This window comes from Vulpes lagopus, chromosome 8, assembly GCF_018345385.1.
Source record: "Vulpes lagopus strain Blue_001 chromosome 8, ASM1834538v1, whole genome shotgun sequence".
NCBI lineage: Eukaryota > Metazoa > Chordata > Mammalia > Carnivora > Canidae > Vulpes > Vulpes lagopus.
The window spans coordinates 108,686,185-108,804,901 of record NC_054831.1 but is presented as its reverse complement, the minus strand read 5'-3'; the positions used below and the strand labels follow the sequence as shown (position 1 = coordinate 108,804,901).

General features: G+C 42.2%; 3 protein-coding genes across 20 annotated transcripts; 2 read left to right on the top strand and 1 right to left on the bottom strand.

Moving 5' to 3' along the window:
- Window positions 1-17,380: 17,380 nt before the first annotated feature.
- OGFOD1 (2-oxoglutarate and iron dependent oxygenase domain containing 1) lies at window positions 17,381-42,081 on the top strand. Of its 2 annotated transcripts, none has more exons than XM_041766620.1 (13): window positions 17,381-17,752; window positions 19,737-19,882; window positions 24,290-24,336; window positions 27,179-27,279; window positions 30,538-30,654; window positions 31,237-31,328; window positions 31,535-31,663; window positions 31,932-32,045; window positions 33,697-33,776; window positions 34,024-34,337; window positions 38,213-38,335; window positions 38,804-38,862; window positions 41,357-42,081. In XM_041766620.1, exons 1-13 carry the CDS (start codon window positions 17,386-17,388, stop codon window positions 41,516-41,518), a joined length of 1,851 nt encoding a protein of 616 aa, XP_041622554.1. In that variant the 5' UTR covers window positions 17,381-17,385; the 3' UTR covers window positions 41,519-42,081. The 2 variants fall into 2 exon arrangements, with proteins under 2 accessions (XP_041622554.1, XP_041622555.1); XM_041766621.1 differs by lacking the exon at window positions 17,381-17,752 and adding an exon at window positions 17,843-18,058.
- A 5,612-nt stretch (window positions 42,082-47,693) lies between these two features.
- On the bottom strand, window positions 47,694-78,433 carry BBS2 (Bardet-Biedl syndrome 2). Of its 2 annotated transcripts, none has more exons than XM_041766953.1 (17): window positions 78,125-78,433; window positions 73,282-73,509; window positions 68,418-68,543; window positions 68,093-68,155; window positions 67,265-67,342; window positions 64,442-64,546; window positions 64,086-64,172; window positions 61,065-61,200; window positions 60,676-60,815; window positions 59,449-59,611; window positions 59,190-59,361; window positions 58,625-58,754; window positions 57,384-57,515; window positions 56,751-56,888; window positions 55,553-55,665; window positions 48,978-49,126; window positions 47,694-48,167 (listed from the first exon to the last, which is right to left on the bottom strand). In XM_041766953.1, the coding sequence occupies exons 1-17, from the start codon at window positions 78,239-78,241 to the stop codon at window positions 48,061-48,063; spliced, it is 2,184 nt and encodes a 727-aa protein (XP_041622887.1). In that variant the 5' UTR covers window positions 78,242-78,433; the 3' UTR covers window positions 47,694-48,060. The 2 variants fall into 2 exon arrangements, with proteins under 2 accessions (XP_041622887.1, XP_041622888.1); XM_041766954.1 differs by having other exon boundaries at window positions 59,449-59,593; window positions 78,125-78,431.
- MT4 (metallothionein 4) lies at window positions 77,345-112,649 on the top strand. 16 transcript variants are annotated; one of them, XM_041766961.1, is made up of 10 exons: window positions 77,345-78,157; window positions 87,297-87,467; window positions 89,344-89,367; window positions 95,388-95,426; window positions 100,161-100,508; window positions 102,343-102,464; window positions 102,676-102,799; window positions 110,056-110,122; window positions 111,758-111,823; window positions 112,369-112,649. In XM_041766961.1, exons 8-10 carry the CDS (start codon window positions 110,092-110,094, stop codon window positions 112,458-112,460), a joined length of 189 nt encoding a protein of 62 aa, XP_041622895.1. In that variant the 5' UTR covers window positions 77,345-78,157; window positions 87,297-87,467; window positions 89,344-89,367; window positions 95,388-95,426; window positions 100,161-100,508; window positions 102,343-102,464; window positions 102,676-102,799; window positions 110,056-110,091; the 3' UTR covers window positions 112,461-112,649. The 16 variants fall into 16 exon arrangements, 15 of the variants coding, with proteins under 15 accessions (XP_041622895.1, XP_041622894.1, XP_041622890.1 ...); XM_041766960.1 differs by lacking the exons at window positions 100,161-100,508; window positions 102,343-102,464; window positions 102,676-102,799; XM_041766956.1 differs by lacking the exons at window positions 89,344-89,367; window positions 100,161-100,508; window positions 102,343-102,464; window positions 102,676-102,799 and adding an exon at window positions 86,447-86,554 and having other exon boundaries at window positions 95,351-95,426.
- Window positions 112,650-118,717: the final 6,068 nt, after the last annotated feature.

Genomic DNA, 118,717 nt, shown 5'->3' with positions numbered 1-118,717 from the left:
AGGAAATCTAAAACATGAGAGTATTAAGATACAATTGTAGCTGACTAGTTCAAAGACAGCTTTAAAAAAAATCTGTGTGTTGTCAATTTTACATTCAAAACCAGACCTTTTTAACATGGTAAAGTTAGGAACCCAGCCACCTTAAATCAAAGGTTTTTCTCACCTGGGCCCCAACATATAGATGACTGACTCAAGCACTTACTGCAAAGTATTGATCAAGAATTCATTTCTAGGTCAAAGCTTGTATTACAAAGAATATGAGTAGCCCAAATCAGATCTCTTCAACTTAAACAGCATTTTATAATATCAAGAAAAAGTCCACCTCATCCCATCCTCCCCAAATGGCAAGCGCTAGTGCATCTGAAATGTGGTTATACAGTTTTACACTTGGATGCCAAAGGCAACCATAGAAGGTGGGCTGGAACAAGCTGTTTCCGTATCTGCCTTCTGCAACCTCGATAAGGCTCAGCTAATCACTGAATTCACCAGTAAAACTACAGCAAGTAATAAATATGCTAATATAAACCACAGGGACAGAATTATTAACCCTTGAGGGAAGAGGACTATCCACAGAATTAGTGGCTTTTTCAAAGGAAATCACAAGTCATTTTTGGTCCTAGAGTCTGGTGCTCATCTACTATTAAGCATAAGCATGGTCACAATCACTACTTGACATATAACCTTGTGAAGGCTTGACAGGACTTCAGCTAAGTAAACTTGAACCTTTATTCATACAGTTGCTCTTGATCGGATTTTCTCAAGTCTAAATAAGGAAGAATTTACAAAATTCCTTTCAATTCACCCAATATTCAGGAGACCAGGCCTGTGATTGGTATGATGATGATATAAGAATAATCAAAAGTTCATTTCTGTCAATCTCTTAAAAACTACAGGAATCTCTCTTAAGTAGCTGTATCTCACAAGATCTCCTTTTCATTAAGCCTATAGTCAATATACTTATAAGGCATACACGACATACTTGGACCATTAAGCAATGACACAGCCAGCAAACTCCTTTGCTCCAAGATTCATTTTTTATTCCCCAAAACTTGATCCTAATGTAGCGGTGTTGTTTTAAAGAACTTTTAAAATTTGATATTTTCCCCTTCTTAAGAAGGCTGACAAAATCCATCCCCTATTCTGTCCTTAGATTTCAGTTGATTCAAATTATTCCAAAATGTTTTTGAAAAGGCTAGTCACTTGCTAAAACCAAATTTTTCTTTCTATGGATATAAACAGAAGTAACCAACTTTGCAATCCAAGAGTTCAAAACCTAACACAGACCCATTTTTAAAAACTTCCTTCACAGATCACATTTTATTAGGGCCCTGAGAATAACTAAACACATAATTTCTCAACACAGATAATTCCCCCATTATATGAAGGAAAAGAGTCTCTCAGTCCGCTCTCAATAGGTCTCTTTTTATATCAATTCCCATAAATTTCCCCAATCTAGCCAATTTGAATGGCTTCCCATATGTTTAAGATCTGTTGCTTGTGAACAAAGGTCTGAATATATCAATATGAAATGTACCAGTCAGTAATATACTGGAAGCTCTGTTGTAGTATAACTCCAAGTATATGATTTGTTTCAGGAGTTGTACCTTAGGACTCCATTAAGCAAATCTAATTCCCAAAAGTAAGAGAAGTTCCTCACTCACAATAGCCTAGAACCCAGTCTTGTTGGGAGTATAATCCCCAAAAATGGCATCAAAACAAGGGTCCCAAATATTCGACTGCCTTAAACCTGCCATTGTCTCTTAATACCACCACCAGTCTAGAAGTGAGAGGGGGGAAAAAAAACCAGTCCTCACCTGTAAGAATTTTACAAGTTTAATGTGGAAAAAAAAAATACAAATAGAAAGAAGTTCATATTCTTTAATGTTGTACAAAAAAGTAAGAGTAGAACCAAAAGTAAATTAAACATTATCACATTTGTTTACACCACTATCTAGTTCTTCATATTAACTTTACTATTCAAACAACAGAAAGTAGGTAGCAATTTAGGGATTGGGAAAGAGATAAAAACCAAAAGAACTTTTCTACCAGGTTTATTCTACACTGTGTATAGCTGTGCTCACAGAGACGGCTTCTTTTACTTCTCCACTGTGCAGGAATTCAGTTGTATATAAAATTGAACCTGAATTTTAGAAAGAACAATATCTTTATTAAAAACAGCATTATTTGCAAAGTTTTTTTTTTCTTTTCTTTTTCTTTTTTTTTTTTTTTTTTTTTTTTTTTTACCTTAGATGATAAAGAAATTTGGAGATTTCTACCCTCCTTTGACATTTTTGGCATTTTCTAAACCAAGATACCCCTTTTCTCTCACCTGTCTCATCTTACACCATTATTAAATAATAGTGTTGTTGAATACTTTCAATCAAAAAAGAATTTAAGAGTGTACATTTTGATTAATCATCCACTAACAAGTTCCTTGAGGGAAGGAAAACTTTTATACCTCATTGTATTATGCCACTCAGCACAGTTCCTGATACCTGATAGGCAGTGTTCAAATAAATGAATAATATGACTTTTTCATATCTCATACTTCAACTTTAAACCCATCAACAGACCAAAGAGGAGCCAAAGACAATGTTTGATTAAATTAACAAAACAGAACCAATTTCATGCTCAACAAGCTTTCACAGAAGGCTAAAATCACTATTGGAACTGTTTTCGAACTAATTATTTATTAAGCATTTACCAGGTGCCTGGCACTGTTCTAAGCACTTTGTAGTATGCATTTTTCTCACTTGCTCCTCACAATTCTATGAAGTGGGGACAACTACCCTGATTTACAGGTGAAGAAATAAGCAAACAGGTATAATCATTTGTCCAAGGTCACACTGCCAGAAATTATTAAAGGTGGAATTCAGGGATCCCTGGGTGGCTCAACGGTTTGGCACCTGCCTTTGGCCCAGGGCATGATCCTAGAGACCCGGGATCGAGTCCCACATCGGGCTCCCTGCATGGAGCCTGCTTGTCCTTCTGCCTCTTTCTCTCTCTCTCTCTCTTTCATGAATAAATAAATAATTTTTTTTTTAAAAAAAGGTGGAATTCAAATCCAAACACTGCCTGCAGCATCTGTATTCTTAGCTACTACATTGTTTTCTGATTCCTATCTATATAGAAGACTCTAAGAACCTCAACCAATACAAGTCAACTTTTCTAAAAAGGCATTTCTTAGATATCTGCCAAAAGCAAAACAAAAAGCCAAACTCCAAGAATATAAAATTCAAGACTTAATCCCACATATCCCAAATAACCTAAATACAGCACATTTCAAAGAGGAAAGAGAACACATTACACCAAGAAATTCAACTCTCCACATTTTCATAAAGATAATTCCCCTCATTTTATTATACAGTGCTTATTGCCATGGTACCATCTCTTCTTTGAATGAAGACTTCAAACTTAACAGTGTCAAAAATATCAAATGTGGGGAAGAGCATTCACACAAATACCAGAATGTCATGCTGCAACTTGGAGTCTGGGGATACTTTTAGTCAGTCATTAATATGGCTTGACTGTGAAGTAAGAATCCATCTACGGTCTTAGTTTCCTTAAAGACCAGAATTCTTAACTATCCCTTCTCAAGCAGCTCAGAACATTTTAAATCTGGCAATTTAGATAAATCAGCCACAAAATTGTACAACTTTCCATACCTGCTCAGAAGCTGAGGGAGACTAGAAATGATGGGTCCATATCCTGGGGCATTGTCATACAATTCAAACAACGGTGCAGCTACAAGCTTGTAATTTTTAGGGACTGCAAACAAGGCTAAAATAAAACAAAACAGTACTCATTTTCTATAATTTCTTACATAATCACTGCTTGCACTTCATTTATATACAGTAATCACCAGTTTTACATTTGAAAAACTTTTGAGAAAAGAGAGAATTATCTTTAATACATTCTGGTTGTATCTTTCAAGCAAAGTTTAGAGTCCATGTTGTTAACAAGCAAGAGCACCTTGTAAGTGGTGGGAGCAAGGGCAGGACAAAGAACAAGGGGAGCAAGCAGAGAAGAGAAGAGCTTCAGGTTTATATGTTTTGAATTCTATTTTTAAGACTATGACAAGAAATAATTGTGTTAAAATGTACAACAGGCCTAAAGATGGTATTTAAAAAATTAATTCATCTGTCTCCTTCAAAGTTTCAGTTTATCACAATGTGAATTATCAGTACCAGAAGCTGAACAGTTATTTTAAAATAATACAATCTGGTAGTTACGCTCCAGTTAAATTTACTTTCCTCCCTATAGCATGACTGGCACACCTATGAGAAAAACTAGTTAATTCTGGGACACACCTGGGTGTCTCAGCAGGCTAAGCATCCGACAAACATTTGACACTTGATTTTGGCTCAGACCCCTGCACTCAGTATGGAGTCTTCATAAGATTCTCTCTCCCTCTGCCTCTGCCCTCTCCCTACTCAAGTGTGTGCACATGTGCACTCTCTCTCTCAAAATAAATTAATCTTTTATTAATAATTTTAAATAATCATAAATCTTTTTAAAAAGGCCACTAGTTAATTCTGTATATACATAGTATGTGTTTTTATTTTCACAATAAATCCAAAAATTCAAGGAACTTGGAGAAAACACAAATAAAAGTATTCTTGAAATTACGCTACAAAAGTTTTTAGATTGCTGTTTCAAAAACAAAATAACTTACCTTTCTCTTGAAGTTGAACCAAAAACAACTTCTTATGTTCCTTAGGTTTTGTAATATGTGCAGGAATATATGGATACTAAAAGCACAAAAGAGAAAAATTTGTATTTGCCAAGACATCCCTTATATCTCTATGCCTTTATGTATCAACTTCTTCCATTTCAGACATTAAGATCAAGTATTAACCCTCTGAGACCAAGTTCCTCATAATCCCAACACAATTTTATCTAACATTCATTCTGTGATTTCATTTATTTCTTTATATGTTTCTTTCCCAATACAGCATAAACTGTTAGGAGAAACAAAACTCTTTCTAGTCTTCCCTTTATGGGAACCTGGTACTTAACAGATGTTCTAATAGATAAATGCTTAATACAACATAATGGGTAATAAACTATTAAACCATTCAAGTCAATTAAATATATAGTCACAAGATTTACAGCTTGAGGAATGTATTTACAATCCAATGAAGTCTGACATTAAGTAGCACTTCTAATAAAAGTTGTTTTAAATGAGGTATTTGACAAGACACTCCTCCCCCAACAATGCATGACCCCCAACACACATACAAGACACACTCTTCAGGAACACCAGATGAGCCATCTCAGTGAAGAGAGTCACTGATGAGCTAGAGAGAGTCAAGTTGCTTGTAAAAATGGAGAAAATATTTTGGAGAATTTAAGGGATTCTAAAGAGAATTAGAGAGGGGAGGTTGCTACCTCAGAAAGAATTCTAGCATAGCGAACTTGAAAAGTCTGAGACAGCTTACCTCTACCTCCCCACATACATTAGGAAAAATCTACTTCGGCTATGGAAGTTGTATTTGAGGGGTGGGTAATTAAAAAATGCTGAAGATGGATATAAGGGGAGAATAGGATAAAACAGAGACAGCCAAAGGGAGGAAACATCATCTGCATTTTATGCAAGTGCTTAAACTGAGAAGCGACATGTCCTTCCCAAGACTACACAACTAAGTAGTGACACCAGGATTCAATCTCATCTATTCAACCCTGATCTAACTATAGAAGCCTGTTAATTCCCACTATGCTACCCAATTGGATGGATATCCCAGTATTCAAGTTAGAATAACTATACACAAGAGCCATCCCTAACGTATGATGAAGACAATTGTCCTAGGCTTTGGAGGTGCCCTAACACTCATGAAAACCAGGCACACTGGCAATGACAGATAAAAATGTGAGTAGGAGTTCGAAGAACACGGGCTAGAGGACACCTGTGGTTCACATACAACAAAAGCACCCAAACCATGACCAAATCAAAGTGACTGGCATTACCCCAATTTTCTTCTACTCATGACTATATATGTTCCTTTTCTTCTAATCCTTTCTTCTTCAGTCTTCATCTTGGAGGTTTTTTTTTTAAGATTTATTTATTCATTCATTCATTCATTCATTCATGATAGACACAGAGAGAGAGAGAGAGAGAGAGAGAGAGAGAGAGAGGGGCAGAGACACAGGCAGGGGGACAAGCAGGCTCCATGCCGGGAGCCTGACACGGGACCCGATCCCGGGACACCAGGATCGCACCTCAGGCCAAAGGCAGGCACCAAACCGCTGAGCCACCCAGGAATCCCCTTAGAGTTTTTTTTTAAAACCAACTACATTTTATACAAAAAGCAGATGGTGTTATGCTCTTTTCCCACTGACACCTAACCAATACTCCAAGTGTATTAAATAAACACACAACGCTTAGCTACATCTCACACTAGCAGAACCAATCCTAGGATTCAGTCAATTAAGGGAACTGTCTTAGGACTCTGGTAGGGAAGCTGAATGAGAGTATTCAGAAAGTAGCCTGGAAAACTTTTGTGTTAAATTACTGAGCTTCCAATTTGGTCAAAGAATGTTCAGGAAACAAAACAAAACAAACAAACAAAAAAAAACCCATTAACAATAACCGTTTTATGTTTGGACCAGGAACTTCACTATTTCCAGGTGAGATTATACTTTCTTAAAGCCAAGACAATTTTCAGGTACTGAGTAATAACAACAGCTTCCACAGTGCCTTCTCTTCCTATCCTCAGCTATAGGGAAGAAGACAGACATAGTCATCTTTTGCTTGGCTAACATTTTCCATAACTCTTAACCTGAAACATCTTGCTATATATACAAAGAAGCCATCCAAGTCACAGAGCCTTGTCAATAGGATTCAGAATCTGAGGCTCCCATCAGTTAAAGGTAAGAAAATTTGAGTATCAGTACCATTATTAATCATTACAATGGATTAAAACACAAGGAATATATTTAAATCCATGAAGTCATATGACACTCTAAAAGTCACCAAAACAGATGCTTTATGTGCCCCTTATCACCACCCACCTCAGATCTCATCCCCCCCTCAGATTTCAGAGGGCAGTTGTGTTAGAAAGTGCCAGAAAGCTCCCAATTTGCTGCCACTGTCTCACTCTCTGCTTTTCAGCCTCAAAGCATTTCCAATGCCCCAGAAAATCAGTCCTCAGACTCAACATGACAGTGCAAGGGAGTTAATACAACCCTCATCCAATGGAGTAGGGGTCTCCAGCCTTCCACTCTTCTGATCGAACAATTTTAAGGTAGATTCCCCATGGTTCCTCACAGTTCTTAGCAGGATCAATCCAATTGCCCATAGCTGTAATAAAATCAATTATGTACCTTTCCTTCCCTTCCTTTCTTCCCTCCCTCCCTCCCTCCCTCCCTTCCTTTCTTTCTTTTGACTACTGTTTCTTGTCTGCCTCTCCTATCAGTCTTGTTAGTCTACTACCTTCTGGGGTCACTTCCCAAACTGTCTATACCAAAGTCTTTGTCTTATTCTTTCTTTTGAATAAAGTCTTTGGAGGATGCTAATAAATTAATTCATTTTTCTGAAAAGAAGTATATGTTCTTCCTACACAAATTATACCTCAGGGTAACCAAATGGTTGATGAGAGAAGTTTCCCTTAATAAAAAGATCACAACCCTAATGAATTAATAAACCTAAGAAACTATTATCAATGAGCTGCTAACATTACAAAAAGAGACAACCAGACATTATAAAACTTCTAATGGAAGTGCATGATACCATCTGTGAGGGCCATCCTCCAAGATGACTCCCAATGGCTCCTGTCTCCTGGTATCCACACACCTTTGTGTAGTCCCCTCCCACTATGTACAATGTTGGCCTGTATGACCAAGCAGAAGTGATGGTATGTCACTGCCAAGATTAGGTTATACAGACCACAGCTTCCTACGTGGGCATACTCTCACTAGGATCACGTCTCTATCTTGGATCTCAAGCTCTAGGAGAAGCCAGCTGCCTTACTAGGAATCACCCTGTGGAGACAGTCTCACGGTAAAGGAGAGAGGCCTCCGGTCAACACCGGACAAGGAAATGAAGCCTTCAGTTTGACAGTGCAGGAAGAGAGGCCTGCTAACAAACACATGTGTGAACCCGGGATGGAATCCTTCAGCTCCAGTCCAGCCCTGAGGTGACACAATCGCAGGTGACAGCCTAACCATAACTTCATGACACACCATGAGCCAGAACTACCCAGCTAGACAGCCCCCAGATGCCTGACCCTGAGAAATGAAGATAACCAATGTCTGCTGTTTTAAGTTACCCACTTAGTTGGGGGTAATTATTATGCAGCAATAGATAAACAATATATCCCTATGGTGATCCTTATACTCCTCCACCAGCCCAATCTAGTCTCTTGATCTAACTACCAATTTATAGGACAGAAGCCAAAGAACTCCATGTTCAATGACAACAGGCAGATGCAATCAGCAATGGGAACACAAAGGACTTTAAATAGCTTGTTTTCATGAACGAATAAATTACAAGGAAAACAAAAAGAGAATTAGGAAGCCAACCAGCCAAGAGACTTAAGAGACTATCCTAATTTAAACAAATAAGAAAACAAAAATAAAACTTGATACTAGTCAGAGATATACATAATTAATGATATATTATGATGATTTTAGTGAGAATGTGTACTGTGTTATATCTTTAAAGAGATCCTTATGTTCTAGAGATGCACACTGAAATATTTACATTTAACATGATGCCTAGGATTTGCTCCAGAATATTCCAAGGTGAGGGCAAGGGAAAAGGAGTGGCAGGTGAAGTGACCACAAGTTGCTGTCTGTTGAAGATGGATGACAGATAATGAGATTCATGTACTTTTACTATTTCCACTTTTTTATGTGTTAAATTTTCCTTTAAAAGAAAACAACACTTAGCTTTTTAATTTTTTATCTAAATGAATGAGAGAGAAAGTCAAATTCTACCATACTCTTTTCAAAAGGCTGGAATTAAAGTATTTTTCTACTTTCCCAAATGCTGGCAAATATAAATGAGCACTGACCTGAGGAGGTTCAAAGTTTGGTCTCCACCAGTTACCAATGCAGTCATCAATGACCCAGTCTTGCAGGACTCCATCTTGACGACCCAGTATCTGCCCAAAAGAAATAATACAACTAGTAAACAACTAAATATACCTACCCTTCAATATCCTTCTTTTGTGAAGATAGATTTCCTCTTCATAATTTTTTGTCTATTATTATCTGTGTTACTTGGCCCAAGACATAACTATTAGTTCCAAAATGGCAATCTAGCATCGACATAACTATATAGGACCAACAAATCTATGTGAGGCCCTGGCCTCACATGAAAAACCAAAGGTGACCAGCTACTCATATTGCCCAATGCCATACATAAAATAGTTTTTCTAGAATCAAGCTGTAGCTTGTGTGAATCACCAGCTAACTAAATTATAGAAAAAAAGGGTTTCACTTTTATAAATCTCTATAGCATAATATTAAACTTATTTTAATCAAAATTTTACTCTATATGCTTTAATTGGTCAAACACGGTTCTGCAAGGTTTATGAGAAACAGCAGTTCCCTGACCCAATTTCCCCATTTCCACTGACTACAACTTTCAACTCTAGCGGTTTTCCCCGTACTCATCTCTATTTTTACAAGCATTCCCCATTTTTAAATAAACTGATTTAGTTTCAGAAGGTTGCTAAAGGGGAGGTAAAAGGAGGTGGGCTGCGATTGGAGGGATAAGCTAAATGGGTGATGGGTATTAAGGAGGGCACTTGTGATGCGCACTGGGTATTATACATAAATGATGAATAACTAAATTCTACTCCTAAAACTAGAAACACTATATTAACTAACTAGAATTTAAATAAAAATTTGAAACAAACAAAAAACCAAACTGTTTTAGTTTTAGATTTACAGAAAAAATGCAAAGATGGTACAGATTTCCTATGTATTCCACATCCAGTTTCCCGTATTAACATCTTACATTACCACAGCACATTTGTCACAACTAATGAATGAACCAATACTGCTACTTTATTTTTAACCAAAAGTACATACTTTATTCAGATATTCTTAGTTTTTAACTAATATACTTTTCCAGGCCCAGAATCTCCTATAGGCTACTACATAAAATTTAGTTGTAATTTTTTCTGTAGACTGTGTAACAGTTTCTTAGGTTCCCTGTTTTTGATAATCTTCAATTTTGAGGAATACTAATCAGATATTTTGTAACAAGCCCCTCAATTAGACTGGGATTATGGATTCTGGGGAGTCTGGAGTGGAAGACCACCAAGTACCACTGTGAAGTACCACTCTCATCATATCATGTTGAGGGCACATTATATGAACATAACTTTTCACTGATCTTAACCTTGATCATCTGGCTGAGGTATTATTTATCAGGTTTTTCCATTATAATTACACTTTTAATGTATTTTTTGTATCATTTCTTGATTACATTTTCATAAACCTAAAGAAAAAAGCAATTAACACCCTCTACTATGGGTGAGAATTTGAATTTTAAAACTATATCCTCCATTTTTTACTTTCTCTTCTACCATCCTCCTATTATCAATACTCGATTAAGTCTACATGTGGTATTTAAGTTATGACCAGGTGACTCAGACACACCAGAGTGTTTAATAAACTATAACTGCATTTTCTTACAACTATTCTTTTATTTTTTATTTTTATTCTTTTCGTTTAGAGTTAACAACTGTTTCATTCAAATTTCATTCACTATCACTATCTCATGTCCACATCTGCCCCAGAACTTAAATTTCTTCTCAATTCAAATGTCAAGTATTCTGTCAATTTCATTTCCTGCCCCCCCCCCCCCCAAGGGACACTTTCTATAATCATTCTCCAGTCTGTACATGCTCTCAGCTCTGCCTGGAAACTGGAATCCTAGGGCTTTCCTTTGCCTCCCTCCTGTGTTGTTAGATCCTTTCTATACTCTGAATCTCGTATCTTCTGACTTTTTTCTTTCATTTTGGTGGTGAATACCCCCCCAGAAGCTTCCTGAGAAAAGGTATAAGAGATATATTTCTAGAAACTCTATGTCTGGAAATAATTTTACCTGCACTTGATTTACGGTTTGATAAGACAGAAAATTCTATGACAGAAATCATGTTCTCTCAGAATTAATGAAGGCATGTTCCAAGACCTTTTAACTTCCAGTTTTATATCTAGAAAGTCAGTATCATTTCTGATTTTGATGCTTTGTATCTACCTTCATGTCTGCCCTCCTCTCTCCAACTCTGGAACCAGTTTTTAGGATCTGGTCTTTAGTGATTTAAACTTTTAACATTCATTATAGAGAGCAGGCCGATAGGTCTTTTGATCTGAAAACTCATGCTTTTTAAGTTTGGGCAATTTTCTTGAATTATTGCTTTGATATTCTTTCTCTACACTATCTATAATCTATTTTGGTCCTTCTAGAATGATCCACTAATTTTCTCTTTTTTCACTTGTTTTACCTTTTCATCCTACTTTCTAGATTTCCTCAAGTCAATCTTTTAATCCTCTACTGAATGTTTTGTTTCTAACATTTTTTTTTAATACTCATGGGTTCTTTTTTATTGGCTGAATAGTCCTTTTTACAGCCCAATGCCCACAGCTTTACTGTTTTCTTTCATCACACCAAGAATATTAATCGTGATTTTACTGATTGCTGAGTTTTGTTTCTGTTGAATTCCACTTGTTTCTTTTGATCTTTTTCTTGTTAAGACACTTTCTCCAAAAGCCTGGCTCACAATTAAGAGTAAAGCAGTAAGATGCTCAGCTGTCACCTCTGAGTGATAGGACCACACTATACTTTGGGAAGATTCCCAATTATCATCATCTGGAGGGGGGATTTTTGGACTGGTCACTTTCTCCAGAAACAAAACCTCCAGCCGTCAGCCTGGGGTATATAGGCCTACTTGTCACAGGTCTATCAGCGTAGTAGAAGTCTAGAAGTCTCACTATTCAGGATGTAAACTCTCATGTATTCTCATCCCTTCTACTTCTTCATTCTTCATGTTCTCTGAGTCAATCTCTACTAACACTCAATCACCAGCCAGTCTTTAACTGGAAGACAATCTAGACATAGAAATACAGACTGTCAATCAATCCAGTTTCTAGTCCATGCATGCCCCATTTCATGGGCACCTGGCACTTCCAATTCCTTAGCTCTTCTGGCGTTATACAGTGCTAGGTCCTGGACTACCCTCCTGCTGGGCTGAGGTTTCTGCTAAGTCAGATGTGATTTGCCCATCTGTTTTCTAGCTTCTAAAAATCCTTTTTTTTGTAATTTGTTGCATCTTATACTCCTTCAATCCCACTGAATTTCTATCTTTTAAAAACCCCTTTACTTCCTTTTTGGCGGATTTTTGAGAAGCAGCTGAGTTAAGCAAGTAAGTTCAATCAACCACATGTAAATGGAAGTACAAGCACAGCACAATATTTAGAAGTTATAAGGTACTTAAAAAAATACTGGAAATTGAATTTAAATTTAAAAATACTGAAAAGATAAACTAATATGTCAAAGTAGTAGAACTGCAGGTGATTTTAGTTTTGTTTCTCCTCCTGCTTTTCTGTATTTGCCAAGGGTTTTGTACACAATGTGTGTTAGTTTTGTAATTAAAGAGGGAAGGATTTGTGCTAAAAAAAGAAAAATAATTAATAATACAAACAACCTGCAATCTCAAAACCTCAAGCATCTATGCATTTGGCCTCAAGTCTTTAGAGACATACAATACAGTGACTTTTCAAAGGTAGTGCAATTTGCATAAAGCCTAAAAGATATGTGCAAAAATGAAAAGAGGTATTAAAAGGAATCAGTCTTGCCAAAACCCCATAGCGGCCTACACCACAACAAAACTAAAGTACATTCCAATCTCCAGCTCCATGACATAGATGTAAATATCAAGCAAGTTACTTGAACTCTCTGTGCCCAGTATCCCAAACGGTAAATTGGGACTAATAACAGTACTTCTCCCTAGGGCTGTTGTGATAGTTGAAGGAGCTACTGCCTGTAAAGCACTCAGAACAGTGCCTAGTACAGTAAGTACTCAATGAATGTTGGCTTTTACTAACCATTATTGTTACACCAACACTTCAATGTAAAAAAAGGTTAAGTACAAGTTCAAACTGCAGAAAATAAACATAGTACTAACACTTTGTTCTTAAGTTTTATTTATTGAAAACTAGTCAAAATAAATTAAAAAAATAAAAAGATAAAAAGCCTAGTTATCCATTCAGTTGTTGGATGTTCAGATAGGCAAGGATAAAACCGCCAAAGTGGTTAAATGGAGAAATACCTCGGTCATTAAGCGTTTTAGTCCTTCAACTTCATCTTCTCCTGGGTTAAGCTCACCACCAGGTCTGTATAAAGGTTAAGAATTTCAGCTTTCAACTTAATACAATTTTAGGATAACAGGAACAAGACAATAATAGTCATCTCTATCATGTAACTGAATAACACATATTTCAATGTCACATAAGGCAATCAAACAAACAAATGTCAAAGGGAGGGGGAAGAATGTACTAGAAAGTTGAATTCATAATATTACTTCACCAGACTAACCATACACAAACCTTAGTTTTAAACAAACAAGATAAGTAACATAACAATTTCTGCCACCAGTCTATCCCAATCTTTTCTCTCTGGAAGATGCCTGGTCATAATGGATTCTAGAAATGCCCAAAGAAGCAACAGACCACATTCTTTAGGTCTGAAGAATGAGACATTCTTCAAGAATTTCAATCTAAGGACTTGAGTCCTCTCTTTGTGGTACACACAATCTGGTCAAACAACTATGCACTAAATGTATAATATGGAGGTATTTATGAGTTTAAATGATAAAAATAAACAGTTACCTATAAAAATGTAAGTTATTTTAAGAATGGGAAACACCATTCATCCTAAGAAAGAAATATCAATTGTTCTTAATAATGCTACAATGACATTTAGAAACTGAAGTTGGACTAATTTGCTTCATGGGGTTTCTATCAGGCTCAGTTACTAACAACAAATACAGAAACATGCAGATTGCCAGTTAGGCACTAAATGAGCACTATGCTGGAGAAAAAAAAGGACTTATGATTTTCTCTTTCTAAAGACTCCATTAACAGCAGTGTTTATAGAAATAAACGACTAAAATCTGAAATTGTCTTCCAAACCTGCATAAAACAGCAATCCTATTAAAAGTTGTCTAGCTGTTAATTTCCAGTGACACTTACAATTTGAAGAAAGTTGTTCCCAGTTGTAGCAGTAACACATGTGGTAGCCGGTGCTCATGTACAATCAGAACCCCTTCTACAGTTCTTCTCATTCCAATTTTATCAAATTCCTCCCTCATGCGCTGAAATCTGGCTGCAACAGAGCTGTCCTTCTCATAGAGGGGCTCTTTTGTACCAAAAGTATAATTGGTAAGAGGGTACCTGTGATCCAAAACAAATATCTAACATGAGAACCGAAGACCATAATTTACCAAGACAGATACCAACTACATACAAGAAACCATGGTAAAAAAGAAAAAAAAATGTGCATAATGTACTCAGAGACACACATTTTGTCCAAAGTTACACAACTAGTTAATGCAACAACAGAGATTAGAATCCAGCTCTTTGGACAGAGCTTCCATTACATCAAACTGCTACATTACACATTAGTTTTCAAGTATAGATAATACCCCCCTTAAGGCCCTCAAATGCTTAGAGAAGTGGCTATCTTATTATTATTATTATCTGGTAATCCTCTGGTTTTAGATCATGGCTGCTAGACTAACATTGCCAACCTGGCTAATGCCTAATGCCCCCTCGGGCTCTTCTCACCTAATCAGAAAGTCTATTAATTATGGGTGCTAAAGACTAATCTTTTTCTACAAGGTGAGCCACCACCTTCCATAATCTCTTCAGTTATTTTTCTCCCAGTCAACTATCCTCAGACTTTTCAAGCACAATCCTTTCCTCCTCAGATTAACTTTTCTTTGCTCTCTAAATAAACCTTAACTTTCTGCATGTATTCTATCCAGTATCTTTATTCTTCCCTTCTTGTCATTCAAATCCTTTGCCCACCATATCTAATCTGAATATTTTCTCCTCCTTTATCAAGAATTCAGAAATAGCTCACAGTAAGACAGCTTTCATGTTGCCTAGTAAAAATCAAACTTTTCCTTATAGCTAAAAATCCCATATTTATACTTAATCACACATACCACCTTGTAACCCCCCAACCATAACCCTTACGGTAAGAGTTGATTATAAGTCTTTGAGTAAGAACACTTTGACACCTGCCTATCCCCTATTAAAATGACTTAACATTAAAAGCCAACAACTATATAATTAATCCACTTAGCTATTTTTAAAAGATAAGTAAATCAAGGTTGTCAAAACTTAACACAAAGGCCAGATTCTAGGCACGAAGGAAGCAGCTCGAAAATAACTAACATATACCATTTCCAGGATGCTTTAAAGAATTTAAGGATCTTCCCAGTACATCCAACGCTGAATCTGACACATCACTAGCAGCAACAATTTCACACAGTACTATGTGCCAGGCAATTTTTTATGTATTAACATATTGTTCTTACAACTTGAATTAGAATTAAGAATAGCTCTATGTATCTATACTGCAAAGCCAGCTCTCATATTGATAAAGAGATACCATCAAAATGAGATGTAAGAATGTTCAGATACGAAATCAGAGTGCCAGCTGAGGCGTGCATTTTATTCCCATCACACTGTGAGCTAACTTTGAAAAGCACGGAGTACCTTACTTCCTCACCACTGCACATCCAGCGTTATGCCCAGTGCTTGGTACAAAGTAGGCATTCGTGCAGTACTTCCCAAAAGAAAGCATAGTAGGGGAGAAAGGACTTGTTTTCAAGTTAGGTTATGATTCACCCAGATGAACTGAGTTAACAACAGTGATTTTTCTTTTTTTTCTGAATGCTGTAGTTATACAGAGAGGAAATGTTCTGTAAATTGATCAACCCATAACTTTAATGGACCAAAAATAAAAACATTTCACCAAATTAATTCTACATAGTAACTTGATACAAATTGATCCAATAATGAAGTTAAATCAAGGGAAACCCACAAGCCCTAGTTCTAATTAGCACTCAAAGTAATCCAGAAGCTGTGCTGTCACATTTTTAAAAAAGCATTTTCTTTTTCTGCTTCATGGAAATCTTATGAAGATGTTTTAAAGAAGAGATATGAAATTAAACTGCTATTATGTTAATGTAATAGCTGGAGATACTAACTTGTATAAACGCATCTATCTAGCTACCAGATTTCATAAACTCTACATTTTTATTATCTAAATTTCCACGCCAGCACCTGTTTTGCCAAATAAAGCATAAAAACAACCATCTCTTCGATTTCAAATTGCTTCTGAAGGGGAAAGGTTCATTTACTTTAAAGTAAAATAGAGAGACATCAAAAGTTTCTCATGGAAACACCAGATCAGTAAACCCTTGCACCTTTTAAACACCGACCAGCATAAACTGGCCACTTTCTTCCAACGAGGTCAGCACCACGGTGCCTCACAAACTCTCAGAAATGATTTGGGGAAAAAAAAAAAAGCAGCAGCAGCAGCAGCATGACAGTTTCTTGAGCAAGGCAGAGCCCGAATGCCAATTACCTGACGCAGCGAGACAACTTTTGAGAGTGGCATCGAAATGCAGTAGCTGGAAGGGTTCGAACAGAAAAGTATTGAAAATAAAGCTGCAGCCCTCAAGGGGTTCCTGGGGCTCCGCCGGTCCCCTTCCTGTCGGAATGGAAGCCGGACGGTGGCAGTCTGCACCCCCCTCGCTGGGGTGCCCGGCGGCCGTCGCTGGGCGGGAGAAGACAGGAACGCACAGGGTAAGCCGGACAGCCCCGAGCACATGAGTCAAATGTGGTGTATTCTGGAGCTCAAATACCAACTAAGCCGTCAAGAGGGGAGAAACAAACCAAAAAACCTAAGCCTACTTATGATAGCTAGCTCTCGAAAGCTCACTGCTACAGCACAGTGAGAGCTGCAAACACCATACGTGGTACCATTCACATCAGAGGAAAACACACCCGCGATGTGAAAACAGACGCGGGCAGAAAGAACAGCTCCGCAGCTGCTTCTCTCTGCAGACGTGGGGAAGGGGCGGGTCCGAAGCAGACCTGGGATTTTCCCGGAACGACTGAATCCAGGGGCACGGGGGCCAGCCTTATTCTACGGGAAGGGGAAACCCCCCTCCGGAGCAGGCCCGGGAGGCGGCCCGTGGGGACCCAGGAAGGCGCGCGTCTGGAGCGGAGCGGCGGCGGGGAGGCGGGGAGCCCGCCGGGGGCGCGCCGGAAGGAGCTCGGGAGTCTCTGGGAGCGCCCACGAAGAGGGGCGGCGCGCGCGAGGGAGCGCCAGGGCCAGGCCGCACTTACAGGTTGATGGTGCGTTCCAGGGTGAGGGGCTTGGTCTGCTGGATGTACTTGTTGCCGAACTGGTTGACCCCCCGGGGCCAGCCGGTTTGCGAGCGATTGGGCGGCACCACAGACATGCTGGCGAGCTCGAGTACTGGCGGCGAGAAGAAGCGGGGCGGGCAGGGAGACTTTCCCTGCGCCGGCAGCGGTTATTTGCGTCCCCCTCAGCAGACGCCACCCGCCATTAACAGGAGAGCGCAAGAGGAGGCGAAGGCACGCCGGAAGTGCATCCGGAGCCTCTGGCGGCAGGAAGTGGAGAGGCGGTGGCCTGCTTGGCTAAGCGCCCCTGGGCCAATCGCTGATGAGATGGCCGCAATATCTGGAGCTCCCATTGGTAAGTCACGAATGGGTTCCACCTCCTCTTACTTTTATAATTCCTATTGGGCGGCGCTGGGGAACACGGGAAAGGGGCATTCTGGGGATTGTAGTCAGCTTAGGGAAGTAGCTGCTTCATCAGTGTGGCGTGGGTCTGTAGCTTAAGAGGAGATGAATGGGAAGCGGCCAGCTGAGCCCAGCCCGGGCCGGGCGGGGAAAAAGGGAAAGAAGGAGGTGATAGCGGAGTTTTCGGACGCTGTCACGGAAGAAACCTTGAAAAAGCAGGTGTCCGAGGCCTGGAGCCGCCGGACGCCGTTCCGTCACGGTAACTGGGCGCTGTGGAGGGGGAGCTGCCGCCCGGGGTCGGGCTCGAGCCCTGCCATCGAGCCGAACCCCGGGCGGCAGGGCCGCGAGACAGGAGGCGCTGGGAGACGGTGTGACTGCGGCCACCTCTCGCTCTCCTGCTGCTCTCCACCATTCCAAGTTCGGTTTGGGTTTAGAAATCTGAGAAGACCAGGAAACGTAGGCCCGAGAGTTTTGGGAAGCAGAGGGCACGCCAAGTTCGTAGTTCCTCCGAGGGCAGTGATCGGTTATCCCAAAATAGTGTAGCCAGGGCATTTGTGGTGAGCTGCCAGACAGCTGGCACGCGAGCTTACTCGTCTTTACACGCCTGTGGGCCGGCCACGCGACCCATGGAAGTAAACTTCCATGGTGTTGAGCAGGGGAAGGAACCCACCTTGAACGATTCCGGCCTCGGCTTCAGATGCCACTTTAGAGGATGAGAATTCTGCTTCGTGCATCGTGCTTTCCCTCCTAGAGTTTGCCATGATTTTTGTTTCAGTCGTGAAGTGCTTTGGAGGGGGGTGAGTCCTGGGTGCCTGGATGCACGTAGAAAGGGAGAGCCTAGTGTCTAAAGGCCAAGCTCTGTACACGCAGGGACCTGTCGATACCCTCAGCTGTAGGACGGAAACAGTGATGACATGTCTACCAAAGGGTTGCCGAGGAGATGAAGTGACATCAAGGGTGTAAAGCACCACTGTGTTTGGCACGGGGTGGGTGGTGGTGGTGACTATTAATATTAGAGGGTACCTAATCTAGAGTATCAGAGGCATAGGGAAAATGTTGAGACAGAAATCAAGGCATCAGAGAGTTAGCTAGAACTGATTAAATATATATATATATATGTGTGTGTGTATATATATATACATAGTAACTGCCTCTAACTGTAACCTGGGGAAAGAAAAGGCAGGGTCAAAGAAAACTTGCCAGCCAGTATTGCTATTCTCTCTCTCTTTTTTTTTTTTTTTTTTTTTTTTTTTTTGCAAGGTGGGTCTGCAGAGGGAGAGGAGAGGGAGAACCTTAAGCAGGCTCTATCTCACAACCCTGAGATCATGACCTGAGCCAAAATCAAGAGCTGGATGCCTAACCTACCCAGGCACCCTTCTATTCTCATTTTTAACTTGCTTGTTTAAGTTTGGGGAAAATGAATAAAGAATCTAAGATATATTTAGTTCAATAGCTAATTGTCAAGCTAAAGAACTCATAAAAGTGGGGCACCTGGGTGGTGCAGTGGTTGAGCGTCTACCTTCAGCTCAGGTCATGATTCTGGGGTCCTGGAGTCGAGTCCCACATCAGGCTCCCCACAGGAAACCTGCTTCTCCCTCTATATCTCTGTGTGTGTGTGTGTGTGTCTCATGAATAAATAAATAACATTTTAAAAAAATAAAAATTTAAAATATTAAAAACTCATAAAAGAGCAGGAACCTTAATTTAGTGATATCACCAGTACTCCTAAGGACCAGTATTTTAAGTACAATATATTTAAAAAGTAGTCTTGAATGGGTAAAGAAAAAAGGGAAGAGCTTATACTTCTTCCCCCTAATCTCTAAGTACTAGGTTTCTGAAAATTCATGACCATTCCCTTTTGTATTCTCTCTGCTCTGCTAATCACATCAAAAATATAAAAGGAGAAAAAGCCATAAGTAATGTTTTCCTTCCAACAGAGGCCATTGTCATGGACATGGATCCCTTTCTTCACTGTGTGATCCCCAACTTCATCCAAAGCCAAAACTTTCTGGAAGGGCTTCAGAAGGAACTTTTGAACTTGGACTTCCACGAAAAGTATAACGATTTATATAAGTTCCAACAGGTATTTATGTCCCTTTCACATTTACCCTTCCACTTCAGAAATTCATTATCTACAAAATCATTCACTACCTTTAGATTTGAGGTTTTAAATCGAGTTTGCTTTGGAGGGTCCTTGCCTTGACATTGTGAAAAGCACTCATTCATTCCACATGAGCTTACTGAGTATTTGAGTGGTTTTTTGTTTTGTTTTGTTTTTGGGTTTGTTTGTTTGTTTGTTTTTAGCTTACTGAGTGTTAATGATGTGTTAGGTGTATTGCATGGGAGCCTCTGACAGTTCCTGCCCTGTAAGACTTCAAAATCTAAAAATAAGAGAGGTGCTAGTGATGATGACAGATAGTTAATAAATACAGTAAGCCAGTGAGTTAAGTACATTATTGAAAAAAAAAGGGGGGGGGTTAAGTACATTTTGGGAATTAGTATGCTGAAGAGAGTTGTATGTTGGAAAATAATACCCATTTAAATTTTTGAATTCACGTCTTTATTTTAGGTGGCTTGATGTATTGCAGTATGCTGTGCCATTGCAGTACACCCATGGAGAGTTAGATCTATTCTTTTTTTGGTGGACTATTTAATTTGGCAGGAAAGACCACATCAAAATCAAGGCTGGTATTTCTACTCTTGAAAGACAGGGCTCAGTCCAGGTATAGAAATATAGGTCATTGGTTTCCCCAGCTTGAGGGGAATATCTTTTTAGTGCATGATGTACATCACTCTTGGAAATCCTTTATAAAATCTCAAAGATATCAGCTCCTAAAAATCACAGAATAAAGTAAAAATGAAAAAGATGAAGAATTATTTTGTTTTCTTTGCATTTAACCCTTTGAATTCTCTTTATTTAGGATAAGAGAGTAAATAACAGGATTTCCCTCTCCTACTTCTATTCTTTTGCTCTAGAGCTGATTGTATCCCCCGGTCTATCTTTGGGCCTTATACATATCATTGAATTAGCCAATTTAAATACACACACCATACAACTCTTAATAATGCAGGAAACCTGATGAAAATGAAGCTGTTATCTTAGTAAAGTTACATAGGTTAATTAAAAGCCACAATTGTCCACCTTTGTAATTATATCAACTTCAATAACACTAATAACAATAACACTAATAACAACAATAACACTAGGTCTCTTTGTTGGTTTATGGACATATGTATCTCTGATTACTAAAACTGAGAAGTCAAACTGGTTTTTACCTAATGCAATTTGGTAGATGAAAATACTTCTGTGATGTCAGTGAGTGGCAAAATAATAAAAAGGACCCTGGGTAATGAGAAGGGGAAAAAATATTACTTTAGATCACATGGGTGTTTGGCAAAACTCTTCTCTGCTGTAAATAGTTTTTACTACACTCACTTTGGGACTGAACTTCATCCTAAAACAGTAAATGTAAAACCTATTTTCAGTCTCCTGTCCCTTCAGACTTTGCTTGTGCTATGAATTGCCTTAATAATTAAGTGTATGACGTCTTACAACCCTCCTAAGCAAGTGTGTCACTAGGAGTTGCCTGATATTCTTTATATCTTAAAGCAAGTATTATTGAGTGCTTGCTTTGTGCCATGCTAAGTGCTTTTATAGTGATTAATTCATTAAGTCCTCAACAGTCATATGAAGGAGGTACATTACTATTCCTGTTTTACAGATGAAGGGAATACATCTGTTTTTTTTCTTCTCTTCTGGTTCACCCCTGTGACATACAAAAGAAAGCTGTTCCTAAGGAAAAAATGCTTTTGACCTAACTTTGCCTTTCACCTCATTCCTCTGCTCCTCTTGGCAGTAAAGTTCCATATAAGTTATGTGTATTTTCTCAAATACTTTCCCCATTCTTGGTTAAGCCCACTTTTCATCAGGCTTTTACCTACAACTCCACTGAAACTACATTTTCAAGGTCACTCACAACTTTCATATTAATGAATCCAGGGGTGGGTTTTCAGTACTCATTTTACTTGACCTCCCAGCAGCACTTGAGCTACTATGTTACTTCTTTCTCCTGGATACATTTTCTTTACTTTCAGAGAGCCATGTTCTCTTGGTCTTCCTTCTGCCTCTCTAGCAAGCTCTTGGTTTCCTTTGGTAGGTCTTCGTTTTGTACCTGACTTTTTTTTTTTTTTGGTTTTAGATTTTATTTATTTATTACGAAGAGAGAGCAGGGGAAGGAATAGAAGGAGAAGGCGACTCCCCGCTGAGCAGGGAGCTCGACATGGAGCTTGATCCCAGGATCCTGAGAACATGACCTGAGCTGAAGGCAGAGGCTTAACTGACTTAGCCACTCAGGCCCCCTGTACCTGACTTCTTAATGATAGAGTACTTTAGGGCTTCGCCCTTGGGCCACTTCCAGGCCGATTTCCAAGGAATCCCATGGCTTTGCCTCTACTCTTGGATATGTGTTAAGTGGCTCACACTTAGGTCCAAAACTAAACTCCTGATCTTCTCCTCCTAAATCAGCTCTACCTGCAGTTTTCCCCATCCCAGTATCGATCTTTCTAGATGGCTCCAGCTAAAAACCTTCAGGTCCTCTCTCACCTCATACCAGTTTGTCAGGAAATTCTGCAGGCTCTATCTTCAAAACATATTCAGAAAAACCCACTTCTTTCCACTTCTACTACCAACAGCTAACACCCAGTCTAAGGCATCTTTGCCTCTCGTGAGTATTATTCTGTGAGGTGTTAACTAGTCTTCCTTCTTTCACTCTGCCCACCTACACAATCACGGCCATTGTGTTCTTTTAAAACAACAATGGACCCTAGAGAATTGAAAACATGTTCACATAAAAACAGGTACACAAATTGTCATAGCAGCATCATGCATAATATCTAAAAAGTGGAAAGAACCCAAATGTCCGTCACTGGATGAACAGACAGATGAGTGGTCTTTCCACACGATGGAATACTACTCAGCCAGGAACAGGAATGGCATGTAATGCTGCTGCAACATGGAGGAGCCTTGGGAATGTGCTGAGAGAAGCTAGATGTGCAAGGCCATGTGCCATAGGATTCTGCTTATATGTAATGTCCCAACTAGGCAAATCCATATAGAGAGGCAGAAAGTAGATTAATGGTTGCCAAGACCCTGGGGGAGAAGAGTATGTAGGACTAATTGCCTAATGGATATAATGTTTCTTTTGGGGGTGGGGATGATAAATGTCCTGGAACCAGTAGTGGTGGTCGCACAACATCGTAAATATACTAAAATCCATTAAATTACATACTCAGTTAAAATGGTAAATTTTATATTATGTGAGTTTTATCTCAATTTTTAAAAATGTACATGGGATCCTGTTACTCCCTTGCTCAAAACCTCTAATGGTTCCTCATTTCTTTGACAGAAGGAAGTACTTAGAAGAGCTCCCAGGCATCCTATTGCCTCTTTGGCTTCATCTCCTGCTCTTCCCCACATTCCCTCTGCTCCAGCTACACAGTCTCCTTGGATTTCTTGACTAGGCCAGGCATGCTTCACACTCAGGACTTTGAATCTTCTTCTTCTTCCTTTTTTTTTTTTTTTTTTAAAGATTTATTTATCCATTTTTATTTTTTTTTAAAGTTTCTTTTTTTTAATTTTTATTTACTTATGATAGTCACAGAGAGATAGAGAGAGAGGCAGAGACACAGGCAGAGGGAGAAGCAGGCTCCATGCACCAGGAGCCCGATGTGGGACTCGATCCCGGGTCTCCAGGATCGCGCCCTGGGCCAAAGGCAGGCGCCAAACCGCTGCGCCACCCAGGGATCCCTATTTATCCATTTTTAGAGAGAGAGAGAGAGTACAATGGGGAGGGGCAGAGGAAGAAAGAGTCCCAAGCAGATGCCACACTGAGCAGGGTGCCCGATAATAGGGCTTGATCTCATGACCCTGAGATCACAACCTGAGCCGAAATCATGAGTCAGACATGTAACCAACTGAGCCCTCCAGGCATCCTGGAACCTCAAATCAATTCTCTTTGCCTAGATATTCCCTTGGCATGTTTCCCAACATCCTTCAAGGATTTGTTCCACTCAGCGAAACCTAGCCTGGCCACTGTGTTTGTACTCACAAGCCCCTTTCCACTTCTGCACGCCTAGTAACCTTATACCCTGCTGGTTTTCCCTCTGCATTTGTCACCTTCTTTCATACTAACCATTAGCTTTTTATGTTTATTGTCTGTCTCCATCAAAAAGAATATAAGCTCTACTGTCAATAACTCTTTAAGTATTTGTTGAATGAATAAGGCACAGAGGGGTTAAGTAACCCACCTGAGTCACAGAGCTGCCATTAGAGGGGCCATGCATCACACACAGGCAACTTGGCTTCAGAGTTCAGGCTCTTCACCACGATGCTAATACTGTGAGGGTACTCACTGAGCTGCTTTCCTCTGTGTGTCTAATAGATAAAGGAAATGCTTTTTTTTTTTTCCTTTTTTCCTTTTTTATGATCAAGTCTGATGATTTGAAGAAGAGACGAGAGCCTCACATCTGTGCTTTAAGGTAAACAACTGATCATATTTGTCAGGTGCGGAAGATGTTATGTCATATAACATTATGTTATTATCCCATTTCATAGAGGAGGAAACAGACTGAGATATTAAGTAACTTCTTCAGGCCTTCCTAGACGAAGACAGAGGGAGCTAAGATGCAAACTCAAGTCAGTCTGAGTCCAACTTCTCAGTTTTCAACCTTGTTAGTAATCAAGGAAACACTGCTGGAACCATTTTTCACATATTAGGTTGGAAAATATTCAAAACCCCCAGTGTTAACAGAGTATAGATCCCTTTATACACTGCTGCAGTTTTTCTTAGATGATGGTTTTAAAAACTGTATCAAAACTTAAAATTGTGGGATCCCTGGGTGGTGCAGGGGTTTGGCGCCTGCCTTTGGCCCAGGGCGCGATCCTGGAGACCCGGGATCGAATCCCACGTCGGGCTCCCTGCATGGAGCCTGCTTCTCCCTCTGCCTATGTCTCTGCCTCTCTCTCTCTCTGTGACTATCATAAATAAATAAAAATTGAAAAAAAATTAAAAAAAAAAAAACTTAAAATTGTGCTTATCTTTTTGTAGTGTCATTCAACTTAAAAGAATTTATCCTGTAAAAAAAAAAAATTTATCCTGAGAAAATAATCAAGGATATGCTCAAAAATCCCATACAAGTTCTTGTGTTATAATGTTTAAAATAATGAAAAAAAAAATTTAAGATTAATTTAGAAAGAGCATTCACGAGTTAGAGGAGGGGCAGAGGAAGAGAGAATCTTAAGCAGACTCCCATAGAGTACAGAGTACAGAGCTTGTACAGAGCTCTGAGTACAGAGCTTGTTGCAGACCTCAGTCCCACAACCCTGAGACCATGACCTGAGCCAAAATCAAGAGTCGGATACACAATCCACTGAACCCCCTGTGCACCCCAAAACAGTGAAAAATTGTGTACAAATAATATGACTGTGCATTGAGATTTATATAGATGATGATACAAGCATGAGCAGAAAACTGCAGCTGTTAAATACAATATGTGTGAACTTTTACACATGAGGACGAGAAAGTTAAACCTGATTTCACTAATTCTAAGATACATTTTCTTTTTTTTTATATGTCAGCACTGCTAAGATCCAGTGTCTCACAAATTACTGTTGTGTCCCAGTTTAACTGGCAACACTTTTAAGTAATATGTAAAATAATACTTCTTACAGGGGAGGCATGTTAGACTTGATGCAGTACACTTGTCAAGAGAAAAGATGGCAAAACAGCACACACAGTGTGAATGATTTTTCAAAAAGGGATCTGTTTGGCTATCTAAGTACAAAGGAAAAGACAGAAGAATGGAATGTTTAAATCTGGCTAGTAGGATTTCAGATTTTTTTTAAACAGTTTCTTTTTACTTATAGAGTGTTTTTCCCCACTTAGTTTTGCTACAGTAGCATGTGTTACTTTGTAATAACTTTTTTTGTTATGCAGAAATCATTTTTTCTCATTCTCTTTTTTCCTCTGGGACATTTTTGTATATAATGGCAACCTGCACAGATTGTTATTTCTTCCAGATTCTGAAGTATTGCTCATGCATTAACTGTAACTCATAATATTTCATATTTACTTAGACCTTTTGTTGTTGTTGTTCCAAAGAAAGGCAGTCACACTTTAAAATATCCCCTTAGTTCAGCATGACTCTGGTAAGCATTTCCTGTAGGACTGAGGTTCCATTCTGTATCCACAGGATAACAGCCAGATGATGTGAGATATGAGATTCCATAGTCTATAGAAAGGTGATCTTTATACTTACCAGTTGGGTTCTGTGATTTTTCTGATAAATTCAATTAATAAATGAGAATAATGATAAAATAACCCTGTCCTTATGACACTCTCAGAGAGAAACTATCGAAAGAGCTTTTTATGGAATACATTTGAGGAAACCAATACTACCAGTAAAAGAAGGAGTTAAGGCTTTGATAATAATTGCTTAAAGTGTCAAGATTTTGCAGAAATGTTTGCCACCCACAACCCAAGCCTCCTTCAGCACTTTGCTAGTTCATTCAATAGAACTTGCAACTTTGTTTTTGAAGTTACATGGCACTTCTGGTTAGACCAGCCTAGCACAGTGCTTTATAGAATTTTTTGGATTGGCAATGCATAGTGTAGATTAAAATTTTAGGAGATCAGCCTGAAGACATGATATTTAATTATGAACAGCATAGTTACATTTTATGGGAATTTGAGTTATGTACATTTGGAGGAAGATGATCCAAAAACTACTGTCTGTGCAAAATGTGAACTGATATAAGTCCTTTCAAAATGTTTTCAATTCTTCAAGAGTAGCATAATTTCAAATTTGATTGGCTTAGTTATAAATTGTGTTAAAGAAATTTCTATAGAGAGCCACATTAGCTGTTGAATGGGAATGTTCAGCATCTCTTATTGGTATCCTTCTAGCATCAGAACTTCTATGAAAGTTTTTCCAGATCCTACACAGTTAGCATAATATTCACCATTATTACAGTTTAAAGTTTTTAATCTGCAACAGTGTCACCCAAGTGGTCACTAACCAGTGGAATAGTATTAGTGCTGGAAAATATGTCTAAAAATCAGTAACCTCAGAAAGGAACATCAGTATGATAAATTATGAGAGAGGGCAAAGCACTGCTGTGATAGGGCATAATATGAACTTAAGAGGAAGAAAGTAAAATGAAACAGCAGAACAAAAATCTGTTACAGTAGAGAGATTTGTATTTTTTTCTTTTTATTTCGGTTCCAAGTCCTTAAGGGGCTACTGCAGCCTCTAGGAAAAAGTAGCTGTGGCTGAGATCCAAACACTATGGCTAACAAGTTACCCTTGTTGACATTTCTAGGAAAGTTCTGTTTGAGGATTTCCGGACCTGGCTTGCTGACATTTCCCAGATTGACCTGGAATCAACTATTGACATGTCCTGTGCTAAATACGAATTCTCCGGTAAGAAAGATAAAGCCCTTGATGTCTGGAGGACTCACAGGCTTTTAACTAAACAGTGGCAGCAAAATAGCATTGGCGTGCCAGGATCCTAGACTTGCACATGTCCCCTCACAGCAGTAGGAGCTTCTTAAGAAGGAAAATTTGACCCGGCTCAAACACCGAAACATCCATCTTATTGGAAGGGATAAAGCGGTGGTTCTCTTTGGTGGAAATATGATGGAGGCCGTTGACCAAATTTTCAGAAAAATGCTGATAATGCACACACATGCCAACTTCGGGTACAGTGTCAAGAAAATCAGAGGTAGTATTGTAAACTACTCTTAGGCTTCCTAGGGAGCAAATATCACTTGGAGCCTCTTTTTCTTTTCTTTCTGTTGTTATTGTTTTTGAAGGTAATAATGGACTACATTCTTAAGGAAAAAACTTGGAACAGCATAGAAGGATGCATTGTAAACCTTGACAGGCCCCAGCACCTTCTCTTTGTCTCCATTTCTCTTCAGAGGTATCCTTTGTCACCAGTTCCCTTTTGTGAGCATAGAAATGTCTTTTTGAAAACGTGTTTGCTTTTTCACCTGGAAGAAAAAGTGTTTTGGTTTGTTTTACTAAGTGAAATTTTGACTTGAGTTTACTCTCATACAGTATAAAGTATAATGGGGAAGTATAAATTGGTAACAACTTTTTGAGGATAGCTGAGTGATACGCAGGACGAGTCCTAACATACATGCTTTTTAAAAACTTTTTCCTTTTTAATTGAAATAATTTCAAACCTACAGAAAAGTGGCAAGCTTCACACAATTAATTTTTCCTGTTTTACTTGAGAGTAAGTTGCTGTACTGCTCCATAATTCCCATGAACTTCAATAATTCCTACAACAGGGACGTTCTCCTAGATGATGGCAATAAACCATCAAAACTAGGAAATTAAGGGGCGCCCAGGTGGTTCAGTCAGTTAAGTGTCTGCTCTTGCCTCAGGTCATGATCCTGGGGTCCTGGGATCAAGCCCCACATTGGGCTCCCTGCTCTGCAGGGAGCCTTGCTTCTCCCTTTCCCTCTGCCTGACACTCCCTCTGCTTGTGCTCTCTCTCTCACACACACATCCTCTCTCTCAAATAAATAAAGCCTTTTTAAAAAAAATCAGGAAATTAAGATCAATACATTATTCCCATCTAATCCATAGGCTCCATTCAATTTCAGTTATTTGGTACTTCTTGGCAAAAGGATCCCATCCAGGATTACACAGTACACGTAGCTGTCATGCCTGGTTTGGTCTCTCTCAATCTAGAACAGTTCATCAGTTTTGCCTGGACTTTCATGGTTTTAAGGTTTGCAGATGTCTCATTTGGTAAATCTTCCCTCAATTAGGTTTGTCTGATGCTTCCTCGTGATTAGATTCAAGCCTTTCATTTTTGGTAGGAATGTTACAAAATTAATTATGCTTTTTTGTTTTAACTACATCAAGTGGTACATGGTTTCTACGTGTATCGGTCTAGTCATACTAACTTTGATTACTTAAGGTGGTAGCTGATGTCACGTTTCCCACTGTAAACTTAATTCTTTTTCTCTCTGTAAGTTAATAAGAATTTTGTGGGGAGATACTCAAAGATTATGTAAATATCCCATTTCTCCTCCAACTTTAAGTTGCTTCTTTTAGCATCCTCTGCCATTTCTTGCTAAATTATTATTTATGCAGTTGCCAAATGGTAATTTTTTTAATAATAAAATCATTTCCTTTACACTTATTAGTTATCATTCTGCTGTAAAGGAAACCTTCCCCTCTTTCCATTTGTTTATTCATATATTTGTCAGTGTAAATTTAAGGGTTACTATTTATATAATGGGCTATAATCAGTTGCTGTATTATAGTGATGCTCACTGTCCCTGATTTAATCAATGGGAGCCCCTTTAAACTGATTTCCATGTCCTGTTGATGTGTCCCCATCATTCTTATATATCTTATTTCCTAGCAAAACAAGATTTTTCAGGCTTGTCTTATATCTCCCCTGCTCTAGACTCAGAGTCTCCCATTCTTCCAAAGAACCTTGGTTGCTTTTAGTGATAAATGCTGCTTAAAAATCAGGATCTGGACTCTAGGTGTTTTTGCTATTAGGTCATCACTGCTCCCAGGCCTTTCAGTGGAAAAGAGGCGGCAAACACGGATGCATGTACATTCACATGTGAATTTATGTGTTTATCTAGAAGATCTAGAAATATGTAGATATCTGACTATATAAATATCTACATACATAGGAAACTCAATTCACATTGATTCCTACAGTTCCAGTTCAACACCATAGGGTTAATCCCACATTTCTCCATTTCTGTATTTGTAATTTCCTTCCTCAGCAATGAGAACCATGGTTTCCATTATTTTCAGTGTATTTCTTTATCAAAACAATCCCTCCATGTGTGAACAATCACAGTTCACTGTAGCATACTTTCCCTCTCCTGCCCTGCACGGATGCCTACCTTGCTTAGTCCCACCTGACCCTTTTAGAAGTTTTAGCTCAGGAAATTAACAGGAACCAGTACCAAAAGATCTATGTACAGTGATGTTCATTTGATGATTGAAGCATTTTTCTTAATAGGTGAGAAATGGAAACAAGTAGAAGGGTTTTTTAAAAAAGATTTATTTATTTGAGAGATCGAGAGAATGTGAGTAGAAGGGAGGGTCAGAGGGAGAGGGAGAAGCAGGCTCCCCGCTGAGCAGGAAGCCCAATGTGGGGCTCGATCCCAGGACCCTGAGATCATGACCTGAGCCAAAGGCAGATGCCTAACTGAGTGAGCCACCCAGGTGCCTAGGTAGAAAATAATTAAAGGAGAAAGAAGATAATTCATAATCTGTATAGTAGAATAACTATACAGCCATTAAAAAATCAATGACAGATGTGTATAGTGATAGAGATGGACACTTGCCAGGTAATAAAACATCCACCAAAGAATCATTGTAGGACACCCATTTTTTCTTTAAAGCAAATGTGTATAGGAAAAATACTGGAAGAATATATGAAAACAATACTGTTAATGATTATCCTGGGATCTGTCCGTATATTTGCTCTTCTAAAGTGCTTTTAGAGTTTTCCATGTGCCCTGTTTTATGTCTCTGATTATAAAACAGGAATGATACATTGTCATTTCAGAGCTGGAGGAGCTCACAGTACAGATGAACATCAGATTGACCAGTATTAAATCGCAGGATCAGATTAGAGTGGCTGCTCCTTGTGGTCACAGGGACGTTAAAGTATGTGTTGCACTATTGCAGATGCCCTCCTCTGCCATGATGACGAGCTGGAAGGGCGCCGGATAGCCTTCATTCTGTACCTGGTTCCTCCCTGGGACAGGAGCTTGGGGGGCACCCTGGACCTGTATGACGTTGATGGTAAGACAGGCACATGCTCATAAGCACTAGTAGCCACTTCAGAGCTCTTATACACAATGCATGTACTCCTCCAAGGAGCTGGAAGCCATTCAATCGGGTGACAGTCTTGGGGGAGTGGACACCAGCCCTGACAGCCACCTCTCTACATTGTACTTGGAGTCATTACTCCTGAGAGGGAGTCTGTTGACATGAGGACTAGTCATTCCCTACTCCTGAGTAATGACCGTGGAAAGTGCAGCGCCTGGAAAGCTACTTGGAGCCATCGGTCTGCCGGGGCCAGTCCATCTGACAGGAAGTCAGGGTTGTTTCCTAATGACCAATACCAGATGTTGATTTTAGAAAACTTTCCAAACTAATTGTCCCCCTCCTCAATAACAGACAGATGCCATAGTAAGAACAGTGGTCACCTAGTGGAACTAGCAGGCATGACTTAAACAGATGGAAGGGGGTGGCATTTTGGGATCTGCAGGGTACGTGAAATTCCCCTCAGAAATCTGAAAACTGTCAAAGTGAAACAAGGTAGCCTGAAAGTTTTCAATGGTAACGAAGTCACATTTGTGGTTGTGTTCTCTCCTGGTGCAGAACACTTTCAGCCAAAGCAAATTGTCAAGTCTCTCATCCCTTCATGGAACACATTGGTTTTCTTTGAAGTGTCTCCAGTATCCTTTCACCAGGTAAAGATTATAATCCACAAATATATAGCGTACTAGGAATCATGCCTCTTAGTCCTCTGTTAACAAAATGTGACAGCTTCCTGTTGGACTTCCATGGCCAGGTGGTACCCACATCCAGCGTGACAGATCTGGAAGTTGGCACGCCCTGGCCAGTCATCCTCCCACTTAGCTGGTACGTTCATCTGCTGCTCGCCTTGTCCTTTCAGGTGTCTGAAGTCCTATCTGAAGAAAAGTCACGTTTGTCTATAAGTGGCTGGTTTCATGGTCCTTCACTGACCCGACCTCCCAACTACTTTGAACCTCTCATACCTCGGAGCCCTCACATCCCACAAGATGTAAGGATAAACGCCTGTTCTTATCTTAGAAGCTTTACTGTATGGTTTGTTTTCCTGATAATGAAACTGGACTTTGAGTTTCCTCTTTCACTTCTCTTAGGTAAACTTTTGATAGTGTTTCTCAGGCAGTTTTCCAGCACTTTTAAGTGTAACAAGGAGAAGATAATAAAGTGAGGTTTTGCATATATTTTACTAGCATGAAGTGATGTAAGAACAAAGGCAGTAGGAATTGTTAATTCACATTTTGCATCTGCTGCTTCTTTGTAAGCATGAAATTTTGTATGATTGGATCAACCCTACTTATCTGGACATGGATTACCAAGTTCAAATTCAAGAAGAGTTTGAAGAAAGGTCTGAAATTCTCCTCAAGGAGTTCCTTAAGGTAAGCCAGCACATCCTGTCCAGTCTATCTTGGGGACGTAAGTAGCAGGCCCTAACAAAATCTCATTGTTAAAACAACTTGTGCTTTTGTCTTTCTTGCTGCTTGGATGGGTGAATAGACATCACTAAAGGAGTTTTTGGTTAGTTCCTGGTTAGAATGTTTATATCATCCTTTTCTTCCAGTAAAATATACAAGCGATGCTAGTAGCTAACGTTGGTATTGGTTGTATGCTTAGTGGGTTAAGAGTCCCTAGTGTGGGGATGCCTGGGTGGCTCAGCGGTTGAGCGTCTGCATTCGGTCCAGGGCATGATCCTGGAGTCCTGGGATCGAGTCCCACATTGGGCTTTCTGCATGGAGCCTGCTTCTCCCTCTGCCTATGTCTCTGCCTCCCTCTGCGTGTATCTTTCATGAATAAATAAATAAATAAAATCTTTAAAAAAAAAAAATAAGAGTCCCTAGTGTGTTACCTAGTTATCTGGAATCTCAGTGCTACACACACACACACACACACACACACACACACACACAAACTTCTATGCTTGAGAGGGAGCTGTAGGTAGCTTCCTTCATATTCATTTGGCAAATATGGTTTCCTATTTAGAAAGTAAATAGAAGTTTACTATTGCTTTTAGTAAAAAATAGATTATTAACTGATCATCACGTATTAATGAATGTTTGACAATGACGAGACAGCGTGTTTCAGCAGAGAGGGAAGTATATCAGGAGTCAGAAGACTTTATATTCATGTCCTGGCTCTGTGGTTTTACTAACCTGAGCAAGTCACTGAATTTCCCAGAGCTTTAAGTTCATCATCAGTGAAACTGGGATGAGAGCTGCCTTGCTCATATTGAAGAGTTGTTGTGAGAGCCAAACAAGATGTGGTGTGGTGCTTCACAGTTGACCCTGGGTCCCATGGAAGCATAAACCCAAGAGCTTTCCTCCATGAGAAAAAGATTGAGACAGACTCATACTGTCTCTCACTCTCTCTGTCTCTCTCGGAACTTTAAAGCTGACATTAGCATATCAAGGAATTTGAGAAGTCTTATAGTAAATAAACTTGTTTGATCGTATTTTATTTAGTCTCACCTAAACCAGGCTTTGGGATCCTCTTTCCTCCTTTACAGCTGATAGGGCTACTGTTTTGAGAACACTCCTTGGGAAGCTATGTTAAACATATACATAGAAAGCAGATTTCAATAGATTAATCAGCTTCTTGCTTTACACTTGGCTTTTTCTATTTAGAAAGTTGGTTACATAAGGGTGAGGCCTACAGAGACTCTCAGTGTGATGACGTTGACTATTAGGCAGTGTAACTGTTTTTCCTCACGTCTTATGAATTGAAGAGACTGTATTATGATCTTTGTTTTATAAATACAGTAGTCTGAGAGGTTTAGCGATTTGACATGAGCTGTACAACCACTAGTGGAAATAGCCCAAATTGACACTGGAGTGTCTTGGCATGCTGATGATTATCAGTCTTTGTTCTGGCTGCACTGTATCAGGCCTGGGGGATCTTAGGCAAAGGGGATGAGTGTCTACTGGCCTTTTTAGGAATCAGCCAGCAGGATTCTGCAGTACAGTCCTGCCTGTAAGACCAGTGTGGGATCCTAGGGAGACTTGCAAACTGCTTCTTTCTTTGCTCATTTTCCAGCCTGAGAAATTTGCGGAGGTCTGTGAGGCTTTGGAGAAAGGAGATGTGAAATGGAGCAGCCGAGGTCCCCCTAACAAAAGGTAGCATCCAGACATTTGCTTTTGCATTCAGCACCTGCCTATTTGTCTTGCAATAATAGGACATCGGCCCTGGTGATGTTTCATTCCCAGGGACATCCAGTAGCACACCTTGACAGAGCCTACTTGTGCTTGAGTTGGCTGTGTAAGGACTTAGGGAGTGGGGTACAAAACTGGTGATCAGCTTTTACCCCATGAATAATTGTACATCTGTGCCTTTGATAAACAGCCTGGCATCACTGCTTTCCAGGTTTTATGAGAAAGCTGAGGAGACCAAGCTCCCCGACATTCTGAAGAACTGCATGGAATTATTTCGCTCCGAGGCTCTGTTCTTGCTGCTGTCCAACTTCACAGGCCTCAAACTTCACTTCTTGGCCCCTTCAGAAGAAGATGAGATGGAGAACCAAAAAGAGGGAGAAGGAGCCTCTGCCAGTGATAACAATGAAGAAGGGACAAGCCACAGCTCCCCTGGGCCAGAGAGCAAGCAGACAGCCTTCCGCAGCCGCAGCCAGCAGAGCCAGGAACAGACAGATCCGGAGTCAGAGGAAAACGAAGCAAAGAAAGGTAAGCCATGGTTATGATTCATCCTTAGTGACCATTAAGCATTCACCATTCAACCACTGATTCATCCAGCAAACATTTCTTGAGCATCTGTGATCTGCTAGGCCTGCTTCCGGAGCTGGAGAGCTGAACAAAGTCTTCACTCTCCCAGAGCTTATATTCTAGAGGGAGAGGACAGAGATTAAACGTGTCCACAAACCACAATGAAACCATAATGAGAGGCATTTGCAGAAAATTTGAATAGGGTTGTGTGCTGAGAAACGACCCAAGTGGCCTCTGAGGTGACCGGGCAATTAGAAAAGCCTGTCTCAGGAGCAGTTGTCCAAGCTCAGATCAGAATAACAGGAAGAATCTGTGGGAAGAACATTCTAGTTTGGAGGAGCAGCCATACATTTATTAGGTTAACAATATATCAACACTGGACAGAAACAGGACTGACTTTGCCCCCAAACTACTCTAAAACACAAGAATATCAAAGAAAGGAAAGTGAATGGCTTATTTCTGCCAAGGAACAATAATAGCCTAAGAAAAACTTGCTTGAATTTGGGCAGATAGGTAGAAGGAAACTATTAAAAGTAGATGAAGTCTAGGGGCACCTGGCTGGCTCAGGTGGAAGAACATTTGACTCTTGATCTCAGGGATGAGTTCAAGCCCCACATGGGGTGTGGAGATTAGTAAAAAAATAAATAAATAGCCTTAAAAAAAAAAGTACAGGAAGTCTTTCCTTCTCTACAAACAAGATCAAAAAGAGAAAAAGATAGGAAATTTAAGAGGTTAGACTTCTGTGGAAATTTTGGCACCAGTAACTGAGCAGCTACCAATTCAGTGTACACAGTTTGGCACCTATTAAATCAGACAAGAACATCTGGTGCCTGATTCCTCTCCTCAGTTTTACTCGGCCTGCTTACATTCTGATTTGTTGAGAAGGACCCTATTGCAGTCAGAAGAGCAAAGACAAGAGAGATAGGTACCCACGGAAACAAAGCCAGCAGCGAGACACAGAATCCACAGCAGCGTAACACAATTCTGTGGCCTCCCAAACTGACTGACCTGTCGCTTTGGTCACCGTGGATACTTAGAACAACCAGAGCCAGGTGGCTTTTTCTGTGCCAGTCAATACACAGGATAGCCTTTCTTTAAGAAAAAGGTTGACTTTCCTTGAGAATCGATATTGGCATCTATACCTAGACCCTAAAAGAAATCAGGTGAAGATCAATGGGGCCTTGTGGGCTTATTAAAAAAGTATTTGTTAACTTCTCTTCCTTTTTGGTTTCATTTTCATGGGAACCTGGAACTTGGAAAATATCTATACAGGCAGCCAAAAGATGCTTTGTTCTATTACTGAGGATCTACTGGTTGCAAGTCACTGGGCCAAAGCAGGTGGCAATACAGAGGCAAATGTGAAAAGTAACTGTTTGTAAAGTTTATCATCTTAAAGAAAAAAGTGGTGACAAGGCCAGAACTTTTATAACTTTAGAGGTTTTATAACTTTAGGATGTTAAATGTAGCCTGCATGGTACCCGGAAAGAAAATAGCTATAAAATAATACATAGGAGAAAATGAGAAAGGAACTTAACATTTTCAATAGCAAGAAACCAACTAAACACCAAAGACTATAATACAGGAAATGAGGGACAAAAAAGCTGTAAGGCTTTTAGAAAGCAAAGAGCAAAATGACAGATTTAAATTCCTCTTTACTAGTAGTTACCTTAAATGTAAATGACAATCAAAAGACAGAGATTGACTGAATAGACAGCAACACAGAACTCAAACTATCTGCTGTCTGCAAGAGACTCACTTGTGATCCAGAGACACAAATAGATTGAAAATAAAAAGATGGAAAAAGATGTTCCATGCAAATAGTAACCAGAAGAGAGCGGGAGTGGCTCTACTTATATCAAACAAAATAAACTGTGTTTTTATTTATTTATTTTTAAGTAGGCTCCACGCCCAGCATTGGGGCTCAAACTCATGACCCTGAGATCAAGAGTTGCAGTTTACCAACTGAGCCAGCCAGGCACCCAAACAAAATAGACTTTAAATCAAAAAGATTAGGGTGCCTGGGTGACTTGTGGTGGACTGTCTGCCTTTAGCTGCGGGCATGATCCCGGGGTCCTGGAAGTGAGTCCCACATCGGGCTCCCTGCGTGGAGCCCTCTTCTCCCTCTGCCTGTGTCTCTGCCCCTCTCTCTCTGTGTCTCTCATGAATAAATAAATAAAATATTTTTTTTTAAAAAAAAGAAAGATTAGAAGAGACAAAGAAGTACATTCTATATTTTTAAAAGTTCAGTACAGCAGGAAGATACAATGATTACAGATGTTTCTGTACCTCATAACATTCTGAAAATGATATGAAGCAAAAACTGACAGAATTGGAAGGAGAAATGAGACAGTTGTCCAGTAGTGGCTAGAGATGTCAGTGCCCAAGAGGACTGAACACAATAAACCAGCTATATGTAACAGGTTTAACACAGAACATTCTGGGACGCTTGGGTGGCTCAGTGGTTAAGCGCCTGCCTTTGGCCCGGGGCGTGGTCCCGGAGTCCTGAGATCGAGTTCCACATCGGGCTCCCTGCATGGAGCCTGCTTCTCCCTCTGCCTGTGTCTCTGCCTCTCAATCTGTGTCTCTCATGAATAAATAAGATCTTTAAAAAAAAAAAAAAAGACTTCTAATCTGTGAAGACAGAATGTCTTAAAAAAAAAAACACAGAACATTCTACCTCACAACAATGGCACATACCTTCTTCTCCAGTGAACATAGAACATTTTCCAGGACAGACCATAATTTAGGCCACAGATTATGTCTCCGTAGATTTTAAAAGATAGATACTGGGGTGGGTGGCTGGCTCAGTCAGTGGAGTGTGACTCTTGGTCTTGGGTTGTGAGTTCGAGCCCCACGTTGGGTGGAAAGATTACTTAATATCTTTAGAAAAGTGAAAACTTAAAAAAATAAAGATATCATAGATAGTACCCTCTCTGACTACAACAGGATGAAGTTAAAAAGAAGCAGATTATCAAGCCCAGAAAAGACATGAGGAACCTAACTGAAGTGCATCTTCTGAGTGAAAGAAGCCAGTCTGAAAAGGCTATTTATTGTATAATTCCAACTCTATGACCTTCTGGAAAAGGAGAACTAAAGAGAGTGAAATCAGTGGTTGGAAGGGATTAGGACAAAGGGGGGGATGAAATAGGTGGAGCAAAAAAAAAAAAAAAAAAGAAATAGGTGGAGCACAGGGCGTTTTTATGGCACTCAAACCAATTCTGTAAGATACCATAATGATGGATGCTTAACATTATGCATTTATCATGACCCATGGAATGTATAGCACAAGGAGTAAACCCTAATGTAAACTATGGACTTTAGTCAAAAATGACATATCAGCATTGGTTTGTCAATAGTAACAAGTGAATCACACTAAGACAAGGTGTTAATAATAGGAGACACGGCAGGCAGCTGGGGAATCCATTTAAACTTATTTATTCATGTTATAGTTTTTTATTTTGGCAACTAAATGTGTATTCCATCTAAAATTTCTTAGAAAGAAAGAGAGTGTCAAGATTTTCCCCTCAAATAGTACACGACACATTTCTGACAATCACTGTAAGACTGGTTTGGTGGAGCAATAGCTCAGGTTTATGGGAATGGCTTCCCTTTAGTACTGCATCATTCCTATTTACTGTTCCATCACAATCTAGCAGTTGCATCAAAGTTTGTTTATTTTTTTTAAGTAGGCTCCACACTCAGCATGGAACATAACAGGGGGCTTGAACTCACAGCCCTGAAATCAAGAGTCAGATGCTCAACCAACTGAGCCACTCAGGCGCTCCTCTATCAAAATTATTTTAAGTTTTTTCTGGCTTTCTGTTATTTTTTCTTAGACTCAAGTGTTCCCACATGCCAGGGGGAGCTGAGACGTTGGAAGACCGGTCACTACACTTTGATCCATGACAACAGCAAGACTGAATTTGCCCTGGACTTACTTCTCTACTGTGGCTGTGAAGGTAAGAGGCAGAAAGAACCACAGTGAACTGTTCCCTTAAGAAGGGAGTCTCCTGGTGGCTCTCTCCAGCTGAACCAGTTTAGAAGTAATGTGCCTTGGCCAGGATCTCAGATCACAGAAGCTCCCTGTTGGAGGGGATCTTGGGGGGTCATGAACTTCAGGCTCCCAACCCAGAGGATTTTATTTTTGACTCAGGTATGGGGGATGGGGACCAAACCATAATTTCCCACCAACTAACCCCCCCGATCTACATCTTTTATGTAATTGTCCTTCCAGGTGCATTTTACATTTAATTCTTCATTTTCAATTCTTACTCAATGTTGATTGAATGGTAAATTCAAGCTTATAGTTCATAGAATCAGTTACTAGTACTGAGCTCACAGATTCCCCAGCTTTAAGCAACGTGGGATCAGCGATGTAAGAAGATGATGGAGAGCTTTCTGAATGCTGTTTGTTTTCCCTTTGTAAGGCTGGGAGCCAGAATTTGGTGGTTTTACTTCCTACATTGCCAAAGGTGAAGATGAAGAGGTAAGTTGCTTCTGACAGCAAACTATCTTTTTTAGTTCTTTCTTTTTTTTTTTTTTTAAAGATTTTATTTATTTAGTCATGAGAGACACAGAGAGGCAGAGACACAGGCAGAGGGAGAAGCAGGCTTCCCATGGGGAGCCCAATGCAGGACTCGATCCCAGACCCTGGGATCACACCCTGAGCCAAAGACAGACACTCAGCTGCTGAGCCACCCAGGCATCCCTCCTTTTTAGTTCTTGAGGAAGCTTTCATTCTTCAGAGACCCAGTTTTTGTGACCTTCTGCCAGTGTCTTCAGCTGATAAATCCATGATGATCTCCCTGCAGTGGTTCTAATTTCTAATAGTGTGTATTCAGCAGACAGGTGAACAGAACAATACATTATACTGAATATACATTATATTAAATTCAATGAAAGGATAGAAGGTAAAGGTGAAAATTTTTAAGGACTAAAAAAAAAAAAAGAAAAAAAAGGAGAGAAAATGTAACCTCAACTCCATGGCCAACTAACTCAACAAAGCAGGAGAGAATATCCAATGGAAAAAGGACAATCTCTTCAACAAATGGTTTTGGAAAAATTGGACAGAATGAAACTGCAGCATTTTCTTAGACCATACACAGAAATAGACTCAAAATGGATGAAAGACCTAAATGTGAGACAGGAATCCATCAAAATCCTAGAGGAGAGCAGAGGCAGCAATCTCTGTGACCTCAGCTACAGCAACTTCTTGCTAGACATGTCTCCAAAGGCAAGGGAAACAAAGGCAAAAATGAACTATTGGGGCTTCTTCAAGATAAAAAGCTTTTGTACAGCAAAGGAAATGGTCGACAAAACCAAGATAGCTGACAGAATGGGAGATGTTTGCAAATGTCTTATCAGATAAAGGGCTAGTATCCAAAATCTGTAAAGAACTTATCAAACTCAACACCCAAAGAACAAATAATCTAATCAAGAAATAAGCAGAAGAGGGACACCTAGGTGGCTCAGTGGTTGAGCGTCTTGCCTTTGGCTCAGGATGTGATCCTGTGGTCCTGGGATAAAGTCCCACAGCGGGCTCCCTGTGAGAAGCTTGCTTCTCCCTCTGCCTGTGTCTCTGCCTCTCTCTGTGTATCCCTTATGAATAAATAAATATTTTAAAAAATAAGAAGACATGAACAGACATTTCTCCAAAGAAGACATACAAATGGCCAACAGACACAGAACAAAATGCTTAGCATCACTTGGCATCATGGAAATACAGATAAAAACCACAATGAAAGACTACCTCACACCTGTCAGAATGGCTAAAATTAACAATTCAGGAAACAACAGGCGTTGGTGAGGATGCGGAGAAAAGGGAACCCTCTTACACTGTTGGGAAAGCAAGCTGGTGCAGCCATTCTGGAAAACAGTGTGGAGCTTCCTCAAAAAGTTGAAAATAGAGCTATCCTACAACCCAGAAATTGCCCTACTAGGTATTTACCCCAAAGATACAGATGTAGTGATCTGAAGGGGCATCTGCACCCCAATGTTTATAGCAGCAGTGTCTATAATAGAAGCCCAGATTCACTGATAGATGAATGAATAAAGAAGATGTGGAATATATATACAAAGAAATATTACTCAGCCATCAATATATGAAGTCTTGCCATTTGCAACAACATGGATGAAACTAGAGGGTATTATACTAAGCGAAATAAGTCAGAGAAAGTTATATGATTTCACCCATATGTGGAATTTATGAAACAAAACAGAGGAGCATAGAAGAAAGGAGGAAAAAATCAAACAGTGAAATCAGACAAGGAGACAAACCGTAAGAGACTTTTAATCATAGGAAGCAAACAGGATAGCTGGAGGGGTGAGGGGTGGAGGGATGGGGTAACTGGGTGGTAGGCATTAAGGAGGGCACATGAGGTGATGAGCACTAGGTATTACATAAGACTGGTGAATCACTGACCTCTACCTCAGAAACTAATAATACATTATGTGTTAATAGATTGAATTTAAATTTATATATCGATCGATCAATCGATCTATCTATCTATATATATCTTTCCAGGAGCACCTGGCTGGTTCAGTTGGAAGAGTAGGCAACTCTTGGTCTTGGGGTCATGAGTTCAAGCCCCCTGTTGGGAATAGAGATTACTAAAAATAAACTTAAAAAAAAGTACCCAGCAAAGAATAAAGATGCCAAAGGATGATCAGTAAGCATTTATTCTACTCTACTGAGAAATTGCATGTAAGCTAATAATTACATGGTGCATTCCCATGAAATCTTTCAATATAGTAAGAAATAAATGCATTAGGTAAAATATTTCTGGGTATGTACTGGAATGGGACTCACGAAAATGCCTTGACAGCCAGAGGCTCCTCCTAGTAAAGGATCTTTTTAAAGATCCTCTACTGCCAGTCTGAGTACATGATGTGAAAACCATCTGTTTCATGGTGAATCATTGAAGAAAAGAGTTGAGAATAAGTTCTGTGTTCTGATGTGTCATTATATTTACTTATTTCAGCTGCTAACAGTGAATCCAGAAAACAACTCTTTGGCATTGGTCTACAGAGACAGAGAGACTCTGAAATTTGTCAAGCATATTAACCACCGAAGCCTCGAACAAAAGAAAGCTTTCCCAAATAGAACCGGTTTCTGGGACTTTTCATTTGTCTATTATGAATGACAGGGCTGGGCAAAACTGAAAGAAAGAGACCCCTCCTCGGTACTGGGAAGTACGCAAGAGCCACAAGGTGACCCGTGTGATGGTGTCCTTAGAATCTGTGTGTGGTAGGACTCCTCATCACTGTCCTCAATCTAGACCTTGGTACTTCTCTCTTGATTTTAAAAAAAAAAAAAAAAAGGCTTTTTTTCTTTTCTTTTCTTTTTTTTTTATGTTCACTTTTTTGTTTTCCATATGGGCTTCCTTAGTGATTTTTTAAAAGTTTTTGTGTGTGGTAAAATATACATGACATAAAGTATACCATTTTAAGCAACTTTAAATGTACACTTCAGTGACATTGAATACACTCATGTGGTTGTGCACCTGTCATCACCATCCACCTCCAGAACGTTTCCATCTTCCTGGACTGGAGCTCTGTCCCCATTAAAGACTAACTCCCCACCCCCAGCCCCTGGAAGCCCTCAGCCCTATTCCACTTTCTGGCGCTCTCTGTTCATAGAAGTGGAACAATACAATATTTGTCCTTCTGCAACTGGCTTATTTCACGTAGCATAAAGACTTCAAGGTTCATCCATGTTTCTGGTGATTTTTTTTTTTTTTTAATACTCAAGGCCCTTTCCTAATCACACTGGTTTAGAATATTACAGAAAGTTCTAGTCTGTTCTTGCTGGGTTCATTACACTTCCTCCCACTGCCTATGGCTTTGTTTCACCTACTCTCCTAGGGCAGTGTAGACTTATGATTTTGGTATTCCTGTCTTGGTAATAATGTCTGGCCCAAACCACATCTCTCCCCACCCCCCAACCCCCAGAAGAGACTTCTGGTTGGTAGAGGAGAGGGCTGCTTGTGCCCCATGTAGTGGTTCCCGGGGCCACTCCTTTTCCATCCTGGAGTTGGGGCTCATATAATATAACTGTATGATTCCGGCCTCGCGATGTGTCTTTCCTTCTAAACACTCTCAGGTCAGCTATAAAATTAGTTGCCTTTTTTTTCTGTAAGAGGACAGATGCTAAAGGCCACATCAGAATGCCAAGAGCCTGTCCATTTTGTTACATCCTTTTTCCCCTAGACTGTGGTAGGGATTACATGCTAGGTTCTACCTGTATATGTGGGTGTGCCCGGTGGGCATAGGGGGCGCTGCATCTTTACCTGAAAGATGCTATTCTCATTCCATTCTTGTATTCTTGTTTCCTCTCTCTTTTTTACATTTATAACCAGCTGTTACCATAGCTTTTATTTGGGGTTTTATTAATTAATAGGAAAAACACTGGGCTTTTGTCTTTGTTAATCCTGTAATATTTGAGTACTGACTCTCTTCCCAAGTCGGCATTTAAATGAGACAATAAGGGCAGCCCTGGTGGCTCAGCGGTTTAGCACCGCCTTCAGCCCAGGGTGTGATCCTGGAGACCCGGGATCGAGTCCCACGTCAGGCTCCCTGCATGGAGCCTGCTTCTCCTTCTGCCTCTGCCTCTGTCTCTCTCTCTCTCTCTCTCTCTCTCTCCTTTCTGTGTCTCTCATGAATAAAGAAGTCTATAAATAAATAAATAAGACTAAGTTTTGCTTTCTTTTAGGTTTCAATTTTTTAAAAAGTGTTTATTTATTTATTTGTGAGAGACAGAGAGAGGCAGAGACATAGGCAGAGGGAGAAGCAGGCTCCCTGCGGGGGAGCCTAATGTGGGACTTGATCCCAGTACCCCAGGATCTGACCTGAGCCAAAGGCAGACGCTCAACCACTGAGCCACCCAGGTGCCCTCAAATTTTTTAAAATTTTGCACCCCAGTCAGTAAAAAAATGTTTTAGCATTTATACACATTATATGGATATCTGTCTAGAAACTTTACACAGGCATTAATTTTCAATACCGTTATAAAACACTGATTTTTTTTCCCGGGTGAGATGAAAAAGAAGCACCTAGAACTAGCTCCAATGTAGTCTTCCCATGCCCACACAGTCTGAGCCAGTTTACACACATAATATTTTGAAAACCATAATTTTTTCACCATGGTTTAGTGACACTCACGTGGAATTGCAACTACTTTGTAAATGGCTTCCATTTCAAAGCTTGCCTGAAAAGCAAGTTGCCACAGACTGAATGAAGGTCATCCTTATGACATGACTTTCACTCACTTGCTTTCTGATGTGTTTTCATAAGCAGAAGAGAGAAGGATGAGGTTCTAGGGAACAACCTGTCAGTGGCATAACTAAAAGCAGAAGGCCCAGGGAAAAGTGCCAGGCAGGTGAAACCATCACATCTGCCACACTGGGAAAATAGACTGGTGGCTCTAGGTGATACCTATGAGGCCACCCCACTTTTCCTGTTCTGGTGCTCCGTTTAAACCTTAGCATACTACACAAGGGCTAAAATGTGTTTATCAGTTTCTCCTTAATCTCAGTGTGTTTATGGTCTGTCAACACAGCAGAATCTCCTATACGCTATGGAAAAGGATTTTGGTGTCAGAAGGGAGAGAGTCCCTGAGAGCCAAACCCTGATGTTTCTATCGGTTACATCATCTACAGCAGCGCCTCTTAGGCTAGAGGACCATGTAGCTCGCAGGTCACCTTCCTGCACTGACTATGCTCCGTGACTGAGAAGCTATTTTTCCTAGTACTTCATTCTTCATCTGGATTTTTAGGGCATAATGCCAATGTCAACAGCTGTTTAGTGGCAAAAAGAGGAATTAAAACATGGGCGTCTTTTAAATATTCATTTCAGAAAAGAGCTATGATGTTCACCTGTATAATATGTGGCATCCTTTCTCTTAATTTTTAATAGTGAAGCTCTAATTCTTAGAATTCCTTTTAGTTAAAGATTTTTCCCCCCAAAGAGAACTGCTTTATATTGTTTCAGATAAGTAATACATGTTCATTGTGAAGAATTAAAACACGTAAAAATATAAAGGAGTCATCTGGAATCCCACCATCCTGTGACAGCCACTGTGGTGCTTTGTAATGCAGCCACTCAGCTGAACTGAACTATGTTTCTCAGAATTCTGCTTCCACCCAGGAAGGGTGAGCCACAGATTCTTGTGCAAGATACGGAGGGTCCAGGTTAAGCAGTAGCCACTTTGTAGCTCACACATGTTGCGTATCTCTAAGCCTACCTCCCAGTGTGAATCCGCATCTGGGCCGCAAGTCTCCAGCTGCGCCTGGATCTTCAGCAATCATGATCGAAGGTCTGCCTGCCTGTCCCCTGGGCTTCAAGTTCCAACTCTTCTCTGAGAGAATGTGGCTTCCAGAGACTGCTTCGCCACTTCCTACAGCTGCATAAGGGTCAACCTGCCAGAACAATTCCCCTTTATATATTCATAATGATGGAAATTGAGAACGTTTTCATAAAGTTATTTTGAGAGCCTATTGGCATTTCTGTTAGGAGAAGGAAAAATAAGGAAGGACTCTATTAATCTAACTTTGGTCCCCATTTTAAAGATGTGGAAAATGAAGCCTAGAAGGGAAGGGGCTGTTTTTTAACCTGTTTTTTCTACTGCTCATTGACTGGCTCCCAAACTCCATGGAATGTGGTGGTTTCTTTCCTACAGAACACTGAAGGGGAAAAAAAAAAAAAAATCACTGCTTGGGCTACCTCTCCTAGACCATTATTTCTTCAGCTGGAAGCTTCGGCTGTCTTCTCTCTTCAGTACCATTATGTACTTATGTGCCACTGACGAGTGAGAAAACGCAAACCCTGTTAGAAGGGTCCTTGTGACACGAGCTCTCCAGCCCTAATGAACTGAACATTCTTGCAAAAAACACATGATTTCCTTCTCTGATTGATGCAAAATCAGTCCACATAGACAATTCTGAAAACTACTTGGGAATCAGCCATGTGGCATCATTTTAGGAAAAGCAGACTTCTGCACCATACAAATAAAAAGATGAGTCAGGAGCTACAGCATTTAGTGTGGGCAGGGGCCAGATGGGAAAAGAGGCAAAATGCAAAACACCAAGCTGCAAATGGGTGTCTTACTGTACTTCAGTTTCAAAGTGAAAGTGGAGATAATTTAGTTCTGTGATCACAGGACTCTGCACTGGCAGATTTGTAACTGCTAATTATAAAATTTGAAACATAAATAATGTTGGAACTCATTCTTGTAAAGCACTTCTAGGCTTGCATAATTGTTGTAAAGTCCCTAGTTCTTTGATTTTTGAAGCTACTGACAGGCTGGCTGAGGACAGGCAATTCCATGGAGAGCAGCAGGTGCTTTCCTGTGCTCAGGACACTGGCTCAGTGCCCCTGGGACGAGAAAGCTGACTGAGATCCAGCCCTGTTCTCACTAGAGGCTTAACATGGATCTCAACACGGAACTTATGAGGGTCAGGGAATAGCCATGGGAGGGGGCGATCTCCTGAGGAGAGAGCATTTGAGCTGAACCTTGATGTATGTGGCTAGGCAGGCACACTCTTTCAGGAGTATTGAGTACCTGGATCTGGGTGGGGGCAGGGAGACTTGGAAAAGAACTTCAGGCTTCCCCCCACATACTGGAATCTTCAAGCTCAGCTTTTCACTGAAGGCTCAGTGTTCACTTAAAGAGCAACAAAATGCAGCAACAAAATAGAACTTCTGCTGTGATCCTTAGGAGGCACTCAGATTCTATCAGGATAGAACCATAAGGCAACAACACAGAAAGCTGATGACCAGACAGCTTTTCTTCTCCGTAGCCTGAGCACAGTGACTTCTGAGAGGGAAAGCGGTGATAGAATTTTGTATGAACCTGTCATCCCATCTGGTCTTCACACGACTGGGAACAGTCTGGAAGAGCAGGAAGGGCCATGGCTACCTGGTTTCAGACCCACATCATGACTCACCAAGCTGTGAGACCCTGTAGGAGACATGCAGCCTGAGCTCAGAGATATAAACAGCAAGAGGATCAAATAAATGTGAAAATAACCTATTTGTAACCTATAAATCAGGACTATTTAAAGATATATTTTGCTGCAGGTCAACCCCTTCAAGACTTGCTGTGAGTATTTTTAGGTGTAAGAGGGGAGGTTTTTTCCTGCAGAATGACAATGACCTTTGATGAGATTATTCTATTAGGGTCCCTAAAAATGAATAATGCCATACAATTCAAACCAGCGCCAACCATAGATGGTCATTTCAACACATACAGGTTAGACTATGGTTAAAAATAGAAAAAGACTCAAGAGTGGGACTTGAGTTTTGCCAGTAACTCTGTGACTCTAGCAGGTGCCTCAGTTTCCTCATCTTTGAAGCACACAGAAGATGCTTTACCACTTCAGCGATTATGGAAAATAGTACAGTGTATGTGGGTGTCTAGAACTTACAGGTTGAAAATGCTAACCAAAGGTATTCTAGAGCACAGTCCATTAAAATGAGGATTCCATGAAGCTCACACTTCAGAAACAAGAGGTAATCCTAAATGCCTAAATGGAAGAAACCTGTAAAATTAATTTACCACAGGGGGACAGTCTATCTTCCCCACTACTTAGGAATGCTGGTAGGAAGTGAAAAGTGACCAATGTTTTAGTCATTAAGCCAGTCCTGGAATCTACCCGAAGACAAAATTTTCACTCTCAGGGAAGGAGCTGCTTGTTGTTGGCACAAACACCAGCTTGCTTTTCCTTGCCAACACACAGCTGGCAATATTTCCTGGCCTCACGGTAGTGAGGTATGCCCAAATCTGCCAAGGGAACGCAAGTGGAAATGATAATGTGCTATTTCCGGACCACAACTTTGATCAAAGATTTCTGTGTTCTACTGACTTGGATTTAAATCACTGCAAGGTCCTAGGACAGCCCTCTCACATAGGGTTCCCGGTGCTATCAGGTCTTCGTTGGATGCAGTGAAGGTGAAAATAGTCACCCAAACAGATTTCCTGAAACCTCTTTCTCTGGAGAACTGGAGAAAGGCTGCCCTAGGGGATGACATGGCTGCAGGATCACAGGAAGCTGGTCCCTGAATAACTACACAAACATCCTTATATAAATGAAAAATAAATGGGTCATTGTGAACTTTGAGGTCTATTAGTTTCAGTAGCCAACATGACGCCCAACTAACAGATCACCTTCCACTGACTCCCTTAACAGAGAGGTGTCATTTACACCCGCCTTTCAGTGATCCAAAGGCACAGAGATCAACATTTCATGCTTGTGTTTCCTCCACGTCATACAGATGGCTTATGAAATCTAATACAGTGGTGATTTTACAGTCAACACAAAGTGCAACTCTTAAGTTTTAATGAAAAAAACATTTTAATTACAAATTCAATTAAATTTAAAGGAAGAAGATGTATCTATACATCTATACACCAACTTTACATACATACAGAAAAAAATGGACTTTGAAGCCCTTACATTTCAAAGATATCCCCCTCCTCTACACAAACCTGGTATTATCTGGTAACAGTGCAACTGATTCTAAAAATAGAAAGATACACTTTTCAGATGCAGTGGTTGCCTTGCATTCGTATCACTCACCAAGGCTGTTGCCATTTTTAGCACCTGGGTTCACCAGGATGTGATCCAAGCAAACTAGACTCAATTTTTAGGGAAAAACCCTTTCTAGGAACTCCATTACCTAATCTTTCCTAAGAAGAAGCTGTTCCCACGCGCATGATTCTGAACAGCGTGTTGATGTTGTTGCTTCGAATCGCATCCCGACAAGCAGTGATCACTTGGTTCTTTGGTTTTCCAACTGTGCAGATGAAACATCAAATCAGTACAATCCAAAAGATTATTAAAAGTGAAATTACAATTTAGAGGCTAGCTTTAAAACAGCATAAAACTAGGGTAGAAAAGAGATATATGGTGTGCAAATTTATCTTACCACTACCTAACAAGAATAACTTTGTGAGGGAATTTATAACAAACCAAACCAAGGGAACATCTCAAACCTAGATATGAAGTCAGTTTTATAGAACAGGATCAAAGCTTATATCTACCTAGCAAAAATTTTTTTTCCTAAAGATTTTATTTTTAAGTAACCTCTATACCCAACACAGGGCTCAAGCCCATGACCCCGAGATCAAGAGTCACAGACTGAGCCAGCCAGGCGCCCAAGCAAAGATCATTTCTAAAAGGAGGTGAGAATAGATTTCAGGTATAAATCTCTGGCTACATTTCTGCTTTCTTTGATTTATTTACTGTTCTTTTTATATTTTCTGTATTTTAAGTTTGACACTTAGCTCATTAATTTTCAATCTCCCTTTTTAAAAAACAGGTATATTTAGGGCTTTCCCTTGGGTATATGTCTATGTCACTAGGTCTTTCTTGGAAGATACAGCAAGATTTAAAAAAAGGGGCTGAAAGTGTTCTTTCTCTCTGAAGTCTGCAGACTTACTAAAGCCAAACAATAGGCTGACCAAACTCAAGTGACTAAGGCCAAGCTTGGTGTTAAAGGTATACTGCTGTTGGCCCCAATATGAATTCTAGAACCTGCCACTACCTCTAAGTGTCCTAACCCCCAAATTACAGACTACTTACAGTGCTACAAAAAGAGACTTACCCCGCAGACGACCTGCTCTTTGAATGGCCTGATTTACTGCTTTTAGGTTTCCCAAGAGTTCTGTGTGGTTGTTACAGCGAATTTTGTATCCATTTAACAAGTCTCTGTTAAGGTCATACAGTTCCATGTAGCGGTTCTTCATGGTTTTCCTGTGTAAATTGACAGAAGTGTATTAATATCACTGTAATTCAATATGGCAGTAGCTTAGATGAAAAAACCTGCAAATTTCTCACACACATAAAAGCACCAAATTTTTTTTAACTTTGAAGTGTTTGCTTTGAAACACCGAGAAGTTTCATCAAAATATTCCATTTCTTCCAGACAAATGGAAGACAAGGGGGCTCTCTTGGTTATTAGTCCATGGTTTGTTTGAATTTAGAAACCAACAATCATTAACTGCTCCCTGTGTTAGGGGATAAGGAAAAGTAGGCAAGGCAAAAAGCCAGCTTCAACATTTCTGATTAATACTCAGTGGGCAAAAGTGACTTTATTCTTAATATTTTTAGGCAACTAACAAATTCAGCTTCAAATCTTACCAAGGTGTTAAAAACAATGGCTTAAAATTAAAACTGCGCTGAGACATTACTATATGTCAATGAAAATGATTAAAATAAAATAAACTGATAAAGACAAATGCTGGCAAGGATGTGGAGCAACTGCAACTCTCCCCCACTGCTGATGGGAATGCAAGATGGTACAGCTATTTTGTAAAATGGGCAGTTTCTTATAAAGTTAAACATACATTTACTTTACAACCCAGGAATCCCATTATAAGTATTTACCCAAAATAAGTGAAAACATGTCTGTAAAAAACCATATGCAAATGTTTATAGCAGCTTTATTCACAATCACTGAAGTTGGGAAACAACCCATTGTCAATCAGTGAGTGGATAAACAAAGTATGGTATGTCCACTCAGTGGAACAGTACTGTAGCCAGCAATAAAAAGAAACAAATTACTGACATATGCATCAACATGGATGAATCTCAAAAGCATTAGAAGCCAAAATCAAAAGGCATATACTATGTGATTCTGTGTTTATGACATTTTGGAAAAGGCAAAACTACAGGGAAAGAAATGAGGTCAGTGGGCGCCCGGACTGAAGCTTAGGAGGTACTGATGCAGAGAGGCACAAGGGTGATGGAAATATTCTACATCTTGATTGTGGTAAAAGAAACATAATTTTATATGTTTCTCAAATTTTACTGAACTGTAAACCCGAGAAGGGTGAATTTTCTGCATGGCTATACTAAATTATATATCAACTGAGTTGGTTGGATGGATGGATGGATAGATAGATAGATAGATAGATAGATAGATAGATAGACAGACAGATAGATAGATAAAATTCAGCTTAAAAAAGGATTTAGAGGTTGGTGGTCACTTCCCCCCAGTTTAGCACTCAAATGCCTAAAGTCAGCAACAGCTCTCGGACTGAAAAAGAAGAAAAAAAAAATAACAGAGTCGAACAGGGGCCCTAGAGATTTCAAAAATGGCCAGAAAAAGCAAGCACCTCATATACCTCAAAGACATCGATGGGAAGAAAATGAATTGCAAAGTAAGAGACAAAACAAGCTCAATTTACAAAGGATACAAACTCACATCTGGAAAAACTAAACTATACATAATTTAGTAAAGTAGTAGATATAGAATTAATATACGAAACTCAGCAGTGTTCACAAATTCAGACAAAAAAAAAAAAACCCAGAAGATGTAATGTGGAAGAAAGATCCTATTTACAATTGCCAAAAATACTTGGGCATACATTTAATGAGAAATAGCTAATACCTAAACGAAAGACCTAAAACATGACTCAAACACATATAATGACCCTGTTAATAAATTTAACACGATCGCACTAAAAACACCTACCTTTTTTTTTTCTGGAGCCTAAAACAACTGATGAGAAAGTTCACTGGAAAAGTGAACGTAAGTGGCCAGGAAAACCATGACAAGGAAGACTAACGGGCTGGGAGGAGGGGCAGCTGGCCATAGCAGGAAACACACAAAGCTTCAATACAGAAAAGAATGGTACTGTCAAATAAAGAGACAAGACAGACCAATAGAACAGGACAGGAAATCCAGTAATAGACCTAAGTGCCTATGGAAATATGATACATGGTAAAGGGAAGCATCTCAAATCAAATCAGTGGGAAAATGGACTTCTAAAGTAATAGTATTAAAATGCCCAGGAAAAGAGAAACTGAATTTATCACTGTTATGCCAACCAGGATAAATTCCAACTGCAAAGGAGTAAATGTAAAAAAGGAAAACATACAAGTACTAAAAGCAAAAGAAATAGGTGATTTATTCTCCAACCTCAGAGCAGAAGTTTAGTTAGTGACCCATTTGACCACATAAAAACTTTAAAGAGCTGTTACATGGCAAAAGCAAAAATAAATTTTTAAAAATCTAAGCAAAGGATGAATACAAATAACAAACTGAAAAAATATTGCATCTCATCACAAGGGATTAATACATGTAAAATAAATAGTTCACACACAGAAAGAAACAAATACAAGTGGCCCTTAAAATAATGAAAAGATGCTCAACACTGCTCACAATAAAACAAATGAAAATGAAAACTACAATGAAACCATTTCTCAGCCATTGAGTTGGTAAATATCTTAAGAGTATGCAAACATACTCCATTGGCAAGGCGAAAGAGAAACAGGCACTATCATACATTACTGAGGAGAATGCAAAATGGTATCACACCTACAGAGGAGAATTTGGCATATCTTGCCAAATTCTAGATGTAAGTCTCATTTACTCTGGCAATTCCATCTCAGGACTTTTTCCCAAAGATACCTCAGCAAAATATGAAAAGATTATATAACAAAGCTATGGTTGCAGCATTCTCTGTAACAGCAAAAGACCAACCCAAATGTAAGGAATTGACTGAATAAACATCCAGAGAATGAGTACTGGACAACTGTAAAAACAACGAGAAGTATCTCTGTACATGACTATGGAGTGATCACCATATTTTTAAGTGTAAAAAGCCAGATGGAGAAGAGTAACATGCTATGATTTATCTAGTGAGAGCAGAGATGTGAATGTGAACGTGTGTGTGTGTGTATATGTGTGTATATGTGTGTGTGTGTGTGTACGTGTGTGTGTGTGTGTGTTTTCAAATCTTGACTGGTTATGTACAGTGAAACTGAGGGAACAGGATGGAGGTGACAGGAATTAGAAGTGAGACTTTGCTGCACATTGGTTTATAGAGGTGACTTTGGAACCACATAAAAGTTTTAATAAATGTGTAATAAAATTAAACCAAAAAGGAAAAAATGTCAGTTCTTGCAAGACCAAAAGCAAAATGAACCAAATGAGCCTAACTATGTATCAAATTTGTGGCATAACAGAAAGAGGGGTATTACTTCAAATACAACAAATTGACTAAAAATTCCCACTGGAATATACTCTAAAGACACAAAAAAACTAGAAAAAAAATTTTGTACTGTTTTCAACCATATTATTGATGGTAGGTAATATTAGTATTATTCTAGCAAATACTCATGTGGATACTGGTTAGAGCCATGATTTCCAATGTGAAAAAGAAGAGTTACAGCTTTAAGATCAAAGCTAAGAGCCTGCATTCATAAATCTGAAATTAGAGCCTGGCTCTATCCATTGAAAAGTCCTAGAAACAGTGACCAACCAAGCAGCAATGAACACTTCTGATGTGCAGACTATGATCTCTAAATACCATTTCTCACTAAAAAGAAACCAAGGCTCCTTAGAGAAATGGCTGATTCCAGATTCAGAACAAATGTACCAGATAAGCCTAAAACGTCTTGCACAAGAAGACAAGGACCTAATAGAATATTGGCTATGTCCAAAGGTAGCTATAGACAACCTGAAAAGGTTCCCACTGGCCAAAGACAGGACAATTTAGCCATCATACAGAATAACTGAAATGGATTGAAGCACATTAATTAAATATGTTAAATAAAATACATTAGTTTATAAGGATTTAAAAATCTCACTGGTCAACATGGAGGATGCTAGAGAATCAAATCATTATTTTATTATTATACCTATATTTCTTTTATTTAAGTAGGCTCCATGCCCTGCATGAGCCCAACATGAGGCTTGAGCCCTGAAATCAAAACCTGAGCTCAGGGGTACCTGAGTGGTTCAACTCATTGTCTACCTTTAGCTCAGGTCATCATCCCAGGGTCCTGGGACAAAGCCCCACATTGGGCTCCCAGCTCAACAGGGAGTCTGCTTCTCCCTCTCCCTCTGCCTCTCCCTGCTGCTTGTGCGCTCATGAGCTTTCAATCTCTCTCTCTCTCTCTCTCTCTCTCTCTCTCAAATAAGTAAAATCTTAAAAAACAAACAAACCCTGAGCTCAGATCAAGAGTTGGATGTTCAACCGACTGAGCCACCCAGGTACTCCTGAACTCATTATTTTAAAGCTGATAGGGCAGCCCAGGTGGCTCAGCGGTTTAGCACCGCCTTCAGCCCAGGGTATGATCCTGGAGACCTGGGATCGAGTTCCACATCGGGCTCCCTGCATGGAGCCTGCTTCTCCCTCTGCCTGTGTCTCTGCCTCTCTCTCTCTCTCCTCTCTGTATATTCTCATGAATAAATAAATAAAATATTTTTTAAAAATAAAGCTGATAAATAATATGTCTTTCCTTACAAACTATACCTCAGGGAACCAAATAATCATTAATTCATAAGGGAATATTATGCTTTACAGAAGTATTTAAACTAAAAAAAAAATGAAGAAAAAGTAACAATTAGAATATCACTGTTTTTGCAAACTCCAAAAGAAATAATAGATCTAGGCAATGGTCATTAATGACTGAGAATAGAACAGAAAGAGACAACCAGGCATCACATGCTCCCTCATGGAAGTACATACACAGCACCAACTAAGAAGTTTTCCTGTGAAAAAACTGAACCTGAATCTGATCAGGCCTCTACATCTACCTATCACTCTAAGAGAAATACAGGGGATGAAAGAATACTAGTAAACATGACCACAAAGATGCAATCAGCAAATCCAAAATGGGCTGGGGAAAAGAGCAAGCAAACATGTGGATTACAAGAGACTTAATCTTTGGTCTTCACTTTAAAAAAACAACTTAAAACACATGAAGACTTATGAGACAACTGGGAAAATTAAATAATGACTAGGTTATTTTCTGATATTAAGAAACTCTTGGGCAGCAAGAATGGCTCATTCTTGGTGGCTCACCAAGAGCCACCAAGTGGCTCAACGGTTTAGCGCCACCTTCAGCCCAGGGCCTGATCCTGGAGACCCAGGATGGAGTCCCACATCAGGCTCCCTGCATGGAGCCTGCTTCTCCCTCTGCCTCTGCCGCTCTGTGTGTCTCTCACGAATAAATAAATAAAATCTTTTAAAAATTTTTCTTTTCCTAAGTGTCATAACGTGGTTATTGTTTTTTAAAGGCTTACTATCTGAAATATTTGTGGCCAAGAGGATATGATGTCTGGAATTTTCTTTCAAATAGCCCAGTGCTTGGGAGAGGAACAAGGTGAGCGCAGCAAGGAGACCAGATAGGCCAGGATGTGATGACTACTGAAGCTAGGTGGTGGGTAAATAGGAAATCACTGTATTACTTAATCTGCTTTTGTACATATTCGAAATTTTCAGCAATATGATTATTTCAAAAATCACTTACTTACTTCTGAGCAACACCATTTTAATATATATGCCAACGAGGCCTTTCAGGAAAAAGCACAGCAGCACTCCAAGGCCATCTCTAGCCTCTAATGCATATACATAAACTTCATCTACCTCTGGTTACCTATTGTACTAACTCCACTTCAGTACCTTTGCATGCCAAGATAAATTAGGCAAGAAGCTAGATCTGCACATCTTTAACTTTTTTTTCATCTTTAACTTTTATTGTAAAATGTAATACACATTCAGAAAAGTTCACAGAACAAATGTTTGTAAACCAAGTCCAGAAATGGGACACTGCAACATCCCCGAAGCTTCCCAATGGGGTCTTTCTGAACTCAGTCCCTCTTCCCCTAAGAGAGAATACTGTCTCATGTGATAATCACTTCCCTGCATTTCCTTGTATCTTCATCGTCTATGTATGCTTCCCAAGTGATACACTTTAGTGTTGTGTTTCCAAACTACATAAAGGGAAGTATTTTATATACATTCTTTTGAGACTTCTTTCAATCTCCCTTATGCCTGTAAGATTTGTCCATGTTGTCACATGTCACTGAGACAGATGTATTCTCATTGCATGTCATATTCCATCGTGCCATTGTATCACAGTTTAGCCATCATATTGCTGATGCTAGTTTGGACTGTTTCCACATTGGGATTCTTATGAACAATGCCTGATGAACATTCCTGTACAAATATCCTGGTTCATATGCAAGACAAGTCTCTCTAGGTTATAAATCAGTAGAATTGCTGGGTCCTAGGGAATGCACATCACCTTCAGTGATAATGCCAAGTTACCGTCCAAAGTCACCGTACCAATTCACACTCCTACCGGTAGCACCTGAGAACTGATATTCCATGTTGCTGATGACATTTTTACCCTGTACCTGTCCTAGCCTGGCAGATTACTCACATGTCCCTCATCAGACGAGCATCTTCAGCTCGGACCAGCAAACTTCGGATCAGGTTAGAATTATCAGCCATCTCAGCACTGAGCTTCTGATGCACTGAATGATATTCATCCACCTGAAGATGATGAACACTCAAGAATTAAAAAGACCCCACAGACTTCTTGAAAACTAGTCAGACTGAGAAAACACTCTGCCATATACAGAGGCCCTTCTCCTTCCCTATTCACCTGTACTGTCTCGACTATCCCTCATTGTTTTACCTCATCAGTGAAATAATTAGCCTGTGCTGCCTCCAACACTCAAGATGATATTCCACCTAGATCTTTCCATGTCTTACCATTGGGCAGCCCTAGCAACACACATAATATTTTAGAGATCTGGGGTAAGAATGTTACAATTTAGGGCCAGTTATGATCCTTATTTTTCTTTTTTCTTTTGAATTTGGGTTGTTGGAAAGCACTCAACCAACAGAGCAAGGTAAATGCAACAGATAGGATGAAGGGCTAGCAAAGGAAAAGGTTAATATGACATATTTTTTTAAAGTATCATATCTTCTTAGGGGCATCTGGGTTGCTCAGTCAGTTAAGTGTCTGTCTTCAGTTCAAGTCATGATCTCAGGGTCCTGGGATCGAGCCCTGCGTTGGGCTCCTTGCTCTGCGGGGAGCCTACTTCTCCCTCTCCCTCTGCCTGCCACTCCCCCAGCTCATGCTCTCTCTCTCTCTCTCCGTCAAATAAATAAAATCTTAAAAAAAAAAATATCCAGGATGCCTGGGTGGCTCAGTGGTTGACTGTCTGCCTTTGGCTCACATCGTGATTCCAGGGTCCTGGGATCAAGTCCCGCATCAGACTCCCCACAGGGAGCCTGCTTCTCCCTCTGCCTAAGTCTCTGCCTCTCTCTTTCTGTCTCTCATGAATAAATGCATAAAGTTTAAAAAATTAAAATTAAAAAGAAGTATCCCCCTAAACCCAACAAAGAAAGCAGAGTGGTCTATAGTTAAACCATTCACTTTTATAAAAGAAATCCTTTAACTAGAGAACCCTATAAAACTAGTTGAAGTTTAACAATTTTCAAAAGTTCTTTAAAATATGACTTTCATATAACATACACATGTTTGTGGTATTGTTCATCTATTTAGAGAAACATTTCAAGTATTATGACACTACCACATTCTCACAAACGCATCCAGTGGGTGCCCTCACCTTAATTAGCACCTTTCGTAATTCCTCAAAGTAGACAGGGAAATCTGCTTCTACTTGAAGGTCTTCAATAGCAAAAAATGATGCCATTGACTGGATGATATCACCAGCCAAGTCGATATCATCAGTATTTACAGTGATCTATCCAGGGGGAAAACAAAAGAGACGAGTTTAGCATCCTCAGATATTAAAGACAAACCCAGCTGAAACAGTCCCGGAATTTCTCCATATTCAACACATTTATTGAACCTAAATGTATATGTGGTGGTAAATAAGATAGGGGTTAGCCCTGGAGGAAATTACAAACCATGTGCCTTACAATTCTAGCAGCAGGCTAAAAGATCAATCATCTGGCCTTGTAAACTAAACAAGAAAATCATTTAAATATTGAAAATGTTTTTGTTCACCTCTGTACCCCCATTCCTTCCCAAGTTAAACACAAGGAAGGGCTGAAAGGAAGGATGGAGGAAGACAGAACACCACCATTCTAGATGACACCCCATTGTCTAAAACAATTAACATGAACAGACTATGCTGAAACACAGTTTTACAACCATGAGATTGGTGCCACCCCTCACTTTGCCCTGAATGGTAAATATTCCATAAGAAACCTATGCCCATGACAGTAAACGTTACCTCTCCACTAAGTTTTATCTTTATATACAGCTGGCCACCATTCCGTAAGGATGTGAAACACACTTGAAATGGAGCATTTTGAATGTTAGTATCTTCTGGTAACAGGAAGTTCTGGTTGAGCCATATAACAACCTTAAAAATGAATAGGGTGAAATGAACTTCTATTTTTAAAGTACATTCTTAAGAATTATCCTTCTTTCTAGATTTATTGCTTTATAAAAAAAAACAAAGAATTTTTTTTCACACCCCATCCCCCCAAGAACACACTAATCACATTCCTTTTTCCCACCCCATACATGATCTTAAGTAACATTCATAATGCCTGGCCCCACAGCATGCCATGACTTCAGAGCATTTTCAATATAGACATAATCTTATCTGGAATGTAGAAATGCTTCAGGTATGATGTCAAGTCTATTTATTCAGTAGCTTTTCTGTAGTGATATCCTGGACAGTGTAGTCTGCTTAAAACTATCCCATTCCATCCTTGAAGCAAAATTTAAATGAAGTACACATGCACACGCATGAGAGACAGACACAGAGATACACCCACATGCAATAAGTAGAAAGTAAGTTTTAATATTCATGACAATAATGCTACATGGGTAGCAGCACAGGTTCTACATAAGCATCTACAGGAGAATCTATGGGGCTAAAAAAGCCTCCCTGAGATTTCTCAAGTCCAGCCAAGGTTAAAGGCCACGTGTGTTAGTCCTTTACACTATACAAGACACTGTCACACCAAGTTTGTAATCTGCAGGGGCCCCTGTGAGGTGGGACTCTCCTCCCTTACTGATAAGGGAATTGAAGCCTGGATTGGTGGGGGCTGACAGCGCTAAGAAATCACTAAGAATTTAATTAGTTAAGGTAGCATCTGAATCCAAAATGTTCCCAGCTCCAACTCCCACACTCTTTCCATTTTGAAGCAGGTTCCTCTTGGAACACTGGGTCAAGACAAGTACACCAAGACCATGACAAATGAAAGAGAGGAATTAGAAGCCAGCAAGAATTTACCTGTAACCAAGGATTGCTCAAGTAAATAAGGCATGTACGTTTTCAAAGTGAGAGAAGATATTTTAGCAGTATTTTTGTCACAAATTAAAAGCCAACGCCAAACTACCTGCCACTTTCATGTCATAATTACATAATTAACTCATTCATGTCATTTCCCCCTGCTATGAAAGAACATCCAAAGGATTCTAAAGTGCAAAAATACTGAAAGAGAAAAGCCAGACACTCACCCTCTGTGCACGTTCTGCAATGACAAAGTTGACATAGCTGAGGGGCTCTCTGGCAGGGTCAGGGCTGGTCAGTGCATACATGGAGAAGCGGGGGAGCTGTCTTGTCAGTTCAAATACGTGAAACTGGGTGCTATGGTCAACCAGAGGAACACAAGAAAAGAAATGGATTGCATGGAATATTATTTCAAAATGCAAGGCCCAGAAAATAACTACAAAATCACAACTGGGTCACTTGAGTTGTGACCCAATTGTTTAGGGGGTTTTGTTGAAGGGAAAAAAAACCCAAAAACTTGAGGGTTAAGTACTACAGTAATGGGCTTGGGATCAAAGATAACATAAGTCTTATACATACACATACATGCACCAAGGGTTTAAAATGCCCTTTTTTTATTTTTGAAAAAATTTCCAATTAGGGAAGTAAAGGTCATGGGAAATCTTGCCTGGGTGGGTAGAACCACCAAATAGCTCCTTTGGCCTGCCAAAATCCATGGCACAATAGAATATCTACCCATTGGCTCTCCTCTAAATGCTGGCTAGATATGAACTGTGCCTTGCAAAGGGTCACCTGCTTCTGTAACCCACGAAGGTTTTCAAGTGCAGATCCACAGGGACATCTTTGGGAGGTGTAATCGGGATGCGGATGGAGCTGGAAAGATTGTGAATGCTGGGGTGTACCACGTGGCTTTCACCTAGAAAAATTCCCTCAGCAAAAATCAGTACTGCTCGGATGATGGTGTCTGCAGAGAAAAGACAAAACGGCAATTCAAGAACCACTCCAAGATGGCACATGTGTCCACAGATGCCAGCTATAAATAATTTCTTACCATTAGAGGTGGAAATACACAATTCTGCATGAGCAGCCTGGGTCTCATGTCCCAGATTGACCGAGAGGGCGGTGTGGAGCTTGGTATTGGCTGGGATGATGCCCCGAGACCCATCAGCCTCATTCAGTGGACTGCTCGATTCAGCCTGCAAAACATCCTCCCACTTCCAGCTCAGTCACCAAAGCAGTGAACTAATGTCAATTCTAAATAATATGGCCATTTGGCTTCAAAAGACTGACTCTCAATCATGATATTAATCTGATTCTTTAGAATTCAGAAGACTCACTTCATTATCACTCCCTTTCTCTATCTGACCTCTCCCCAAAGGAAAAAATACCCTGTCCCTTTCTGTGGTTAGGGTCCATTGTACCCCAACATGCCTTTTATAGTTTTTTTGGTGGTATTCTTTTAAAGTAGCAAAATTAATGCACTTAGTATAATAAATTCAAATATAATTACCCATGACAAGACAAATCAAAGTTCCACCTCTTGGTTCATCCTCCAGCCAGCCTGGTACACACACACACACACACAAACACACGCACACACAGAGGTATTGTGGTTGTCAACTCTGATGTTATTTGTTTTTGGAAAAGGTAAGAGATATTCTATACGTATTGTTCTTGCATTCTTTCGCTCAGTAAGGCCACAGATATCCTTCCATCTTAGTCCAAGTACACATACCTCATTCTCCTGAGCTGCTTAATATCCCCCAGCACACTCCCTCCTATGGATCAACATTTCAGTTGCTTCCAACCATTCACTGCTACAAACAGTGCTGCCATGGGACGCCTGGGTGGCTCAGCGCCTGAGCGCCTGCCTTCAGGCCCGGGGTGTGGTCCTGGAGTCCTGGATCGAGTTTCACATCCGGCTCCCAGTAGGGAGCCTGCTTCTCCCTCCGCCTGTGTCTCTGCCTCTCTCTATCTCTCTCATGAATAAATAAATAAAATCTTTAAAAAAAAATTTTTTTTTAAATAGTGCTGCCATAAACGTCTCTGGACACTTATGCAAATACTTCTATAGTCCAGCTGCACGGAGGCGGGATTTCCAGGTTAAAGAACACATGCCCTCTCACCTCTGACTCTGGCAAAAAGGCCGAAGCAATCCCCACTTCCACCAGTGGGTACGAGAGGGTCCCGCTGTGTAGATGCTGACACCTAGTCCTCTTCCACACTTGCAGTTCCTACCTTTTCCAGACTGCATTTCCCCTCCCACATGAGGACCTACCTTGGCATTTTCCTCGTAGTTACGGAGTTCTAGCAACAGATTCTGTTTTTTCTGACTCAGCTCTCGGATCAGGTCCTGTTCTACGCTGGTATCCATGAGGTTCCCTCTCATCTCAGCTGTGCCAGGCAGGTAGCCCCGGACTGAACAAAAGGAGAAAACCCTCACCAGATTGAAGAATACATCAGCCTAGCCAGGTCTCCTTTTAATCATCAATCTATTCTTAAAAGCCAAAACCTTAAGTTCTCATCCTCCCATCTAGGTGAATTTATTAGGATGAGAGGATATCCATACAAACACTTCATAGTGGAACTGCCTGGTGTTCTGACCCAATCAAATTGAAAATCTAAAATTAAAAATCCTTTACAAGGATTTTTCCTGTCCCAATTTACTTTCCCCGTCCACTGAGCAGCAGATCAGCTGTGGGTGACCGTCCATCCGGTAATCTCCCTCTAGCACACCAGCAATTGCAGAAGAAAAGTTGTCTTTAAAGATGACCTCCCCAGTTCGGTCACTTCTAGCATCAACCTAAAAAAAATAAATAAATAAGAACTTGAAAAATAGCTTATGCTGTAGTTTAAAAAAGAAAATACCCACAAGATTTTAAAGTCAAAATCAGCTTTAAAGGTCAGCTAGTCTAGCAGTTTTCAAGAGTGTTCCATGGAGCCCCGTGGCTTCTCAGGAGACAGCTATGAACCCTGGGGCCAAGGGGACCATAAGGGGCCACAACCAGCTATACTTTCTTCTTTATAAACAAAAGCTGTTTTACACATTGACCTTTACATAACATTTCATTTGGAGAAATGGGTTTCCAGTTCTTATATATATAGCATAGGGTGAGTCCAAACTATCTGGGTTCATATTCCAGCTCTGCCACTTACTATCTGTGGGATCATGGGAATATCTCTTAACCATTCCATGCTTGATCTCCCGATCTGGGAGGTCAAGAACAAGAACCTGAGGAAAATAACTACACCTACATCCCACAGGGCCAGAATGAGGCCTAAAAAGTTAATACATTAAAGCACTTCGAACAGAGTCTGACATATAGATGTGCACAGGAAATGTTGGTTCTGTATAAAAGCTTTATCTTTATCATATATGTGTATAAAATATATTTACATTTAAAGTGTGAAAAACACCAAGTTAGCTCAACTTTCCATCATATCATCTTGTATAATAATCTCATTTAAGAGTCACTCTTCCATGTAAAAACTACTTAGATACTGCAGAGGGCCCCCCTATCCTCACGGAGCCTCCTCTTCCCAAGAAAGGCAAAGAGAAATAAATGAAACAAATGCATCTGAAAAACAACAATGAAGAATAAGTGCTTAAAATGACTTCTGTTTCAAGCAAGAATAGGTGTTATCAATAAAAGGGTAGCTATAGAAAATCCGGAAGAGCAATCATTTCAGTAGCCAGTGCCCTTCAGTATTTTTGTCTGTTCAAGGGCAAAACTTTGCAACAACAACAACAAAAATAAAGTCATTTAGATCACAGCCTACTACTGGCTCCTACCTCTGTCTGCAGAATTCACATCCAAGTATCCACGCTCTTAATAACAACAACACATAAAAGCCTGATAATCATCGATGCTAAAGTTTGTGAAGTAATGAGTAGCCTGGATTTACCAAAGCCCTTAGCACATTAATACTACTCTCAGGTCAACTGGCTGGTTCTTTGGTGGAACATGCAACTTTTGATCTCATGGTCGCGAGTTCAAGCCCCATGCTGACTGCAGAGACTACTTTAAAAAAAAAATAAATCCTCTCAGACTGAACTGACCTTGCTTCTGCATTTACACAACATTCTACAAATAAGAGAGTTTCATTTACTAAGAAGCAAGGCTACAAATGAATATTTGTATTCATTTGTATTTCTAGGGATATTCTGCTCTTTTGCTTTATCCAGCGTGGATGTTTTGCCCTGGAGGAGAGAATGGCCCTCCAACTCAACAAAGGACCTACTAAATGCAAAGTTAATCGGTTGTTTGCATTCATTTAGTATTTCTACACCTATAATCACATGTTGGATCTGTATATTTTCTCCTTTATATGCTATTTCTGTTAAATGTAATTATCAGTTTTTCTCCTTATATAATGAACAGTGTTAATTTTCTTTCTTATCTCTTTTTATGTTCTGGAAGATTATATAATAGAAATTCCTTAAAATTTTGAAAGCATTTAACTCTAAAAACATCTAGGTCCACAGTCATATTTGAAAGCAACTTTTTTTTTTTAAGGTAATTTTTGATAACTTCTCAAGTCTAGTAGTTTCTAATTCTTGAATCAATCATAATAATTTAATTTATAATTTGTGTTTATATTCCCCCCAGAATATGGTCCATTTTATAATTTCCATGTTTCTTACTAAGGAACACAGACTTCCCTTATAATTACTTTTTATTTTTTAAAAAGATTTATTTATTTATTTGAGAGACAAAGACTGTGCATGGTAGGAGGGGCAGAGGGAGAGAGAGAATCTCAAGCAGACTCCCCACTAAGCACAGAGGCCAGATGTGAGGCTTGATCCCATGATCCCAAGATCATGACCTGAGCTGACATCAAGAGGCAGATGCTTAACTGACCAAGCCACCCAGGTGCCCCAGTCTTCCCTTATCATTTTTATTGCCCATGCCAAAGACAAAACCAGGTAAAGAATCAGGAACCAACACAACATTTTTGTAGAACCTGTTCTTCATACAACACCAAAGGAAGGTTACAAGGTCCTGGCCAAAAAACAAAGAAAAATCAAAGAAGAATGGGACATATAGATGTGACATATAGACATATGGGCATAACCAAATCTACTGCCATACATACAAGGGCAGGAATTATCTGATCTTCTTCAGGCAATTCAGCACTGTCACATAAGGAAGCTAGGGCAAATGGTACCCATGGAGATCTGGCAGCTACTTAGGCAGTTTCTAACAAGACAATCCTGACTTGCCAGAAGTCTGCAGAAAATTCTGATCTGAACTTAAAAAAGGAAAGAAAGCAAAAGGATTTTATTTCAAATTTTATAGCTGGAGAAACAATATGATAACATGATTCTTCCCATTAATTCTAAGTTTTCAGACAGTCTTAAAGATTTATTAGAGAAGAGCTATACAAACAGCTCATTACTTGCTTACTAAAATTCCTTTTTTACTGCCCTACGCCTATGATCAACCCGATTAAATGCATTCTCATTTCCTCAAGGAAGAGACTTAGAAAGATCTTCTCCCAAATTTTCTCCCAATGGGCTTTTAAGACCAAAAAGAGACTCACTAACTTGTAGTGTTGCAAAGATTATGAAGTTAACTTTGAAAGCACAGCCAAGGACGACAGGTTATATTCTCATGTTACTGGTTCTGAGTCATGCAGCCAATATGCCTCAAACAACTAGTCCTCTGAATTATACCTGAAACTTACCTTCCCATTGGACCAACCAGTTATCAGTTCACACACTCCATCAGAATTAAGGTCAAAAGCATGAATGCTCATGGCATGATTTTTGGACTGAAAAAGAATTTCAATAATTAGTCCAGAAGTCTTTTTTTTAAGATTTTATTTATTTATTCATGAGAAACACAGAGAGAGAGGCTGAGACACAGGCAGAGGGAGAAGCAGGCTCCATGGAAGGAGCCTGACATGGGACTAGATCCCGGGTCTCCAGGATTAGGCCCTGGGCCAAAGGCAGCGCTAAACCGCTGAGCCACACAGGCTGCCCAAGAAGTCTTTCAACAACCATTAAAATCCCTGAATATTGGAAGCTGAATTATACTCACTTTAATTCTCCAGTATCGGGCTGTTTTGTCATAAACTCCAACTGTGCCATTGGAAAGGGCATAACCAAATCTACTGCCATACATGGGGCAAAGAGAGGTGATTATCTGCAGGAAATAACAAGACACATCTTCCCACTAAGGTTCAATTCCATGCAAAGTATGGCTTTATAAAATTGCATGTTGTGCTACCAAGTGTGTTAAAATTAGATTTAAATCTGTTAGAGGGGAATGTATTCCTCTTCTCTATGATCCATGTCATCTATTTCAGAGTTGGGTAATCAGAATTAAATAAACTTACAAAGTTTGCTGTTTTGGATCAAGCTTATGTGGCAAATTTCAGCAAATCATTTAAAAAAACAATAAAATTGAGCGATTGAGGATGATATAAATTGAGTATGCAAGATACAGAAAATGTATAACAGATGCTGTTATGAACACTAACTCAAAATGTTTTAATATCCTACGGTCTAAATTTTAAAGACTTGCAAAACCCACAAGTGAGTATCTTTTATGTGCATGCTTTTCTCTCTGTAACATAATTTATTGTCTGCTAGAGATGAAAGGTGTTTTTTAGGAAAAAAATATAATCCTTTAAGAAGTGCAAACCCAAGCACATGGCTCTGTATATATATGTAACAATATACAGAATGTGTAAATCCTACAGAAATATTTACAGGACTGTTTAAGGATTTAACACCTTTAAAGGGGTAAAATTTTAGTTAGATCCTGAACAAAACTATCCTTTATTTAAAGTTAAAGCCAAAGTTTAATGATATCTATGCTCCTGCAGATCTACTTTCTAATTCTGGCATGAATACAAGAGATATTAAGAAATAAATTGTATAAAGCAGAGAATAGTTATATAATTTCCTCTACACCTACAGCTTTTCTACAAAACCACCCACTTCACTTAACTCTGAATGCAAAGTGCTGTGTAGGACTCTAGAATTATTTAGCTCAAGGCATTCTTTTGGCAATACTCGGTACTGTTCATCTGCCAAATGGATTATCATTATGCTGATCTGCGAAACGACATTTGAGCTAGGAACAAAATCAAACCAAAGGACAGAAAAATGGCTCCGAAATGAACAGTTTTAAAAAGTTCCAATTTTTATACACTTAGTCCTGGATTCTGTTGGTCCCTCAGTCCTTCATTAATTCATTCACTAGGTTAGGGTCTCTTTTGTGGACCAGAGTCTGCTCAAGTGCCTGGCCCTATGTCATGGTCTCTTGTCCTTTTCTAGGATGTAGGAAAAAGGTGTTTTGAAGAATGCAGCCTCCTCACATCTAGTATTGGCAATAAACAGAAATCCAACAAAATCTGAATGATTCTCACTAAGTAGGAAAAGATTTACTATAAATTTGAATTTATAGTGATTCAAGTTGGCTTTTTTTTTTTTTTTTTTTTGAAGAGGGGGAAGGAGGGAATAGCAAATACCTATAAGAACCTAATGAAAGCTAAGGACTCTCCAAAAAAATCACATGTTAAGCACATACACTTATACAGAACCCCTAAGCCTTCATTAGGGTCATTATTTTTCTCTACCTACAACTATTAGTTTACAATTACAATAACTGTGAATACGTAAAAAGTGTAGTAGAACTAAGTAAAAATCTATGCTCCTCGCTATAGGATAAAGGTAAATGAGCTAAATCAAGAATAACACTTTGTATATCAATATGCAGGTTTTGCATTTTCGTCTTTCTTTGTAGTTAGTGGGACAGAAGCCTGACTTTCCTAGACAGCTTCTGTAAGTGGCCAGGAGTAATGACAAGTGGCTAAGGCAGGTACTGAGGCCAGTGCCCTCAAGCTTTCTGACCTGAACTCTCAGACACAACCTGAACAAATTTAGCAGGATCACAGCATTCTGATCGCTCAGACTCCCTTCTGTTGTTCTCTGCTGTCTCTTTCTAATGTTCACAAGCCACTGTTCCCTTATGTTCTTCTCCTTTCTTCTTTCAGAATATCCTAATTCATTTTTCTGTTTCCATCTTGCCCAATCCTGGAGAACCAGCAGCAAATAAATATCCTAAGAATGCCAAAACTACAATGGATGAAGGCAATCTGTAGGCAAATGAAGTTTAAACTCTTCTAGATTCTACTACATGAGTAATGCTAACCACGGAGAAACCAGCCAAGTCCTCCAACATCTGATTTTAAGTTCATCGACAGGAATGTGCCCAAGAAGTATTTAATTTGGAGAGGAAAAGTTATAAAAACCTTGTTTGTGTACTTCATTCAATCCCATTTAATACATGATGATGAGGAGGCGGACAAGGGAGAGTTCAAGTCCTGACCACACCACTGCACGGCCATGACCGTGTATCAGTAATTTAACAAAGGAACTTAATACCAGTTTCCTCATTGGTAAAATAGGAATAATATCTTCCTAATAGGGCTGTTGCAGGATCAAATAAGTTAGTTCATATAAAGCACTTGGAACAGTATCTGGCATATATTAAGTGCATAAAAAATGGTTGCCATTATTAGTGTTATTATCATCATCTATATGCATTAACTCACTAAAAGAAAGGCCTTTATGTACTCCATAGTTTTTCTCTATTTAATCAGTCTGTTCAAAATATACCTTTTTTTCCCTCCGCCACCACCACCACCTCCCCCAACTCTCAAAATATATCTTGGTACAGATCTTTAAATGTGTCTTTCTCTGTAATGTGCAGTTCTGTTTAATTCCCACAGTTTTTACCCCAAAACTGTCTGGGTTGAGGGAAGAGAGCCCAGCACTCTCATCTGATGTGACATTCCACTGTGCTAATCGATCTTGCCCGAAGTTACCATGATTCTGATGTGGCATTTCTTACCTCTGTTTCTGTCATTTCTGCCACAATCTCATCTTCTTTAAAAACTCGGATATCAAAATCCTCTGATCCGACGAGAAGCTGAAAAGAAAAAGGATGATGCATCTTTAGTTCAACAAGTGAACACAGCACAATTTCCATAAATCAAACGAAGAATGGCATGATACTTTCTACGGGGCTACTGCTAGCCAGAGAGTTCCCTGTAATCTGATACTCAGGAACATTCCACCTATTGGTCCATTACAGATTTTAGCCCTCCATGTGGGCTGCACATCCTGCCAGAATATGTTTTCCCATCAAGCTGCTGAAAATGCTTCCCTGGCTCAGTGCCTTCCTCTGCCTGCAGATGGAAGCTGTTTCAAATGCCAGAGAGCAGCAGCCACGGACAAGACACAGGTAAGTCAGTGCCCAACACAGCATGCTGCCAGCTGCTCAAGAGGTTAATTTCTAGAGTAACCAACAAAGGTCACTCTCTAAAACTTAGATTCCTGAATGCTAGCCACAACTGAAAACTACTTATAATATGGTTTCAAAGCATCAGAAGCAAGTTGTAAGACTGGGAATATGGCTGTTGCCCCATCAACTGTCCTGCCCCCTCTCCCTGTCCTGTGTCTTTGAAACATCATGGCCTTGATCTTGATATTAGACAAACACAAGTAATTCATTATTCAAAAGAAGAGAAAGACAAATGAGGCCAGTTAGCTTGTCATTTAGGTAAGAAGGTACCAAAATCGCCTTCGAGAAGCTAACACTTCTCTTAACACTAATCTCATTGTCATGGGAAAATTATTCAGCTGAACACACAAGATAAGTATCTCCTCCTCCACACACCTCTTTCTTACCATCACCGTCAAAGTCACATAAGGCCAAGGAATGAACATTATCTCCAGTAACCTGAAAATAAAACCAAAACTCATTAATATGCCATCTTTTTGCACTTAATCCAAATACTTTAGCTACATGAAAGAGGATTATACAAACCACCAATGGGTATTATTCTAATTACAAAAATTCTTTTTTTGTAATGTACAGAATTAGAAATACGGTTCTATTTCATTTTTCTTATTCATTACAGTCGATGGTCAAAAACAAAGCATAAAGAACCTTAAAAGTAAAAATGTTTAAGAGGATTAAAAGAATGCTTTGTTCTTCATACCGTCCAAAAGAGATCATTTCCTTCATGATCAAAACCCTGCAGAGCACAATTTCCACCAATAATGGCAAGAGGAGAGGAGATGTCCCCCAGTGTTCCCAGCACAATTGCATTGGCCCCATCAGCAACCTAAGGGGGAAAAAAAGACATAAAAACTCAGATACAGTGATGCAAAGGCATAGTGGATATAACCTATATCCTTATTTTTATTTGGATACTCAAATCTCTCTGTCATCATCTGAGAGAAGCCACATGGTCTCTTGAGAGGCAGGCCAGGGCCATGCATTGAAGACAGTCATCATGGCCTATATGTGCTTCCACAGGAAAGAGCAGAGACCCAGGATCAACTCAGGCCCCTGGCTTCTCACACTAATCCACTAAAATAAACTGCTACAAAATCCAAGGCTCTCTACATGTTCTAGAGGCCAAATTCTTGGCAGAATCAAACTTACGCATTTTTAACACCCAAGCTTTCGTAATCCATTTTAACCATGTTGGATGGAGACCTTTTTGATACTTATTACCTAGTTCTCTTACTACTAGTCTTTTTCATTGTAAAGTTACAGAGAAGTATAAAGAATAATAAAACAAATACCTACATACCCACCATCCAGAATTAATAAGTGCCCCAGACTTCTTGAATAAAGTATATAAGCATAATTTAATTTATTTTTAGAAAACTCAAGGACATCTTTGAAAATACCAATTGTTTATTTTACAGGAAAACAGTCCTTGTTTATATAATCTTCATGTAGGAAAACCATAAAAAATAAAAGATTGGCTATAAAGGACAGAAAAATTCATTAGAAATCAAAACTGCTAAATGGCCAATAAAAAGATAAAGTTAAAAGGTAAGCAATAAACTGGAAAAAATAGCTACAATATCTAAGACACATAGCTAATTGTTTTGTTAATAAAATAAAACAGGTAATAGAAAACAAGTAAGAAAAGGATAAACATCCAAGCCAAAAAGATTTTTAATAGAACAGGAAATTCACAAGAAATACAAATCACCAACAAACATTAAAATCTTCATTCTCACAATATGTCATTTTCATTTTTCAGATCAGAAAGATGAAAAATAACAATAAAATCCCGGTTCATTAGAGTGTGATAAAACAGGCACTCTCCTATTCTGCAGGGAAAGTGGAAAATAGTAGTTTTTGTAAAGGGCAATTTACTAAAACCTATCAAAAATCTCGTTTAAAAAAGTCTTTAATTGCAGAGCTACATTCTTGAAATCATTAATTTTATGTATCAACGTGGCTAGGCCATGGTACCCAGATATTGAATCAAATATTATTCTAGGTGTTTCTGTGAAAGCATTTTTTTTAATGGAATCAAGATTAACATTTAAATCAGCAGACTCTGGGTAAAGCAGACTGCCCTCTATAATGTGGGTAGTTCTCATCCAATCAGTTGAAGGCCTTAAAAGAAAAAAAGACTGACATACCCCAAGGAAGGATTCTGCGACCAGACTCTCTCTGGACTCAAGTTTCAATATCATCTCTTCCCTGGAAGATGCCTAACCTGCAAATTTTGGACTTACCAGGCTCCACAGCTGCATAAACCAATTCCTTAAAATAAACCAATCAATCTTTCTCTCTGTAAGTACATATACACACATACACATACTACACTCAATTTCAGTCTCTTATAAAAACAAAGGAGTATCTCTGTGATCCTGAAATAGTCAAAGACTTCTCAGAACAACACAAAGATCACTAACTATTAAAGAAAAAAAAATGAACAGCTAGACTTCCACAAAATCAAAAACTTTTGCTCATCAAAAGATGCCTACTTATTGGAATGAGCCACATACTGGGAGAAGATATTTGTTATATATATTATTTGTTATGTATATTGTAAATATTATTTTACATATACATATATAAATAAGAGTTTATACCCCATATATTCATTTTTAAAATTTATTTATTATAGAGAGAGCTAGCACAAGCAGGAGAGGCAGAGAGAGAGAATCTCAAGCAGACTCCACATTGAGTGGAGAGCCCAATGTGGGGCTCAATCTCATGACAATGAGGTCATAACCTGAGCCAAAATCAGGAGTCAGATGCTTAACTGACTGAGCCACCCACGGGCGCCTGTACCCAGTATATTCAAAGAAAATCTACAAATCAATAATACATAAGAACTACTAATAAAAAACAGGCAAAAGACCTAGTCACTTCACAAAAGAAGGCACATAAGTGGAAACTAAGCACAAGAAAAGGTGTTTTACATCACTGGTCATGAGGGAAATGCAAAATGAAGCTACAATGAGATACCACTTCATACCTTAAAATGGCTAAAACTGAAAAGACTGGCATTACCAATTGTTGACAGAGTATGGAGCCACTGGAACTCTCATACATTATGGGTGAGAGGTATGAAATGGTATAACCATTCCTAAGTATACCCAAGATCAATTAAATCATATGCCCACAAAAAGACTAGTACAAAAATATTTATAGCAATTTTATTAATTGCTCCAAACTGGAAATAACCCAATATGTCTATCCCACAGGTCTATGATCAGAAGAATAGATAAACAAATTGTGGCATAATCACACAATGGAATACTACTCAGCAACAAAGAAGAACTGCTGCTCTATGCAACAACATGGATGGTTCTCACAGACATGCTCAGTGGAAGAAGCCGAATACCAAGGATTGCATTCTGGAGGATTCCATTTGTATGAAGTTCAAGAACAGGGAAAGCTAAGCTAAGGTAATAAAAATCAGAACAGTGAGTGTCTAGGAGATATAGGAAATGATTGGAATGGGGCACAACAAATTTTTCTGAACTGATGGAAATACTCTATATTTTTATAGGGCATGTCATTTGCAGGGATGAAAACTCACTGAAAAGTACCTGTAAGGCTTATGCATTTCACTGTAAGTACATTTTATCTCAATTAAAGAATACCAAGGGAAAAAAAAGAAGTAAATTGCATTTCTGGGAACTTATCCTTAGGAAATAATCAGAGAAACTGGCAAAGATATATGCTTATCAAAGTATCAACTATAATATAAAAACTATGGAAACAACATAAATATGCAACAATATGGAACTGATAAAGCAAAACAGGATATAGTAACAATAAAAAAATATAGAACCAGTAAGAATGATGCATGGATATACAGTAATTTCATATAAAGATGTTCACAATATGGTACTGAACAAAAAAAGCTGCATATAAGGGCCAGGGAGTGGAAACAACACATATGTCCATTAACTGATGAGTGAATAAAGAAAATATGGTATGTCTATACAATGGAAAATTCTTCAGCCAAAAAAAAAAATGAAGTGCTGATATATGCTACAACATGGATCAACCCTGAAAATATTATTCTAAGAAAAAGAAACCAGTCAAAAGATCATATATTCTATGACTTCGTTTATGTAAAATGTCCAGAGTAAGCAAATCTACAGAGACAGAAAGTATCAGTGGTTGCAAGTAAGACAGGTTGGGGGAGAATGTGGGTTGACTACTAAGGGGGACTAGGTTTCTTTTAGGGATAATAAAAACATTCTAAAATTAAAAAAAAAAAAAAACATTCTAAAATTGATTGTGGTGAGAGGCACCTGGCCGGGTTCAGTCAATTGAGAGTCTGACTCTTGATTTAGGTTCACATCATGAAATCAAGTCTCGCCTTGGGCTCCAGACTCAGTGCAGAATCTGCTTGTCCCTCTCCCTCTGCTGCTCCTCTTCCTCTCTCTCTCTCTCTCAAATAAAAAAATCTTTTTTAAAAATTAAAAAAAAAAAAACTGATTGTTGTATAGCTACAAAAGTCCCTGAATAAACTAAAACTAGATTGTATCCTTTAAATGGGTGAATTGTATGATACGCGAATTATATCTTAATGTATGTTAATATATTATAGTAATATAAGTTGTAGGGAAAAAAGGCTACATGTATATAATATGATCCCATTTTGTAGAAAACTTTCACTTAGTAAAAATCAATTTAAGAGTTGTGTTATTTCTCGGGGTGCCTGGGTGGCTCAGTCAGTTGGGCATCTGCCTTTGACTCAGGTCATGATCCCAGGGTCCTGGGATCAAGCCCCACATTGGGCTCCCTGCTCAGTGGGGAGCCTGCATCTCCCTTTCCCTCTGCCTGCTGCTCCCCCTGCTTGTGCTATCAAATAAATAAATAAATAAAATCTTAAATAAAAAAAGTTGTTATTTCTAGATGGAGAAAATTTTTTTTAAGATTTTATTTATTTATTTATGAGAGACAGAGAGAGAGAGAGAGAGAGAGGCAGAGACACAGGCAGAGGGAGAAGCAGGCTCCATGCAGGGAGCCCAATGTGGGACTTGATCCTGAGTCTCCAGGATCACGCCCTGGGCCCAAGGCGTCACTAAACTGCTGAGCCACCCAGGCTGCCCTAGATGGAGAAATTATGAGTATTTTTTTCTGTTTTTGCTTCCCTATCTTTTTCATAACGAGTATGAATAACTTGGGTAAAAAGCTGCAGTAGCCTGTAGACAGCAGAGCACAGTAATTGCTTCTCCTATAAACTACTACACTAAACTTTAATGCAAAGCTACCAGGAGATCTATTTCCTGGCTCTTGGCTGAATTCTCAACAGATCTTGACAGTTAGTGGTATCAGAGTACCATGGTATCCCATGTACCTCATGGGAGACAAGCTGGAGTGGCACCAAGTGGTTACCAACCATGATAAAACAAGTAAGTGTCAAGCAGAATGCAGATGCAAATGGAAAAATATCTGTGTTGTTCACATTAAAAGAGCCATACAATAAGCAAACCAAAATAAATGTCTGATCTCTTTCAAGCATAAAATACCAATGGACATTAGTGAGTAATGGAAATGCTACAGTTATAAAGGGGCATACTTGCCTCTCTGTAGAATAAATCTGAGTTATTGTAGACATCATAAGCCAGAAGGTTAGTCTGAGTCCCCACTAAAAGAGCATCATAGCCGAGTTCAGGGTTCAGTACTCCTGCAGTCAGGCAGCTGACTGCCTGGTTAATGTTGAGAAGTGAAACATCAGATTCCAGGGGGCTCTGGAAGACCCTGGAGGCACTGAAATGCTGGCTCCGGGTATGAGGATTATGAATAAAAACCTAAAACAGAAACAGTTAGTTACATCCCCTAAAAATACCAAAAATGTAAAATTAACATATATTTTTTTAAAAGACTTGAGGTATTAACAGATATAAACACTAACAAGAGGTCACTTTAATCACCTACAAAACTTGAAACTCTTAAACAGTTCTGTGTATGCTGGCTTTCAATCACTATGAATCGTGGAAATCCAGTGGTTCTTAGTCTTCTCAAGAACGAGGTAATGAACAACATGTAGTTGTTGCTCACCAGGGCAGCTTATACGCTACCCACCAGCAGAATGTCAAAGCCCTCTTACAAACTAGCCTCTTCTCGACCAACATTTGGGAAGTGCTACCAGCTACGATGTGATTACTACATACTAAGAAGATGATGTAACATATAGTAATAAACATTTCCTTTAGCATCTTTTCATCCAAGCACCTAATACATTCACTTCCCAACCCTTAAAACTGGTTGTTTTAGGGGCACCTGGCTGGCTCATTTGAAAGAGCATGTGACTCTTGATCTTGGGGTTGTAAATTCAAGCCCCACGTTGGGTGTAGAGCTTACTGAAATAAATGAAACTTAAAAAAAAAAAAAAACAACTGGTTGTTTTAAGGGTTAAAACTGATAGTTTTAAAGTCCAGTAGTTTGTAGATCTGTTTGACAAACTTAAACTGAGTCATGCAATCAAAGTTTTTCACGGTTTCATGGTCTATACTAGTAAGACAGAATTAAATAATTGTCCAAAGTCAATTAATTTTGCAGTTTCAACTACTGTAGACAGAATCACCCCAGACTGGTATCTTTGTGGGGTAGGAGGATGTTAGATATTAAAATGCCTTGTATGGGATCCCTGGGTGGCTCAGCGGCTTGGCGCCTGCCTTTGGCCCAGGGCGCAATCCTGGAGTCCCGGGATCGGGTCCCCCGTCGGGCTCCTGGCATGGAGCCTGCTTCTCATTCCTCCTGTGTCTCTCCTCTCTCTATCATAAATAAATAAATAAATAAATAAATAAATAATAACAAACAAACAAACAAACAAATCTTTTTAAAAAATAAAAAATTAAATAAGATGGCTTGTAATAAATAAATAAATAAAATAATAAAATAAAATAAAATAAAATAAAATAAAATAAAATAAAATAAAATAAAATAAATAAAATGGCTTGTAGCCCTCCAAAAGGGCACAGTACAAAAACAGACATGCAGTCTATCAATGGAATTAAAATTTCATTAGGGAAATCTTCACTATCTAAAAAAAGCTCCAAGATGACAACATGAAGAAAAAAAAGGTGGGAAGCACCGCACTAGAGACCCCTTAAGCCTCTTCCAGTTTTAAAATTCACCAATTTTAAATAAGTATTTTATCCCTTCAATAAAAATCCAAAGAGGATTAGTTTTAAGTTATTACCTGCCTGTTCAACAACAAATAATTTTCAAAGGAATTGATTAGAAATATACAGAAAAGGTACATAGCCATGGAATAGCGTGTTAACAGCCTCATTTGTGCAATAGTTTAACAACATACTTTCTAAACATTACTACATTTGATTCTCACAACAAGCCCTGAGTTTACAGATGAGGTCAGAAGGGTCAAGGCCCTTTCCAGGTCTGATGACTAATGAGTGACAGGGCTAAACTAAGACCTGATGCCTGGTGTCTGGTTCCAGACCCTACACTCTAGCCACCGTGCCTTACTTCCTTTTATTAACTGTTCAGAACAAAAGAATTCTTTCGGAGTCTTCCAGTAATTAGGCTGAGGGAGAACAGGAGTGGAAATCACTTATGGACTTCATATTTGCTGCTATTGGAACAGAAAAAGTTTGGGGTTTGTGACCAAGAGCAGCAAGACTCCCAGGAGCAGACTTCTCTCCCTCTTTCCCTTCATGCTGTTCTCTGAGTCTCCAGGAGACCTACCTATCCCTCGGGCATGGAAAAAACCAAGTTCAGTCACGCAACAAATGGATCACTCCCCGTGCCTTCAGCCGAAGGGACTGGCTATATAGTTCACGCAACATTTGTTCTAGCTGCTAACAAGAGAATTTCAACCGGTCCCCTCAAGCCCATGATGAGAGGAAAAATGTCGTCAGAGGAAATCAGTAACATTCATCATGCAAGAAATATCCTTGCTCAAACAAATAAAATCCTTGCTCAGGCTCAGAGACCAGATGCCAGTAAGTCAAGGTTCACATTCTCAACAGAATCCCACTTAAAATGACAAAATCCTATTTCTAGAGACCTGGGCTCCAATGGTCAAAGAGGGCTTTAGCCTTACCTGGAATATTTAATTATTATTATTTTGTTGTTAATTATTTTTAAAGGAGAATATATTCCTGTATTACCTGGATCATAGAATATTACCATTTTTTAAAGTCTCAATATAAAATATCGGGTTACAACTTACCAGATTTATTTAAAGTTCTAAACAAAAATACAATTACACAGGTCACAGGACTTTCTCTCTATATCACTTTTCCAACTCCAGAAACAGACCTAGACTCAGTGTCCCTCCTTCCATTCTGGATCATGTTCTCATTCAAGGACTTCCACAGAAACCTCCGCCCAATCTTCCTGCTTCTCCTACACTCACCTCCCTGCACCTCTGCTGCAGTACCAGCGAGTTACCCTTTATCTAAAACATCAGTCAAACCGCATCACTGGAAAACAATGGTCTTTATATGGCTTACAGGCCCTATATGATCTGGCCCCTGGCTACCTCACTGCTTCCTTCATTCCATTCCAGCCCCAGCAGCTCATGTTCCTGAAACACGCCAAGCATATTTCCACCTCAAGGCCTTTGCACTTGCTGATCCCTCTGCCTGGAGAGCACCTACCCCGCATAACTGCAGGGCTTGTGTCCTCCTTTTCCTCAAATCTCTGATCTACAGTTATCTTATCAAAGGCCTATGGATCACCCTATCTAAAATAGCCCTCTCCCATCATTTTCATCCCCTTACTATTTTTCCCCCTAGGGAGACATTATCCAGGTGTTATTTATATGTATTTATAAATATACTTTAATATATATTAAAATTATACACACACACATCTATTTTTCTCCCCCCTCGGGTCTGGCTCCCCTTCTCAAATGTAAACTCCAAATGGGTGAGACTTGTCTCAGCCTTGCAACTACAAAGCTAAGAACAGTGCTCAGTAGTAGCAAGCCCTTAACAAGTAAGGTGTGGAGCCAATATCCACAGGACATTTTCAGCCCATTTTTTTAGCTGTTATGCACCCACAGAACCAATATGATTTTTTTTTTGTCATCTGCAGTACCTCTTGACAATAACCAATATTATTTTATACCAGGCCCTGTGCTATGGGGCTCTACTCATTATTTTCTACTTATGTATCCCAAGGCATATCATCTAACATACAGCATGGGTAGAAGTATCTTGAAAACTATAAAACATTCTAAAAACACCAGCTTATTAAACCCACCCTGAGTCAAGAACAGGTACTTTACCTTCATTTCCACCACCTTCTAGGTGAACCACCTCAAGTATTACCCTGAACCTACCTCTCTGAACTGTTATTCTAGTCAGTAGAATGGGAGTAACAAAAAAATAACAACTAACAACTAGCGACTTACATGCTTCCATTTCCCATATACCAAGCCCTTTATATTAATTTACTTAGTTCTCATAAAAACCCAATGTGGCAGATACTATTATTAAGTACTTTGCCCAAGGTCATGAAATTAGTAGGTACTGGAGCCAGGATCACCACACTTGTGCTATGCTGCTGCCCTGGGCACTGTAGCAAGGATGCTGAGATAATTTGTGTAATGAAGCTTTGTACCTGTCAAAAGTTATTACACTTGGTGTCACGGTATTCCATGTATCTTGGTGATGCTTCCATCAGCACACAATGCCTAGATATGCCTTGTCTGCTGGATTATAAGATTTGTCAAAGCAGGGATTTCAGCATTATCTCTGAATCCCCAACATCTAGCACAAAGGAGTATTCAGCAAGTCTCCTGAATGTTAAATGACCATGTCTTTTTCATCTCTGTGATTCCTACACCTTGCCCAGCACCTGGCACATAGTAAGCACCTAACAGGTACTTAGGGTATAAATTATAGGAAAAGACGTAAATGTACATGGATAAACATCAAATGAAATCTGAATCATTTAATATAAGGGTTTTTGCATTTTCATCTTTTTTTTTTTTCCCTCGAGAGGCAATATGAAATAGTGGAAGGAGCTCCAGAGTGACAGGCAGAGACCCCCCCCCCCCCCCCCCCCCGGGCTCAAACCTAGGGCTCGCTACCCCTCCTAAACCTGACCAAGCCCCTTCCCTCCTGGGACGTTTCTTCCCTGAGCTCCGTATTGCACAGGAGCTCCACGCTGTCCAGGTGCCTGAAGACAAGTAAAGTCAACTGCTCGGAAAGGCCCTTCAGGCGAGACCCCAATATTCCTCGTTCCTCTGCGCGGGACGGAGAACTACAGACGACGCACCGGTTGCCCGGCAACCGTGGCTGGGGGGGGGGGGGCGGCGGGAGGAGGCGGGGCCGGGCGGCGCGGCGGGGGGGCGGGGCGCGGCCCGCGGAGATCCCGGGGTCCGGAGGGCTCCGGAGGGCTCCGGAGGGCCCCGGGCGGCCCCGGGCTCCGTGCGGCGGGAGCGGTTACCTTGCCCGCTTGGGTGGCGGCTGCCAGGCACGGGTGAGTCCCGTCGTAGCGCCCTATGGCCACCATGCGGGGGCTGATTTTGTGGCGCAGTTTCAGGGTGAACACAGGCAGCAGCATGACGGCGGCGGCTCAGGGCAGGAGGGTGCGGGCTCCGGGGCCAGAGCACCGGCCTCCAGCGGCTTCAGGCGCGGAGCGACCGGCGCGGGAGGGAGGAGGCCGGGCCCCCGCTTTCCCCCCCCGCCCGCTCTCCGCCCCCCCCGCCCGCTCTCCGCCCCCCCCGCTCTCCGCCCCCCCCGCTCTCCGCCCCCTCCCCCGCTCTCCACGCCCCGCTCCCCGCGCTCCCCGCTCTCCGCGCCCCCCCCCTGCTCTCCGCGGCCGCCTCCCCCGCTCTCCGCGCCCCCCGCTCTCCGCGGCCGCCGCTCCCGTCCTCCGGCCGCGCAGGCTCCGCCCCCCCGTGCGCGGCTGCGTGGTCGTCCCGGCGCGGGCCGAGCCCGGAGGCGCCTCCCTCCCTCCGGCGGGGACGGGGCCGCGTCGGGCTGCGCTGCGCGAACGCGTGGGAGCGGGGTGCTCGGGGCCTCCTGCCGCCCCCAAGCTGCGCCCCTGCAGCTCCCGAGCGTCCCCGGGTGAATGCCCGCCGGGCCTTCCGATTTAGCTGTTAGTCGGGGCAAACCAGGTGCGTCCCTGCGCTGAGTACCCCGATTCTTTCCGAATAAATAAATAAAAATCAGGCTTTAGACTTTCATGTTTAAAGAATCCAGAGTCCCCTTGTACAATTCCCTACATATTTTTACATGAAAATATACAAAATGGGAAAGTCACAAAACGTCTCCCATTCATTCAAATATGCAGTGTGTCAGGCACTGTTGTAGACAGTGGAAGTATAGCAGTAGACACACCAGTTCACTGCTCCCCTGGAGCTCTGCTGCTGCCGACTTACTAGTCACGAGAGACTGGCACGGAACCAGAAACACATGCAGTCATTTGGTGATGAGAACTATAAAGCAGGGAGGAGGGGTAGAGAGTTGGAGGGAGTGCAGTACTTCGTAGGGAAGGGACCTCACTGACAAGTGACCTTAGGTAAGGACTTGAAAGTGAGGGAGCCAGCCTTGAGGAAGAGTAATTTTGAGCAGGTGCAAAGGCCCTGAGCACTCCCTCTGGCTGCCTTCCGGAAACAGGCATTCAGAAGTGAGGGATGAGGTGAAGTAGGAACCAACACAGGTGACTGGGAAGGAGCAGCCACTGAGGAAGTAGGACAAGGACCATAGTGCTCTGGAAGCCAAGTGGAGACAAAGAGAAGGAAAATAACTGTGTCAGATGCTATAGGTAGATCTTGAAAGATGAGTTCTAGGATATTCTTATTACTTGGATTATGTAATCACAGCTATACAAATGAGCATCTTTTTTTTTTTTTTTTTAAGATTTTATTTATTTGAGAGAAAGAGAGCATGAGCAGGGTGAGAGGCAGAGGGAGAAGCAGGCTCTCTGCTGAGTAAGGAACCTGACATGGGGCTCGATTCCAGGACTCTGGGATCATGACCTGAGCCAAAGGCAGATGCCTAACTGACTAAGCCACCCAGGCACCCTGAGGATCTTTCTTAAAGCCTACTGCTGTGTCTGTGACTGGGCGTAACCTCCTTTGGAGATCACGTCAAAAGACCAAATTTGAGGGCCATGATGGAGTGTAAAGCCTGAGACAATGGCCCTCTTTACCCCCTCTGATGGACCTTGCCTCTGGATTCCCCCAGCCCCTTTCTGCCCCACCACATCCTCTGTCACCCTTTGAGACCCCACAGTTCATAGCAGTTCCCTGACCAGCCTCATAGTAGAACTTGCCCTGGATTCGTCCCCCTGCCTTCCTCCATCAGAACTTAATTTGTTTTATGAAGTATCCTTCCCCTCCGCCCCAGACTCTACTTCCACAGAGTTGTCAGCAAACTGAATCCACTCCCCTTTGCTAATAGCTGATCTCAGCTTGATAGGCCACCTTTCTCAGGAACAGCTTGAAAGGAATGAATATCTAATAGAGATCATTTTGGGCGGTCAGTTTTCGGACAATCTCCATATGCCAGGCAGTATTCAAGGGTCCACGAAAACAGTGGTGAACAAGAAAGATATAATTGGTGCCCCTATGGAGTTTTTACAACCTAGAGGAGGTAAGGAGCAACAGACATTACACACGAAAGCAAATAAGATCAATTTTATCTGGTCATAAGACTGATGTGCTGGATGGGGCTCAGAGAAAGGCTCTCGGAAGAAATTTGCCTAAGGTCTTTATGACAAGAAAGCAGCAGGCATTAGAAGATGTGGGGGGAGGGCTTTCCAGGCAGGGGTAATAATAAAGGAAAAGGCCCAGGTTGGACATGTTTGAAGATCAGAAAGAAGACAAGGTGGCTGGAACGTAGTGAGTGAGAAAGAAGTCACATCACCTTGGGCTATGAGCCACACCAAGGAGCTTGGATTTTACTCTTTAGCAGGCAGACAAGTCCATGGCCTACTGGATTTCCATATAAGGCTGGCCTTGGCCTCCATCCACCAGCAGAGCTTCATTCACTTTATGTGCTGCATTGGTGGCCTCTGCCTTTATAGTTTCTCTTCCTAAGAGGACATTACAATTAGCAGCAACAGCAGCAGAATCACTAACATTTCATTTTCTTCATGCCATCATTTCTAAGTACTTCATGTGAATCAGTTCACCTAATCCTATAATAACCCTATCAGGCAGGTACTATTGTTAGCCCATTTTACAGATGGCAAAGCTTTTCCACTGTCACCTCCTCCCTTCACGACTCTGCTGGCTCCCCAATTTCAACTAAAGAGAGTCCAAGCACTTTGACAGCTTCTGGAAATCAGCTTCTAAATACCATTGGCCTCTGTAAGCCTCCTCTTCTGTCACTTCTGGCCTCAAACTCGATCCCTTCGTGGATGCTATCTCTATCTTCCCTGCCTTTGCTCACATTGGCCCTCTGCCTAGAATGTCCTTTCCTCCCTTCATAACAGGTTGGACATCACCACTCCAGTTGGTCATGTCTGCTACCACATTTAAGAGGTAGCCACCCTTTCATGGGTGGAAATCACATCATTTGCCATATAGGGGCTGTTTGAGTCTTTGGATCACAATCCTTTTTTTTTTTAATTAATTTATTTTTTTGGGGGGGGGATCACAATCCTAGTTAGGATCAGCAAGGATCTCCAGAAGGTTAGATAATCCCCATCCTCTTTGACAAACACTGATCAGAGCAAGGGACTTGGGGAGGCTCTCCTCTAAGGAGAAAGGAACAACAGCTAGAAGAGGCTGGCCCAGAGATGACTCTCCCTCTACCAACAGTCCACAAGTCTTCTCTATCTCTCATGACCCCCCAGGAATCACTGGTTCTTCAGAGGGAACATCTGTCATCTTCACATCAGTGAAACCTGGGGCTTCTGAGGACCCAGGACTGTGGGAAGTTGCTGATGGGCTCTAGACTGGCAGCACTACATAGTGGGTGAGCCCACAAGTCTCATAGTTTGAAGACCCGAGTTCCAGATTCCTCTTCCATCAGTCACTCCCTGAGACTCAGGCCCATCATTTAATCCTAATGTTCATATTTATTGAGAGCCTTCTCTCTGCCAGGCACTTGACACACACTCACTTAACCCTCACAGCCACCCTCTGAGGCAGATTCTATCATCATCCCCATTCTTGTAAGAGAATGGAAACTGAGTCACAGGTTTTATAACCCAAGGTCACATGGCTGGTAAGTGGCAGAACCAGAATGGCAAACCCAGGTGGTCTGGCTCCAGGGCTTGAGCTACTAACCACTGCACTTACTGTACTGTCTGTCTCCTGCAGTAAACTTCCTGAGTGCCAGCATCTTCTAGAAAAGAGAAATATCTGGAGTACTACTTCTGGGGAGTGTCGTGATAATTATACAAACTAATATAAGTAAAACAATGTCCTGCCTTAATAAGGGTTCCCATAAACGGTTATTATGATTATTATGGGCTTTTTATATTAAGCCTGCCTTTGACTTGTTAGGGTTGTTATAATAAATGTGTAATAAATATGATGTCCTTTTTTTTTTTTTTTAAGCAAGTAACATTATTTCCAGTTCCTTTCAGCCCTGGGGGAGGGGAAGCGGGGAACCCATCTAGCTAGACCAGGTGTGGTGGGAACTAGGTGAGACCTGTCTTGGAATGCTGACTTCTCTGTCCCCTCCCCCGCCCCCCAAGTCCTCACCTTGCTATGTGAAGCAGCCCCACTAGAGGGTGTGCAGGTGTAAAGAACAGAGATTCATGTACCTTGGGACTCCGGATAACAGGCCTGGAGGAGGGGTGTGCCTGGTGAGAGGGCCTTTCGGGACAGAAGGCCTCCAACTGTCGGTCATGGGGTTGCCTTCTGGAGAGTGCCTGGGGCAGGAGGCCAACTGGAGGAGGACTTGTGACTTTTCTTTTGTGCACTGTGATGTTTGTTGTTTTCACAGCAAGCTTGTGCTTTTGTATTAAACACACACACACACACACACACACATGCTTTAACATAAAGTAGTGTGAGGGGCACCTGCGTGGCTTAGTCAGTTTGGCGTCTGCCTTCGGCTCAGAATATGATCTCAGGGTCCTGGGATCAAGCCCCAGATCGAGCTCCCTGTTCAGCAGGGAGTCTGCTTCTCCTTCTCTTTCTGCCTCCCACCTGCCACCCCCCGCCCCAGTTTGTGCTCTCTCTCTCTCTCTCTCTCAAATAAATAAATAAATAAATAAATAAATAAATAAATATTTTAAAAACTGAAATAAAGTAGTGTGCAAGTGGAGGATGTCTATGGATTGTAGAGATGCAGATCTATAGCCCCTCCCCACCCCGTTTCCCCAGAACCTGCCTTTACAGGACCCCAGTCCAAGGGCACCTGGGTGGCTCAGTGGTTGAGCGTCTGCCTTTGGCTCAGGGCATGATCCTGGGGTCCCGGGATCGAGTGCCACATCGGGCTCCCTGCGAGGAGCCTGCTTCTTCCTCTGCCTATGTCTCTGCTCCTCTCTGTGTGTCTCTTGTGAATAAATAAATAAAATCTTTAAAATAACCTCAACATACTACATTTTAAATAATTTTCTTGTATGTAAATTATGCATCTAGGAAGTAGGTTTTTTTAAAAAAATTTTAATCTAAATTTAAATTTAAAAGATTTTTAAAGAGGGCAGCCCAGGTGGTTCAGCGGTTTAGTGCCACCTTCAGCCCAGGGTGCAGTCCTGGAGACCCAGAATCGGGTCCACATCAGGCTCCCTGCATGGAATGGAGCCTGCTTCTTCCTCTACCTGTGTCTCTGCCTCTCTCTCTCTCTCTCTGTGTGTGTGTGTGTGTGTGTGTGTCTCTCATAAAAAAATAAAGTCTTTAAAAAAAAAAAGATTTTTAAATCACTCCCATACATTAAGTCTTTCAATGACTTCCCATTACACGTTAAATAAAACCTAAAACCCTAAGTTGGTCTACAGAGCTCTGGTGTCTCTGAACCATCCCAACACACCAAGTGTGGCCTCACCTCAGGACCTTTGCACTTATAGCTCCCTCCACCTGGGAGGCACTGCCCCCAGATCTTATCAAGTCTGGCTCCTGCAAGTCAGTTAGGTCGCAACTCAGTATCTCTCTCCTCAGAGAGGCCTGCCCCATGCCCCAGCTCTCTTTCTCTCTTTCTTTCTCCCTCGTTCTCTCTCTCTGTCTCTCCCTATCTGCTCCATTTTCTTCAAAGCATTTATCTCTTTCTGAGAATATCTTATTTATTTCTTTACTAGTTTTTTGTCTGGCTGTCCATGTACAAATACAAGCTCTACAGGTGTCTTGGCCACTTCTGATAGGGAAGCCCAATAACTAGAAATTCCCCCCACCACCATCTGAAGAGAAAGAAGAGGTAGAAGTCAGGCAGGTTAAAGCAATAATATGGCTTTATCCCTAGTGAGAATTAATCATGGAGAATGTGACTTCTATTTGCTAAAAAAGTGAACTTCCTCATCCTGAATGCCTGAATCAAAGAGATTTGTCCATCTCTGGAGAGCCACAGGCCAAATCCTGGGTCAGGCTCCTTTCTTTTTTTTTCTTTTCTTTTTTTTTTTTTTTTTTTTGAAGATTTTTATTTATTTATTCATGAGAAACACAGAGAGAGACAGAGACACAGGCAGAGGGAGAAGCAGGCTCCACGCAGGGAGCCCGATGTGGGACTCGATCCCCTGACCCCAGGATCATGCCCTAAGCGAAAGGCAGATGCTCAACCGCTGAGCCACCCAGGTGTCCCAAGCTCCTTTCATCACATGTTAAGGAGTCAAGCAGGCTGGCTCTCTGGAGGAAGCTGAGATGCCAGCCCAGGAATCAGAGCCAGGCAGCAGAGGCAAAAGACACCAGGACTTCCATGTAATGTTCTTGCTCTATCTACAAGAAACATCCCAGCCTAACATCATCCAAGCATCCTCAACAATTCCTGGCACGTAGTAGATGCTCTTTAAATATCTGATGAATGAATGATGGCCTAATTCAAATAAATAAATATCACATTGTACATACTTATTTGGCAGGACCTACTACAGCACCTTATAGTCTTTTCCACCTGGAAGGCTCAGCCTCCAGATCTTGTCAAGCCTGGCTCCCACAGTCAATCAGATCTCAGCTCAATGCCCCCCACCCCACCCAGAGAGGACTCTCTCTCATTACCCTGCTTTATCTCTCCCATCCTATGGTATTGGCCTACACAACTTCTCCCCACTGAAAAATTCAAAATAGATTGTATGGTTTTGTACCAATAAGCACCATATTTTGCACCATGACACCCACAAGACCATACTTGAGATTCTGCACATGATTCTAAATATGATTCTGGGTAAGCCAGAGACTCCCCAAGAGAAGGGAAGCCATGGGGGATTGATTACCATTTGCACACAAATGAGGATCAGGACTTCATATTTTTAATACATAAACAACAATAAAGCAATGCTGTGTATCACATCTTCAGTTTTGTAAAGACCTATTCCATAAGTTATATTTAAGGACTCTTTAGGAAAGTAAGATTTGGTCTAACAGGATTCAAATATAACAATAGCCTTGCCAAAAAATTCACTCAAAAAAAATTTCAATGAATTTTTGTTGATGTTCTTTCCAACATTTTCTGGTTTGAAGCATAAGCATCTGATTCTGAAATACCCTTCTAACTTAAGTAAATTATGATTTTTTTAAATCTACTAATCTACTCTCTAACCTTTTTGCTGTCGTGACTAATGGAAAACTCCTTCTGCTTTCATCTCTACCTGCCAAGCCCACAATGGTAAATGGTACAGATCGGAAGGTGTGACCAGAACTGTGCTGACAGTAACAAGCCAGCTCTGCCAAGGCAACGAGGACCGGGAGGCTTCAAATGATTTTGAATTTAGAGACCATGGCAGGATACAGTGAGCCCAGTACCCAGGGAGCAGAGGAACCAGCTCCTGACCCAGCCTGCCCCCCAGGGTGCAGATCAAAGCTGATAGCTGGAGTCTGTTCCAGTTTCCAAGGAGTAAGCTGTTTATAGCCCCCTGGAGCCATACCTGGGTGTGGGCAGCATCAGACGCTGGCTGAAGCTTGACTCAGCTTTAGTAATTACCCATTTGGGTAGGAAGCCAACTGCTGGGGCATCTGCTCTGGAAGTATGAGTTTCCTACCTTGGTATAAATTCTTGTAGCTGAGAGCATGGTGCAGCTTTGCTGATCTGAGCACCATATCTTCAGGGGGCAGAGCAGGCTAAAGAAATTCCAAGTCTCATTTCTATGATCATGGCATTTCCCAGTAGGAAAGGGCAGAGAGATCACCAGCCTCAGCTTCTGACCATCCAGTCCTTGTTTGAGTACTTACTGTGCCCACAACTCACATGAAGGCCAGTATCTTTAAACAGAATTCTCAGAAATCTCTTACTTATATTATTATATAAATATGTTTATCTTATATATATACATATCTTTTATATAAACTTACATAAGTAATCTCTTACTCATGATACTCTACTGAGCCATGTAGAGCTCAGAGCCTCTGTTGAAACAGACAGATTGCCTTCATGACTCTTCCCATGTCAGCTCTTTGGGTACTTGAAGACGTATCATCATGCTTCCATGGGTTCTTCATGCTTAAAGTCCCCAGGTGTACCCTTCAAGACTTCCTTAGGATGTGAGAGCATACTTTACCATGAGTTCTTGCTTGAGGAGACTGCAGATGTGATATTATCTTGAACCCTACCTCCCTCCCAACACACACACAGAAGTACTTCCCTTCATATGCTGAATTCTCCAGAAACAACGCCAGGAACCAAAAGTCAGGGCTATTTTTTTTTTTTTTTTTAAGAATAGACAAAAGCAAACTGCCTAAAATGCTTAGGCTGGACGGGTCCCTGCAGGACACAGAAGGCGTGTTCAACTGGGATTGTGAAAACCTGAACCAAGGGACTATTTACAGAGGTATAGTAGCACTTGGGAAACCAACACAGGGCAAGGAGGCAGCAGGGGAAGTTGTAACCACCTGTGACAGACTGAATTGTGTCCCTCCTCCCCACTATGTTAGAGTCTGAACCCCTAGAATCTCAGAATGTAACCTTATTTGGAGAGGGTCTTTGCCGAGATAATCAAGTTTAAGAGAGGTCATTATGGTATCATAATCCATACGAATGGTGGCCTTATGAAAGGGGGAATTTAGGGCACCTGGGTGGCTCATTCGGTTAAGCGGTTAAGCATCTATCTTCAGTTCCTGTCACAATCTTAATCTCAAGGTCCTGAGATCGAGCCTTGAGTTGGGCTCCCTGTTCAGCAGGAAATCTGCCTCCTCCTCTCCCCCTCCCCTCTGCTCACGAGCTCTTTCTCTCCCCACACCAAATAAATAAATAAAAACTTTAAAAAAAAAAAAAAGCATGGGGGAATTTGAATATAGACTCACAAAGTGTAGATGAAGGCAGAGATCAGGGCAATGACTCTGAAGCCAAGGAATACCAAAGATGGCCACCAAACCCTCAGCAGTGAGGGAAGACCACGGAACAGATTCCCTCTCACGGCCCTCAGAAGGAACCAATCCTACAGAGACTTTAATGTCAGACCACTAGCCTCCAGGATTGTGAGAGAGTAAATTTCTGTTGTTTAAGCCACCAGTCTATGGTACATTGTTATGGCGCCCTGGGAAACTGACACACCACTCCCTACCCTTCCCCAGGGAAGGGAGCTATGTTTCAGGAGCCCAATGAAGGGGCACCTGGCTGGAGCTGCATTCATCGAGGTGGCAGCGCAAGGAGGAAGCTGAGCAATCAAGACTCTCACCGTTCTCTCCTCCTGCCCTCCAGTCTCCTACATCACCTACGCCAGTGGAAGCCAGCAGACAGGGGAGGTAGGAGTTGCAAACCAAGAATCTACCTGGAGGGGCATGTTGTCCACACTTCTTTTATGACCTATCTGTGTGGGTTTCTTGGCAGATCTGGCAGGAAAGGAGCTCAGAAAACCACATCCCAAAGAGGGGATGTGACAATGCAATCCATATAATGCAGATTTGCTACTCCAATTCAACAATCTGATTCTTCAATCACTCACTCCTGCTGACTAGAGGGCTGCTGCCTGCTTCATCATTTCTGTCTTGTCCTTCCACTCATGCCCTCTAACCTCTTCAGAATGATGGCTTCTTGAAATATTTAATTTATTAATGAAGAGATAATACTTGGATAGCCTACCAAATTAAAAGATATAAAAGCATATATACAAAGATGTGAAGAAATTGGAACCTTCACGCACTGTTGGTGGGAATGCAAAATGGTGCCACCACTGTGGAAAACAGTATGAGGATGCCTCAAAAAACTAAGCAAAGGGTTACCATATGATCCAGAAATTCCACTTCTGAGGATACACCCGAGGAATTGAAATCAGAGACTCAAGCAGACATTTGTACAACAGTGTTAACACAGCATTATTCATGATAGTCAGAAAGTGATAATGACCCAAGTAGCTGTCAAGACATGAATGGATAAATCAAACAGAAGAATGAACAAATCAACAAAATTCATACCAGGGAATAATATTCAGCCATAAAAAGTAATGCCTCCATGCTTCCACGTGGAGGTAACTTGAAGATATTAAAGTCAAGTGAAATAAGCCAGACACAAAAGGACAAATATTGTATGGTTCCATTTATATAAGGTACAGGAATAGGGAAATACATAGAGAGAGTAGAAGTTACCAAGGGCGGATGGGGGATGGAGGCAGAACAGGGAGTTATTGTTAAATTGGTGTAGTTTCTGTGTGGGATGAGGAGAAAGTTCTGGACATGGTGTGACAAGCAGTCAACACTGTGAATGTGCTTAATACTGCTGAATTGTTCACTTTCAAATGGTTAAAAATGTAACATTTAAGTTATTTATATTTCATCACAGTACAAAATTATATATATATATATATATATATATATATATATATATATGATTTTGTTTATTCATGAGAGACACAGGCAGAGGGAGAAGCAGACTCCCTGCAGGGAGCCCAATATAAGACTGGATCCCAGGATCCCAGGATCACGCCCTGAGCCAAAGGAAGATGCTCAACCGCTGAGCCACCCACACATCCCAAAGGAATACATATTTTTAAAGAATATACAATGAAAAGAAAGTCCCCCTCCCACCCCAGTCCTTGCCATAGGATCCCCTCCGTAGAGACCCTCCTGAGACCAGTTTCCTGGATCTTCTAAAGACGGCCCGTGATCACATGAGTTGGTCCCTTCTTCCTCTGCATACCCTTCCCCCAGCTTTTATTCCCTCCACAGATAGTAGCACACTAGACGCATGGTTTTATATCTTGCTTCTTAACGATATGCTTTGGAGAGCAGCCTCGTTTTTCCGGTAAGGCCGCAGAGTGGTATTCCTGTACAAAGCCTTTCACGTAGAAAGTGTCAGGACCAACATTTGACATCAACATTTGTATTTTAATGAAATAGAATACCTTAACTCCAAAGAACAAATCAAGAATGGTAGAATTACAGAAAACCTGCCAAGTGTGTGCATTCGTGAGGACAGGGTGGGGAATATAGTCTTTCAGCTCAGCTTAACATTTATGGAGGCCACACCGGGAGAAAGGTCCTTTGCTGAATGCTGATATAATAATAGCCAACAGCTATAAAGCTCTTACCATGTGGCAGCTACTGTTCTATGCACATTAACTTATTTAATCTTTGCAACAACCTTATGATGTAGGCGCTGTTACTAATCATTCCTGTTTTACAGATCGGTACTCCCAGGCATGAAGAGGTAAGTAGCTCGCCTAGGATCCCATAGCTAATTAATGATGGACTGGTGCTGCGCCCAGAGAGTGGGGCTCTCGGGCCCTTGCTCTTGTACAGCACTGGTGCTGCCTCTTGGGCATGCACACATTGACTGAATTTCACACCGGGCCCCAGGTTTCCTACTGAGAGAGGTATAATGATGCCATATACATAAGCCCCATGCCCGATGAGTTAGCAGCCACAGCAGGGGCACAACTCACCCTAATACAAGGCAGAGAACTGATCACAGTTAAAAGAGGATGGAATGTTCTGAAAGCTCGAGGAAAGATGATGAGGAATACCCAGTGGAGGAAGTGACTTCTGAGTGTGAAGGGAACCAACATTTATGGAGCAGCCACCCCACACCAGCCACTACATCTGTTGAGTCCTCTTGGCAACCCTATTATCACCCTCATTTCACAGACCAAACAAACTTAAGCCCCCAGAGATGCATGAGAGTGGTGAAGCTGAGACCCTCTCCCAGGATCGGCTAGCACTCAGAGCCAGGGCCTCTCTCCACAGTGAGGTACCAGCAAGCTGTTCCCAAGACCAGTGACATCAGCCCTCCTCTGTTGGCATGTGTGGGATCTGTAGTCAACCTAATGTGAATCGTGGCCAATGAATAAATCAAAAGCACTTTGAAGATGACATTGCGCATATAAAGAGCCCGTTCCCACAGTTGCAGGCAGTGAAGCACGACAGGACGGTTTGGGGCTTGGGGCGAGGATTGTGGTGGTGACAGTGTCTCAGCAGAGCAGGAATTCCTAGGGCAGAGGAACGCCGAGCAAAGAGGTTGAACTCATCCATTAGGCTGGGCTCCAGCAGAAACCTGGCTGTTTCTGGAAGAATCAAAAGGAGACTCTTAGGGGCACCTGGGTGGCTCAGTCAGTCAGGCATCTGCCTTTGGCTCAGGTCACAATCCCAGGGGCCTGGGATCAAGCCCTGCATTGGGATCCCTGCTCAGTGGGAATCCTGCTTCTCTCTCCTTCTGCCTGGTGCTCCCCTTGTTTGTGCTCTCTCTCTCTCTCTCTCTAAGAAATAAATAAAATCTAAAAAAAAACAAAAAACAAAACAGAAAGATATAAGCCAAAATCTTATTAGTGTAGCAGGATTTCCATTAAGCATTTTTTTCTTCTTGCCTACCTACACTTTATTTCTTCCTTTCCTTTCTCCCTCTCTCTCTTTCCTCCTCCCTCTATTCCTCCCTCTCTCCCTTTCCCTTCCTCCCTCCTTTTTTCCTTTCTTTTCTTTTGAAAAAGTAATATGGTAAAAGTATTTCACCCTAGTTCTTTTTTCTTTTTTAAGTAATCGCTACACCTGGGGCTGGGGCTCACAACCCTGAGATCAAGATGCACATGCTCTACCAACTGAGCCAGCCAGATGCCCCTATGATAAGAATTCAAATGGTATAAAAAAGCCTCCAGTGTAAGTCTGCCTCCCAGCTGAGGTAACCCTCAACTCCCCAGACTCCCCGTCAGAGGTAACTACCACCATGATGTGTTTCTTTTATCTCCTTGCAGACATATTCTGTCCATATACAAATGTGGACAGTTAGCCTCTTTCCCCCCACATCACTGTGTACCTTGCTTTGCCTCAGTTAACACTATGTATCTTCTTGATCTTCCTATAAGGGGACATATGGGGTTACCTTATATTTTTAAGGATCTAGAATTCTATTGCATTAATGTGTCACAATTCTTTGAATCAATCCCCATTGCCATGCACACTCCTTTTCCAATCTTTTATGAGCAAAATTACAATGAATTGCACCCCTTTCTTTGTGCACAATGTATAAATAAATATATAGAATCATTTCCCACAAGTGGAGGTGCTTCGTGGAAGCCCACATGCCTTCCCCATTTGGGATGCTATTGTGGCTGGCCCACAGGCTGTAAGTCGCCTTGCTGCCTCCACACACACGTGCTTCACATTTTTGGATCTCTGCCAATCAGATAGATTCCTTTTTTTTTAATGATATCTGGTTGTAGTTTTAATCTGCATTTCTATTACTATAAGCAGAGATGAGTATCTTATCACTTGCTCTAAAAGCCATTTGTATTATTCTGACGTCTCTCCCTGCCACAGACCCTCCAGCAGAGGAACCCACAGCATTGGGGCACCTGGGTGGCTTAGTAGTTGAGCCTCTGCCTTCAGCTCAGGGCATGATCCTGGGGTCCTGGGATCGAGTCCCACAGCAGACTCCCTGCAGGGAGCCTGCTTCTCCCTCTGCCTATGTCTCTGCCTCTGTGTGTGTGTGTGTGTCTCTTATGAATAAATGAATTTTTAAAAATTAAAAAAAACATGGCATTAATCCCAGGCTGAGCCTTCTATGGACCCCTCTGGGGACTGTAAAGAATAGGATCTGGATCTCTTGGTGCATCTGGACCAGAGCCATCCCGGTGACTCCAGTCTCATTTTGGGTTTACTAGCTGTAAACCCAGGGTGATAATTTACCGTGGGAGCTGGGAACGTGACTCAGTGCAGGCCCAGGCAGCCCCCGGGCTCTCCGAGCAGCCAGCTGCCGCTGCCCGGCCCAGGGCAGGCCTGTCCTGCGACTTTGCCGCACACCACCAGCCCATCCTTGAAGAACAGAACTTAGTCCTTCTGGGTTTCTGTTTTCTCCCCAAGTCTTTAAAAAGCTGTGGTGGGAACAGAATGCTTCATTCATAGGAGGCCCTGAAAGGCCCTTTTGTGCTGCATCCGGTCCAGGAACCAGCTCAGTGTTCTCTGAAGGAGAAAAAACGTGGACAAAAGCTGGCATCCTGAGAACCCTGGAGGTCAGGTCCTCGTTAATTAGCCACTGGCGTCCCTGCCTCATTAGTATGCAAACACAGGCAGAGCGGAGCTTCTGCTGCTCCAAGCCGCTTGCTCGTCGTTAGAGGTGGGATTTTACTTTTCTCCCCTCTAGCACTTGCAGGGAGATCTCTACAGAGACAGGTTTTTTCTACCATGGGACCTCTGAGGTGGGTCATCACCCCACATTTGGTCATCATCTTGTTCATGCCCTCATTGTAGACATAGCCCTGAGTTTGGAAAGAGACATACTGGGTGGGGTTCAGACCCCCACTCTGTCCCTTCCTGGCTGGATGACCTTGACAGATGACCTCTCAGGGCCAGTGCTCTCCTTGCAAATATGGATTTACTGTAGTACATACTGCGCAGGTAAAGTACTGGTGTCCCGGATGCAGAAAATGGGCAGAAATAGGATTTGGAGATCACAGAACAGATTTAGAAGGGATTCATTTACCAGGCTTTTCCTTTGAGGAGATCAACCCAAGGAAATAATCACTGAGATCTAAAAAAAAATGCAATCAAATCCTAACATTTCCTTTGGGTTGAAATTCAGGAACTTCTTATTACCCAATTACCTTCAAGGTAAATAGTTAAAAAGTAAAATCATGGGACAGGTGGCTCAATCAGTTGAGCATCTGCCTTCGGCTCGGTCATGATCCTAGGGTCCTGGGACCGAGCCCCACTTTATGGGGAGCCTGTTTCTCCCTCTCCTGCTCCCCCTGCTTGTGCTCTCTCTTTTTTTCTCTCTCTCTGTCAAATGAATGGATAAAATCTTTAAAAAGTTAAAAGAAAAGTAAAACCAACCAATCAATCCTTGCCCTTGCACCTAAGACCCCATATGATCAGGCTCCTGTCCACTTCCTTGCCCACTATCCACCACTCAGCCTGGGGCTTGTTAGGGGGCAAGGGCAGGCCATCCTGACAAAGGCCACTTTGGCATGAAGATTTTTCAGAGCTGAAGGCGATCGAGACCCTGCAGGCTCTGCCCTTCCTCGAACTGCCTAGAAGAATCCAAAATTGGGGGTCTTTTCCAGCATAAAGACTATAACCAGAGCTAAATTTTATCAGAGTGACCCATCTAGTTACCGAACATCGGCCATTTTTCTTTTTCTTTTCTTTTCTTTTTTTTTTTTTTTTTGCACTTATACGCACATATTCCAGTTGCCTTTTTTCTTATCGTCCTGTGAAGCACATGACTTTGCTCTGGAGTCCCAGGCCCCTACCCGCTTCTCCCTCCGTTCAGGAGGACATACGTGCTTCCTTTTGCCTGGATGTCTTTTGAATTTCCATATGTGTAGGGATTCCCCATCTATATGCTATTAAATTTGATTTTCTCCTATTAATCTGTTTTAAGTCAGTTTGATTCTTAGTCTAGCTAAAAGGACATTTGAGAGGACAGGCCCCTGATGGCCCCAAGGCCCCTGCCAGGGGGCATCTCTCAGGGTTGTGAACACTCAGAGCTCCCTTATGTCCGTCTTCCAGCCCCTGATGTGGAAGCTCTTTCTACCTAGACTATCTCTCTCACTCTCCTCTCCAGTCTGGCTAATGTGTGCTCAACGATAGGTTTCAGGTGAAGCATTCACGTATTTAGGATGGGGGAGAGCAAGGGCCTGAAGCCCCCGGGTGGGTCATCCGTTCCTATGGCCCTCCCTCCGTAGGTTCTGTCTTGTGAGAGGTGTTGCACGTGTGGTTTCAGACTCCCGGGGCTGCAAGAGCCACCAGGGAGTGCATGCCCAGGGCCAGTACTGTGACTCACTGTGACTGGCACCTGGAAGGGGCTTGTGGCACCATCTGAGCAAGGGGAACAGAGAGGAGGGAAGGAAAGGACAGGGTGGTGGAGAGATGTGAATGTACAGAGGGGCTTTCTGGAATCAGCGGCAGAGGGATTTACCCATCTGGGTAAAGCCCCTGGAGATGGGAAGAGGTTGGAACAGATACAGTGGTGGCACTTGAAGGAACAAGCCGTTGGAAGGCCCCTTCTGAACTTTTCTGGGTCCTTACTCTTAGACACTTCAAAGGTGTTTACAACCCTAATTACCCCCACACGCTGTGGCCCCAGGCAGCCGCCAAACTTGGCCTCACTCTTCCTATTTGCAAGTGCGGAAACTAAGCCCCATGGTTAAGTTGTTGCCTAGGGCCCAAAGAGGAAATCAGCCTGAAAGGTGGCTCCTGTTCTCAGGAAATTACCCAGTAGAGCAAGAGCTGGGTGCTGGGGGTACCTTGGGCCTCAGCTTAGCAATGAGTGAGGGGACACTCCCTGCTCTGTGATTCTTTAATTCTCTACCGTGCATTTACCCAGCGCAGGATTTATAATGAGGCAGCACCCAGGCAGGCCACATTTGGCCCTAAAACATGTGATGATATCAGTGTTTGTTTAATAGAAGATTTTGTAGAAAAATTGAAATTCAAGGATTCTCTTGAAAGATCAAAAGGTCAAAAAAAATTTAAAAAAAAAAAGGAAAGATCAAAAGGTCTGGGAACACTGGTCCCACCGATTCCAGCTCCACAGATGTAAGGCTAGCTGGAGCCAAACGGTGGCTACCTCCTTTACACAGGGCATGTGTGCACCAGTTTGACACAGACCCCACTGCTCTCTTCTCTCTGGCCTGGCTTCCTTCACTCATTCATGAAACCTGCTAAACCCCATCCTCAGCACTTGAATCAAAGCTCTTGAATGATCTCTTCCCCCTTAGTTGCTTCCTCTAGCTGTATTGGCCTTTTCTGGGTGTCTTGTAAAAGCCAAACTCTTTTCAGCCACAGGACCCTTGCATATACTCTTCTGTCTGCCTGAAACACCCTTCTCCCACAACTCGCAGTGAAAGGGTCACTTCCTCTGTCTGAATTGGGTTGCCCTTAATACATCTAGAGTTGCCTCCCATGCCACATCACACCTCATAATTATTCACGGATGTGTTTGCTTGCTAGTCTTCTGTCTCTCCTATTAAAATACAAACTCTTGGAGGGCAAGCACTTGCCTGGTGTGTTTGGTTGCTCTGTCTGCAACACATAGCCCAGAACCTGGCAACCCTTGGGAACTTGGTAAATATTTCCAGCATGAATGTGTGAATGAATGCATAAGTGAGACCTTGCCAGGCCCATTGGATGTCCACTCAATGACAAGTGGCCCATCATCCCTGCCTTCCTGCAGGGCTAATAAGAGGATGTTGTTTTTCCAGGATTTCTGGTGTCATTCACTCAGGCTTATGTTTGCAGGCACTTGGGCTCCCTTTTCCAGAAACCCTGGGATAAAAGGTGAGTGAGAACATTTCAGGGTGTTTGCATTCAAACCTGAATACATGTGTCAGGCAAGGACTGATGATTTAAACCATCAAAGAGACAGCAAGACGACAGAGTACAAAATGACGTCTCTTTTAGACACAGATAAAGAGACTTAACTTGAATTAAATCTATAAAGTCCCAAAGTGGATGCAGAGAGGCAGAGACGATGGACACCCAATCTCAACTATTAGGAAAAGGAGAAGCTCCCATGAGGTTTAAAAGAATTTAAGGCAAAGAAAAGCCACCCGCTTCAATCTACTTTATGCAAAGGTCTTATGAAGTCTTCTACCCCAAGACATAGGATGAACTGATAATAAAAACAGGTTTAAGAAAGCTTCAGGGGTGGGAAGCCTGTGTTGCTCAGTGGTGAGCATCCACCTTTGGCTCAGGGAGTGATCCCGGGGTCCTGGGATGGAGTCCCACATCAGGCTCCCCACAGGGAGCCTGCTTCTCCCTTTGCCTGTGTCTCTGCCTCTCTCTGTGTGTCTCTCATGAACAAATAAATAAAAATTTAAAAAAGCAAGAAAACTTCAGGGGTTCCCGGGTGGCTGTCACTTAAGCATCCAACTCTTAATTTCAGCTCAGATCATGATCTCAGGGTCATGGGATCAAACCCCATGTCAAGCTCTGCACTCAGCAGGGAGTCTGCTTGAGATTCTCTCTCTCCTTCTCCCTCTGCCTTCCCTACCTCCTGCACACATGTGGGCTCTCTCTCTTTCTCAAACAAAATTTTTTTTTTTTAAGAATGCTTCAGATTCCTAAGGGACAGATTGGAGGCTGGGATGGAGACCCATTTACAACTGTGTGGCCAGTGTTTGGCTGATGCCAAAAGAATAAATAATGACCTGAATATGGTAGAGCACGGCATGCCTCTTTCCCAAGTGCCCAGCAGATCCCAGCCAGAGCAAGAGTGCTGGACTAAACAGATCCAAGTGATTGTTTACTTGGTGGTTCTGGGGTCTCCAAGCTGTACCTGACTTGTGTAGAATCGTGTCTTCCAGGCTTGGGAGTCAGCCACTCAGAGGGGGTCGGCCACAGGGAAAGTTGCAGGGTGGGGATGGTGAGGCCGATGTAGATTTTCATTCAGGTTAGTAAGCAAGCAGGTTTGGCATTTTGTACTAGATGAATGGAGAAGGTCTTCAAAGAGGGCAAAGGATGAGGTGGCATGAATAGATATCGCCACCTTGCAGTCAAGAATCTACTCCCAGGGTCTCAGATCCCAAGGGGAATAGCTCTTCATCATTGGCCATCCCCTAGTTTCTCCTGGCCTTCTGCAGCATCTCTCCCCTCCATATCCCTGAAAAACAAGAGAGATAAGCCAGAAGACAAACGTTGGGACTTGAGAGTGGCTAGGGGTTGGAGAAGTGGGAAGAGGCAGGAGATTTCTGCTCATCACAAAAACAAAAAATGAGAACTAAAACAAACAAAACAATCCACAAAACTCTACTAATAATGCTCCCTAAAAGGTAATAGGCTAAAGGTAATGAGCTTCCTGTCACAAGAGGAGTACAATTTCATGACTCTTATAGATGAGATTCCAGCATTGAGCACTTCACATGCTGACTGTGAATGGGAGAATATTCAGACCCTTTGACACTGTATGCAAAACTTTTTCTGGATGAGCATCTTTTTTTCATTATAGATAGTATTGATAGTAGATAGATAGTATTGAGCTTCTCAAAAGGGCTTATGACTCAAAAAAGATTAAAAATCATTGAGAAGGGGACCCCTGGGTGGCTCAGTGGTTGAGCATCTGTCTTCAGCTCAGGACGTGATCCTGGGATCCTGGGCTTGAGTGCTGCATCAGGCTTCTCGCAAGGAGCCTGCTTCTCCCTCATGTCACTGCCTCTCTCATGAATAAATAAATAAAATCTTTAAAAAAATTATTGAGAAGAACTAATGAGGTCACAATTTCCCAGATCTAGCTGCACATCAGAATCATCTGAGGAGTTAAAAAAAATGAGACCTTCCCCAACTCCCACTCCAAGCTCCCCCAAAATTGTGTTTTTTAGAGGCTCTCACTGGGTGGTTCTGATGCCCTCAACCAAGGACTGGTCTGAAGTCTCTTTAAAAAAAAAAAAGTAACCAAAGGCCTAGGTGAATTTTAAGAAATTTTGCACCTCCAAAGCTTTAGAATTCCAAGACAGAGGTCACAGAATGGGGCCCCATGGGCTGCTCTGGCCTAGGAGTGTTTTTTTGAGAGGAGAGTATTTAAAAATAATAAACAACTTTGGTCAATGTTTAAAAATTGGAATAGTTCTCACACATAATTCAGATTTTCAACTTCTTCTATATGACGCAATAAATGTCTCCTATAAATCTCCTATAAAAGAGCTAACAAAATTTGACCTGATTCCCAAATCTCAAATTCAACTAAAGTTACTGTGTTTGCCACCGGCCCAACTACTCCCTGTTACATATAATCAGCTTGCTTTACTCTTCGGAGTTAACTGCTAGTCCCTAGGCTCTTTAATTGGAGCCCCCTATTTGAAGCTTCCCCAGAAATTCACCAGCTTGAGAGACTGTTAACTCCAAGGTGTTTCCCAAAATGAGACAGAAGCTGTTTGTTCCTGACTGAGCTGGAAACCGAGGAGGGGTCGTTAGGTCTGCACTTTCCCCAGCCCCCTGCCTCCCACCCTGCTGACATCCAGAGTTGTCCTTAAACTCTGTCTAGCACTGGGCCAAGGACTTCAAAGCCACTCAAGATCCAAATTGAGTTGACACTAATCCTCTTTGGCCTCAGCCTGTTTTCTTGTGCCAGGCAGAAACTTCCCGCCTCTCCTCGCTTCCTATTAAAATTAACAAGCGTTGCAGGCAGGCATCAAAGGCAGGATTGTGTCTTTAATATTCCAGGCAGGCCCGGGCTGTGATCACAGCCCCTCCTCTGTCTTCCTCTCTTCCAACTGAATTGGGGGGGAATGGTTCAGCTGGGAGCTCCAGAATCAGAACATTGGCCATCCTTGTCTGTTTGATATTTGCACCAAGGGAAATCCCAGGGCCAGCAGAACATCTTCACAGCAATTTTCTTCAAAGTGCCCTGCAAAACCTGGCCAATTATTTGTAAGAGGCAGGCTGAGAAGGGTGTGTTATTATCCTTATTTTACTGGCAAGGGAAACGGAGGTCAAATGGCCTGCCCCAGGCCAGAAGGAGACAGAGAAAGAGAGAGAGAGAGAGAGAGAGAGAGAGATGGACTCAAAGTAGTGGCAGCATAAATCAATGCCCATTTGAGGCTCACAAAGACCTGTATCTGGTCCAGGAATTCTTGCACACCCAGCTTTCATACCCAGCCGGGTTGTTGTGACCGCCCCTCCTCATTCTCACGCTGAGCTTCCCAGACCTGAGCTGCATGAGGACAGTAGGTCAATAACCCCACAGGCACTGAGGGGAGCAACCAGCTTTGCCATCGAGCCCTCTACCATCCAGAAAACTGACTGTGGTGGCTATTCTCTTTCTGTACAACCCCCAAACTCTTGTTTTTTTTCTCCATAACTTTAATTGGGGATGATCTGATTATTTTCAGAGACCCATGCATTTATACTGGAGCAATCCACAAATTGAGTAACTAGTACACTATTCTCTCGAGTTATTAGCAGAACCCTGCTGACAGGTGGGAAGGGGCTGTATGTTTGCAAGCTTGGTCCCTCTACCTGAGACCTGTTTGAACGGAAGTCCACAGACACCGCCCACCTCCGCCAAGACTGTAGAACTAGACAAAGCCCTGGAGGTCTGGTGAGCCCACTGTCGGCAGAGCTCACGGTGGGGGCTGCAGGTCCTGAGCTGCTGTGTTCCCCCTCACATCTCTGGAGGAGAAGCATGGCCAAAAAGTGCCTGCAGACAATTAACAATTAGTGAAGTTTCTCAAAAAAGTAGCTTTGATCCCAATGCTTCAAATATAAACTGCTTTTCTGGGACTTTAGCTGAGAGGGTGCCCCTCCAGAAATCACAGGGTCGGGCATCTTCCAAACAGCCGTCTCTTTACCAGCACCCAGAACAGAACTGAGCAGTGATCTAGCTAGGGACACCTCCTCAGCGTTTCAGAGAAAATAAGGCCCCTGGCAGAGAAGTGAACTTGTGAGTGGATGACAACAGTGAGTGAATTTAGAGGATTCAGTGGCCCTGAGTCCAGGGCCGGTCTTCTTGCCCTAGGAGAAAGAAGAAGATACAAGAGAAAAAAGTGAGTTGCATGAAGGCAGAGGGGAATGAGAGAAGAGGAGGAGGAGAAAGGACATGAAGGGGAAGGAACACAGACTGAGAGGAGACAGGGAAGGGAGGGGTGTGCGCACCGCCCGAGCTCACGGTTCTGTGATGCCCACCAATGGTCTTTCCTCTGGGCATCTTGGCTCCCCAATTACACCTTAAAACCTTCTTTGTACCCCTGGGTGAAGCATGCGGCACCATGTGGGGCCCTACGTGGTTGCTTCATCAGAGCAGGTGGTTCTGGGAATGGCCACACTTCATAGTCAGCATAAGAGGTTTCCAAAGCCCGGGGAGGTTTTATTCCTCAATGCATCACCTCCGCCAGCTGATTGGCACTGAGGGTGGCACTTCTCCCTGCCACCCCCCCCTCCGCCCCGAGCCTCAGGCTCTCTGTCTATAAACATGTTTGGGATTGAGAGAGAGTTTAGACCCCATTATGGCCCTTATAGCCTAGCCTGGTGATCTAGGATTATGCTAATTCCAGTTCTACTGCTCCTCTCTTTCTTCAGGTATTCCTGAGAGGCATAACAGAACAAATCCAGAACCTCTTCCCATAAATACATTCCAGCTGGAAGGAAGGGTTTCTAAACAGAATAAGGCACAGAAGTCAGCTTTGCTGACTTGACCATTTCCCAGGGGGCTGAGTGACTGCTTGCAGAGAACAAAGTCTGAGGATTCACTCCAGGCTGCCCCTCCACTCGCCACCCGCCCCTGAGTGGTCTTCCTGGAGACATACCAGGATGTTCGTCTTCATCCCCCAAGGTCACTTTGAGCCCTCTGAACGGGGAAATTATTAAGACCAATAACGGAGGGGCACCTGGATGGCTCTGTCGGTTCAGCATCTGCCTTGGGCTCAGGTAATGATTCCGGGGTCCTGGGGAGTCTGCTTCTTCCTTTCTCTCTGGCATCTCCCTCCCCGCCATGCTCTCTCTCTTTCTGTCTCTCTCTCTCATAAATAAATAAATAAATAAATAAATAAATAAATAAATAAAATCTTTAAAAAAGATTTTTAAAAAACAGAAAACCAGTAACCAGAAAAACAGAGAGAGAGATAAGCCACATGGCCAAGAAAGTGATATAAACTGTTTCCAAAGTCGGATAAATTAGTGCCATGCTCCACTGAGCTATCATGGAACGCAGTGTGTTAGCAAGAATACTGGGTCGCAAATAGCCAAAAACGTTTTGACAGTATGTTCAGCCTCAGTAGTAATTAGGGAAGTATAAATCAGTAACCAAGAAAATGCCATTTTGTATCTGTCAGGCTGATGAAAATTAAGCCTGACAACATCAAGTGTTAACAAGGACGTGGACAAGGACCCTCGAGGGAGGACATTGGTCACGGGAGTGTAAGCTTTTGGTGAGCAATTTGGGAATATCTAGGAAAGCTGAATTAGCACATGACCTTCCATGCAACAAGTCTGCTCCTGGGTTTACCTCCAGAGAAACTCTAGCACGTATCACACTCACCACGTATATGTGGCGATCCATTGCAGCAATGTTGGTGATGAGAGAGAAGTGGAAACATCTAAATGCTCGTCAACAGGGAAAAGGAAAGAACTGTGAAATAGTCTTATAGTAAAGAGAATGCTAGAAAGCAGTTAAAATAAATTTCAAAATGCGGGGCAAAAAAAATAGCAAAAAAAAGTTGTAAAAGTCTACATAGAGAATGATGCCATTTTATATGAGGTTTACAAACTTGTAAAACAAGACCATGTAATTTTTATGGGTATGTATGTATGCAGTAAAAGTAGAAAAACATGCGTGGGCATGGTCAATACTTCGAGAAATTAGTTCCCGGGTGTGGTGGTGGTGGACGGAATGAGATATGGGAAGTTTATGTGGGAGGTTTCCACTCTCTTTGTTTTGTTCCTCTAAATTGTTGAAATGAATAGAACTTAATATTTGATAATGCCAGAAGTTTCCATATTTGATTTTCTATTCTGATCTGTTTTTTAAATCATTCAGAATATAAATAATAATTTTAAAAAGAAGGAAAACAAGGAAAGATATTGGGCCAGTGTTCCCACTGAGACTCCAGGTGCAGATCTACAAGAACCCACTGTTCCCTTGGGCAAGTCCACTAACCTTGATGGTGAGACTGGTATTCGGTGGTTTTCCTACTGGTTCTAGCTGCAGCACCATCCCTACCCTAGATAAAATTATTATGTGAGAGGAGGTGGTTGCGATGCACAAGACAAAATGGATTTTAAAAAGAGCAGCTGCCCTATTTATTTCTTTAAGAGAGAGACAGAGCACAAGCAGGAGAAGCAGGAGAGAGAGAAGCAGGCTCACCACCAAGCAGGAAGCCAGATGCGGGGCTCGATCTCAGGACCCAGAGATCATGAACCGAACAGAAGGCAGATGCTTAACCAACTGAGCCACCCAGGTGCCTCTGCCCCCATTTAAATAGGAGAAGAGAGGAGCATTGAGACTTAGCATCCCTGCTGCAGCAGCCCCTGCAATATGTCTCCATGAAGCCCCGGGGCTGTGAACTTGCACAGTGTGAAAAGCACCACATTCCATGAGGAACTCAGAGCTTACCCAGATTGGGAGAAATGAAGGGCTGAGGCCAGAGTAAGGCAAAGAGGCAGCTAATGCACAGCATCTAAGGAGCTACTCACTCTCAGGGTCATTCCAGCGCTACTCTGCATGTGTGTACCCTACGTCCCGCTCCCTTTCTCTTTCTCGTAGCTATTGACATCCTTATGGCTCCTGCTGGAAAGCAAACTCCTGACGACCAGGTCCTGTGTCTGGCTCACTTACCCGATCCAGAGGGCTAACCTGAAGCCTGGTGCACAGTATGTTTGATGGAAGTAAGAAAGGGAGGGAGAGAGGGAAGTGGGAAGGAAGGAAGGATAGATGGATGGATGGATGGATGGATGGATGGATGGACAGATGTGAGCCTCTTGCTCCATTGCCAAAGCCCTAATCTGGGCTGCCAGCCAACCTGGGGCAGCCACTTTGCTGCTGGGGGCAATGAGTGTGGGTAATTGTTGGCTTTGGCCTTACTCATCTTTCCTCTAGGGCCGTGTGCAAAGGGTTTCACTTGCCCAGTGGGTGCTGAATTACAGCCCTGGAGCTGGAGTCCTGTGTAATTAACCGGCAGCCGCAAGCTCTGGAGAGTCTGTGAAGTCTGTCGAGCGCACAGGTGATTGGGCATAGAGTAAGGTGGCGCCTAATTAGCCTTGGCCTGATTTTCACAATCCACAGAGCTGGGACCCATGTCCTCTGAGGCTGGTGACGCACTGGTTGGGGGGTTCTTTACCAGGACTCCTTGAATGGAAGTGGGGGCCAGGAAAACAGAATTCTGCGTGGGTGTGTATTTTCAGATCGGCGGGAAGAGGCTTTCTTGGAACTACCCTGAGACACAGCAGCCCCAGACTCCTGGCATGTGCAGCTTTCTCGGTCTCTCTGTCCGTCTGTCTTTCTCTCTTACACACACATACAGATACCCACTGTTACCTTAGCTGTTGGAACAAATGTCTAGAAATGTATATTTATAGGAAATGTTTAAAAAATAAAGGAAATGTGAGGAATCTTATAGTTTATCAAAATCTACAGAATCTCTTCCTGGTGATAAGGTCTTTAGGACTTGGATCACAGAGAGGGAAGCATCTCGTTAGCCCAGCAGGGGAGGAGTAATAGTGCATGGGGAAGGGGAGTGCTACCCCTGCTCTTCTTAACCAGCCTCCCACCCCAAACCCCAACCCACCAGGGATTGGGGCTCTGTCACCACTCTGCACCATGCTTTTCCAGGCAGGACCACGGAAGAGATTTGTGACAAAAATATTTGTCCTTTATATTCTTCATGGCTTCCTACTGCTCTTTTGAGCTTTCTAACAGCATCTTTCGTCCTACTCCTTCCATTTATTATCATCTCCCTTCTATTAAAAAGAAAACTTTTTAAAGGTTTTGTTTATTTATCTATGAGAAATACAGAGAGAGAGAGGCAGAGACTCAGGCAGAGGGAAAAGCAGGCTCCATGCTGGGAGCCTGATGGGGTACTCGATTCCAGGTTCCTGGATCACACCCTGAGCTGAAGGCAGATGCTCAACCACTGAACCACCCAGATGTCCCTATCATCTCCCTTCTAAAGATGACAAGCTGATGTTTGGAGAGGTGACATGCCTTACCAAAGCATTAAGGCCAAACTTCAGGTATCTCTGGCTCTATATAAAGCTGTCTATAAACATAGCATGCCCCCACAAACATAAAATCTTAATAATATCTACCATTCCTCAAGCACATGTATGTTAAATGCCTGCTCCATAAGCAGACTCAGTGGCCCCCATTTTATAGCTGGAGTTCACAGAGATAAGGGAGATAGAAAGTCAGAATGGGAACCATGTGCAAAAGACTGCTGCCCATAATGTTCACTATGCTCTCCCATGCTAGAGTGTGAAAGACTGCCGAGAAGCACATGATCAGTGTAAGGACAAGGAGACCATGGCTCACTGTCTGGAGGTTAATGGCCGATGAAGCTGGGAGGCAGGGACGTGCCCATTACAGCTTAATGAGGTAGCATTACACTTCTTCATACTTATCAGATGGGCAAACATTTCAAAGTCTGAATACAGGAAGTATTGTAGCAGGAAGTTGGGAAATGGGAACTCTTAAATTGCTCGAAGGAGTATAAATTAGTATAGGAACTTGGGAGAGTGATTGCCTCCCTATCATCTAGCCATCCTCCTTCCAGGGATGAGGTTTTGTATATGTACATACGTGACATGAATGCAGACGTTCCTTGCAGTATTTTTATAATAGAGAAAACATAGTACAAGGGTCTAGGGCAGGGGAAAGGAAGATGTAAGGGGGCCAGATGGGAAATAACTGAATCTTCCCAGAGGATGACCGTGGCCCAAACTGGCTGACAGTTGTGGAGGCAGGCGAGATGGAGGCAGAGGGGAGGCAACCTCTGGTTGGAGGTAAAATGGGGAGCAGCCGCTCAGTTGGGGATGAAGTTTGAGAGGCTGCTTGACATCCACATGGAGATGTTGAGTAGCAGCCAGAAATATGGGGCTGGAGTTCAAAAGAGAGGCTGGGGCTGGACATGTAAAATGGGAGTCACCAGGGCATAGGCAGTGTTTAAAGCCATGAGGCTGTTAAATTTTTATTTCTTATAAATAAAAGAGGTGAAGCAAATATGACCATGTTGACATCAGTTAATTCTGGGTGGTAGATACGATGGTGGTTATAACACTCTTCTTTGTACTTTTAAGTAGGTTTGAACTTTTTAATAATAAAGTTAATTAATAAATAGTTTATAAGGCCACAAGGCTCCAAATGGCTGACCAGTTCTGTGAGGAGTGCCTTGGACCTAAAGTGTGGGTAATGGTAACAAACTGAAGAGTCAAGTTCAGGCCCCTCCTGTCCCTGACCTAAGCTCAGTGACTGGGGGTTGACCCTGTTTCCCCATTTGAACCAGAAGAAGCTGGCCCACAATTTCCCAGGATTCTTTCAGTACTGACCACCCAGGATTGAAGCTGGTGCTCCATAGGGTCCCTATCAACTCAGAGATTATCCACCTACCTCTCATCCCTAGTCCTACTGATAAGGCCAGAAATACCCCAATAAGGGGACTCTGTAGTTCAGCTCTACCTCCAAATACCCCAATAAGGGAACTCTGAAGTTCAGCTCTACCTCCAAATAGATGAAAACTGTCAAGGGAAGTCAGAAAGGACAGGGCCCCACAGTCCCCAGGCCCTGAAGAACCCAAAAATAATTAGGCTGACTTTAAAAGCAGGGAATTAAAATCCAGAGACTTTTAGTGACAAAATTTGAAACGGCATTTTTTTAGGATTTATCTATTTATTTATTTATTTGAGAGAGAACAGGATAGGAAGGGGCAGAGAGAGAGAAGTAGAGACTCCTCAAGCAGACTCCCCAAAGAGTGCACAGCGTGAGCTCCATCTCACCACTCTGAGATCATGACCTGAGCCAAAACCAGGAGTCGGATACTTAACTGACTGAGACACCCAGGTGCCCCACAATATTTGAAAAGTTTGAATGCACCCTCCTCAGACCCCAAGAGAGTCTGAAGAATAGTCCATGACCCTGACACATACAAAGGGATGAGTGGCTAAACCTATTTGCCAAGTTGTAACAGGCTCCAGAAACTATAACAACACTACTGCTAACAAGTGCTTAATATGCCTTCTCCTGCTCAACCCTCACAGGGGCAGTGCCATAGGGTTACCATTACCATTTTCGTTAGCTGGACAAGAATAGCAGGCTCAGAGCAGTCAAGCAACTTGCCCCACCTCATGCAGCAAAGAAGGAGCAGAGCCCGGCAGCATGATTCCAGATCTCCAGGTCTTGACTGCTCTTGCTGAGCAACAAATTCCTCTAAATCTCCTCAACAAGAGCCAGAGAAGACAGCCTAGATGTCACTCTGTTAACTGAGCCATTTTTTCGTCAGCCCGTAAATATTTATTGAGCACACACTGTGCAGCAACACTCAGTGTGCTTGGCCACGGGGATGCTGAGATGAATAAGCGCAGCCTTTATCCTTGAGAAGTGTGTAGTCTAGAGAGACAGAGGTCAGCATCCAAACCAGTATAATAAAACCCATGGCTCCAGGCTGCTCCTGGGAAGGAAGGGGGAGGCACATATATCCAGAGGGTTCCTGTGTGGGAAAGGATGGTGATCCCAAGAGCAAAACTTAGACCAGGACACGGAGTCATGGTGCAGGGCTTTTTTCTGACATCAACACCTGGCTAAACCTCCATTCCTGAGCCATGAGTCTCAGAAACTTTTGGCCAAAAATTCTGGGCTCAGAAACATGTATTTAGTTTTTGCCTTTATGGGAAGAGGAGAATATAGAGACCTGGTCATTTTGTGTTTTGTAAGACAGGAGTATTGGCTGCTCCTTTGGAATAACTTGTTTCATTGTTCTGAGAAAAACACTTGACATATGCACAAAGTAGAGGCCAAAACTGGAGAAGGAGATAATTAGGACTCTTGCTCAAAGGAGCTACAACTTCTATGTGGTAAGAGAAGAGTTTGCCACAGGCAGGACTGCTTTTCTACAGAGAAATTCTCTTCACAGAATCCCTTGGTTGTGGCATGGGCTAGCTAGGGAGTGGTTTACCAATGAAATTTAAAAGATCCACAAAATATCTGACCTTGTGGGAAAAAATATTGTATTTTTGTGCATTTTTTCTGGGTAGAGGATCAAGAGCTTTCATAAGATTTTCTTTTTTTTTTTTTCTTTTTTTTATTTATGATAGTCACAGAGAGAGAGAGAGAGAAAGGCAGAGACATAGGCAGAGGGAGAAGCAGGCTCCATGCACCGGGAGCCCGACGTGGGATTCGATCCCGGGTCTCCAGGATTGCGCCCTGGGCCAAAGGCAGGCGCCAACCGCTGCGCCACCCAGGGATCCCTCATAAGATTTTCATAGGGTTCCTTGAACACCCCAAGAAAGCTAAGGATCACTTCTTTAAAGATTAATACTTTGAAATGTTAATTTTCTAAGTGCAGATTTAAGCTGTGCCTACAGCCATTGCATGTCCTCGGGTGGTGTGTGTATTTTTGTTCTTGTGCTCCACGCAAAGAGACCCAGAAGACAGGCAAAAGGGCAAAAGGAGCCTGTGAATGTTTTCCCAGGCTCTTCTCTCTAGGGGAGAAGGACTGTGTAACAGGGACAGGACAGCCTGGGGCACAGTTCAACACAGACTCAACTGCCCAGTGCTACATGGGGCCGTTTCCATCTGCACAACCCAGAACCTAGGAAATATCTTCATGCTACGGGATTCATTCAGCTGCGGCCTTAAGCAATATCACAGTGTCAATCATCTAAGGAAGAAGCCACTCCTGGCTCCGAGAGGAAAGAGGGAAGAGAGATAGTTTGGATGAGGGGGAAGGAAAATCCCTTCCTTGCTCTGGGCTCGCAGGTTGGGCTAGACCTTCAAAGGCATCAATATGTGCTGCAGGACACACACGCAGGAAGTGGAGGGCAGCTGGTCCTGCCAAGAGATGGGCTGGGACTGGGCTGGGAATGCGGGCCCAGAAAGATGAAACCAGCTTCTGAACTCTGAGAGCAGTGCTGCCCAGGCGGGGGTATCCTGGGCTGAGATGTCTTCCTGTCCTTCTCAACTGTAAGCTCTCATCTCCCCAGTGCCCAGCACAGTGCTGGCCCTTACAAGAAGGTGACCGAATGCACTGTGCCTGGATCCCTTAGAAGGCCAAACTCCTTGCATGAGGGACCATTTCTGGATCACCACAGTATCACCCCTACCGTGCCCTGCTGCCGCCTATGGGGCTGAATCCCCTGCTCCTCCCTAGAACTGCTCAGCTCAAATCCATGGTTCCAGCAGACCTTCTGGATGAGTGATGGAGACCCCAACTTATTAATGGGAGGAACTGTCTCCATTGGTTCTGGCCATGCCCTATCTTTCTTACCTATATGAATGGTGACGGTATTTTTCAGTAGAGGCCCTCAGTACTCACAAGCAGGAGCCTCGTGCATTTATTTGTCCACTTGTCATTCACTCACTCGTTCATCTGTTCACTCCCGGGCCTGCTCACATGTTCACTCGTGTCTTAAATCATCAGACTATTCATCTCATTTATTCACTCATCAAAACCATCTAAACCTGGTTTAGTATCGAGGTGCTTCAGACACAGGTCTTGCCTCTGAGAGCTCCAAGATTGGGGTGCCAATGAGCCATGAACCCACTCACACATTGGAGTAAAAAGTAATAAATGTCAGGAGAAATATACGAACAGGTCACTGAGGGATCACAGAAGGAAAGATTTCTTCCAGGTGAGAAAGGGGGTGATTAGAGACAGCTTCCTGGGATGAGCAGAGGCAGCTCCAGAATTTCTACATGGAGAGGGGGTGATGATGACAGCTTTCAGGGGGCAGCTTGCAGCTGCATCATCAGGAGGGCATTTTACATAAAACTGAAGCTCGATCAGCTGCCCGCATCACAGATGTGATCTCCACATCTCTTATAATGGAGATCAGGGGGCTTCATTCTCCCCCAAAGCCCCTCTTGCTTCACCCACTCAAGAAGTGGCATTTGATTCATACTTCAGTAAATGATTTATTTGGACTCAAGGTGGCAGGGAAAAGATAAGCATCTGGCAGGAGCAAAGGCCTGGATGTGGAAAAGTTCAAGGCGAATAGATGGAGCCTAGAGTCCTTAAGTTCTGGTGGAGCAAGGAGAAGGAGGAGAGAGAAGTGATCTTGGAAAGGTAATCTGAGCTTGGAATGCAAGACCAAGATGTCTGGGCTTCCTTCAGCAGACGAGCCACTGAAGATTTGAGGCAACATGGCTAATGCTATCTGGGGGCTCTATCTCTAGGGCAGTGTGGAGAAGGAAGAGGAGCAGGCAAGACCACAGAAGGCTGGCTCCAGGCCCCCTCCTAATGTGTAGGGGGGCAGAGCAAGGGGACAAATGGAAGTTACATGTCACTGGCTAAAATATCTAGAAGTTATATATCAGATTAACAAATAATAATATACATTCTATCCTCCTACCCTGACAAAGAGAGCTTCTTAGCAACCTGAAGGGCCAGGTTCAAGTGTTTAATTCTCAACACACTGGAAGTTGCCTGGAGAGCTGCCCCAGGGCCCAACCCCCAATCTTGGACCCACCTCCAGTCTTTTTCCATCTCTACCTCCTTCCTTCACAATGAGAAGCCTCACGCACGCCTGTGGGCACCTAGCCCACACATCCAAACTCTGTTCATGACCCCCAGCCTGTAGCTACCTCCAGCCACACTTCAGGCCTGGAGGAGCACACATTGGCTGTACATCTGCCCTTTGGAGCCTGGGACGGAGGTGTGAGCAAACCCTTGGAAGCAGGCTAGCTTGGGATGAGAGAAAATTCTAGAATCCAGAGCATTACATGTGTGGTCTAGAAGGACAGGCTGCACACTCCGGTTGGGCACATGCCCGTGACTTTTGGCCTTCTCACCCAGGGAGTTGGAGGGACATGCCAAAAGAAGGCCCAAGTGGGGCTTTCTAAAGCCCAAGGCTCCAGATAGAGGCCCCCTTCTGCTCACGATAAGGGCTTGTATGACCTGGAGAGGCTGAAAGAGGCCCTGAGCCAGGCCCTATGAAGAAGGAAGCAGAAATGGCAGATTGCATAGGACTTGCAGACCAGATGGCTATAGCTGTCAACCCGAATACTACAAGAGCCACTGGAGCCAGAGCCTGGCTCCTTGACACCTTGGCACGTGGGTAGATGGGTGGGTGCGGCCACCTGCAGCCCTTGTGAGAGCCATCTGAACACCCTCCTTCTGCCCACACTGTCCAATCCCCAGCCTGCAGCGTCTGGTTGGGCCGTGTGCAGGGCGTCTGGCCCCAGGGACAGGTGGGGTGCGCCCAAGTGCACACCTACACAGCTATAAAAAGGGAGCCTCCAGCAGCTGCTCACTCAGCTTGTCTTCCCCAGCTGTGACAGCACTGGAGCTTCTTGGACACCTGGACCATGGACCCCGGGGAATGCACCTGCATGTCTGGTGAGTAAGCATGCCCACTCTAGGGTCCTGGAACCTTGTAGCGGCTTCATTTGTGGAGCCCATAGGGCTCTGATGAATATTTCTCTTCCTCCAATTAGGAGCTGCCAATGGTTGGTCTTGGACTGGTCTAGGTGGTGACCTCTGTGGCATCTCCCATTCTGTTGCCTAGCAGCCTGCTTTGCTATAGAACTGAGACCCTGGCTGAGGGAGCACTTAGGGTCAGACCCTAGGGGCAGCCATCAGAGTCGAAAAAGAGCTGTGGCCCGGAACCTATCTGATTTTGGTCCACTGCTGCCATTGACTTTGACACTTCATATTTCTTTTTTTTTATTTTTTGAGGTTTATTTATTTATTCATGAGAGACACACAGATAGAGGCAGAGACATAGGCAGAGGGAGAAGCAGGCTCCCCGCAGGGAGCCCAATGCAGGACTTGATCCTGGATCCTGGGATCACGACCTGAGCTGAAAGCAGGCGTCCAAACTCTGAGCCACCCAGGCGTCCCTGACTCTTCATATTTCTGAGCCTCAGTATCCTCATCTGAAAACTAGGGTCATGCCTTCCCAGCTGCCCACCTCCCAGGGCTGTTATAAAAGTGCTAAAATCATAATCGCAGAGGTCAGGGGATTTATTAGAATCTCTGAAGCCCCTTAATTCCACAGAAGCACCTAGTGCAGGAGGAGAGAGGTCAGAGTTTGGAGCCATCTTGGGCTTTTCTGGCCTTTGGAAATGGTATCAAGAATTCTCACAAGTCTCTCTGGTCCTTAACAGGACATGTCTGTACCTAAAACTTGCCAAAGAGACAGAATCTTCCAGCATTTTGACACTTAAAATGATAGGTGGGATTTTTTTTTTTTTTAAAGTGTGGATGGCTTTTATATGAAAGTAAGCTCGTGGCTGCACCTCTCACTTTGAGGATGTTTATGTCCCTGGTTCTTTCTCCTGCCCATTCAGGGTTTCCATTTTGCCTGACGCCTTGAAAAGGTGAAGAGGGTATACAAGGCTTCAACGGTCTCTGGGGGACCTTGAGCTTGCTAGACTTGGCCTAGTTTACTGGTTCTCAAACCTGATTGTACATCAGAATCATCTGGGTTGCTTGTTTTTTTTAAGATTTTATTTATTTATTTATTTATTTATTTATTTATTTATTTATTTATTCATGACAGACACACAGAGAGAGACAGAGATATATAGGCAGAGGGAGAAGCAGGCTCCCCGTGGGGAGACCTATGCGGCACTTGATCCCATGACCCCAGGATCATGACCTGAGCCAAAAGCAGATGCTCAACCACCGAGCCACCCAGGCATCCTTCTCTGGGTTGCTTTTAAAAATATGATTCCCTTTCTCCACCCAGACCTACGAATCAGAATATATCAAGGGTTGGTCCCACAAATCTGTATTCTAGCAAGTATCCCGGCTGAGGGCCGCATGCCACCACCCCAGTTTCCATCCGGGGACTGGGAACCATCAAAAAAACCTTTGCCCTTGGCGTGATTTTCAGCAGCATCTTCATCCTTTTGTTCAGCCACTCCCCAAGGAGAGCTCAGAAACCCTGCCACCGTGACGGTCTGCAGCACATCTCATGTCCCTGACTTACTTCAGTCCTCACACTTATGGATCTGTCCTCTCTTCCAGGAGGAATCTGTATCTGTGGAGACAATTGCAAATGTACAACTTGCAACTGTAAAACATGTCGAAAAAGTGAGTTATGCTACCTGGGGCCAGAAGCTAGAAAAATCTGTTCCCTCCTTTCTCTACCCTCCAGCCATTGTGGGATTAAGTAGGTTCTGGAATCCTTTGACCCATTTGGGAGGGATCTGAAATGACAGCTGAGCAGAGGCCTGGGCAAAGCTCCTAAGGGTTGCTGCCCCCCTGGGAGGTGAGGGCATCCACAGGGGGTTGCAGGTGTTCTTGGAGGAAGAGGGCTGTGGGGAGGTCCTGTGGTGCCCGGTGCTGAAAGGGACAGAGCCCTGATCTAGCGTCATGAGCTCTGGATTTTAGTGTCAGATCTGCTGCTGACCAATGACCTTGAGTAAGGCCCTCCCCTCTCTGGGCATCTGATAAACTCTTGATGACTTCCCAGAGATCCCTTCTGGCTCTAACATCCCACAGCTTCCTGCCCCGGGGTTTCTAATGTGGATTGAAGCCTGCGGTGCCCCCCCTACTTTCTCTAGGTGGTGGGAGAGGACATACTAAGATGGGAGCATTGAACCCAAACTGACCTGTCCATCTCCTGGCCCTTTCAGGCTGCTGTCCTTGCTGCCCCCCGGGCTGTGCCAAGTGTGCCCAGGGCTGCATCTGCAAAGGAGGCTCGGACAAGTGCAGCTGCTGTGCCTGAACCGCATCCGTGGTGCTGGGGCTGGCGGGGCGGGAGTTGTGGATGCCACGGCCCCAGAAATGTCTGTACAGTGCATTAGTTGAGAAATTGGAATTATTGTACCATAGGTTATGCTTTTTATATATTTGCTCAGAGGTGGTGGTGGTGACACTCATGTAAAGTGCTTGAAAAATAAAGTCTTCACTTGTGGTCTGGTGGCTCAGAGCACTGTTTTACCCTAACCCAGCAGGCCCAAGCAGGACTGATGCCTCATTGCAGATACCATAAGCGCCTGGCCGCATCCCTTCCACAGATGAGGTGGGGGCTTTCTCCTCCTCCAGGAGCTCACTTGATGCAGGCGCAGAGCAGCCTAGGAGTACTGGGGAGTCAACGCCCCTGGCAACAGCCCTTAGCTGATGACACACACGACTCAGTGGATAAATACCCCCCAGCACCTCTATCCTTACAGTGGGACAAATCTGGGACAGAGTCTACACCACGCCCCAGAAGTCCTCCGCAGCATGGCGCTCCAATAGCCCAGGGTGGTAACCGGCGGCTCAATAACGCACCCCCTATTGGCTCCTTCCCTTCCCTGCCTCACTTCTCCATTTTCCTGCCAGTGCTTCCTGGGATCCCCACCAAACGAAACTTCTTGTGCAGGGCCTACTCCGGAACTAACTTCATGTTTCCAGGCATGTTTGCCTGGACAACCTTATTGTGTGAATAGTGCTGTTTATGCCTTGAATCAGCCACAAACTTCTAGGGTAGGATGTCTGCGTGGATCTAAAAAAAAATCCCCAAGGGCAAGGCACCAAGGGCATTCGCCCCTGGTTTGGTTATTTGGGCCCACTTTGTTTTTGTTTTCATTTTAAAATTTATTTTAGGGGCACCTGGATGGCTCAGTCAGTTAAGCGTCTGCCTTCAGCTCAGGTCGTGATCCCAGGGTCCTGGGATTGAGCCCCGCATTGGGCTCCCTGCTCAGTGGAGAGCCTGCCTCTCCCTCTCCCTCTCCCTCTGCTACTCCCCTTTCTTATGCTCTCTCTCTGTCAAATAAATTTTTTAAAAGATTTTATTTTATTTATTAGAGAGAGAGAGAGAGCACGAGCAGGGAGGGGGGCAGAAGGAGAGAGAGAAGTTCTTGCGGAGCAGGGACCCCGATGCACAGCTCCATCCCAGGACCCTGAGATCATGACCTGAGCTAAAGACAGATACTTAACTGATTGAGCCACCCAGGCGCCCCTGTTTTGTTTTGATTTTTTAAGATTTTGTATTTATTTATTTATTTATTTATTTATTCATTTATTTATTTATTTGAGAGAGAGTACATGAGGAGAAGGAGGGGCAGAGGGAAAGGGAGAAGCTGATTCCCCACTGAGCAGGGAGGATTTGGGCTCACTTTGGACTGGGTTGATGAACACAGTCCAGGAGAAAGTGATGCTCTTCACCGAAGTTCTTGCATTTCACAGAAGTCAATGTAAAGAGAATCCGAGGTCTTTGCTATCCACCCCCTCTCCCCCCGCCGCCCCGATTGCTAACACGGGCATCAGAGCTTCCACTGCCCTGGCACAAGTCCAACTAAGCTTGATGATTTAAGCGCTGACATTATGCATAATACAACCCTTACAATGCACCAGCCACTGTGCTGAACTTTTTACACACATGCTCTCATTTAATCCCAATAGTCCTGCTAAAAGGTGGGTTATATGGAGGAATCCCTGATTTTTTTAAATCACTTATTTTTAAACAGGTCTACATGCACAATGTACAAAATACAAAACATCCAAAGGGTATGTAAGTCTCGTCCCCACCTTTGCACCCCAGTCCCTCCTCCTCAAGACAATGACATTAACCACTTGTGTAACACTCCAGGGATATTCCCTGCCTGTACAAGCACGTACAACATGCTGCATCACACACACATGTGCACACATACACATGCATGCCTGCACACACACACAGCAATGTACTATATACCTGGAGAAACTTGCTAAGTGCTTTCCCTTATATAGTTAACTCTCTGCCAACTCCTTTTTTCCACTTATGAGAGAAGAGTAAGTAGAAGGAAAAATAAGAAGATTGAACCGCAAGAAAATTTGGTGACAAAACAAGAACTAATGGATGAAACACAGTGGGAGACAAAGAGGAAACTCTGCACATGTCTCTTCTGTGGCAGGGCTGTCACTGAGCCTAGCACCTGCCAGGGACTGTGCAGAGCAGGAGCCATAAACATCTATAAGAAGCACTGACAGCAGGACACCTGGGTGGCTCAGCGGTCGAGCGTCTGCCTTCGGCTCAGGGCGTGATCCTAGGGTCCTGGGATCGAGTCCCCCATCAGGCTCCTCATGGTGAACCTGCTTCTCCCTCTGCCTGTGTCTCTGTTTCTCTCTCTGTGTCTCTCATGAATAAATAAATAAAATCTTAAAAAAATAAAAAAAGAAGCTCTGACAGCAATGAGTCTTGCCTCTAAAAATGAACATATAAATACCCTCACTCAATTTTACACATGATCTCAGGGAACTCTTAGTTGCCCCGAGCCATCTCTGAATCCTGGAGGAGATCTGGGTTAGGAATTGATGGTCCATGCATGGTATCTGTTATTTATAAGAATAAAGTGGTCTAGTAATAGATTAAAATATTAAGCACCTACTACCTTCCAGGCCCTGGGCCCAGCATCTCCCCTGCAGTATTTTTGTCTTATTTGTCACCACATGACCTCACAAGGTCAGTACTGTTATCAGCTCCATTTTTCCCAGATGAGGAAACAAAGGCTCACAGAGGTTAAGTGACTTGCCCAAGGCTCACAGATAGTTTATAGAATTGGAATTTGAATCCAGATTCATGGACTCCAAAGCTATGCAATTGAGGGCAAGTGGAGAGGCAGAAACAACTGTGTAGAAGGACCTCAGTGAAGGCTGCCGTCTCTGGGGGCTGGCACCGAGGAAGGGGAGACTCGGTCCGCTCTCACCCACACCACCACCCCCAGCAGAGTGCAGGTAACTCAAGCTCTCAGGTGGTGTTAATTCACACCATCAAGGGCCCATCAGAGGCTGGGGCAGCTGTCCATTCTACCAGCCTATGTCAAGGTGGCCATCAGAGACCATCAGGCTTTTGTTTTTTCCTTGCATTTCTAATTGCCTTCCCCCACTTGCTATTCATGGAACAATTTAATATATATTGGCCTCTTTCCTTATCTTCTGTACAACTGTCTTTCTGGAATTTCTTTTCATTGTTCTTCTAGGTTAGACCCATCGCTTCTTGGGTCTCCTGTCATCCTCTATCTCAGGCTCCTTTCTATTTGAGTACATCTGCAAGCAATTTCTTTTTTTTCCCAAAAGAATGAATTAAGAGGAGTTTGGGATTCCATAAATGTCAGAAAATACCTTAATTTTTCTCTCATGCCTGATTGATAGTCGGACTGGATATCAATTTTTTTTAAAGATTTATTTATTTATTTATGGTAGACAGAGAGAGAGAGAGAAAGAGGCAGAGACACAGGAGGAGGGAGAAGCAGGCTCCATGCCGGGAGCCTGACATGGGACTCGATCCCGGGACTGCAGGATCGCGCCCTGGGCCAAAGGCAGGCACGAAACCGCTGAGCCACCCAGGGATCCCTGGATATCAAATTTTAAGTTCAATACAATTTTTTCTTAGCACTTTTGAAGGCATTACTCTGTGGTCTTCCAATATTTGGCGTGGCTGCTATGAACACCTCCCCTTTATTTTTCGCTGGGTACTTTTGGGAAATTTCTCCAGCTTTTTGCAATCCTCATTGATCTTTTAAATCTGGGTCAATCATATTTTAATACATATTTTAAGAACTTCTTCTCTCGGGACACCTGAGTGTCTCAGTGGTTGAGCATCTGTCTTTCCCTCAGGTCGTTAACCCTGGGGTCCTGGAATTGAGTTCTAAACCAGGCTCCCTGCAGGGAGCATGCTTCTCCCTCTGCCTGTGTCTCTGCCTCTCTCTGTGTCTCTCATGAATAAATAAATAAAATCTTAAAAAAAAAGAATGTGTGCTTTTCTGAACATTTGTCATATACCTTACTTATTTGTTTAAGTCCTTTCCTGAATCTCTCTGTTAAAAGGTTTTTAAATTTTTGTTGTTAGATTTCTTCTTTCTTGACCTATTTCTGCTTCTCTGAGCTGCCAGCAGACTCTGTGGGTGTCAGTGAGGTTGCTGACTGGCAGGCTTGGTTTTGGCATGCCCAGGTGGGGAGCTGGCAGGGAGGTGTGGCCCACCCTCTCAGTGCCAAAACCAAAAAGCCCTCCTCTGACCCTTTTCTGTGAGCCATGGCCCCTCCTAGACTGGTTACTCCATTTCTTTAGAGACACCTCACAGCCTCAGCCTGGGGGGAACTGGTGGAGTTGTATAAGCAGGGGTAAAGGAGGCCAATGTGATTATCATGTGGCAGTTCTACAGCCATATCTTCCATTGGTCCCCATCCTGGCTTCTGGGGCCACTTCCTCTTCTGCTATCCAGCCTGACTCCCCCAACCCCACCAAAACAAAATAACACAGAACCCCCATAGACTTCTCTACTTTTTGATCTGAGCCATGGCTTCCTCTCTTTCCATATGCTCATTCTTGTGATTTGACTGAGTCCAGCATTCTAGAAAAATATTATAACCTCTAATGCATTGATGTGCTGTCCAAACCATCCTCCCAAAGCCAATTCTCAGCTCTTTTATCAGGTTTTCTTGTCCTTCTTTGTCTTTGTTTAGTTTCTTTCAGTGGATTCTCAGGAGGAAGGAGAGGTAAATGCATGTGCTCCATCTACCATCTTGAGCCAAAATTCCAGGCAAGGCTTCCTAGTGGGATTATTATGTTCATTCTACATTCAAGAAAACAGACTCGAGAACTTAAGGGTCTCTTCCCAATCTCAGCAGGACTAGTTGAGAAAGACACTTGAAGACCATGGGGTAAGGATAAGTTGGGGAAAAGGCTGACGCTAAGAGTGAGCAGACTAGTTACAGGTGGCCACTAGTTACAGAAGGGCAAAGTTGAGCAGCACCAGAAAGCACCAAGGAAACAGATTTTACGTCAAGAAAAAGAAGAGGTTTATCAAGGAAGAGCTGCCCGGAGCAGAGAGGTGCTGTGTCGGGAGGCGGACACATCACGGACTGTGGTCTGGTGCTGCCTGGGGGACGGTGGAAACCCCTGAGAGGCTGTGACAGAGTCTGCGCTGCTCAGGACGTTCTCCAACTTGTATGGAAACCAGAGGAAGGCTTGGTGGGGAGGCGAGGAAACGCCGAGGTCCCCGGAAGGGGAAGGAAGTCCTCGCGCGGACTGCAGGGGGCGCCCGAGGCCCAGAGGCAGGTGGGCGGGTGCGGAGGAGCCCCCAGCCTGGGGCCGGGCCAGGCCGCTCCCGCGCCGTCGGGCTGCCCCCGGGGCCCAGGAGCTCCCAGAAGGGCTTAGCACCCTAGAGGAGGCTGCAGGGTGGTAAGTCGGGCCCAAACTCTCCAAGGGCCGGTTAGGTCTTAGGGGTAAAAGCCCTTAACCATGTGTAAGCCACCCGGATTCATAAGACCCGAGGCTTTCGAAATAATTTGGCAACGTGGATCCAAGAACCATGAAATCCTTCTTACTGTCCCAGGAGCTTCCTTCTGGAAAGCTGTCCAAAGAATTCGCTACAAATTCAGGGGAAAATTTAAAAAGCCTCATGCACACAGAAAGGTTCATTGCAGTAGCATCTACAATTGTGAAACATTGGAAAGGACCTCAAGTCTCTGCAGTCGTTCAAATAAGCTCTGGCCCCACGCACAACAGGATATGATACATCCACTAAAAATACAAAAACACAGGAAATAATTATGGTAAAATCTTAAGTAAATATTAGGCTACAAATTAGATATGCAGTAATTTATTTTTAAAAAGAAGCCAGGGGGATCCCTGGGTGCCTCAGCGGTTTGGCGCCTGCCTTTGGCCCAGGGCGCGATCCTGGAGACCCGGGATCAAGTCCCGCGTCGGGCTCCCGGCGTGGAGCCTGCCTCTCCCTCTGCCTGTGTCTCTGCCTCTCTCTCTCTCTCTCTATGTCTATCATAAATAAAAACAAATCTTAAAAAAAAAAAGAAAGAAAGAAAGAAAGAAAGAAAGAAAGAAGAAAGAAGCCACACACAATACAAACTATGAAAATGAAAATACTCCACGGTATTAACATGTGTTCAAATCGCAAATAAAAGATAATTTTTATTTTTCCTTCTTTCTATTTTTCTGGATTTTCCAAAATTTACTGAAGTAGCATATTTTTAAAAATAAATACTGTTTGACGAGAGGGGAAA

Bases quoted from the DNA above. Each gene is read 5' to 3' on its own strand.
- OGFOD1 (XM_041766620.1), top strand. From the start codon at position 17,386: ATGGTGCGTTCCAGGGTGAGGGGCTTGGTCTGCTGGATGTACTTGTTG. The intron at 30,655-31,236 runs GTAAGACAGGCA...CTCCTGGTGCAG, and splicing joins GGACCTGTATGACGTTGATG to AACACTTTCAGCCAAAGCAA. The intron at 38,863-41,356 runs GTAAGTTGCTTC...TACTTATTTCAG, and splicing joins CCAAAGGTGAAGATGAAGAG to CTGCTAACAGTGAATCCAGA.
- BBS2 (XM_041766953.1), bottom strand. From the start codon at position 78,241: ATGCTGCTGCCTGTGTTCACCCTGAAACTGCGCCACAAAATCAGCCCC. The intron at 68,156-68,417 runs GTATGAAGAACA...TTTTATTTTCAG, and splicing joins GAAATGATCTCTTTTGGACG to GTTACTGGAGATAATGTTCA. The intron at 61,201-64,085 runs GTAAGTTTCAGG...TATTTTTTTTAG, and splicing joins CTGGTTGGTCCAATGGGAAG to GTTGATGCTAGAAGTGACCG.
- MT4 (XM_041766956.1), top strand. From the start codon at position 86,467: ATGCTTAGGCTGGACGGGTCCCTGCAGGACACAGAAGGCGTGTTCAAC. The intron at 87,468-95,350 runs GTAGGAGTTGCA...TTGTTTTTCCAG, and splicing joins GAAGCCAGCAGACAGGGGAG to GATTTCTGGTGTCATTCACT. The intron at 95,427-110,055 runs GTGAGTGAGAAC...TGTCTTCCCCAG, and splicing joins CAGAAACCCTGGGATAAAAG to CTGTGACAGCACTGGAGCTT.